Genomic DNA, 121,453 nt, shown 5'->3' with positions numbered 1-121,453 from the left:
TGTGCAATTTGATTTGTGGACCAGCTGATGAAAAAGAAATCACTGTAGTATCTCAAGAAAAGTGCTTTTGGACCATCCAAGACCAGAGTTTGAGGCTCCAACTGTATTATGTGACTTTTAATCTAAACCTTTGGGTATGAGTCCTTTGGTCTGATCATGTACAAGCAGCAGACAATAAATAAATGGGCTTTATATTATAAACAATCAAAAAGTTGTTCTCTTTTAATAGTTGAAAAGTTGTTCCTTTTTACTGAAGTATAGCATACATAGTTTTAACCTTAAAATGATTTTTCTTGTCATAAATTACATTTTTGCCATTACAGTTTATTCTTTCTTGTTATTTCCTTTGTTTTCTCTTGGGTTGCAGATGGGTTGTTAGTAATTTGTACTATGTCTTGTAGTTATTTGGAAAACATACCTACTTTTTTAACTATACAAATCATTACCTTTTATGCTTTCAAAAAAAATGTTTGAAAATTCCTTTTTCATCAAAGCCAAGACTGAAGCCATAAGTGTAGACTCCATTATATGCAAATTTAGTTCACTTTCACTTTTCCTGCCCCCTCCAGTTTTCTGGCCATTGTTAATTTCATCTGAATTCATAAACCAAATTGCTGCTCCCCCAAAATTTGTACATTATATAGCTTCTCCCAATTTTACTTTTGCCTTTTACATTCCATTTTATTATCACCATTATATTTATTTATTACTTAGTCTTAACTCTGTTTCACAATGTGTCCAATGAACTAATCTCAATTTTGGTTCCTCTTGGGTAATGTTTCCATGAAGGAAGTCTAGGGTATGTCTCTCAGCAATTTTTCTAGGAAGGGGGATATATTTTCTGAGACCTCATATATCTGAGTGTCTTTTGGTTGCCATTCCTTTGTTGACCTGAATAACAACTTGTCTGAGAATAGTTTTTGTGTTACAACTTTTCTTAAACCATTGCCATTTTGCTCTTGTTTTCTATCCTTAGTTTCTGGAGAAGAAAGCTGAGACCAGACTCATTTGATTATTTTTAGGTTAACTGATTTTCTGATGGATGCATCCAAAATAATTTCTTGTCCTTGAAATCCAGAAATTTCCTGAGGTTCTGACTACATATGGTTCTCTTTTGAGTATTCTTGCCTAGAATAAGATGAGTCTTACATACCATCCCAGATATGTTTTCTAGGTTCTCTTTTGCCATTCCTTCAGTATTCTTTACATTTCACTTTTAAATCATCATTTGTAAATTGAGTTTCTGCTTTCTAATCTCCATGCTTACTTTCCTCTCTTAACACCCTCATCTTTGTTCTTTTTTCTGAGTGTTCTGGTGGAATATCTGAACTCTTTCCTTCTTCATACCTGATTTGATCTTCTACAATGTCAGTTCAGCTCATCATTACGTCCAAAGCAGGTGTTAAATTATGGTTATTTTTCTACTTCCTTGAAATCTCCTTTCATCCATCTCTATTCATATATTACCTGCATCCCAACTCCTTGTTTTCTTATCTCATCCTGAGCTCTCCTTGATGCCTTTTTGTTTTTATTTCATGGAGAACTAATTAAGACTTACCACTTAATAGGACTTAATCATTAAGTTGCTCATTATTAAGAACATAATTTTCTACATTTTTTGTGCGCTCAAATAGTAAAAATAGCTGTCATTTTCTGAGTGCTTAATTTTTCCAGATATTATGCTAAATGCTTTCTAGACTTTTTTTCCCCTCACTTAATCCTCAGGACACCCTGCAAGGAGGAATTATTACCCTTATTTTACTCATGAGGAAAGTAGCATTTAAAAGGACTATTAAAAAGCCCAAGGTCACACATCCCAAAGTTAATAAGTTGAAGAGTTGTAGTTTAAACCCAGGGCTGTCTGACTCCAAAGCCTGTTTTCCTTACTACACTATACTATCTTCTCTATAAATGATTTTCATAGGTTTATATTTAATAAAATATTCAGAGGAATAATACTCCCCCTTTTACTGGAGGGGTTTTTTTCATTGCCCCATTTTATCTATCTTCTATTTATGATCTATCTCTGTTAATTCAACCTTGTAATGAGAGATCACTGCAGACCTGGGTTTATGTAATTATTCTAGAAGTTTCCTCTTCCTCTCCTTACCTCCCAAATTGTGAACAGTCTGTAGGCCAGTTACAATGTTATTTTCCCCCTAGAAACGTTGTGTAGTTGAGTAGCAAGGGAACTGGGTTTGGATTCACGAAAAACCCAGATTCGAACCCCAGCTGTGCTATGTACGAGCTGTGTAGCTTGGGCAAGTTACTTAGCCCCTCCGTTACATGCCTGTGTTGCGAGGTCAGTGTGCCTATTACGAGAGGTGTAGGCCCAGGTAAATTCCTGCCACCAAAAGCAAGCTGTTGTTACTACGGTGCAGCGTGGTGGCCTGTTGGGGCTCCCTCTCGGCCCCACCCAGGGGTCCCACGCCCTCAGGCCTCGAGCGGCCCGTGTCCCAGGATGCACCGCTGCGCTGACCGCCCAGCCCGGCTTAGCGATTGGAGGCTCGACCTCAGGACAAAGGAGGAGACAGGTACGTGGGAACGATGCGGCTCAGGGGCCCTGCGGCCGGGTGTGCGCCGGGCGGCCCGACCTCACCGCCGGGAGACGTCGCTGCGCAGGCCGAGGCCGAGTCTGGGTCCCTGTGCCCACGCAGGCCGAGGCTGTGCCCCTGTCCCCACGCAGTCTGTGTACCGGGCCCCTTCCTCGCCCAGGCCGAGGCCGAGTCCTGCTACCTGTCCCCACGCAGGCCGAGGCCGCGTCCTGGGCCGAGTCTCTTCCCCTCCTGCTGCAGCCCCTGCTTACCAGGCCTTGCAAAGTCGGTTAGGCGTGTCCCAGGGCTACAGTGCCAAGCAGGTTTCCATCTTTGCCTTTGTCTTTGCCTTCATGGGTTTTTGTGAATTGCTGGGTTGGCTCCAACTTCTCACCCAGGTGAGTAGAGGTCAAGCCCAGATACCTGCCGAGTTCAAAGTAAGGGAACCTCAGAGACTGTCAGGAAGTGGACTGAAGGCCTAGACTTGATTCCACAGGCCACTGTGGCCTTTGTACTCCTGTCCGGGACATCTTTCTGTGTGGGCTTTTTCTCAGGTGAAAGTTATTATCCCTATGTGACTTTAAACAAACTCTAACAATACCCTTTTATTTACTCTAAAAATTCAACAGAATTTATCAAGGACCCAGTATGTGCTTAGACCCAGTATGAGATCTGGGTGCTGGCACCTCAATAATGAAAAAGGCACCCATCCTATTCCCCATAGTCATAGTTTGGAGGCCTAAATCACCCTCCGATATTTGATGCTTACTCCAATTTTTCTTTTACCCCATCAGAAAATGTCTTTAAATCAGCTGAAATGAGGGGAGGAAACATCTAAGTAGTATGTGGAGTTGTAGAAAGGGTAAGTCGATCCAGTTAGGTTGGTTTGAGCACTGTAAATCGTGCCTCATAATCCATTAATAGGTCAGTAAACCAATTTAGTAAGTCCAGACCAGCATTTTTCTAAAAGATTAGACTAGAATAGACAATAGAGTACATCAAAAATAGTATGGATAAGTATTGCTGTGCAAAACTTTGGTTTCAGTTATATATATATTTATAGGTGTATTTGTACTAGGTTGTGATGCAAAATGTATTTATTGTGAATTACATTTTAAAAATTAAGTTACAGGTTTAGATCAGGACAAATATGTTATGTATATACAAAGTACCCTTGCAGTAGTAATAATCTATCTTTTTTTTTTTTAATTTTATATTCTTTTTTTAAAATTTTTATTTATTTATTTATGGCTGTGTTGGGTCTTCGCTTCTGTGCAAGGGCTTTCTCTAGTTGGGGCAAGTGGGGACCACTCTTCATCGCGGTGCGCGGGCCTCTCACCATTGCGGCCTCTCTTGTTGCGGAGCACAGGCTCCAGACGCGCAGGCTCAGTAATTGTGGCTCACGGGCCCAGTTGCTCCGTGGCATGTGGGATCTTCCCAGACCAGGACCCGAACCCATGTCCCCTGCATTGGCAGGCAGACTCTCAACCGCTGCGCCACCAGGGAAGCCCATATCTTGATAACAATTATTTGCAAAGATTGGAACTATGAAAGAGTCAAATGGTATTTCTGCCCTAATTAGCTTCATGTTTGATATTTACTTTACATGGTATTAGCATGGCATGTATTTGGGTATCTGATCCATCACATTCATTATAGATCATTGCTGATGTGTAAGGAATGGAATGGCAGAATTGCTCCAATATACGAGATCAGACACTCTGGTGGTTGCCGATTATAGAAGCCACAAGCCATCATTGTTACTGTGAAAATATGCATGATTTATAGGTTATGTTTGTTGTTACCATGTGTGACCATATGAAGATCTTTGCTTTACATTGTCCTTGCTAAAAGCCAGCGATGAAGTTTAACAGTCTGAGAGTTTTCTGTTCTGTTCTAGTTATGATGTTACTTTCTCTGAAAACTTGATGCAAAGCATATCTGAGGTCAAAGGGCTTTTGCTATTGAAAGATGTTTTTCTTTTCAGCTTTGATAAAAGATTTTTTTAAAAAATAAATTTATTTATTTATTTTTGGCTGTGTTGAGTCTTCGTTGCTGCACACGGGCTTTCTCTAGTTGAGGCCAGCGGGGGCTACTCTTCGTTGCGGTGAGCGGGCTTCTCATTGCCGTGGCTTCTCTTGTTGCGGAGCACGGACTCTAGGCGCGTGGGCTTCAGTAGTTGTGGCATGCGGGCTCAGTAGCTGTGGCACGTGGGCTCTAGAGCGCAGGCTCAGTAGTTGTAGCGCACGGGCTTAGTTGCTCCGTGGCATGTGGGATCTTCCCAGACCAGGTCTTGAACCCGAGTTCCCTGCATTGGCAGGTGGATCCTTAACCACTGCGCCACCAGGGAAGACCCAAAAGATTTTTTTAAAATTTTTGACTAAAATTTAAAGCTCTTAATTCTTACTGTAATAATTATTTTTTATATTTTGTATTTGTATTTATTTGTTGAATGATTAGTTGGTTAATTTTGATTTTAAGGATTTAAATAACTATAAGTTTGGACTATAGTTGTTGAAACTAATTTCCCAGTGTACAATTTATCCTCTGATGTTTAGGCCAGACATTTAATTGTAAATGGCTAGTATTTTATTTTGCAAATGGGCCTTGCAGACAGTTTAACATGATCAAGCAAACTATTATATTTTTATTTTAACCATGCTTACTGGTGTAGTAACTGCTATGATAGGAATTCCATAAATGTGTGAATGAATGAACACTATAAATTATTCATGTTAACATTTGGTGATACATATTATTAGTTTTTAGTAAAACAATTTTTATACCTGGAAAGGTTGTGTAGTTGCATAGCAACTTTTAAGAGAAACTGGTTTCTTTTAAGAGAAACATATTTGGCAGGTTTAGTCCAGAGAAATTATAAGGCATCTATTTTAAATGAGATAAGCGAATAGAAGTCATCTTGTCCTATAGGACACTTTCAAACAGCACCTAACAGTGAAACAAGTTATGTGACATCTGAATTTCTAATTCAAAACCAGCCTAACACAAAAGAGGTTAAAAAAGGGGGAGGGGGTATTATTTTTCCTTATTTGAGGTCTCAGGAGAAGCCAGTGAGGGGCATTTTATAATCAACTTGGTATGTGGTATTTTGCTCATATCCCTTTAGTCTCTTTCAAAGTGTTAGACCCCAGCAATTGCTGTGTAGTTCAGCTGATCTGTTGATAGTCTCCCACAGAGAGAGAGCAAATGACTGCGGACATTCAGGGAATGTTCCTGCTTTTTCCAGCCATAGCCAAAGCTTGAGACTCTTAAGCAGCTAGAAAGCAGGGACCATAGCTGCCTTGTTCACTGTGATTTCCTATTTTCAGGCACATAGGAAGTGCTCAATAAATAATTGTTGAAGGAATGAAAATACCATGGAAGGAGGAAGAGCAGCAGCAGAAGGTATATATAGCTTAAAACATGGGGGAAAGAGTATTATCAGATCCTTAACTAATATTTATTGAGGGTCTCCTGTGAACCTGGTAGTGTTTCTGGGCTCATGGGCTGTTTACAGTCTAGGGGAGACAAGGCACATACTGATCAAGTTGTGTTACAGGAGGATTTTGTGCAGTACTATTAAAAAATGGGGCTGCACATAAAATGGGGCTAATGGTGTGATTTGGATAATAACTGGAAATAGAGAGAGAAAGGTTGATTCAGGTTGATTTGAGAGGCAAAGTTTCCCAGAGGAAATGGGTGGGGCTGGGATAAGGAGGGATCACAGGTGGGGCATGAGCATAGCCAGTGGCTCAGCCCAAGGGGAGATTGGTATTGGGGTACAGTGGAGAGTAAAGCGGGATAGCCTGGGTGGAGATTATATTTTGAAGGAGAGGTTAGGAAATAGATAGTCATGGAAGTTAGATTTCATGTAACCAACATAAAGAAGCCATAAGTTCTGGAGCAAGGAAGCATTTTGTTGAAGGCTGTGTTTTGAGAGTACTTGGTAGCTGCAAGCAGGAGGGCAGCTCTCCCTCAGGGACCAGAAAGGGACAGGAAGCAGCCCCCCAGTATTGGAACCTCAGCACCACTTTCAGTCACACCAGGATGTTCTGGTCACTTTGGATGCTTTGGTGGCACAAAAGCAACTGATGAGGGGAAATGCCTTTGGCCTAGAACTTCACTTTAGGAGGGTCTGGAAATGACTAAAGAGTGACCAAGTGTGTTCAGCTGTCACAGAACCACACGTGCTCCCTCCCAACCTCAAGCCTGTCTGTGTTTCTAATGCCCTGTGGAGTAACAAAGTCTTTTATTAACAAGGAGGCAGAAGTTTGAGTTCTTGTTCTCGGGAATGAGTCTTAGTTGCTGATCTCATGAAATTTAGTCCAGCTTGTGTTTTCCATAAAGCACTCCATCCTGATTTTTAAAAAATTGCTCCCTAAAATTCATAAGCTGAAGAGAGGTACCCATCTTTGGGGGTCTCAGGTTGCCAAGCACATCTTCTCCCAGTTCTTTGTCAGCAGATGGCATGTAGGGTATGGGGTAAGAGGGAGAATGGGAGGGAAAAGATAGACAGTAAGCTCCTTGAGCTCAGGGGTCTTGTGTTCATCTTTGTGTTTCAAGCAGCTTATATAATAAATGTGTTGAATGAATGATGGCCAGATGGATAAGGGGCATTTTGTTTCCTTACTGTCTAGTCACACATAACATGGTATCAATGGCCCAGATATTTATTCAAACACTCATCTTCCTACCCCTTCTTCCTTCCTACCTGTTTAGTGCTGATGCAACTCATAAAGCACATGGAATGCCCAGCACAATGCTGGATAAAGGGACTGTAGATGTTAAAGCTACCAAGTCCAGCCTTCACAGACTGAGATAATCATGGGATTAATGATTTTGAGGATGAAAAGTTTATCTGCCCACTCCAGTCTGATTCCTGATGCCATACTGTGTAGTCTGAGCTCCTCATTTAAAATCCATGGCTTACACTTGCATGCACAAAGGATATGAAATAATAAATTTTGAAGTCCATCTCCTCTATCATCCCAATTTGTACCTGGGTAGAGCATATAAATATACCTGCAACACATACACATGTGTCTGTTTCCCTCTACACTCTGTATAATAGGGTTATTGAACAGTTCTGCTCATTTGTGTGAGTATGCATCTGTGTCAGTTTGGGCAGTCATGCTATATTATTATTCTTGAGATCCTTAGCTCCTTCAAAAGACATAAGGTGATGTGCCTGGCACTAGTATGAACCCAATAAATACTTGCTAAATGAGTATTTATTCATTGAATAACAAATGAACAAATACTCTGTTCAGAGAATGGTAATGGGTGCTACTTGGAAACTTTATACAGTCCTTATACTCAAGATTTAATTGGAGAAACTAAGTCTATGTGCAAGAAATAAAGTCTATTAGGAATAAACATAGGAATAAAACCTATAGATTAAATATATTAATAATAATTATTATTATAATCATAGCTAAAATTCACAGAGTGCTTACTATATGCCAGGTACTCTCCTAAGTGCTTTTATGGATATTAACTAATTTACTGTTTTCTTAACTCTATAAAGTATTGCTGTTATCTTCCCCATTTTGCAGTTGAGAAACCTGAGGAACTGAGAGGTTAAATGACTTGTCTGGAGTCACACAGTCAATAAGAATAAGATCACATAATGAGCACAAAGTGGCAATGGGGCTTAGCAACAAAACCTTTCTGCAGGAGGCGAGTTGAGATGTGGCCTGCCCCATCACTGAGACACAGACCATCTGCTGGCCATCACTGGGGGTGGTAAACGAAGCTGTGGAGAGCCCGCTAACATGATGATGTGTCATCTGGCTGGCACGTGACACCACAGCCTTCCCAGAGAATGTGCCAGCTGCATTCTGAAGATCCTTTGCTTCAAATGCTCAATATGTGACAGACTTAAGTCTTCAAGGGAAGACTCTCCCCCTCTCCTAACAAGCTCAAAGTAGAACTGGCCATCTTCTCGACACACAAATGCCGACTTTCAATTTTGAAAAAGCCCAGTGAATTACCTTTGAGAAAGTAACTACCCGTTGTGGTAGAGAGGAAGAGAGGATGGTAAATAGCTAGATAACTGAATGTACTCTCTCAGCACTGAGTGTGCACTCTGCCAAGAACTATTTGGACTCCTGAGGACTCAGCAGTGAACAAGGCAGATGGAAGTCCCAGTCCTCGTGGAGCTGCCATTCTAATGGGGAGACAGACAGTAAAACAAATAAGTAAGAGATAGTGAGGAGTGATGAGGGGAAACAAAGCAGGAGAGAGGATGGAGCTTTAGGAAAGGGAGGGCACTTGAGTGCAGGAGAACCCTTAGTTCTGATGATTCTGTCTTCAGTTTCCTCACTTTCTCACAAAGTAGCCTCTCAAATCACCTGTCAGGGACCCTTGCAACACTGGGCCAGGGAAAGTGTGGACCCTGGTGGGTGGGGTAAGGGAGACACAATTCAGTTTCTACAGTCTGTAATCTACTGTGGAGATTGAATCATGGAGACAGGGGGACTATTTTATGTCAATATTCAATCAGCGTAGGTATTTGTGCAGACATTTCCTTGTTTCATTATATCCCGCAGGAGTTTTCTCATATACCTATTTAAAGAATACACGGTTTGGTAGCATTTTGAGTTAACATTTCTATCTCTGAGCAAACCTTTGCATCTGAAAAATCTGAAAACGATGAGATGAAACATTACAAGAAAACAGAGTTTGTTGATAGCAAAAGCTCAGAAAATTGGACTGGTTAGGTTAAGATCGACATGGCCAAAATTGTATTCATTATGTTTCTTGGAAGGGATTTTCTCCTTTGAGGAGAAAAGCAAATCAGTTCTATTAAACTTGTATTTTCTTCTCTGGAAAGTTAGATTAAGGTTCAATGTCAAACACAACATGCAGCTTAGAATATCAGAAGCTGCCCCACTTCCCTTTCCTCCATACCCACCCCACGTGCAGCTGTGTACCCTCTGTTCCTTGCTAGCAGAGCTGTGGCACCATGTCTAGTTGTCTGCTTCCTGCTGGGGCCCACAGTCCATTTTCCTGTGTCCTGCTTCCTCTGTTTTCCTCTTCTGAGATCCTAAGTAGCCCTCCAGAATCTTGATTGGATTTACCTGGGTCCCCACTGCTCTTATCCCCCGCCCCTCTTTTACTCTGTGAAATATCCTTCACGCTCTTTCTTACTTTAGTAACCGTTAGTGACAAGATTGGTCTGTGTGTAAAAACGCATCAGTTTTGTAATGTACCCCCTATTGCTCCCCTCGAAACTTCTCCACTCTTATCAGGCTTAATTGCCTACATTTAATTGTCAGAGGTAATATTCACTTTTTAAAATGCAATGATCATTAAGATTTTAATAAATGATTTAATATCTATAATGGAGATTCAAATATATAAAACTGATTCAATATCTTAACTCCTAAAGTTTTCTCATAAAATGAAACAGTTAAGTATTGCCTAGAAGTGACACCCACACATGCATCTTGCTCTATCATGCTTCCTTCAGGTTCTCTGTTTTCTGTTAGCAATGAACTGATACATTTATCATGAAGCACAAGTGAGAAAGAGAGAAAAAAAAAAGAGAAAAAGAAAAGCATTACCTTAGGAGTTCTGGAAAGAACCATGTTTATATTTATTTATCTTCCTCAGAGGAACTCCCAGACATGAGGCTTACATGTCTGGGAGTTCCCCCAATTCACAGCTCCCCCAGGTCACAACTAGCAAACCTCCAGAATTCCTCACTTCCATCCCTCTAGCTGTTGAAACTCAAATTCCTCACTTCCATCCCTCTAGCTGTCCCCTGTTGCGTAGGTTTTTCATCTGTCTCTAAAGAAGGAGGAACTACACCTTGACCTTGACTCAAAAAATACAGCAGAAGTGAAATTCTTTTAATGATAGAGAAGGTATTGAGCTATGTATAAATACTTCATATTTGATTTGAACATTGTATCTCATCAGTAGATGACATGTATTTAGTTATACAATTGACAAACAAAAAATGTGGTCCTACAATACTCTTTTGGCTTGTTTAATTCTGAGAAAGGGCATCCAGAGTAGAGTTCAGGAATATCCTCTTCCCCAGATATCTGCAGAGCGAAATTGAGTGTTTGATGCCCACAATTTAACTGTTGACAAGTGTTAACTGTTGACAAGTATTGAACAGATCAGCACTGTGCTAAGCTCCAGGAATATAAGGATGTGTAAGGCATGTCCCAGAGGGATTCCCAGTGTAGTGGGGAAGCAGATACAAAACCAGCTAAGTTGTAATAGTAGAGTGAGCATTGTAATATAGGTATAAACACAGAACAGGGAGGGCTGAAAGCTGCAGGACTTGGCAGGGGAGTCAGACTTTCATCACTCAGAGAGGGCAGAGAGCAGTCAATGGAAGGGCATGGAAGCTGCCTGTTTGCTTTGCCTGGGAGTTAGTGGGAGGGACAAGAGAAGGTTCTGGAGGAGTAGCTATCTCCTCTGCTAAGGAGACCTATAGGAAAAGGTGGCTGGCAGAGCTTTATCAGCAGGGGAAAGAGACATGATAAAAAAAAAAAAACTTAATTGGGAAGATAATGTTACTAAGTCCAAGCTCGTACTGCTTACTGTACAACAGGCCAATAAACTGAGAAATGAGTTGTTGGGGTGAGGAGTAGCAACTTTATTCAGAAAGCCAGCAGACCAAGAAAATAGTGGACTAGTGTCCCAAAGAACCATCTTCCCTGAGTTAGAATTCAAGCTTCTTTTATACTAAAAGGCGAGGGGGTGCGTTTGGTTGCTGCAATTTCTTGGTGCCAGAATCCTTTGTTCTTGCAGAGGTCCAGTCACAATGTTCCTATAAACTTGCAACAAGACAAATGTTATTCTCTGTTCTGCAACTTTTTATCTCCATGTGAATGGAAAAGTGTTATATCTTTAAAGGTCAGAGCCTTGTGAATGAGCTATCCTGTATATTTCAGGCTATAGGCAGCATTCTTAACTTGTAGCCAAAGCAATCGAATACAAGGTTTAAAGAAAAAGAAACAAGATTTGTTCTTCCCTATTACAATAAGTCTGGTGGCAGTTAGAAGATGATAGTCTAGAAATGGATAGTGTGAGGTAATTCTTCATAGTCTCCTGGCAAGATCTGATGAGGGTCTGAACCACAATCTGTGCATTTAGTGCCCACTCTGCTGGAAGTTCACCACCTGCCAGATGAGCTTTAAATTTTATGACCACCTTAATAGAAAAAAAGTCTGGGAAGAGAAAAACAGCCTAGAAGAATTGAGTGAGCAAGTGTTGAGTGAAAGGGCCTTGACCAGTCTTCCTTCTCTGAACTAAATTCATTAGAGAAATTTGAGAAACTATGGAGTTTCAAAGAACTTGAAACTGGCATTTCCCCTTCTCTGCCTCTAGTCAGCTTTTAATTTGCTCTCAGCTATTAAGCTGATAGAAGAAAAAAGCTGTCTTTCAGCAGTTGAAGTCAGCCAATGAGAAGAGCTTCGAATCAGGCATTCAGAGGAGGCAGCACCTCCTGCCCAGACCTCCTGGGAGGCAAGATTTGGCTTATAAGAAGGACAGGAATAAACTTGTTGAAGTTTTCTTACTTGTCAAAGCACCTTTAAATAATCCATGCCTGCAGTAGTTTCATCTTCAGGCAAGAGAAAGTGAAAGTGATCCCAAAAGGTGCAACATCTCAAATAAACACTATAAAATGAGGGACACTTGCCTTTAAAATTGAAGTGCCTCAAGCAGACAAACAACATTTATATTGTGCTACTAATAGGTTTGTCTTTCCTTGTCTGTGATGATTGTTCTTTGAGACACAAATAAAAACAAAGCGAATTGCATCCAACTATTCTAAAAAGAAAAGATGATCTGATTTTTTTTCTTTTTTTGGTCATTTTATGGTTCAAAAAAGGGATTTTTTTTCAATTGCTAGGAAACAGGTGGAAAAGTTGCATTTCTGAGACTGATGCTCCTTGGTAATGAGTTTTGTGGTGCAGTGCTGGTGGTAGTGGTGGTGATTTAGTTAGCAAAAAGCCCTGCCTGTGTTCCAGGCTTCTGGAGAGTACTACAGCTGTCAGACCAGCTCGGAGGATAGAGCAGGGCTGTCAGCAGTGTTTCAGGTCTCTTTCCGTCACACAAACCCCTTCCTTTTAATACAAACAGCAAGACTGTCCTGTTCAGTAGTTGACTAATGACTGTGTGCACTGAAATGCAATGATGATGAAGCAGTTGATACATTTGTGACTCGGTGTCCCACTGAATTCCAGTTTTCTCCTCTCCAAGTGGTCAAACAGGAAACAACATTGCATCAGGAAGAATCTGAAGGTGCCACCCAGTAGCTGTGCCTCATGTCACTCACTGCCCTCAGTCAGAAATCTTGACCTGCAACTTTAGAGGGTGGGTCTCTGAAAGAATTTCAGAGCTTACACAGAGCTGAGGTGTGTTGCTCTCTGATGAGAACAAAGCTGGCTGGAGCACTGAGAGTCTGGCTCTGTCTCTCTTCACAACCAAGGGGCATCTTTGTGGACTGAGGTTTCAGAAAGGTAGGCACCATCTTGTGGATGTTGTTACTATTTGAGAACCTTCAAAAACAAGTTGGCCTTGGCTCTGTGTGTGTGTGTGTGTGTGTGAGAGAGAGAGAGAGAGAGAGAGAAAGAGAGAGAGAAATGATGAAAATGTTTGTCTTTGGCCTGATTGTGGGAGAGATACAGAAAAGAGAGTTTTGAAGCCATTTGCTTGATGAGTTTTACTTCAGAAGTCTTTAGTAGTGGAGAGTAAATGTTGAATTCAAACTTCTACTTCTAACTTGTATTACTTGCTCTTTGGCAAGTTTAAACTGATTCATTGAAGGAACAGGAAGAATTGTTCAGAGAGTGAAATCACATGCGGCTGAACGCTCAGTCGGCATAGCTTGGTTTATTTGGAAAGCCTTGACTCAAGCTGAAATGCAAAGGGTCACTGAGGATCTCCAGGCGGCATAGCAAAAGCCATTTCAGAACATCTTAAATTTGGAACAAGGCAGAATTTGCTCATCTCACAGTAACAAGGTTTTCTAAGCTGGTTCTGTCTTAAGGGAGATAGTCTCAATGTCATGTCCAGAAGACATTAGCTGATTAATTCTAAAACTGCCAGCTTTGTGCAGAAAAATGAAACAAAAACAAAACTTTATTTTTTCTAACCCATGTTTAGTGAAGATGTTCTTTTAAGCAATTTTATTTCCTGAAAAGCCTTACACAGAGCAAAGGAAAGAAACCTTTGGGACTCACCAGATAATGAATATTAATTTATTCATTAATCTATAATGTCCAAGGTCCTTCTCTACCATGAGTAAGGATTCAGACTTTAAAGACCTTTCATTCCTCTCCCCTACAAGCCTTTTTTAAAAAGGGGGTTTCCACTTAAATTTTCATCAGTAGAATTGCTGGACAAAGGGACAAATTCTTGAAGGGGAAAATAGGCATATGTTCATACTGACAGTAATTGTATAGTCTTCCCATTAAAAATATTCTGTCTTTTCTAAAAGCAATCAAATTAACTTATATAAGTTTGAAGATAATTCTGGGTTAGCAAGAATCTGCACTTATTGGGTTCCTGCTGTATGTATATGCATTTCCCATTTAATTCAGTGAGATAAGACTCATCTTATGCAGTTTTCAGATAAGGAAATTTAGGCTCAGTGAGATTTTAGCAGTATAATAGGGAAGTGAGAAAGCCAGAACTCTGTTGCCTTCCTACACACAGATATATATACAATCATATATATATATGATTGGAGCCTTCTATTCTCCTATTGTATTCCATCAGCCCTTTACAGAGTCCTTGTCACCTGGAGGTGTTTCTGAATCCATAAAAATATGCAAATATGTTAATTTGGTATCATAGCAAAAGATCAAGAGTCAATCTATAATTTGCTTCTACTCTTGGGGTGAAGGCATGATGAAGTGGACTGAACATGGGCTAGAAAGGCAGACAGACCTAGATTTGAATAGCTCCTTCCTGTTTACTAATTATGTGACCTAGGTAAGTCAGTGAAATTCTTCAAACCTCAGTTTCCTTATTTATAAGCTATTTATTATAATGTCCATCACATGGCATTGTTTATTATAAGGAATAGAGAGACAAGTTATGCAGAGTGTCATCTGCATGACTGAAAAATGGTAGGCTTTCGATAAATAGTAGTCATTTCTCCAATTATTTGTTGATGCTTTGGCATGCTAGATCCTGTTCTGGGCATGGGGGTATCAGCAGTGAACAATGGAGGCAAGAACCTGCCCTCATGGAGCTGCCTGGTGCTTGTTTATTATATCATCGTGTGATTGACTTTCTTTGAAAATCATGTTGTAATTATTGAGATACTTTATAGTGGATACCACCCAGCTTTGACATAGCCTCTGAAGCAGGGTAGTGAAAGTCCTGTGCCAAGATTCCCCTAAAGCATAGTAAAATCAGGCAAAAAGCAAGAACATCAGATACTTGTTTTACAAAAGTCAGTTTGTTGTGCTAATCATTTCAGAGTTAGAGGTCAGGAAAGATGTGTTTTTATGCACACATTCACACATACACACACACACACACACACACACACACACACACAGAGTTCATCTGAGTTTTCCTGGGCTCCCAAAGCCATAGCAGAAACCTTGCTGGCAGGATGCATGTGGGAGGAGGGTCTGGCTCCAAGAACTCATGGAACAGAGTGTAGTGTGGCAACCATTCATTTGCTTTGGGCCCCAGGCCATCTGCTCAGGAGCCTTGGGCTTTCCAAGGCCTCCACAGTGTGAATTTAAGGATGCAATACAAAGCTTGGACTGGAGATAATATACCTTTATAAAGACAGATTCAGGACAAGAGTGATTGATTTATTTACTGGCTAAAAGCCTGGAGTTAAGTAGGCCAGTTGACATCAAGAATGGCATTTCGGCATCTGTCCCTAACTTTGAATCCCAGTGAACGGCAGATAATAGCAGAGAGATAGGAGAGGAACACAGGGAAGCTCCCTCTGGAATCAAATGCAATTGTATTCTTCCTTTTCCTGGAAACACCTGTGCACACAATACCACTGACCTTATTGGTCTTACACACCGTGAGTTTGTTTTTATTTAGTTGGTAGACCCAGAATGATTGAAGAAATCTTTGTGTCATCCCAGACAGACCAGAGAACTGGCACTCTGAAAGAAGACTTTCTTAAGTGGCAGGACTTACTTTCCTAAGCCCAGTGCAACAATCAATCTCATCATTTTATGGGTCATACTATGTATAACCTTAAGATTGTGTCTTACAGCAAGGATTTTAAATGATGAAATATAAACTAAATTAAAAGCCTAATTAGAATAAATTAGGGCTTAGGTATAAAAACCTCAAACAGCACATGGATGGAGAGATTAAGAACATTTGACCTTGGGACTTCCCTGGTGGTCCAGTGGGTGAGATTCCACACTCCCAATGCAGCGGACCTGGGTTCAATCCCTGAATGGAGAACTAGATCCCGCATGCATGCCACAACCAAGAAGTCTGCATGTCTCAACGAAGAGCCCGCGTGCTTCAACTAAGACTCAGCACAGCCAAAATAAATAAATAAATAAGTAAATATTTTTTTAAAAAAGAACCTTTGACCTTATACAACACTGTAACAGCCTAAATTTTCCCCAGGGATTTCTGTGGATAGGGGACAGATGTTCCATTGTAAATGGACTTCAGCAATCACTGTATTTTTGAAACAGTTAAATTATTTCCAAATTTCATTATTATCAGACCTTAAAGTCTGAGGAAGCCCAATAACAAGTAGAAGAGAGCTGTGTGAGAGGGAGTCTGACCTTGAGACACATTTCCCCTTTCCCAAGTAGGAGGATTTAAAATTTCTCAGGCAGGGAGTGTTTACATGCTGCTCAAATATAAAGTTAAAGGGTTTTGGTTCATTTTAAAAACCATTTCCTCTTTATTTTCTTGCCAACCTGGTCACTGGAAAGTCTGTGGAGGGCATCTGTACAGTGTTCTAAGGAGTGTGAACTGAACAGACCAGAGGCCTGACGCATAGCTGGCATTCGGTTTACAGAAGTTCCAATTCAATGGAAACTTTCCTTTTTTTTTTTCCTGAATTTTATCTTCAGGAAATACCAGGAAACTAATACGTTTAACCAAAATTTCCAAATCCATCTGCTCAGTATTGGTACACACAAACACACACCACACACACACACAGATGCACATACACACACACACGACATAGACACAGACACACACAGACATACACATACACACACTACACAGACACACACACACGTTCGTGTGCATGTGCACAATATAAAAACAAAATCAAAAGATAGATACTTTTTGCGTGTGTGCAGCAAAGGTTTAGTTCTCCTGTCATAGATTGTGCTGCCTCCTTCCATCCTGTAGCTCTGCCTTCTGAAACATGTGACGTGTGGTCACTGGGCCTGGAGAAGGGAGAAATGGAAGCAGTTTTCTAGCTTTTTTGAAAACTGAGATATAATTGACATATTATACTAGTTTCAGGTATTGTTACATAGTAATTAAATATTTGTATATATTGTGAAATAATCACCAAACATAATTCTCGTTAATGGGAAAACTGTAAAATTCACAGCTAATGCATATATTTAGGTTATTTGAAGAGATAAAATATTACATTAAGGGACTTGAAATAATTTTTATTTATATTTCCATGTTCTAAAATGAAGTGATTAGGGAGGAAAAAGCATATGCCATAATCCATTTGTTCTTTATAGAGTACTTGTGTTCAAGAACAAGGCTTATTTCTTTTATTTTGATTCATTTGCCAGACATACTTTAGCAGATAGTCAATAAATACTTGTTGGTTAGATTGATCCTGACACAGGCTGAACAATAATTATTTCAAGATTCAAGCAAAAATTCTGAGAGCATTTTCTTCAATAATGAAGATGACTTGACATCATTTAATAACTAAATTGGCTTCAATTTCTTCCCCTCAAATTTTGTTTTCTTGCTTGACATCTGATTAAAAATGTAAAGTATGCTGATGCTGAACAAATCTCAAACTGCGCAGATGGGCAATTTTCATTTGTGATGTTCCCACAGGCTCACTGTCACTTCCGACCTTGGGTCAGCATTACAGGGCTTATAACGAGCTCCTCCTGTTCCATTAGCTGTAACTGGCTTTCCCTGACTTGTTTCCAATGGAAATATGCTTTCTGTGGAATGCTGGTCTACAACCAATTGTGGAAGAGAAAACGTCAGAGCATTACTAGATGATGACTGTAAAATAATATTCAAGTTGGATTTTTCTAAGTAATTGTTTCACAGATTACACTATTGCAGTGGTTTTCAAACCTCTTTTAATGATCACTGATGGTAAATACTTCTAGATCTCAATTCAGAACACACACGCACATTAACTGGAATAAAAGTTTCACAAAACAATACTTGATATGTATTGATGTTTTCTCTTCTATTCCATTCCACTCTATAAAATTTCTGGTCATGATCTACTAATTAATTTTGTAGCTGGTAGTGGTTCTCAATACTGGCTGAAAGTAAGAATCAACTAGGAAACTTTAAAAAAAATACTAAAGCCAAAGGCACAACAGACCAATGAAATGGACTAGAGATTCCAGAAATAAACCTCCACTTTACATATTGGACACAATACATTTACTCCAGTACATATTGGACCCTTGATTTATGACAGTATTGATAATATAGGGAAAGAATGACCATTTGAATATCCATATAGAAAAAAACCTTGTTTCTAACCTCAAAATGTATAGAGATCTAAATGTTAGTATGGATGTGACAGGTAAAACAATATAACTTCCGGATCTGTACTGTTCAGTGCAGTAGAAGTTGAATATCATGATTCTTTTGTTCACTTTCAGAGCATCTTTTTCTTTTTGGTCAACCTTAAGACACTTATAATTAAATTTCACTGACGTGGGCTTCCCTGGTGGCGCAGTGGTTGAGAATCTGCCTGCCAATGCAGGGGACGCGGGTTTGAGCCCTGGTCTGGGAAGATCCCACATGCCGCGGAGCACCTGGGCCCGTGAGCCGCAATTACTGAGCCTGCGCGTCTGGAGCCTGTGCTCCACAACAAGAGAAACCGCGATAATGAGAGGCCCGCGCACCGCGATGAAGAGTGGCCCACACTTGCCACAACTAGAGAAAGCCCTCGCACAGAAACGAGGACCCAACACAGCCATAAATAAATAAATAATTAATTAATTAATTTAAAAAATATTAAAAAAAAAAAAATTTTCACTGACGTGAATTACACAGGGGAACTCTGAATCCCCTCTTACAGCATGTGGAGCCAGCAACCTGCCCTGCAGGTCAGCCCAACCCCAGTTCCATCGCTCTCATCTAGGTTCACATGTGGTCCTGCTTTACAGAATCAGACTAGTCATTCATGGTAGCACTAATGGCAACTGTATGTTTTGGCAGAAAAAAATCTGAGGAAATACCCAATAAGTCTTAGTTTAGAGAAGAAGATTTTAAAAAGAAGGCTTAGAAACCCATAGACCCCAGATCAAGATCAATAGAGGAGTAGCCAGCAGATCACATTGGCACATGTTGGACCTCCCCCGACCAGGGAAAAGGGAGTTGGCTCTGTGCCTGACATGGCACTGACCTGGGACCTTGGTACTTGTCAGCATGGTGTTTTCTCTGATTCACAACAGCTAACGGCAGAAATCAGAGACAAATGAAAATCATATAAATATATATGGGACAGAAATTTAAGGATGCCCTTTTGAAAAGAATGTATATTTGAAAAGTCTGGAAACCTAGGGAAATTTTTATTTTTAAATAATATGTTACATTTTCGTATAATATACCCAGAATGTTTTTTCTTCCAGATACTTTTGCAGTCAAAAGATCCCTAATTTTTTATTAAATAAAATATATTTATTTATTTGGCTGTGCTGGGTCTTAGTTGTGGCACGTGGGATCTTCGTTGCAGCATTTGGGATCTAGTTCCCTGACTAGGGATCGAACCTGGGCCCCCTGCATTGGGAGCACGGAGTCTTAACCACTGGACCACCGGGGAAATCCCAAAAGATCCCTAAATTTAAAGCCATGGATTTAATCATTAATCCCCCCCAAAAGTATAATTAATAAATGAAATATTTTCTCTATGTTGCAGACTTTGCAGATACCCTATATGTCTCTCTATGTCTCTGTCTGTCTCTGTGTCTCTGTCTTTCCCCCTATCTACTTAAAATCTGGGTGTTATGCATTTTTTTTTTCTTTAAGGGGCTTCTTGCATTAGATAGAGCTAGACAGGAATGACTAGTTCTTTTCAGTTTTGAGATCTTATGAGTTACTTTCTCTTGGTGAGTAAATAGCAAGAGTTAGTGGCCATGGACAGAGGGAGAGGCTGCCCTGGCTGAGGAAGGGAGATGACCCATCCCTGTTTGCTCAAAGGAGGAAACAGTGACTATCCCAGCAGGTGCCCAATTTCCTAATCTCATGCCAGCACTTCTTGCCAGGGGGAAATCTCCCCTTTTATTTATTTATTATTTTTTTTTTTAATGATTTCTGAGTTAAAGAAGGAAACTGTTGGGAACGTGTAATTGAGATTATTTTTCTGTACTCCTTCACCGCTTCCCTGCCCTCTGCTCTAGGTTCTCACACCCACTGCACCCCACCCTCATCTGAAGATTATGGGAATCTTTGTCATCTTGTTCTTTTCTAGGAGATGTTTCCTTCTGCAGTGGCAGCAGGAAACATTTCATAAGCATATATTTTAAATATTAAAATTGGAGGCTTGCTTCATCAGTGCTCTAATAACACCAAGTCCTTCCCTAAAAGTAACTTGCTTCCTCTTTATCAGTGAGTGAGACAGATGTTCCAGATTCCTTCTTGATCGCGGTGTGGCTCTGTACCCTTCTATAGGTTTCACTCTCTTTCATAAGAGATTCCTTTGGTGACACTGTCCCCGACGGCTACCGTGTTGTAAGAAATCCTGCTGACACTGAGGAAATGAATTACCCTGTCAAGGAAGTGGATTATCCCTCAGAAAAGCTGCTCCCCCACCAACACTTGGTCAGGTAACCTCAATACTGATCAGGGTATTATAGGAAGTCAGTGAATGATGGCTGGCTGTAGTGCCACCTGGAAGTCCATAGTGCTGTTGATGAGGAAATGTAAACAGTGACCACAGTACCAACACCTGCAGCTTACTGGGCACTTACTATACACCGAGTGTTACAAAGTGATTTAGACACATGACCTCATTTCATCCTGACCTAGAGTTTACAAACATAAAAATCATTATACCTGTTTTACAGATGAGGTCATATAGCTGGAAAGGGGTAGGATGGGCATTCAGATTCCCAAACATCTATTCTTGACAAGCCAATAGGCCTTGGGTTCCTATGCTCCTGTCCTGAAATTCTATCCCAGTGTGTTGTGGGGGGAAGGTCTGGGCATCCCGATTCCAGGTGAGTCTGATCATTGGGAAGGTTGGAACTAGGTGACACTATGCAAGACAGCCTCTCCAGGATTTGTCTCCAGACTTTCTGTTTAGTAGAGTTTGTGCCCATTATGTGGGCTTCCTTTACTGAAAGAAGAATATGAAACCAGTTATCTTTTCCCAGTAGTGAGAGATGTGGACATAGTGGCGGGAAGGTAGTTGTGAAGGAGCAGGAGATGTCCCATTCCTCTCCCTTGGAGAATCTTTTTAAACTTAGCATTTAATCTTATTATTTAAACCAGCCTGACATGGGATTCTTGCCCCTACCCAATAAAGTCAGGATAATAAGATACTATCATTACATAACATTGATTCTGTACTTTACCGTATTCAGGTAGAGTACATACATACCTAATCACTCTTAATCCACAACAGGTCTTTGCAGTAGGTAGAATTAGCACCATTTAATTCAGACGAAGATTCAGAGATTGAGTTGTCCAAGACCTAGCTATTGACAGGTCTGGCCCTTGAACAGGCTGTCTGACTCCAGGGCCAAGGTTCTTTCTTTTTGAGCTGTTTGAAAGACAGTGAGCTACTTGAGGTAGTGTATGTAGCACTGCATTCTTTTTAAAAAATTCTTAAATTGCAGGCTTGCGATTTGTATGGTGGTCTTCCTGACCTGAGGCTAAGTGAGTGGGGAGCTTCTGCAGAACCTGCCACAGTGCACAGGAGGGCTTTGCACCCAGCCAATCCTCCAGTTTCTCCAGTGGGAAAACCTGAGACAGAATCAGGGCCTGGCCTCAGGTTCCTCTGTGAGTCACTAGCAGCAGCGAGGTTCTCAACTCCCTTGCTTTTGCCTGCATCAATCCCTTGTGCCTGAGACTAATAACAGCGTAATTTATGAAGCAAGATGTGTGACTCACCAGGCAAGGGAGGAGAGCTTTCAAGGAAGGGCGCGGTGGAGAGGAGCAACATATTTAACAGCAACTGGAAAGGAAATGCTGACATGATGGTAATTGGGTTAAAATTTCTTTACATTGCAGCACCATTGCCTGGTTCCCCAGCTGTTAATTTATATTTTAGACTTCTAAAGTTAACTAAAAAGGGGGGCGGGAACAGGGGAAAGAGGGGAAGGGAATTCTACCTTTGAAGGCAGAATTATCAAATCTATGTAACTTTCTCATAAATTTCTTCTCAATCATCTTGGACCCCTTTACGTTGAACCCCAGGATTTGCCTTCTTCTAAAACTTATCCATTGTGTAACTTCGCTTTACATCCTTCTGATTTCAGTCATACCTGTTTTTCTGCAAGCTCCTATCCATGTTACCAGTCTAAATAAACTTCCTCAGTCACTTACCTCTCTTGTTCCTGAGCTGGCCTTTGGCAGTCTTTGTCAATTAATGACCAGGACAGAGATGAACCAGAGATCTGATAAAGGTGAAGAGGCATCCAGGAGAATTACTTTTTGGTGAATACTCCCTCCTTAAATGGCTTTTTCTGCATTATCTTTATTATCTCCAGAACCTAAAGTCAGTTTATAGATAGGTCACAAGAGCCTGTCTTCCTGTTGACCAAGGAAGCACATTTTAAATTTTCAGTTACCTGTTTGTGTGTGTAAAAAGGCTGTGATAAGTTTTATGTAGGTAGCAAACTTGCCTTACTTCAAATCATCTATTAGTTTTTGTATATGAAACATTAACTTAAAAAGTGAGCCTCTTAAAATATATTAATGTGAAATAAATCACCTTAATAACACCTTTTAGTATGGGAAGCTGGATGCATACTGGGAAAACAATAATTTAAAATCTTAAATATGCAGAGTTTTACTGTTCTAGCATATCAATTATTTTTTCATGTTTCTTCCTAGTTTTTGTCTTTACACACACGCTCACACACATATATGTGTATGTATAAAATAGTATATTATACGAGATCATATACCATCATATGATCATAGTATAGATATAATTTTGAATTTTCTTTTTTTAAACGTGTCATAACACTTTTCATGTTTATAAATTTTATAATTTTAGCATTAATTGATTATTATTATATAGAGTTAACATTTCAAAATGTACTTAAACATTCCATATTTTAAAAATCCATTATTTACTAATACTGAAGTGTTATTTATTAACTATAGTTTTAAAAGTTTTCTGTCCAGTTTACACATATTTCTAGGTAGGCATGAACATTTTAGTGACTCCTAAAATTTATTATCCGATTCCAAAAGGGTGGTATCATTTATGTTGCCACCAGTAACATAGGAATGTACATTTATATGTAAATGATATATATGAGACATTTATAGCATAGTTAGCACTGAGTATTATTTTTAAATAATGTCTTCTAATTTAATAGGTGTCAATTATAGAATTTTAGGACCTGGAAGTTCATTTAGTTGCTCTCTTTAGAAGGGCAACCTGGTATTTGATAGCTTGACTCCAATTTACCATTTAACAGGCATGTAATATAGTGATTTACAAATATTTACTCACTTTGTTATTTTAACAACCTCATCAGGGTGGTACAATTATTATTTCCGTTTTGTAGATGGGGAAACTGACATTAAATTAGCTGTCCAGGGGCGCATAGCTAGTTAAGTGTCAGAACCCAGGCAGTCTGGCTCCAGAGTCCATGTGCTTGACGACTGTGTTATAATGGCTCCTTTAATATCTATTTAGCATTTACTGTTTGTACGCTTTCCATATGCCAACTTATGGGTGCTATTGTGAGCAAAACAATTTTAGTCCCTGCCCTCATGGATCTGGAAGTCTGGGGAGGGAACCAGACTTTAATCAAATCAACATATATATAATTACAAATTTGATACATGTTATGAAGAAAAAGAATGGAGTGATGGTAGCATCTAACAGGAATATTTCTTTTAGCTGTAAGAGTGATGGGGGGGCAGGGGTCATGGAAAGTCTTGATGAAGATCTTAGATATACTTAAATTGAGACTTGAAGGATTAGGAGGAGAGAGTAGGGTGAAGATGGGTGAAAAGAGCATTCTAGGCAGAAGGAATAGTCTATGCATATGCCCCGAAGCAGGAAGGGACTTTCCCTTCTGCTCTAAGGGTCATAAAGCTGACTGGCTTGCTTGTGGGATCACAAAGTGAGGGGAAGGGGGCGCATAAGTGAGCCTGGAAAAGCAGACAGGGGTCCAGTGGTCCAGGGCCATGCCACAAACTTCTCACTCACAGAAGAGTGCACACAGGGGGAGGAAGGTGAGAGCTGCCTCCAAACACAGCTGGAGTTGTTTTGGGCAATAAGCCGCCAGCAGAGCCATCCCCAAGTGGCGTTTCTTCTGCGCACAACAGCAAATGGTGACCCTGCCTGTGCTTTTCTAGGAATTAAACTTCACTGGCTCATTATTTGAGTTAGGAAGGGGATATTTAAGTTAGGAACCTAGATCAAGGCATATTGTGAAGTCTTATTATAGAGCCAAGAGAAACATGGCCTGAAGAGAACAGCACCAGGGGAGAGCCTTCGCTTGAGAGAGAACATGACCCTGTACAGATGCCAAATGCCTTGTTGGCATTTTAGGGGTTTATTAGTTTTGCTGGAAATTTTTCCATAATGTGTACTAACAATGAAAAAGTATTGTTCTAGTAGAAAGTGATAGCTGGCTCATGGGGACATTAACCTATGCTTTGGAATCAGTGGAAGCAAAAAGGCAGAAGCACATCTTCCTAAAATCTCAAGTCAACTTTTACTCTATAAGCAAACTCTACATACAATATTAGAAGGGGAAAATGAGAAGGCCCTTTTTTCTAATTTCAATTTCAGAGGCCTTTTTGATTTGCTCAATATAACTTTAGCTTTTGTTAATTAGTATTAGAGTAAGCACATAAAGTTTGTTGGACTTTTCCATCAAGTCAATCAGGATTAGAGAATGAAGGACTGGGCAGTAGGAAGAACTCTAAAGAGTACAGGAATCACAGCTATAGGAAGCAGTCATGACCCCTGGGGCGGAGATAGAGTACACAAGGAAGAGGCCTCCAGGGCTGATGTGCAGACCCTGATGAAGAGGGCACAGAGGGGTCGCTATGGAAAACCAGCAGAACTGGCTGGCTACGGAACTAGCCCTCAGAAACTTGCGGGAAATCTGCCCTCTAGGGTGCTGTTCATTGGGAAGTGTCTCGCTGGAGACACTCAGCCACAAAACTCCCCAGGAAGGTGCTGGTGGATTCTGCTGGCTGCTGGGGGCTGCTGGAGCCTTCACTGGGAGTGCACCAGAGCCAAAAGTGAAGCTTCTTCCTCCTGCAATGTCTCTCCACCACTCCCTACTTAGAAAGGTCCTGGGCCAGCTGGCAAAGGGAAATAGGTAAATGGACCAAAGGTACCAGACTTATTTCACAGAGCAGGTAAACAGGGTCAAAATCTAATGACTTACATGGAATAGAAGTTTATTTCTCTTGTACATAACAATCCAGATATGGGTGGACCAGGGCTAATGTGCTAATTGGCTTCAAAAATTGCTCCAGTTCTGTCATCCCCATTTCCAGCTGTCAGAAAGGAAGACAGAGAGAAGCCAGGACATGCAGCTTGGTCTTTAGGGAGATTACCCAAATCAGTTCCCACTCCTGTGTCATTGACCCAGACATGGTCACGCATGGCCGCACCTAGCTGTGCTAGAGGGAGGTTGGGAAATGTTGCCTCGTGTGGCAGGGCAGCCACGTGCCAGGTTAAACTTGGGGGGGGGTGGGGGTCTGTAACTAAAAGGCAGAATCAATGGATACTTAGGACATCCTGACACCCCTCAATGGCATCTTTGAGGCGATACCATGTTTTTGCTACAGATCTTCTGAAATTTTCTTTTTCATCTCTAAATCTGTTCTGAATTTCTTTGAGGCTTTAAGTTGGTATAATTGTAAAATTCAATATGAGGAAATTAAAATTGTTTTTATCTTGTTGTAAGTTAATTACTTCTTTACATAGAGTATAGGGTTTTTTTTTCCTTCTCTTCAGTTTTCTAAAGCTATAAGCCCAGACATTTATTAGCTTTTTATAAACTAACTTAGTCATAATAAATATCCTTCAGAGTTAAGTTGCTCTGTCATTTGCATTGTCTTATCCATGTGAAATGGCGCAACTTAAAATGCTTTCAGAATTGGAATTTACAGCTGGCTCAGTCCTTACACTGTTCACAGGAAGCAAGTAGCTGCTCATGTTTTCTTTTGTGTTTTATCTTAAAGGCATAAACCAGTTCTTTTGGCTGAGTTAGTAGAGTTAAGGTAGACTAAAGGTAGATAAACATGTTTACCTGACCTCCTATACCAAATTTTAAAAATTGTTCTCCAACTAATGAAAATGAAGTTGTACATAGTTATCAATAAATTAGATATAATTTTTGGCCATAGTGTCACGCCTTTATTGTTCAAAACTCCATTCCAGCCTCAGTAAACCCTCCATCAGTTCATTCAGCAAGCACTTGTATAGTGTCTACTGTGTGGCAAACTTTGGGTATACAGTAGTGTATGAGCCACGCAAGGTCCTTGCTCTTCTGGAGCTGACTTTCTCTTCACCAGAGAACCCTGGTCCCTCTGTAATCCAGCTGGTCACCCAGTCACAAAAACTCTCACCAACTCTCATATCCTCCAACCATAATAATACTCAGAAATTGTGAATACTGATTCAAGAGTGTCTCTCACTGCATTGCTCAGGAATATGCCTTTACTTCAATTTAACTTGTTTTCCTAACTTCCCATTTCTCAACACCGTCCTCTACCTGAGAGATATTTTCTGTTCTGTGGAGATACTTTCTTGTCACTCCCCTCTATCCAAGAGATATGTTCTGTAGAGTTATCTTCTAAACTGCTGTGATGTTTACAGTAGGGATTAGATGGATAGTTACCAGAAGCTGTCCAAAGACTCAGCCTGACTTGGAGTTCTTACCTCAGCAATAGTTTGAGTACCACATTTTTTCAGTACTTTACAAAAATGTTGCTTCAAATAGTGATAAACTTGTAACCCAGATGATTTTATTTCTTCAAGTCTTAAGGTCAGATTTAATGGTGTGTGTCTGAGAAAGTGGCTCAACAGGCTTCCTTCACCCTGATGGGTTCTGTATCCATGAGGTCAGAAAATAATGAGTCATAAAAACCTACATTCATTAGATTGTCTTCCTGCAAACTACTGGCAGCTGGAGTTGAAAATAGGGTTTAAAATTTCCACAGTATTAGTGGGAAAACACAGCTGGGCTATGATGCCACCTCCATTACTGAACTTCCCCAAAGTAAAAAGAAATAACTGCAGGTACTTTTCTTGTAAATATTTCCTATTTTTAAAAATAGCTTCAGATTCTTTTATATAAATAAAAATTGTAGTTCCTTCAGATTTTTTTTTTATGTAAGTAGGAATTTCAGTACTTAGAGAATGTACAAAGGATGGGAGAAAATGGAGTTTGAGTAGCTGATGAGAAAAAAGGGACTGAGAATGGCCAAGGAGTAAATGAATACATTTGCTTCAGAGAGAACACTAAGCAGAGACTGAAAAGTTGTCAACACGGTTGGCAATTTTCAGTTGCCAGAAAGGCCTAGAGTTCAGCCAAATGAATCAAGATGAGAAATGGGCTAGGAGTTTGATGTGGGAGTCAGTGAGCTTCTCAGAGTGTTCAAAAGTGACTGAGTCACAGGCAGGGCTCCTGAATGACAGATTCATTGTTGCAAATGCTCAGGATTTTTTTTTTTTTAGAGCAGTAACTTGTGGGGTTTTAAAAACACAGGCATCTCTCCATCTCAATATTTTCTAATTCTCTTTCCATCTGAGGATTGTTTAAATATCACAATAGTTAGTTAACACACCATACAGGTACCATTCCACTCACTGTGTAGGTAATGTTTGTCATCCACCAAGCATCTTTTTAAGGCTGAGTCAGGGAAGCCTGCAGCCTCTGTTACACTGAACAACCAAAAAACCCTTAAGTAGTGACTGAGTGCCACTGTCACATTTGAAATGTAGGCGGAACAGGAGCAAAAATGGGAGAGAAAGAAAGAAAAGGGGACCAACAAGTGTCCATTGCGGGCAAGATGAGATCCAAGGTTAACCAGAGGGAGAAACTGACAGATGCTACAAGTTACCAGCCCCTCCTCAGTTACTCAAGGGAGTTCCTGCTTCTCCATTTAAACTTTAGAAGGAAATCCTAAGAACAGGCACTTCTGCTAAATTTAAGGTTCAGACAGCTGAATTGGAGCTGTCCGTTTCTCCTGAAGGAGAGTGGGGAAAATGCTAGGTGTATCAGTCAGTGCCCTTGATTGTAAGCAATGGAATCCACCTCTTTCTTACTACCTTAAACAAAAGGCTTCACTGAAAGTGACTCACAGCACCAAAAGAAGGGTGGTGGACCAGACCTGGACCACAGTAGAAGCCAAGAGACTAAGGCGATCAGGAAAGCCAGGAAGCCGAGAGATGACAGCTGTCTTCTCAGCAGCAGCAGCCTAGGCAGAATGCCATCTGCTGCTGGTGCTGCTCGTCCCGGTCTGGTCCAGATTCAAAGTCCTGAGTAAAGCCTCCATTTTGCCAACCCCAGGCCATCCCAGGCCAACTGCTAGCAGATGGAGAATTGTCCATCTTGGCTTTCACAGTGGGAAAGGCATGGTACCAACTCTACACACATTGCTGATTTCCTCTGCTACTAGGAGGGCTGGAACCTGGGCTACCTCTAGAACAGCACATCCTGTACACTAGAGTCAGGGAAAGATGACTGTAAAGGATGCCAGAGGTCCTGGAACAAGCTTGGGGCCTTAAGACAGCTACTGAGAGGCTAAGAGAATATGACTTGCTTCTTGCTACTAGACTGAAATGGCAGAAAAGAGGAAGAGAGTGCCAGTCCCCGTTTTCTCTCTGCTTAGCCCTGGATCTCATCTTGAGAGCAAGTATGGTAGAGAGGCTGGCTGGAGGATTAGCCTGGATGAGTAAAGCCCACTGCCCAGAGCTAGACTGTTGACCTGTGGATGTCTACTGAACACTCTATACCAAAGTCTGTCATCTGAGAGAACCATTTCTCCTTCAGAGGAGTTAGTCTGTTTTTACTTTTTAAAGCATGAAATATTTTTTTTTCTCCCAGAAAGCCATTAACTTTAAAATCATGCTGAAGTCTGAATGTGGATATAGTGTTTCCTTCACTATTTATTTTTCTGGGTTCATGAACACAATTTTTTTTTTTTTTTGGCTGCCCCGCACAGCTTGCGGGATCTTAGTTCCTTGACCAAGGATCAAACAGCTTGCGGGATCTTAGTTTCTTGACCAAGGATCAAACCCACATCCTTGGCAGTGAAAGTATGGAGCACTAACCACTGCACCACCTGGGAATTGCCCATGGACACAACCTTGACTCAGGTGAATTTGGGAGGTAAAACTTAAGACCCTGGGCTTCCCTGGTGGCACAGTGGTTGAGAATCTGCTTGCCAATGCAGGGGACACGGGTTCGAGCCCTGGTCTGGGAAGATTCCACATGCTGCGGAGCAACTAGGCCCGTGAGCCACAATTGCTGAGCCTGTGCGTCTGGAACCTGTGCTCCACAAGAGAGGCCGCGATAATGAGAGGCCTGCGCACCGCGATGAAGAGTGGCCCCCACTTGCCGCAACTAGAGAAAGCCCTCGCACAGAAACGAAGACCCAACACAGCCATAAATAAATAAATAAATAAATAAATAAATAAATAAAATTTAAAAAAAAAACAAAAAACTTAAGACCCTTAAATGAGATGATAGGAAGCTTTAGCATGAAGTTCAGGCTTAGTCATGGATTAAAAGATGTAAAAATTAAAGGAGGATGAAGCTGAGAAGGAGACTTATTTATTTATTTACTTATTTTATTAAAAAAAATTTTTTAACATCTTTATTGGAGTATAATTGCTTTACAATGGTGTGTTAGTTTCTGCTTGATAACAAAGTGAATCAGCTATACATATACATATATCCCCATATCTCCTCCCTCTTGCGTCTCCCTCCCACCCTCCCTATCTCACCCCTCTAGGTGGTCACAAAGCACCGAGCTGATCTCCCTGTGCTATGCGGCTGCTTCCCACTAGCTATCTATTTTACATTTGGTAGTATATATAAGTCAGAAGGAGACTTTTTAACTTTTTTTATTTTAGATGTAACTCACATACCATATAATTCACCCATTTAAAGTGTGCAATCTAATTTTTTTTTTAGTGTATTCACAGAGTTGTGCACCCAGCACCACATTCAATTTATGAACATTTTCATCACCCCCAAAAGAAACCCTGTACCCCTAGGCAGCCACTCCCCACTTCCCCCCACACCCCCGTGTACACCCTAAGGAACTACTAACCTACTGTTTGTCTCCCTATATTTGCCTAGTCTGAACATTTCACATGACCGGAATCATACAGTATGTGCCTTTTGTGCCTGGCTTCTTTTACTTAGCATGTTTTTAAGAGCCATCCATGTCGTAGCATGAATCCTTTCAATTATCTTGAGTATATACCTAGGAGTAGGATTGCTGGGTCATATCGTAACTCCGTGTTTAACATTTCAAGGAACTGCCGGACTGTTTTCCACAGCAGCTGCACCATTTTACTTTCCCTCAAGCAATATATGAGGGTTCCAATTTCTCCACATCCTGCCAACATTGTTATCTTTTTGGTTATAGCCGTCTTAGTGGGTATATTGAGGGTATCTCTGGGTTTGTTTCTTATTTGCATTCCCCTCATGGCTAATGATGTTGAGCATTTTTTCATGTGCCTATTGGCCATTTGTATATCTTCTTTGATGAAATGTCTGTTCAGATCCTTTGCCCATTTTAAAATTGGGTTATTTGTCCTTTTATTATTGAGTTCTAAGTGTTCTTCATACATTCTAAATATAAGTCCCTTATCAGATATATGATTTTCAAATATTTCCTCCCATTCTATGGATTGTCTTTTAACTTTCTTGATGGTATCCATTGAAACACAAAATGTTTTAATTGTGATGAAGTCCAATTTATCTATTTTTTATTTTGTTGTTTGTGCTTTGGGTGTCATATGCAAGAAGGCTTTGCTTAACCCCAGGTGCTGAAGATTTACTCCTATATAACATTCTAAGAGAGTTATTATTTTAGCTCTTATATTTAGAACTGTGCTTCATTTTGAGTTAATTTTTGTGAAGAAGAGATTCTTAACTCTTTTTAAGCAGCAGTAATTGATGTTTGGTAGCAGCACATGAAGAAAGAGTAAATAGTGTAGATTTTTTTTCTCAATTTGAACTACATATTCCAGGGGGCCACCCTTAACTTCTGAGTTCTTTCTCTCTCCCCATATATGTTTTTGGTTGTTCAATATTAAAGTTACTAGGCTTTCAACAAATCTTGTTTCATTGCTTGCATATTATTTAGCGTGGCAACCCCTATATAACCATTGTAAGCTGTTTATTTAGTTATATTTCACACTGGACAAAATAATCTTTACTGCCTGGAGTTGCATTTTAGGAGTGAGCAAACTATTTTGTATAATGATTATTATAATAGTATCAAAACTAGCTCACTGCCATTGCTATTTGTTCCCTGAGTCATAGTCTATTAAATTTGGAGCTAATAAAGTAATGAACATGCTAAGGCAAACTTTCAGGAAGGAATAGATCTGCCCTTGCAGGAGTAGATCGTTCTGATACAGTGAGGGACACAGGCATGGTACAAGGTTTGTCCATTACAGGAGAGACTCCCATGACCTGGGCTCATTTCTAAGATCTGTAGGAAGTTTAAATTTTAGCTGTAGTCTCACTCAAAGAATTGTGCCTGCTCTTGTTCTGACCCAATCTGGCTGTGCGCTTCAACGCAGATTTCCTCTCTTAATTCCCTCTTTGGTCAGTTATGTCAGATGGCCCAGGCAACCAGGCTGGAATCCTCAGCTCCCTTGCCAAAGTGTGTTAATTCTTCCTGCCTAACAACTCTTTCATCAGTTCTCACTGTCTCCTCCCGAGTCCAGATCCAGGTCAGTCCTGACCCAGTTGTAAGCTCCCTGAAGTCTAAGATCATCCCTTTCCTTTCTGTAGACCCAAAGACTGATAGAAAGTATTCAATAAATATTTCTTGATGATCTTTATTCCACCATATTTGCACAATTTTGCAACAGTATTAATGCTGCTTACCCTCCTCCAGGGTAGAAGTTACAGTAAAATGATTAATACATGAAAAAGAAGGCAGCCCCTCTCCTTCTCCACACAAGGCTTGCAGGTGTGGGTGTGACCGGTTTCCTGCTACTTTGCATGCACATGTCTCTGAGCAGCAGATGAGAAATGAAATAAAGTAGGGAATATCTCACCATGGTTAGTTATTTGGTTTTGGTGTGGATTTTTCTGAAGCATATTGAGGTCCACACTCTGGAATTCTTCCTCATCTGAAATCAGAAATCTGTAATGTTGATACTCCACTCTGATCCTCACCTCTGATTGAGTCTTCCCGCTCTCTTGGGTCCCACTCCCGCCAGACTTGTTCTTTGGCCTCTGGTCCCTTGAGTTTTGTATTTTTTTCCCTCCTTCTCATTTCTTTCTTGGCCTCTCTTTATTCTCTACCCAGTTTGGATCTCATGTGTAATCTCATAAATGGCGTGATCAGCATGTTCAGCTCCCTGATACCGCTGCTCTCTGCAGCTTCCAATTTCTGACCATATTTAGTGCTTCAAACTCCTAATTGCTCTCCATTCTTCGTGTGTCCTGAAATGTACAGAGAGCGGCCATGTGTGTGCCTGGCCGGGGGTTCTGGAGGCTGAAACCCAGATCTCATTCTGCTGGGAAGAAGGGCTGTGTCTGCCCAGAGGAGACACCATCCTCTAATCGACACAAAGATACCACATGGGCTCGCAGAGGACCTGGCTGCCCAAGCAACCTTTCTAAAATATCTGATTATTTTATTCCTCTGCATAATACTCTTCCTGGGTTCCATTGGTTAAAGCCCAAGCTCCTTAGCCTGGATTGCAGACACTCTGTGACCAAGTCTGAACTGTCTCACCAGCCTTTTGATGAGAGTTGCCGTATGATTTATTACCCAAACTGGGACACTTCTGAAAGGAAGGAGCACTATTACTAATTATGCCAGGACAATAAACCGAGACTCTGGGCACTTGTGTGTGACCCAGCATCCCACACCTTGGATTCTTAGGCCGTGGTAGAACCACACTGCTGGCGGTGTTCCATGGGCACCTGGTATTTACAAATCAAGAGGTTTTGACAGAGTTATTTTGACCACCCTGTTGTGAATCTGAGGACATTTGACTTCTTTCTCAGATTAACTGTTAAAGGATTACATCAAAACATCCTCAAGGTCAAAATGTCAAGATTAAAATTGTCATAGCCTAAATGATGAGATTGGAGCATCTAAATGTTCGTCTATGTTTCTGGTTACTTGATCAATGTACTTTCTCTCCTTAAAACTTCTATTCCCTTTTTCCCATTTTCCTGCCTTTCCCTGGTTTACTTCCACTTACCATTTAAGACATCTTGAACATTGTTCAAGATCATCTGCTCCAGTGGGCTTTCCCGACGCGTCTTGGCTGGGCTCAGTGCTGGTCACCTTGTTCCCACAGCACCCACTACAAACCTGTTTCATTGTACCTGAAAAAAGTGTGTCAGAGTTGTCTGTCAGGCCTGCCTTGCCCACAGAATATAAGGTCCTTAAGGCAAGAACGCTGTCTTTTTAATCTTTGCATCCTCAGTGCCTAGCACAGGGCTTGACAAATAATAGAATCTCTGTAAATATTTGTTGACATGGACTAATTTGAATTCTTTATTGTAATACAAAGTTAAATATGCTTGTCCTTTATCTCCTGGAGAAGTTCTTAGGATACTAGTGAAGGTTTATACATACTTGGAGCTTTCATGAGGTTGGCCTTTGGCATGTTGAAGTTGTAGAGATTATTGTTAGATTAATTTTCATATGCTAGAAACATATAAGAGGAAGACACATACCCATAATATTAACACATGTTGTGCCAAGAGTGTGAACAGTGGTGTGTTAAACTTCAGTTTGCCATGCCACAGCCGAAATTCTTCTGAGAGTGTTGGCAGAGTAATTCCTGTTTAATGCAATGAAGCTCCATGAAGCCTGGTAAATAATAGTACTCCGTTCTGTTCAATAATATTACCCTGTGTTCTAAACTCTCTGGTTTAGGTATTTTGAGTAAAGGTGTCAATGTTGTCTCAATTTTAAGTATTTGTTCTATAAGTCTAATGTATTCTTTTTCCATCTCTCTAGGATGTTTCAGATGTTTAAAGATTGGTTTTGGTTGGAAAGATTCTGGCTTCCTCCAACAATAAAGTGGTCAGATCTTGAAGATCATGATGGACTCGTCTTTGTGAAACCCTCTCATTTATATATGACCATTCCATATGCTTTTGGCTTGATAATTATCAGACATTTTTTTGAAAAGTAAGTAGTGTTTGTATGTCTTTCCTCCCCATTCCCCTTCTTTGCCCCACCTCTAGAATAAAGAATTTTGGTAAGATTCTTAAAGAATGTGTTATTCAGAGGTCACCACTAATGGGCTACAGATTCTTGGGGGAGTTCATGAAATTAAATGCACACTAAATATTATCTAGACTGAACAAATAAAAATTAGAAACACAATCTCCTCAAGTACATTAGTTTTACAATGAAGAAAATTGAGATCAAGAGAGGTTAAGGATCACAGAGCTTATTAGTGTCAATGACAGTACAAGATCTCAGCTCATCTTCCATGTACCATGTTGTCTGACAATGGATATGCATCCCCATGTCTTTGTTGGCAGTATTAGGAGAGTATGACTAGGGGATGCATTATCATTTTAGAATGCCTATAAAATAGCAAAAATGGCTCATTAAAGACCAAACTTAATATTGCTTTATATCATAGTTTACTTTAAAGGTTTATTGAAAGTTTTAATAGCAGGCCTTCATTCCAAGGTATAAGGAAATCAAAGAAAAATATCAATTTGCTTTCTCAGAAAAAGTAAACTTCTTTTCTTTTTCTTAATTTAATTTAAATAGATATTACCTCCAACCTTTTATTAAAACTGTACTAGTGTTATGATAACTGAAGATAAATGTTCATCTATAATCTCTGTAGTTGTCTCTATTTCAAAAAACTGTTATTAGCACATTAATTTTTTTGGAGCAAAAAGAATATTCAAATGTCAAGAGTTGGATAAACTTAAGACAAAATCTGATAAAGATCATTTTGTCCAAGACTAACTGTAATGCAGATCATATGTTTATAACCATTTGCAGGGTCCTTATCTCAAGAGTTAGTTTGACCAACTCTGTTTTGTGGATTGTCCAAAAGGTTTTTGTACAAATAACAGCTTCACTTGGGCCAACAATATGCTATTGCTATTGGGAGGAAAAGAAAGCCCCTCAATACCACTAAACTGAGAAGATTTGAAAATGTTCTTCCTTTTTGACAGTTAATTTTACTTTTACTCACATGTTTGGATTTGTCAAAGAATGCATAAATAAAGTAGCATTGTGCCACTGCACTTCCAAATTAGCAAATTACTCTGCTGTCCTGAAATTCTTGCTTTTCTTGCAGAGTGTCTAGTGATCTTTGAACTTGGCATCCAGGTCCTCTACTTATTTGCACTGCAGATTTCCTACTTTTTGGTGGACAGATCCATTTTTAACATTTTGATCAGACAGTGAACTAGAAAAATTTTTGTTTGCCAAAGCAGCATAGTTGTGGAGGACCAACTTGTTATGCCCTGGTCTTGGCCTCTCCAAAAATTATCAGGAAGGAATCCAATCTTCTTTTAATTCCTAGGACCATTCTTGCTTCTTCTCAAGGGGTTAAGTATAGTCTTTCGTAACTCCTTATAACTTTAACTCCCAATTATTCACCCTTAGTTTTTTCCATCCCGTGACACTACAGAAAACTGTGTTTCTCCACTAGTCTCATATCTCTCTTTTTTTTTTCATATTTCTGTTAATGCAATAGAATGAAGGAAAATTTAACATGGGAGCAAGATCATGCTTTTTGAAGTATAAGTTTATATTTTTTCAGGGCTTCTATATCATTTGCCTTAGACTAAACCACTTAGATCATAAATAAAATATTACTTACACCTTGCATTTGAATAGAAACTTATATTTTAAGAGGTACAGAAAATCATAAGTGGTGTGATCTCATGGTTAGTATGTCAGGAGTAGATCTGGGACTTAAACCCCCATGGTATGACAGCAGGTTCAGGGTTGCTGGGTTTTTATTTTCCCCTGTACCAGTACTTCTTGGGCTTTCACAATGAAATACTCCTGGTGGCAAAAGAGAGTAAATTAATATCCTTTGGGAGTATAGAAGACATGGCTTAAGAGAATGATAGCAAATGTGAACTTTTCTGAACTATCAAAAATTCGTATAAATTTGACACCGTGTTTCAGCATATCCCATGGTATATTTATCACAAGAAAGCTTCCTTCTTTTGTCCTGGACTGTGTTTGTGTTACACCTTCTCATTCTAGGAAGTGACCAAGAGTTGTGATTTGGCTGGCTCATTTTTATCTTTTAGTACTAACCAGGAGCCATTTAAGATGAGGAAGTAAGGGCCCTTCCCAGAAAGGAGTAGAGAGACAGATGGATATAGAACAAACAAGTAGATCATTTGAAAGTGACTGACATTTGCTTTGTATTTAGAATTTCCTTTCCTTACAAGTTTTACCTTATGTTTTAATTTTTTTCACGGGGAGGGGTCTAGAATAACAATTTCTAACTAATATATCCAGACTCTTCTATACATTCTTTTTTGTGTCTGAAGTATGATTTAGAGAGGATCTAAGCTACTCAAATTTAAGCACTTGTGGAATAAGCACATTATCTCAGAGTAAATTATGGTCCTGGAAGAGTCCAAGGCAGGGATGGGGGTGGTAAAATCAGAAGGTAATCTTTTTACTTTTACTTAATGGTACAGTGAATAGATACCCCACCTCTACCATTTCCACTGAGCAACATGAGGGCATGATGGGATTCTTTAAAGAAGGGTAGGTGTAGCAGTTTACAGGAGTTGAAAAAGGATTGTTGCTAACCGTCTTCATTTGAAACAGTCTCAGAATATGTACATTGGATTTAAATGTTATCTGAGACTTGCATTACTTCAGGTATTTTGTTCTCTCATATAAAACCCTCTGATTAAACTCTGGTCAAAGAGCCTTTCAGTCCTTAAGAAATGGGAATCAATCTTAATGGCAATAGGCTATTGTTTCTGTTTAGGAGAAGTATTTAAACTTCATATGCTTAATATCTGCCTAGGCCTGCCTTCTTTTTAATTCTATAAAACAATATTGAAAAAAAATATGTGGGGGTAGTGCTCTGGGATTGCTCGGCTTCTAGCTCACAGGTAACTGACATAGTGCTAAAGGAAGAGCGGGCTATGTGGGTGTCTGAATGAGGCCATCTGAGGGCTCAGTTCTGCAGTAGTAGCAAACCTGAGACTCATTCCCTGGTAATTAACCTAACTTTGAACCATTTACATGGGAGCAGAAGTTCACGTTCTCTTTTCTTCCTCTTGGACTTTTCCCTTCTATTCCGTATCAATAAAATGAAAGTTCAGGAAATTTCATCTTAGTCTAAGGTCATTGTGGAGCTAAGATCTGTCATTTCCCTCCTCTTTTCAGTTCAGTTTATCAAATATTGTGCTTCTTTATTCTCTCCTTTTTCAAAATAGGTTTTTTTTTAATGTGTTTTTTAATGATTTCAGTGTCCTTATCTTGAAATTTCAAGTTTTGCCCATATATATCAAATTACCCATTCTTTTGTCATTGTTTTGTAAAGCTATTTTTTTTTTAATTTTATTTATTTATTTATTTATTTCTGGCTGTGTTGGGTCTTCGTTTCTGTGCGAGGGCTTTCTCTAGTTGTGGCAAGTGGGGGCCACTCTTCATCGCGGTGCACGGGCCTCTCATTATCGCGGCCTCCCTTGTTGCGGAGCACAGGCTCCAGACGTGCAGGCTCAGTAATTGTGGCTCACGGGCCCAGTTGCTCCGCGGCACGTGGGATCTTCCCAGACCAAGGCTCGAATCCGAGTCCCCTGCATTGGCAGGCAGATTCTCAACCACTGCGCCACCAGGGAAGCCCTCAAAATAGGTTTTTAATTAAGTACCTATTCACATTTATTTACACTTACATAACATGAATTGATTGATTTTCTATATTTTTTTTGAAATGAAAGGATAATGCTAAAGTAGAAAACTGTACTTATATACTTCCTCTGTTCTACGGAAAATGTTATTTCTGTCCTTGAAGCCTGGACATGTTAACAAACAGGACCATTATTTCTCTTTCTTCTTTAAATTAATGCTTTGTAGATACGATCCTCATATCAGCAAATATGCTATGGATATGTATTTTTATCCATTGTGTGTACTTATCCACCCTTTATCTCTCACATGACTCTCTAGAGGGGAATGTTATACTTTGTTTGGCTTTGAGATTGGTTGTATTCCCTTACTGAATAAATCTTCTTTTCTTAATCCTGCTTTGCTTTTTTATTTTTGCTAATTTCTTCTTTTCTAATATTTGAGGAGATAACATTGAGTGAGTATGATTGAGAACCCTGCCATATTAAACCATTTTGTATTTGTGTTATTCTACTAGTAAAAACAACGAGTGTTTACTCCAATAAAAATTTTTAACTAGTAGGTTAGATAAATGACCCAATTCTATTATTTATCCAAAATCCTGTCATATATGTTTTCTGAGTCTTTGTTAGTTTTAAGATCATCTTAGTTTTTGTTTTATTTGGAACTTTTATGCAGAGGGGGAATTAATCATATTCTTTGAATTACAGCATGCTGTCTTTGGTCTGTATTAGATCTCTTTTGATTGATTGACTGATTTGAATTAACTTTTTCATTAATTACCTTTTATCCTCATTTCCTAGTCCTGTTCCCATTCCTGCTGTATGTATTTGATGGCTTTGTGTTTGTATAACCCAGTAAAACATGAGTATGAACTTAAAGTACATGTATTGTTAGTTGACATAAATGGTATGGTGATAAGACCTTCTTCCATATCTTCTTTTTTTTTTTAATACAGCACTGTGTTTTATGATCTATCCACATTGCTCTGTGTACATCTGGTGCATAATAAGTTTGTTTTTATGTGTCTCTGAAATATATAGATCATTTTCAGGAGAACGTAGGCCATCTGGAAGTTGGATTGGCTTATATATTTTATCAGAGTATTTTAGGAAAATTTTTTTATTTTTATTTTTTTATTTTTGGTCATGCAGTGCTTCATGTGGGATCTTAGTTCCCTGATCAGGGATCGAACCCATGCCCCATGCATTGGGAGTGTGGAGTCTCAACCACTGGACCGCCAGGGAAGTCCCTAGGAAAATTGTTATTCAACTCCGTGGTTATAAACAATGAATTTAAGGGTTAAATGATCATTCATAACTAAAATTTCCAGCATTTAATTAAACACAGAAACTTCTAAGTAAGTACTAGAATAGCCTGACCTGGCAGACAATGGAGCCTTTGTTAGAAATGAAGGAAGAATAGGGACGTATCATGCTTTTAAAAAATCATCTTTACTGAGGTATGATTTACATACAAGAAAGTTCATCCAAAATTTGACACATTTTGACAAAAGTATACAGTCATGTAACTGTCACCACGATTATGATATAGGAGATTTCCATTGGCTGAAAACTCCCCTGTACCCTGTTCAGTTAATCCTCTTCCTACTTACTACCTCCTTGCAATCACTAAAATGCTTTCTGTCAGTATAATTTTGCCTTTTCTAAGATTTCCTATAGATGGAATCATATAGATTATAGTCTTTTGTGTCTGATTTCTTTCACTTAGCATAATGCTTTTGAGATTTTTTTCATGTTATTATATGTATCAGTGATTCCTTGTCATTGCTGAGTAGTCTTTCAACATATTGATATATTGCAATTTATTATCCTTTAATTAGGTGATGGAAATTTGGATTCTTTACAGTTTTTTGGCTATAATGAATAAAGTTTCTATGAACATTTGAATAGAAGAATTTGGGCATATGCTTTTATTTCTCTTGTTAAATTGCTAAAATGTTCTTCAAAAGACATTGTTAATGTATGTGTATCTATACAATAGATTTTTTGGCAATAAAAAGGACTGAACTCCAAATGCATCCAAATACATTGATGTATCTCAAAAACATTAAACTCAATGAAAGAAGCCAGGCACAAGCAACCACATATTGTATGATTCCATTATGTTAAATATCCACAAAAGGTGCAGCTATAAAGACAGAAAGTAGATTAGTGACTGCCTGTGGCATGATTAACAGGAAAGAGGGATTAAAGTAAATATGTATGAGGTATTATAGTGGGATGATGAAAATGTTCTAAAGCTGACTCATGGTGATAATTGTACAGCTTGGTAAATTTACTAAAAAAGAAAAAAATCACTGAGTAGTATACTTGAAAATGGTGAATTATACGATATGTAAAAATGCATTAATAGTTATTTTTAAAAGATGTCAATAAAATGAAAAGATAAGACAGATTAGGAGAAAATGTGAACAAAATATGTATCTGATGAGGGACTTAAATTCAGAATATATAACTCAATAATAGAGTCTGTCATACAGAGTGAAGTAAGTCAGAAAGAGAAAAACAAATACTGCAGCTAACACATATATATGGAATCTAAGGGAAAAAAAAATTGTTCTGAAGAACCTAGAGGCAGGACAAGTATAAACACGCAGACGTAGAGAATGGACTTGAGGACACGGGGAGGGGGAAGGGTAAGTTAGGACGAAGTGAGAGAGTGGTATGGACATATATACACTACCAAATGTAAAATAGATAGCTAGTGGGAAGCAGCCACACATCACAGGGAGATCAGCTCAGTACTTTGTGACCACCTCGAGGGGTGGGATAGGGAGGATGGGAGGGAGATAAAAAAAAAAAAATAGTATATTAAATTCAGAATATGTAACTCAATAATAAACAAAGAAATAACTTGATTTTTTTAAATGGGCAGAATATTTGAGCAGAGTCCTCACCAAAGGAGATATACAAATAGCAAGTAAACACATAAAAAGATGTTCAACATCATTAGTCATTAGCAAAATGCAAATTAACACCACTACACACTGAAAGTTAACAAAAATGTCAGAGTAATGGCCTCTGAAAATTTTCTCTTTCCTAAAATCAGAAAACTGGCAAAAATTGTCAAGATCAACTTTTCAGAATTTAGAATTAGCCAAAGACTTGCAGCAATCTGGAGAGTGTTATTTAAGAAAAATAGCTGACTGTTGGAAAGAACAGCAAGCTTTGTGGCATTTTAACTTGCCCTATTTCTGTCCTTACCTTTCATCCTCTGTGACAGTCTTGAAAAACCAACAGCCCACAATTTCAGTGGAAACCAGCAGCCTGGCAGCCGTTGAAGGAAGCAGAACAGAGTTGGAGCTCCTTCAAAGCATCATTCCCAGAGAACTGTCATTATTTGTCTGGTGGTTCCCTGGAAGGGCACTACTCACAAGCTGTCTTTATTTGCCTTTTTCCTTGGGGAGAGGAGGGGTGCTTGTCTAAAACAATTAGAGACAATTGATTAACTTTGGAACTGCCTAAGGTAGTGGATAACAGTTGGGGCAAACAATAAACTAACAGCTTTTCTTTTTAAAGGATAAGCTGGGAAATGATATGTCCACAGGGGGTTTTGAAAAGCTCTGACTTATTCTTGGAAATAAGACCACTTGAATTTGTAGAGCTTTGGGCATGCCCAGGGCCATCCACATGCTCAGGTAAGGCCTTAGTAGACCTTAAGTTCTCACCTCTGGATGACCTTGAGGCTCTGTGCAAACAGGAAGTGAAGGCTAAGGCAGAGTTGTCCACTATCTTAGTGTTGAAGGTGTGCCCTGAAACATACACAGAGCCCCTTAGTAAACAGTGGAAGACTTATTGGTTCCAGGCATTTAAGGAAATCTCTGTCTAATCATTAGGAGACCACTAAGCTAACCTAATAGATACTTTAGTGCCCACACATGACAAAGAATACAGACTTTATAGATCAGTTCAAAAATGTAAACAAACAAATGGACAACAACAAACTCTGAGTATGGGGATAATCTGATTTCCAGCGTTGTCACATTATATTATTAAACTTGTCCACTTTTCAACAAAAAATTATAAGACATGCAAAGAAACAAGAAAGTATGGCCCATACACAGGAAAAAAACAGCAATCAGTAGAGAGTGTTCCTTACAAAGCCTAGATGTTGGACCTCTTATTAGACAAGACCTTAAGTCAGCTATTTTAAATATGTTCAAAGAACTAGAGAAAACCATGCTTAAAAACTAAGGAAAGAATGAGAACAATGTCTCACTAAATTAAGAATATCAATAAAGAGATATAAATTATAAAAAGAAATCAAATAGAAATTGGGACTTGACAAGTACAATAACTTATATTAAAAATTCACTGGAGGGCCTTAACAGCATATTTGAGCAGGCGAAAGAAAAAGTCAGCAGTCTGAGGAACAGAAAACAAAATTGTAGAAAAAAAGCCTCAGGGACCTGTGGGACACCATCAAGCACAGCAACATATGCATAACAGGAACTCCAGAAGAAGAGGAGGAAATGAACAGGATGATAGAAAATATTTGAAGAAATAATTGGCTAAAAATTTCCCAAAATTTGATGACAATCATTAATCTATATATCCAAGAAGCTAAACAAATTCCAAGTAGGATAAACTTAAAGAGATCCATAACTAGATACATCATAAGCAAACTGTTGAAAGACAAAGAATCTTGAAAACAGCAAGAGAAGAGCATCTCATCACATAAAAGTGATCCTCAGTAAGATTGAATTGATTTCTCATCAGCAACCATGGAAGCCAAAGGCAATGGGAGGACAAATAAAAAGAAAGAAAAAACTGTCAACCAAGCAAAACTATCCTTCAAAATGAAAGAGAAATTAAGACATTCCCAGATAAACAAAAACTGGAAGAATTTGTTGCTAAGCAGACCTACCCTATGAGAAATACTAAAGGGAGTCCTACAGACTGAAATTAGAGGACACAGACATTAACTTGAATCCACATGCAGAAATAAAGAGCACCAGTAAAGTTACCTACATAAGAAATAAAAAGAAAATATAAATGCATTTTTTGTTTGTAACATGTTTTTCTCCTATCTGATTTTAAAAGGCAACTGCATAAAATAGTAATCATAAGTGTATGTTGATGAGAACATAATTTATAAATATATCATTTATATGACAGTAACAGCACAGAGAGGGGAGATCATGGAGTTTTTGTATAGTGCTGAAATTATTTGGCTATTAATCTGAACTAAGAGGTTATAAATTAAGATGTTAATTGTAATCCCTAGATGAACCACTAAGAAGGTAATTTTTAAAAACAGTAAAAAAAAAGAAAATTAAAAAAGTACACCAGAATATCTATTTAACACAGAACAAGATAGTAATGGAAGAAATGAGAAACAAAAAGGCATAAGCTATACAGAAAATAAATAGCAAAATGGCAGATATAAATCCTGTCTTATCAGTAATTAAATGTAATTTATATTAAATGTAAATGAATTAAATACTCCAACTAAAAGGCATAGATAGGAGGACTTGATAGAAATATATGATCCAACTATATGGTTTCTACAAGAGAAACACTTTAGGTTCAAAGAAATAAATAGGTTGAAAGTAAAAGGATGAGAAAATATATACCATGCAAGCAGTAACCAAAAGAGAGCTGGAGTGGCTATACTAATACCAGACAATTTAACAGCCTTTAAATTGTTACTAGAGACAAAGGACATTTTATACTATAACAGGGTAAATCTATCAAGAAGATATAACAATTATAAATATATATGTACCTAGCAACATAGTCCCAAAAACATGAAGCAAAAACAAACAGAATTGAAGGGAGAAATCGACAATTCAACAGTAACAGTTGTAGACTTCAGTACCCCATTTTCAATAATGGATAGAACAACTAGGCAGAAAATCAACAAGAAAATAAAAGACTTGATTAACATTATAAACGAACTAGACCTAACAGACATCTGTAGAGCACACCACCAATAATAGCAGAATACACATTCTTCTCATGTGCACAAGGAACATTCTCCAGAATAGACCACGTGTAAGCCATAAAACAAATCTCAATACATGTGAGAGGATTGAAATCATACAAAGCATGTTTTCGGACCACAATGGAGTGAAATTAGAAGTCCATAACAGAAGGAAATTGAGAAATAAGCAAATATTTGGAAATTAAACAGCATACTTCTAAATAACCAATGGGTCAGAGGAGAAATCGCACGGTAAATTAGAAAATAGTTTGAGATGAATGAAAAAGAAAGCACCATACGAAAACTTATGAGATTCAGCAAAAGCAATGCTTAGAGGGACATTTATAGCTGTAAACACCTATATTTAAAAAGAAGAAAGATCTCAAATCAATAATCTAACCTTCTACCTTAAAAAACAAGGGAAAAAAGAAAACTAAATTTATAATAAGCAGAAATTAGGAAATAATAAAAACTAGAATGTAAAAATCAATAAAAACCACCACACAGGCAGTAGAATTGCTAAAATTAAAAAGACTGACAATACCATCTATTGGCAGAGATATGGAATAACTGGAACTCTGGCACATTATTGATGGGAATGTAAAATAGTGCAGACACTTTGGAAAACATTGGGCCAGTTTCTTATAAAGTTAAACGTATACTTGCCATACAACCCATCAATCCCATTCCTAGATATTTACCCAAGAGTCATGCCATTTTTCATAAGTTAGAACTTCAAATAGGGACATAATAATTTCTTGAAGATAGTATCACCAAAGAAAACCTTAATAACAAAACTATTATTTATTTTAATCCCTGGTAGTCTTAAAAATGAAACTCTAAGTAGAATGGCTTATTCCAGTTCCTGGATCTTGTATATAAATATATTTGGGTTTACATAAAATGGATTTTAGAACTGTGGAAGTACAGTTGACCCTTGAACAACAAGGGTTTGAACTGCAGGCTCCACGTATAAGCAGATTTTTTACAATAGTAAGTACTACAGTACTAGATCTACAGTTGGTTGAATCCATGGATGTGGAACCTCGGATACGGAGGAACCGCTTACACGGGGGCTGACTATAAGCTATACAAGGAGGATTTTCAACTGTGCTGCTGAGGGTTGGCACCCCTAACCCCCATGTTGTTAAAGAGTCAACTATATTTTATTTTTTTAAGTTATTGCGTGTATAAAAGTTCTCAAATTTTGCTCTCTTTGAGTTTCTGTAAGGCAGATATTGGCTTTAGGTAGCCCAATGACTGAGCTTTCATTTGGAATCTAAAATTACAACTTGAGTTTTCTGGTGACATTGTGAATTCATTCTCAGATTTTGAACTTACTTTTGTTCATATTTTTGTAGGTTTATTGCTTCACCTCTAGCAAAAACAATTGGCATTAAAGAGGAAATTCGAAAGAAGATTACACCAAATACTGTTTTAGAGCATTTTTTCAAACATTCCACAAGGAAACCATCTCAAGTAAGTACAGATTCTTTGTTTTTGGATTTTAAAATCTCCTTTCTTAATGTTTCAATCATCTGTGGTTTACCTTATCTGTGCAAAAAATCTGTTTCAGTTGAGCAGCAAATGACTTGAATCATTTGAATTTTTTTCTCTACTGATAAGTTATACAGCATTCTGAGCATAATATAAAATGACAAATAAATATTATAATATAAAATTACAAACGTTGTTAGTGTTGAATGCTAACAATCAATGCCATAATTTGGGTATATATATCAAAATTTAATTTTTAATGGTAGGATATATACAAAGTATACTAATGAAAAAAGATCATTGTTAAGGCAGAGTTGCCCATATCTGACACTTCTGATAATTGTGACACCATCAATATACACTACACACACTATGAAAGTGTCTATTGGGTGGCTTTCCTGAGCAGGACACTTTATTTTATCCGAAGCCTCGAAATACTCAGAAATATACTGTGCCCCTACCCACTCCCCAGAGATAGAATAGTTAAGAGAGTCACAAATCTCTTCTCAGTATGAGATGTACTTGATGAAATGTTGTGGTGCACTGCATGTTTACGCCACAGAAAATGGCTTTAACCTAAAAGTTATATTTAAAAATAATAGTGTCCAGGCAAGTCTAGTTTCATTATACCCCCATATTTAAATGAGAGATGAAATAAAAACTTCTCCAAAAGTGGCACACCCTCTATGACGAATACAGACATCTCTCACCAGTAATTTAATAGTCAAAAGTATGTGCTAACACAATTTTAGGATAGATATAGATTTTTAAGGTCCTCAACTTATCTGCTGAATTCACTTGCTTTTCCTATGAGCCTTTCTATCGCTGGTCTGGTGGGCTCCCTGCACAAAGAAGCCATGTTGAGGTCTGACCACATAGCACCAGGCATCGTGTTCAGAATTGTTCACAGCTAGCCAGCACTGTCTCTAACTTGTTCTGACCTCAGCTTCTGTATGTGCCTTTTTTTCTAAAATGGGGACAGTCTGACAAGCCATCTCCATGTGTTCTTTATTTCCTTGTGCTCTAAAAGACTGCAGTCATTCATCTAAATACTGTTGTTACCACTGGTGATAATAATGCCTAAGCATCATTTCATGTTTTTCAGATGGGAAATTATTTAGCTGCATTTATGAAAAGTTAGAACTCTTTCAGAGAGTCCTTATTATCCTTATCTGTTTCTCTCTCAGAATAACTAACCTTGGCAATACCTTGCATAAAACATGAAGAACAGTGGTAGCTATCAGTTACTTGCTGTGCTTACTGTACAGCTTTTTGGCATATTTTAAAATATGTAGAAAATTCAGCTCTTATCAAGCTTCTCTGCTATGGAGAGAAATTAGCCATGTGACAGTTAAAGAAAAACTAAGAAAAGCTGAAAGAGATTTAGAGATTAGGTCACCTTTCCTCTTTATGATGGAGATGAGGAAACTAAGGTCAACAGAGGAAATGAGCTGTCCTAGGTCATGCAGCTAATCAGTGGCTGAATCCAAAGCTGGACCCTGGCCCATGGCTCCCTGTCGAGTGCTGCTTCTACTATGCCCAAATGATGTCTTTATCTGTGAATAGAATGTTAAAAATGTATTTCAGAGTCTGGAGCTGTGTGTGTAAGTAATTGTTCTAACTCAATTGACAGTACAGCATGGCTTAGTGTAGATATAACTTGGACATTTGCATCAAGTAAAAGAAATGTTATATATCAACGCCAAGTGTTAGAAAGCTTCCTCTACTAAACCATGAAGATGAAGGGACATAATTAAGACACCTAATTTATATTGCTCATGGATTACAAAATCAAGGCAGTATTTGTATAACAGATCAAGATGACAAGTTGGCCAGTAAAATGTCCATAGAATAAAAATACTAGAACTTAGGAAGATAGAAGAATATAGTAGAGGAAGGCAAAGTACATGCCTTAATAGTGATTTCAGATGTGGAAACAAAATAATATCACAATACCTCCACACATTAACTTGGCCAATGTCATACAGGTAGCATTTTTGCTTAATTTATAGCTGAAGTAAAACAAGTTGCTGGGAGGACTAAAAAAAAATTTTGTGCTGATTCAATGGATGGGTGGGTATTCCGAACCTGTAATCTCAAGGCACTGCAGTGGTAATACAGGTACCTAACACCTGACTTTATTAAAAGAAACTGAGGACACAAATCTGAGGATGCTTCTTCAGCTGCAATAGACTGTTCTAATAAAAACAAAAACATTTCAGTATATACAGTATCAATTCTGGACTGGTTAGCACAGAAGGGTATAACATGGTATTGATGAGGTCCAAAATGCTGTACACATGAACCTCCATTGGGAGTTGTTGTTTTTTTTTTTTTCATTTTTAAAAAATTTTGGCTGTGCTGTATGGCATGTGAGATCTTAGTTCCCCAAACAGGGATCAAACCCACACCCCCTGCATTGGAAGCGTGGAGTCCCTGGACTGCCAGGGAAGCCTCTCCACTGAGAGTTTTGATCTGTGATTTCACACACTTCTTTTGTGACTGTGTATGTGCAACTATGTGTCCACTGTTTTTATATGTGTTTGTGTCTCTCTGTATGTATCCCAATGACAACTTCAAGATGTACTGAGAGAGAACCATGATAACATTCCAATATCTCTGGCCAGCAGATCAGTTTTCCTGCTGTTGGTAAAATGAAGGAACAGCAGAACTTATTAACTCGCCCATTTCCTCAGCAAAATCACGATGAGAACTGCTGCAGAACAAATGAGTGTGTAGTTCTGGAAGATGTCTAAGGAAAATGTGGTCCCATAAGGCTGACATAAAGCAGGTATTGTGGTCCACAGGGGCATTCCAGTTTGCTAGCTTGTCTCAACCACAGATTCAAACATTTTTAGGGCAAACAGCCCTCTAGTCCAGTTTATTTTACGGGTGAGAGTCAAAGAATTCGAGTGGCTCCTCCACGGTCCCAGAGGGTTGGTTTTTGCCTCAAGTAGCCAGGCCTCATAGCCCCATTTGGTACTCTTCCTTCAGGCCACACTACTTCTCCCTGAGGTTCTGCTTGAGAGCCTTTCCCTTCTACAGACACACACTCTATTGTGTCAGGCTAAAAACATGGATTGTGAGAAAAGACTGTGTGTGGAGGTGGGCAAATTAACCACTCTGTGCCTCAGTTTCCCCTTCTGTGAGCTGAGCGTGTTAACAGCACTTACCTCACAGGGCTCTCAATTCAGAGGTTGAATTGAGTACTTAGAATAGTGCCCAGCACACAGTCAAGGTCAGCTGTTGTTATTTGTAGTCTGTGCCTATCATATAGATTTCTCCAGGAGCGTTCTCAAATATGTCTTCCCAACTTAAATTATCCCAAGAGAATGTCATTTGTTTCCTAATTATGCTTGTTTGTATTTCCATAACATCTTACACAATTTTCTGTACATAGTAGGTGTTCAATAAAATGCTTGTTTCATGTATCATTAACAAAATACTACTAAAGACTTTTGTTTGCAAGATGATTTCTATCCCAATAATATTGTAGGTCTATGAGGCCAGTATTGCCAAGACTTTCAACCAGATTCATCTGTGCTCCAAATCAGAAAAAAAAAAAATGCTTCAGATCATGTTTGATCACTGTCTTCTAGAAGCATTTATTCAGAAGGTATCTGTAGAAATGATGGGATAATAAAATTGGATTGTTCTCAGATCTGGGAAAATTCCAGTGTGAGGACAGGGACTTTGCTCACTGCTGAACACCATCTCCACCTCTGCTCACTCCTGACACTTCATTCTTTACACCTGCAAGAGGGAGACTTCAAAATGCAAACATTCTGTAACCTACAGATAAATTCCAGGCAAGGCCCTCCTTGCTGTGGCCTTAGCCACATCTTTCCTCCTCGCCTCTCTGTATGTTTCCACCCTGCAAGGCCTCTTTCTGTCCCTCAAGTGCCCCCAGCTCCCCCATGCTCTCATCTCCAGACAACCTCACATGCTGCCAGGACACTTTCCTTCTTCATCCTCTCCTTCTTGGGGCATATTTCAGGGTTCAGCATAAGTGTAACTTCCAGGAACTGCCTATGTAAAGTTAGGTCCCATGGTACCCTTATCCTCCCCTATCTCAGCACTCATGATATTTTTTTAGAATTCTCTGTTGTATTTTCTGACTTCCTCTCCAGACAGACTTTACCCTGTGAAGGGGAGGCCCATACTGGTCTTGTTCATTTAGATCTCCAATAGAAAGCAGAATGCCTGCAGGAAGTAGACACCAATAAATAGTTGCCAATTCAGTCTTGTCAAAAACACAAAAACAAACCAAAACAACAATAACAAAAAACAACAGGTGAACCCTTGGCCTACAAAATAATAGGTATTAGAGAGGATAATTTCCTCTGTTTAAGGAAACAGAGTATAATATGGGCTATATCTTGGTTTTGTTTTGTTTTGCTTTGCTTTCTTTCTCTAGATTAAGTAATAGGCTAGCAGTTCAGTAGGTATGTAGCTGCAATTAGTCCTTTGCCTGTCTTCAGCACAAGAGCTTCTTTAGGAATTTTATCTACTGTTGTCCTGTGCGCCTGAACAATTATGTAAGCTATACACAATAACATAGCAGAAGCTCCACGACTGATCACAGACAGCTGGGTGTACAGCCAACTGGCCCATGGTCAAGCTTTGTTGGCCTTCACAATCTTGGTCCATGATTGGTTTAAATTTACTTTAAACTTAAACATTTAAATTTAAACGTTAAAATTTAAAGTAAATTCAACATTAAAAAAAAAAAAACCTAGCGATTTCACATCAGATTTCTGGGACTGCACTTTCACTCTGGGAGCCATCAGTCAGAGCTGGGTCACCACTGTCCCTTTGGGATGGGCCATGTGCTTTCCTGTTTGCTGCATCCATATGGCTCCTGCTTATTTCCTCAAAACTGAGGCTGAGGGTCAATTTTATGCAATTTTATTTTTCTCCTACTAAAGTTAGGAGTAAGCTGAAATATTTCTTGTACTCAACATAGGAAAACAAAAGATCAAGAAGACTGGTGTCTCAAAAAAAGTTACAGAGCTTATTTCCTTGTGGAAGTGGAAAGTACTGTAGGTTTAACATATAAAGCAAGTCTGTGTTGAAAGAATAAAACTTAAAATCCCACCATGAAGCAGACCTGGTCCTCTCAATCATTTTGGGTTCTTGTTTGGCCCTGGGAGAACTTCAAGTCTGTGACCTTTGAGCTAATCCATCATCCATATTGTTTTCAATTTTAAATCATAACCTACAACTTCTGCCTTCCAGAGGAGAAGCAGTCGTCATTATTATAGTCAGCAATCCTTAATCTTTTTTTGCAATTGTAATTATTTCAGATTAGTTTGAAATAGGCTGTACATCTGATTAAATGTGAAAGTTTTGGATCTGGTAGAAAGACTGTGTGAAATAACAGAAAGGACAGGAGCCTAAGTTCTTGTTTTCGCTTTGCTACTGGTTTTAGGTCTTGGAAAAGTTGTTAAAACTCTTGGAGTTCCATTTTTTTCTATAAGAAAAAATGAAGAGATTGGGTTTGATTGACATCTTAAACTACACTACTCTACCTGGAACCTAGGAGGCCCTAAATAAAATTGGCTGAATGAGTGGGCCACGTATCAACTTGAATATATGGGTCGCTACCAACTTACAGAGAATCGGTCTTTCTTAACAACTCAGAGTTCTGGGAACTAACATTCTCTCTGTTTTGAGGTGTGTGTGTGTGTGTGTGTGTGTGTGTGTGTGTGTGATTCCATGAGCAAAAGAGGTAAATGCACTGGCTCAAGGTCTAATGCAGAACTCTCCTCTCCAGTGCACAAGCACTTGTAACCCAATCTCACTGTCTCTTGACTGCCTGCCAGCCTGACTCTACTCTTAAGCACTCATTCATTTGTTTCATCCCCTTTCAGACTGATATTTATGGACTGGCAAAGAAGTGTAACTTGACAGAGCGCCAGGTTGAAAGGTGGTTTAGGAGTCGGCGGAATCAAGATAGGCCTTGCAGGATGAAGAAATTCCAGGAAGCTTGGTAAGAAGGATAGTTAAAGCTTTTGAAATGGTGCAGTTTTATATGGAGCAGAATAGTCATCTCAGAAGGAATCCTTAGGTTGCAGCAGAAGAAGGGTTTGAACCCTCTCTGTCACTTACCAATCAGGAGTTTGATGCTAGTCACTCATCCACCTCTTGTGCTTCACTTTCCTTCTCTATGAAACAAGGTAAGCTATGAACTCTCTTAGTTGAAGAGGAGATGTTATGTACTTATCTTTAAAGTCCAGAAAAATCATAAAAATATCTTAACCTGGTGTTTATCTTTTCTAGGGTAGCAGTTGGCCCTAGCTCATCTGACTATCACCTGTTTCTAATCACATTACTCTATCACATTATAAGAGCAGAGAATGTCTGAGAGGGTGCTGTCCTCCTCTCTCAACACTGATGGAGAGGACTTCTTTCTGTCTCACTTGGCTCTTACTCCACCCCTGCCTGTGGACTGGGCAGCCAGTTCCTCTGGATTTCTGCCTGGTTTAGTAGGGGGTCAGGATGGGCTGAGCAACACATAGGGTTTTTGCAGAGCTGACTGCTTCAAATACGTTCTGAGTGCAGTGAGACTGTACCACACTTATTTTTGGCTTCATTACAACTCTGTTTTTTTTTTTTTTTTCTCTTCTGCAGAGTATTATAGTATTGATACTTTAGGTTACTCCCTTGGTGGCAAAAACTGACACCTGTGCCAAAAAGAGGGTCTAGGTCATTGCTCTTACTTTGTTCCTCTTCTTTACATCCAGACAAATGCACGTTAGTTGGGAAATTTTGATGCCACATTCTACATGCCAATAGCATTCCTTCTTTTTGCCTGTTTCTTAAGGTCCTCACATTGCCTAGTGACTTTCACCAGATGTTTTTGTTTTGATGGTAAAATGGATAGGGAGCTGGCATAAGACTCTCAGATAAAGAAACCAAGCCTGTGGAAGGCTAAACTTTAATGACTTTCTTTAACTACCTATGCATTGCCGAGTACAGTCATCCATCTGTGAGACTGGTGATGTTTGGAGGCACAGACCAAGTCTTCATGGTGTCTCGAGATTTTTTTCTCCTTGGCAGGCTTCCATTGCCTTTCCCACAGTGGCTAGAGGTATATGACCTGGTTTGTTTTCCAACTGCTTCTCTCTGAGTTTTAGCTCTTGAGAGATTGGTTAATATTGTGTTGCCACTATGTCAGCTTGGCCCAAGTGAATCTCTCTGGACTGTCACTACAAAACACTACAAACTGGAGCTGTTTTCACATTATATCTTCCTGTTTTTCTGCTATCATTCATTCTTTCTTTCTTTCTATCAAATGATTCTTATCTTAAATAAAGTCCCCAGGCAGGGACTAACTCTCAACCTCTGAGCTGAATCATACTGCAGTGAAATTCCGGGAATTTCTTATACATGATAGTGCCTTCCAGTTTATAAATAATCTTGGTTTGATCCTCCTAGCAACAGTGTGAGGCAGTCAGGGAAAGTGGGGCCCTGTTTGAGAAATGAGAAACTGTACATCATGTAGTTTAAGGAACTTGCTCAAGGTCGCCTGGCTGTTGGGGGCCTGTTGCCCTCAGGTCTTCTGACTCCTTTTCTGATACTCTTTCTGCTCACTGTACTGCCCCTACCACCTAATGCTGACCTCTCAGAAGCAGGGGACCCTATATGTCAAGTAACTGGGTGAGAAGGACCCAACATTGGGAATCTAGCTGTCAGTGAGTCTGCTAAAAGTCAGCCACAGAGTTCAGGCTAGAGAAGGGAATTTCAAGTTGCTATTATCAATCAGTCAGGCAACGCAGAGGGTTGTGTGGACCATCTTCTTGGTATGTGGCACTATCCTAGATCATACAGACTCGTAGATATTAAGAGGGAAGTAAAAGTGGAAGGTATGGTCACTGGCCTAAAGCAGCTAATCAGGGAGATGAGACTATCACTTACGAAACCACAACATCTGTTGTTGTTCCATTCCCAATGGCACATGGGCCTGTATACCTGTGGTCTACGTCATGTTCAGATGTGCTCTGGGCATTCAGAGGAGATGGCATCAGCAGAGTTGGATACATTAGACAAAGGCTTTCTAGAGGTCAGGAATAAGCTGGACGTTGAGGGGAGAGATGGATCGGATTTCCATAAGAAAAGAAAGCATGGGGGCTTCCCTGGTGGCGCAGTGGTTGAGTGTCTGCCTGCCAGTGCAGGGGACACGGGTTCGAGCCTTTGTCTGGGAGGATCCCACATGCCGCAGAGCAGCTGGGCCCATGCGCCACAGCTACTGAAGCCTGCGCACCTGGGGCCCGTGCTCCACAACAGGGGAAGCCACCGCAATGAGGAGTAGCCCCCTCTCGCCGCAGCTAGGGAGAGCCCGCATGCAGCAACGAAGACCCAACGCAGCCAAAATAAATAAAATAAAATAAATTAATTAAAAAAAAAAAGAAAGCATGATTTGAGGGCAGCATGTTTTAAGTAAAGCAAAGACAGGAAGCAGTACAATGTATTCAGGAGACAGGAGTGAACCCACAATTTTATAATTTAAGCTTTACATTATTCTTTAGCAATGTCACAAATGTCAGGGAACTGTTAAAAGTTATTATGAATCAAATAAATAGGCTAAAGCAAAGTACCAAGCTCTTTAATTGTATAGGGACTGCACTTTATTCCCTAGCTATGGGATGTGCTACAGGAATCATATCAAGAGACACCTAGCCCCAGGCATTTTGGAAATCTCAAGAAACTTATTCTCCAACACAGAACTCTTACAAATTACTCTCCAACAGGCAGACACTTCTCCATATCAGGATGGATTAGTCTCTGAACACCTTAAGTTCAGTGTATTGTTTCCTTGGTTACTTTCTTTAAGGATGACCCCTAAGCCCTGTTTCACAGAATTCAGGATTTTAATCCATAGTGACTCCTTTATTTTTAAATCAAATTCCGTATTAGCAGATCACTTTTCTTTTTAAAATAAGCATTTCCATTTAGCAATGAAAAGTTTAATAAAAACACTGAGTAATTTCCAAGTATCTGTTGTATATAGGCAGTGGCGCCCCCCGGTACTGGAGAGAGGCGCTCTCCTTCCGCTGGGTGGACTGCCGCTTGCCCAGCTGGCCCTCGGGCAGGTCCACTGCCTGCTCCATCCAGTTCCCCCACCGCTGAGCCCCATGTCCGTCCTGTCAGCGTCTCTCATGTCGCCCGAGTTCACTCTATCCAGATCCTCCCTGATCTCACCTGGCAGTCTCATCTTTCAACATCACCATCTGAGTCTAACCAATCAATTTCTGGGTTTTTTTCCAAGAGTTTTTTTTTTCTTTCCCCTTACAATTATGTTTGTGTCAGCCATTCCTGGAAAAAAAAAAAGGACATTTTACTGCCTTTGGTTCATTTGAAGCAAGGAAGATAGCATTGACAAGAACATCATCATTCAGCTCATGGTTAGTGAAGTGCAGCAGCTCCCAAGCTTTTTGATTTCAGGACCCCTTTGTTCTCTTAAAAACTATTACAGAAAGAAGTTATACAGATTGCCAACAAACACATGAAAAGATGCTCAACATCACTAATCATTAGAGAAATGCAAATCAAAACTACAATGAGGTGTCACCTCACACCAGTCAGAATGGCCATCATCAAAAAATCTACAAACAATAAATGCTGGAGAGGGCGTGGAGAAAAGGGAACCCTCTTGCACTGTTGGTGGGAATGTAAATTGATACAGCCACTATGGAGAACAGTATGGAGGTTCCTTAAAAAACTAAAAATAGAACTACCATACGACCCAGCAATCCCACTACTGGGCATATACCCTGAGAAAACCATAATTCAAAAAGAGTCATGTACCACAATGTTCATTGCAGCTCTATTTATAATAGCCAAGACATGGAAGCAACCTAAGTGTCCATCGACAGATGAATGGATAAAGAAGATGTGTCACATATATACAATGGAATATTACTCAGCCATGAAAAGAAATGAAATTGAGTTATTTGTAGTGAGGTGGAAGGACCTAGAGTCTGTCATACAGAGTGAAGTAAGTCAGAAAGAAAAACAAATACCGTATGCTAACACATATATATGGAATCTTTAAAAAAAAAAAAATTGGTTCTGAAGAACCTAGGGGCAGGACAGGAATAAAGACGCAGACGTAGAGAATGGACTTGAGGACACGGGGAGGGGGACAGAGTGAGAGAGTGGCATTGACATATATACACTACCAAGTGTGAAATAGATAGCTAGTGGGAAGCAGCCGCATAGCACAGGGAGATCAGCTCAGTGCTTTGTGACCACCTAGAGGGGTGGGCTAGGGAGGTGGTGAGGGAGACACAAGAGGGACGAGATATGGGGATATAAGTATATGTATAGCTGATTCACTTTGTAATAAAGCAGAAACTAACACACCATTGTAAAGCAATTATACTCCAGTAAAGATGTTTAAAAAAAAATACAGGATGCCCAGGTGAAGATGAATTTCAGATAAGTAACAATTTTTTTAGTATAAGCAGGTGCCAATGTTCATTGTTTATCTGAAAAATTAAAATTTAACTGTGCACCCTGTATTTTAACATTTTAACTGGCACCTCTAGCCTTCACCATCAACTAGGAAAATATCTTGGGGATTTTGGTGAACTTCACTGATCCCTGAAATAAACAAGGTTAATGACAGAAAAAAAAAAAAGCTATTACAGACCCCAAAGAGCATCTGCTTGTGTGTGTTATACCTACTGATATTTACTGTACTAGAAATTAGAACTGAAACATTTATAAAGCATTAGACTACACAAGCACATATGTCATCAGCTCTCAGAGCAACAATACCATCACAGGACATGTAGCCTCTGGGAAGCACCACTTCACACTTGAGAGGGAATGAGAGTGAAAAAGGCAAATAACATTTCAGTATTATTATGAAAGTATTTTGATGTCAGGGATCCCTGACTTTGAGAACCCCTGGCATAGACCTGATAGGACTGGTCCAGGAGGATGTGAAACTTGGATTTTACTCTTGCACCTGGTTGTTAGTGTACAGCCTTGGGTGAGTTATGTGATCTCTCTCAATGTCAGCATCCTTTAGTATTCATCTTATCTACCTTTTAGGGTTGTTGTGAGAACCAAGCAACAATACATAAAAGGGGCTAATTATAGTACCTACCTCTTAAGCTTGTTTTGAGGAAGAAAATGTGACATCACACAAGTGTGCTTAGCATAGTGCCTGGCACAGTGTCAAGAGGTCAATACATTTTTGAGAAACAAATAATATGAGATATGCCACCTAGACTTATGGCTTCCTTTGGGGCTGGCAGGTCTCATCATCTGTTTTTTGTGCTTCTCGTTTGGCCAGAGTAATCAAGGACCAGGGAAATGCTCTCTACATCTAAGCGTGGGGCTTTGCTGGACCAACAGTAAATAAAACAAGTGGGAACAGGTCTCAACCGGCTCATTTTTATGGTTCAACTTTCTGAGTAATTGAACCCTACTTTTTTCCCTGATCAAAACAAGCCATAAAGAAAAACTGTCATGTAGCTTAGAGACAGTGACATTGTTCAGGAAACGCCACTGGATTCAGGATCCAAAGACCTACATTTCCGCCTCGGCTGTGTCATTGCTTAGCTGGGTGAGCTGGGGGACGGCCTAGCCTTTATGAGCCTGGCTTCTCATCTACCAAGTGGGGATAGGCCGATATTCCTCTTTCTTTTTTATCTCACAGGTGTGTTGAGGAGAGCACTATAGGCATTACACAAATGTAAGGAACAAATATTATTTTTAATATTGTTGCTTCAGCAATCATTAGATAAAATAGCACTAATTTTTTAAAACCTTTTCATTTTGCCAAGTAGTAAACATATACAAAAGTAGAAAGACTAGTTAAATGAGCTGTGTATGCTATGATTTCATCACCAACTTTAGTAATTATCAACTCAGGGCCATCCTATGTTATTTCTGCCCTCGTCTACTTCTCTCCCCTACCACAGATTGTTTTTTTGGTATGTGGGTAATAATTTTCTTTCAGTTTTATTGTGATATATTTGACATATAGCACTGTATAAATTTAAGATGTACAGTGTAATAACTTATGAATGTTGTGAAATGATTACCACAATAAGTTTAGTTAACGTCCATCATCTCATATAGATACATAAAGGAAGAAGAAAAAAAATTTTTCCTTGTGATGAGAACTTTTAGGACCTACTTGCTTAGCAACTCTCAAATATACCATACAGCAGTGTTAATATAGTCATCATGTTATACATTACATTTCCAGTACTAATTTATAACAAGAAGTTTGTAACTTTTGATCACTTTCATCCAATTATTATTGAAGATCACTTTTGAAGCAAATACCAGATATCAAATGATTTCATTTGTAAGTATTTTAGTATGTATCTCTAAACGATAAGAACTATTTTAGATATTATCATACCTTAAAAATTTATTTAATAACAACAAATATTCAATCAGTGTTCGGATTTCCTTGATTGTCTTAATTTTCTTTGCAGTTTATTTGAATCAGGATCTAAATAAGACCTGTGCATTACAATTGGTCTTTTAAGTCCCTTAATCTACTGTATAGGTCTTTCTCCATATATGAGAAAAAAATATTCTTTCAAAATCTGCTTTTCAGAGACATGGCTAAAGTCTAGCCACATAGAAACCTTTTCACTGGGAATTAAATTGGGATGAAATGAGTACTTAGATAATACTAATATCAAACCATCGTTTATCATGTGTCAGGAACTAGGCTAGGCATATTAATAATAACAATAGGGGCTTCCTTGGTGGCGCAGTGGTTGAGAATCTGCCTGCCAATGCAGGGGACATGGGTTCGAGCCCTGGTTTGGGAGGATCCCACATGCCGCGGAGCAACTAGGCCCGTGAGCCACAATTGCTGAGCCTGCGCGTCTGGAGCCTGTGCTGCGCAACAAGAGAGGCCGCGATAGTGAGAGGCCCGCGCACCGCGATGAAGAGTGGACCCCACTTGCCGCAACTAGAGAAAGCCCTCGCACAGAAAGGAAGACCCAACACAGTCATAAACAAACAAATAAATAAATAATTAATTAAAATATATCATTAAAAAAAAGAGTAAAATAATATTTAAAAAAATAATAATAAAATACTTGCATTGCAAGAAACTTAAAAAAAAATAATAACAATAGCTATGATTTATTGTTGCTTACTTTATACCAGCCACTATGATCAATATTTTTCATAAGTTATCTTTGATTCTTTTTACATTTTGAGGTAAGTTTTGTTATTCCCATTTTATTGATGAAGAAATTAAGGCTCCATGAGTTAAGTTACTTATCTGAACTTATAGCCATCCAACGAGTGGCAGAATCAGGATATCAACTTAGATTTTTCTGATTCCAGAATGTGCATTCTTTCCAAACTGTTATAGCAAGTGTTTTTCTCCTCAGTTGTCAGTCACCTTAACAAGACTTTTCTTTCTTTTGGCAGCTGGCGATTTACATTTTACTTAATGATTACCATTGCTGGAATTGCCTTTCTTTATGATGTAAGTTGTCTTTCTGATATCTTTGATTGGAATTTGTCTTTAATTTTTAAAATTCCTGCCTGTGAATTCCTTGGGATATAATACTTTCAATAAGGTAACCAGCTTTTAAACCTCTACTCACTCTAATACCTAGAGAAGTAGCAACTCCTCAGTCTGTCTTTCAAAGCTTTTGTGAAGCTTTGCATTTGTAATGTTAGTTTTTAAACCTAATATCTCCCTATTTCCACTCTTGCAACCCACACACCAACTAAACTGGACCACTGACAATCCACTGAATATACCTGGTACATCCCCACTTTAGGATCTTAGCACATATTATCCCCTTTGCCAGAAATGTCTTGCCCTTCCCCCTCTATCTCTGCCCATCAAATTCCATCTAGTTCCATATCAAAGGCCACTTGTTTATGAAGACTTTCATTTCTTTCCCATTAGAAATCAAATCTGTCCTTACCATATTCTCTTTGCATTGTCTGTTTAAATAATTATTAAATAATTACCTTATTAAGTGATGTATAAACTTAATAGTAAATTGTTAAACAGAAAAAAAAAAGATAGCTAGCTTTTAGAGATGTCTCTAAAGATTCTTTCAAGATTTCTCTTAAGATATTTTATTGCTACGGATGTTTCAAGATATTTTTATTGCTATAGAAGCAGTAATCTAATTGGTTCAGAAATAATTTCATTAGAAGAGGCACTTGTTTGAAATAAGTAATTTCCTTTGTGACACAGGACTATTATTGGTCCCAGATTCACTAGAAGTCGTGCATGTCACAGGGGTGTTGTATAGGAACAAGTAGAAACACCTGTGGAGGGAGAGAGGTGCAGCTGGAGCAGCAGGAATGTGATAAAAGTGCATCTTACTGTGCATGTTTCCTCCCTATCAGTGACATAAGGAAGGCCTTATGTCTCTGCTGAAATCAGCCTTTGACAAAGTTTCTCTTGGTTCCTTGTTTTTCCAGAAGCCTTGGGTATATGACCTTTGGGAGGTTTGGAATGGCTATCCTAGACAGGTAAGTCACACTGATGTAGTCCCTTCCCTCCTCAGCAGCTTGTCCCCTGATTTAGGTCTGAGTCCCATCCCACTCTCCGTCCACTTCAGTGAAGTCCTTGGCTCTTTCTATACTGGAGCTTACTTACCCTTGTTCCTTATTTACCCATCACTTGTCTCATTCCTTTTCTTTGTTCATGGTTAATGTAATTATGTATTTGAGTTTAAATTTACCATCTTAGTATTTATTTTCTACTTGTACCACCTGATACATTTCATTTATTGTACTCTTTTCTTACTTTTTTATGGGACAGTGAAGTTTTAAAAAATTTATTATTCTGTTTCTTCCCTTATATTAGCTTTTCAGTTATGCATGTTTTTATTCTTTTAGTCATTATCCTAGAGATTACCATATGCATCCTTCAATTATCAGAGTCTAATGTAAATTAGTGCTCTTACCTCTTTCCAGTCACTGAAAGATCATCAGACTACTCCTATCCCCTCCTTCAAATATTTAAAACCCTACAAGTCACTACAATAATTGATTTGTAAATCAGTCAAATTGCCCTTTCCGTGCTGTTCCTTTGCATCTTGCATTTCCATGCTTCCATCTGGGATTATTATCCTTCTGGCTGCAGAATCCCCTTTGGTTTGCGTGTCTGGAAATGTTATCATTTTACCCTATATTTTTAAAGGATATTTTTGCTGGGCATAGAATTCTAGGTTAGTAGTTATTTTCCTTAAGCACTTTAAAGAAGTCATTCCATTGTCTTCTGGATCCCCTCAGTTTCTTTAAGAATTCAGTTATCCATTTTATTTTTGCTTCTTCAAATGGTGTCCTTTTTCTCTGATTTTAATATTTTGTATTTGTCTTTCAGCAATTTTAATATGATATGTATAAATGTGGTCTTCTGTGAATTTATCCTGCTTATTGTCCATAGTACTTCTTGAATCTGTGGCTTGATGTCTTAAGTCCATTTTGGAAAATTCTTAGCCATTGCTTCTGTTCCTTTCTCTCTCTCCTCTCTTTCTGGAATTCCAATTACAAGTGTGCTAATACGTTAGACCTTTATGCTAGGTCCTGAAGCTCTCTTAGGCTTTCCCTAATATTTTCCAACCTCTTGCCTTACTGCTTCAGTCTATAGGGACACAGTTCTCCACAGACCTCTTGCATTTCTGCATGTCATATGAAGTGATACACGGACTGACTTTTATTCTGTACTGTCTTTCCAAGGATGTTTGTATGGCAAGCAACCTTGGAAGATAGAGGTAATGTCTCCTCTGAAGCAATTGGTATGCATGTCACTGTCCATTATAAAGATTTAGGTTCCCTAGCTCAGGGTTCCTCTCTGGTAGCAAAACCCACTGCATGTGCAGATGTCACCTGACCCTCTTTGTTTAGCCATGGGAATTGGGGTGGGATAACTGGCCCAAATACTGATATTCTGGCAACTGTATTCGTGTGAATAATAAGCTATCCTTTACCTCTGACCCAGGAGTCTCATATCTTCTATCAGCATTCATGAAACTATGGCAAGCTAACTTGCAAGTAGGGTAAAATCTCAGACCCTTCACAGTTCTGGACATTTTCTACTTTCATGTCCTCCAGTTCACTAGTGCTTTTTTCAGCAGTGTCTAATCTGCTCTTAAACACATCTTTTGAGTTCTCAATTTTAGTTATGGTATTTTTCATTTCTCAAATTTTCACTTAATTCTTTTTTTATGGATTCCAGTTCTCTACTGAAAATTCCCACTAATTTTTAAAAATAACTTTAAATATGTGGTTAGTTTTTAAAGTTATTTTAAAGTCAGAGTCTGATAAATCCAATATCTTGCTCACCTGTGGGTCTATTTTCTTTCTTATTCCTGTCTCCTTATGCTTGATAACATTTGATTGAATGATAGACATTGCATATGAAAAATAATGCTTAGAAATGGTATTATCTACCTCCTGAGAGGACTTACTTTCACTTCTGTTAAGCAGTTAGAGTAGAGACAGATCACCTTAAATTTTATCTGTGATTGACGGAGTTAATTTGGACTCCAGTCTTTGTGAGGGCAGATGTATTTACAACTTGCCCGTATTCCTAGGGTATTCTCTTACAGTGGTTTTAAATAAAAGATTATAGTATTTACCAGGACTTCTTTTCCCTTGCTGGCCCTGAATACCAGTTTACTTCCTAGCACTATGAGATTGCCAAAAGTCCTACTTAACTACTGCTTCTTAGTCTCTGGGCTCTATACTGCTTATAAATTAGCAAATGCAGACTTTATGCTATACATTGGTGTGGTTTTCTTTGAAATTATCCTGCGTAGGGTCTGTAGTACTTCTTGAATTAAGGATGCACTTGAAATAAAGGATTTCATTTAATGCATTTTTCTTCTCCTTGAAATCTTGGCTCCACAGGTTCTGGATGCCTTGGTTGTTCTCCAATGCCTTCAAACAGATATTTTTTCTGTACTTTATCCATATTTTTAAGTAGTTCTCACTAGGAGGGTTAGTCTCATACAGGCTTGTTTTTCATAGAAGAAAGCAGAAACTCTTATTCTTTCTTGGCCTTATCAAGGATGATGAGTTGACCAGAAAATTATTCCATTTAATGTATTAGCTTTACTCTTCACTTCTCAGGTGTGTCAGTTATATGCTGGTGTATAATAAACCATCACCAAAACTTAGTGCCTTAAAACAACAACCATTTATTTGCTTATGATATGGATTAGCAATTTTGGCTAGGCTCAGCCGAGCAGTTCTGTTCCATGTGGTGTTAGCTGAGTTCATTCATGCATTTTCAGTTAGTTGACAGGCTGGCTAGGGCATATCACATGTCCCTGGTGCCCTCATTTGTATTTTTGTCAGTGGGCACCTTGATGCTCTACTTTGTGACCTCAAGAAGGATAGCTCAGGTTTCTTACATGGTGCTTATGAGGTCTCTGATTGCATCATAGTTGCTATGTCCCCTTGACCAAAGGCCAAGATTCAAAGGCCTCCTGGTGATGTTAGAGGAGACTGTACCAGGGCATGAATATGAGAAGGTGAGATTCACTGAGGGCATTAATGTTACAACCCATCACACCAAATAATATAGTGTCTCAGCTTAGCTAAAACAAGCACACCACCCCTCCTACTTTAAAGAAAATTCTAGCTATGGAAATTTCATTGTTTTTTTCAGGAGACATTTTTAGAGTACTTAAATAATTGTATATATTTTATTACTGTCCCATTTGAGAATGGGCCAATTTGGATCACCATCTTGTCACTACAAAAGAGGTTAGGACATCAGATTTGAGTAGTATTCAAGAAACATAAAACAAGGTATTTTGTGGGACAAGCAGAACAGCTTTTCCATTGTTCTTAAGTAAAGATTTTTAAATTATTTTTCTAATTTAACTCTCAATCAACTAAAAGAATGCTTTTACACCTGTTGTAGTTTTATTAAGTTTTAAACAAAACATTTAACTTGACTTTGGAATTCTTGTCTCCCTTTTTAGAAACAAAATGCCTCAAAATATTGTCTCTGATTTCTTCTCAGAAGTTGAAATGTAAAACATTATTATTTGGGAGAATTTTGTGGAATATAAATAGGTATAAACAATAGTTTTAATCCTTAAAATGAGTTGTTTATATGGTGACATTAAAGTAGTGAATACTCTTGTTTTCCTCAGCCCTTGCTGCCATCTCAGTACTGGTACTACACTTTGGAGATGAGTTTTTATTGGTCTCTCTTATTTAGCCTTGGCTCTGATATCAAGAGGAAGGTAAGTGTCTTATTTACAAAACTACTTTATCCATTTTTTTCAAAAGTTTTTATCCCCCTGCCCTAAATCCTAATCTTTAAATCATATTTTTATATATGTTCAGTTCCAGTTCATAACTTTTTTGCTTTTATAACACAAAGAATAGTGCAAATATGCTCATACTTTGGTGCCTTGGTAAGTATTTGTAGTGAAACATTATAGAAACTTTAACTTTGAAGCTCTACACTTGTTCAATAAGAAAAGAACTCTCCTTTATGATGTCTGCTTCTTTCTTTTGGTTTGAGAATTTAGTATTCTTCAGTGCAAAGAAGAAAAGTGCTAGTAGTTTTAATTCTACAGCCACGTCCTTTAGTTGATTACAGACCACTTTATATAATTCTTTTGATGTATTCAGTGACTTTGAAAACATTTTTTCCTTAATTCATCCAAGATCCTTGTTAGAAAACATTGCTTCAAGCACTATTAGCTTTGCTTTATTTGCAGGGAAACTAAGTCACAGGCATGCTAAATGCATCCTCTGAGGTCACAAAGTGTGGTATTTTAGGAACTGTTTGGTTGGTACTGATTCCTATTTGCTGGTACAGAAAATTGTATTAGACTCTCAGAGCAGTCACGGATTTCCTCATATACGTTAGCAGTACAGATCAAATGACAAATACTCTTGGCATGTACTTTATATGCTACGCTCTATATGAAAGATTGGTTTGTAGCAAAGTTTGGGTGATAAATAAAATTAAGTTGAATTCAGTATTAAGGAGATAAAACCAAGTTGGCTTGACTAAATGATGTTTGAGTGAGCGATGGTGCACAGTCTATCACTAAGGGGCCCAGTCAGCTGCTCAACTGGAGATCTGAAAAGAAACTTACAGAATAAACCATAAGAACATACTGTGAAAAAATCTGATTGAAATGATTTCCTTTTTCATAAAACTTAATAACAGCTATAGTTTAACTGTTATTAACTTAATTTAGGCTAAGAATATGTCAAAATTTAATTGATTAAGTCATTTTCTCAAGGGATAGAATTGAAAATAATCATTATTTAGAAGGTCTTCATAGATATACTCAGGTAGCTTGATCCTGTAATGATCCTATCTTTTTCCCACTTTTGATCCTTTTATTTTTTTCAGTAGTTGCTTTCTCTTTATTATTTACAGGTGCATTGGACACCTTTTCAAAAATTAAATGTAGATATATGTCATATATTTGTAAATACACATCTTCAGAGACATAAAATTATTAGGAATTGGGTAAAGCACAGGCTCTGGAGTCAAATTGCCGAAGTTTGGATCCCTGACTTCACCACTCATTAACATCTTGAGCTAGTTGGTTACATTTGCTAAGCTAGATCTGTCTCCTCATATATAGAGTAGAGCTAAAAATAGTTCTTATCTCCTCCAGTTGTTGTGAGGATTAAACAAGTTAATTCATACAAAGCACTTTCTGGTGTATAGTAAGTACTTAATAAATTAGGCTGTTATTATTATCATGTTTATTCTTTTACTTTGGCTACAAGGAAACTGAAGTCTTTAAGTTTTTTTAAACATTTTAATCAGGATAGTCACAGACCATACAATTCATCTATTTAAAGTGCATAATGCAATGGTTTTGAGTATATTTGCAGAATTCTGCAGTCATCACCACAGTCAATTCTATTTCCATCACCTCAAATAGAAATCCTGTACCCTTTAGCAGTCACTCCGCATTTCTTCTAACCTCCACAGCCCCACGCAACCACTATCTACTTTCTGCCTCTATGCATTTGCCTCTTTTGGATATTTCATATAAATGGAATCATACAATATATGTTTTTTTGTATCTGGCTTCTTTCACTTAGCATAATGATTCATTCATGTTGTAGCATGCATCAGTAATTCATTCCTTTTTATTAATGAATAATATTCTATTATATGGATATACTACATTTTGTTTATCCATTTATCAATTGATGGATATTTGGGTTGTTTCTACCTTTTTGGCTATTATGAATAATGCTACTATGAACATTGATGTGCAAATTTTTGCATGAACATATATTTTAATTTTTCTCATGTATATACCTAGGGGTGGAATTGCTAGACTATATAGTAGTCCTATGTATAACCTTTGGGGGAATTGTTAGACTCTAACAAAGCAGCCATGCCATTTTACATTCCTACCAGCAATGTATAAGGGTTCCAACTTCTCCACATCCTAGCCAACACTTGTTATTGTTTGTCTTTTTTATTATAGCTATCCTGGTGGGTGTGAAGTATTTTGCTACTGCAGTTATTCCACTTTCATTTGTTCCTTATTTCATATGCAGTAACTCTTATTTTAATAGTTGTATAGTTTTATTATATCTGTCTTGGAATTAGGCAGGGAATTAACAATAAATGTAAATGTACACAGGAATATGCTTGTGTGTGTATGTATGTCTTGTGTGTGTGTGTGTGTGTGTGTGTGTGTGTGTGTGTGTGTACATATATCCAGTGTAGGGCAGTGGGAAGAACAGCAGATATTAGGACTTAGATGACGACGGTTCAATGCTATCTCAATGTTAAATGACTTAATCAATGAGGATAACTCTTGTTCTATCTCCCTCACAAGGATTGTGCTTAAGAATAAAAGTGAAAGCATTTTACACAGTTCAAAATATGCAGATGTAAGTTGTTAGTTTTAAAATTATTATTATCTCTTCCAGTGATTGAGAAATAACTGCATTTGCTTAATGGTTTCCATTTCCCCTCATTATATAGGATTTTCTAGCTCATGTCATCCACCACCTGGCTGCTGTTAGTTTGATGAGCTTCTCTTGGTGTGCTAATTATATTCGCAGTGGGACCCTCGTGATGATTTTACACGATGTGGCCGACATTTGGCTGGAGGTAAACGTTTGCCATTAAAAAACTAATAACAATACCATGTCCTGGGTTAACTGTGACTCCTCACAGGAAGAATTGTCTGTGAGTGATTTAGCAGAGCTCTCTGTCCTGAAAACACCCAAAGTCTGCAGATGTCTCTAGGTCCCCAGATCTTTCAAGTTCAAAGAAAGGAAAGCTTTCAGTTTTTATTTTCTAACCTTCTTTCTCCATGGTACTCGAGAGAGAGGTTACTTTGTGGGATTCCACTTATGCAAGTTGCATGCAGATATTAGCTTAGGAAGTAAGCTGAGGTATCTGAAGAGGAATGAACTCTAAGCTTTTAAACGGAAAACTTGGACTATGACATTGTAGATTTTTAAAGTTGGTCGGCACCGTATATTCACTTAAGCAAAGCTAAATACGCACTGAATGCTTGCACCTCCCTGCGTGGACCCTCCTCCAGCTTTAAGGAATGAAAGCCGATGTTTATTTAAATGACATTTATTTTCTAAGGAAGGAATGTTTCAGAGCAGGGGACATTAAAACAAGAGTCTTCCTAATCCCAAACCACACAAAATATAAGGAACAATGCAAAATTAGGATTGTTTTCTCTACGTGTTTCTGATGTGCTTTGGTTCCTGTTTACCCTGAGGCAGTGGGTCCTGCTGTACTTAGAGCCATTGTTCATCATTTAAATATACTCATTTATAATGAAGCCGGGGGAAATAATGCTAACCTATTTGCATTCAGGATTGCCTCTTCAAGGGCTAATAATTGAATGTAAGTTGATATGGAAGAAATTTAATTTAATTTAATAAGATCTTGTTCTTCTAGATCAGGGTTCAGCAAACTTTTTGGTAAAGAGCCAGGTAGTAAATCTAGCTTTGTGGGCCTCATAGGATCTCTTGTCACATATTTTTCTTTTTTGTTGTTTTTTTCTTTTCTCTTGTACCCCTTTAAAAATGTGAAAACTATTCTTATCCTTCTTAACTCAAGGGCTGACCAGCTTTAGCCCATAGGCTGAACTGTAATTTGCCAAACCCTGTTCTAGATATAACCAGAAGTCATTTGAAGCCATTTCAAAGCAACTGGCTGTTGTTAAAACATTAGCTGTGTACAGAATTGTATTTCTTGTATGTAATCGTAATTAGACATGTAAATACCATTCTAACATCAAGATTATTATATGTGCTTCAGGGCAACACATGGCTTAGGAAGGATTGTGCCAGTTTTTCCGTGTGTTGCTCTCTGAATGTAGCCATCTCTGCTATAATTACCTCCTTCTCTGATCACATCTCAGAAACCCTGCCTGAAAATTAAGACCAAATTGGCCATGAGTTAAAAATTTTATGCTACTCTATTCTTCTAACCCTCTAGTTCAATTGCCTTTGGTGTGTGTCCACCGTAAAAACAGCTTCATTGTGTTACTAAAAGGGAGAGTTAGGTGTTGGGACTGGGAATGAGCACCGTGTTATCCCTGTCTACCCTGCCATTGACATGACATAGCTCCCTAGGTGACCTGGACAAATCACTTAATGCTTTGTTTCTATCCTCAGCTGTAGCATGAGAAGTCATATCTACCTCTTAGGGTATATTGTGCAGTTTAGCTCACTATCGTTTGAAAATGTTCTGAGGTCCTTAGGTAAAAAACAGAAGAAAAATGAAATGTCAAACTCAGTTCCCTACATGGGTAAACTATGAGAACAGCTTCATGTTGTTAATGATCATCAATAATTCTTGATTCACAAGTCATGATCTAACTTGAGGTTCGGTGAGTGAGGCCACTACCCTCCATCAGCTGGTGGTAGAAACAACATTGAATAGTGGCGTGGGGCCGATTTTTTATATTCTCCAGAAGTGCCTATTCCATAGCTTCCTCAAGTAGTTTGTTTTAGTGTTTGTCCTCTCAGTCAAGTTCTAATTGAACCCAGACATGGTACAACTTTTACCCCTGTTTAGACCTTCCTAAAGATGGAGACTATTAATCTTTCATGTTCCTTAAGACAGTTGTTGGGTCATTTCTTAGTTCTTTCTTTGCAAGGAAGAACAGCCTCAACATCTACAATTTTTACTCATAAGCAACCTTGTGCCTTCTTCATGCATCTTCATGATCTTCTCTAGTTTTCTGCATGTTAAGTTTGGATCCAGGACCCAACACTTTAACAGTATCTTGACTGATACTTAGCAAAGGAGAGGGGTTTCTCTCTGATATCCATCTTTGCACAGCCCAGAATAGGCCACCTGTGCATTTGCCCAAAGGAGTGCTACTTTGCCATCACAAGTGGGGGCAAAGTAGCACTCTTCATGCCTATGCACATCTCTAGCTTCCTGCCCTGGCCTACCTTCTGACCCTTCAAACAGTTCCCCACTCCATTCCAAGCCCTCTAAACTTCTGGCCTTTCTCCCCATACCCAAGTCCTGCCCAGCTGGCGTGCCAGCCTTCTATCTCAGCAATGGAGGCTGTTCCCTTTTGGGACCCTGCCAATCCCATAGTCTGATCACATTCTTACCCCATGGTAAGTATGGAAAATGCAATGTAAACCATTCCTGAAATGTAATAAGCTGCTTCTCTTGTTCTAGATGGGCCTTGAGGTTCCTGGGTGATTTCAGTTCTGAAACTGGCAGGGCTGAACCACACCACCCACCTGCCGACCTCCCACCCCCAACTTCAGACTCTTTCCCATTCAGCCTTGGGCTCCACTGGATAATGCAAGAGAACATCCTCGTTACATTAGTACCACAATAAACAACATTTTCTGTAATTCTTTTCACTCAACACAGATAATATGAGCACTACAGGCTAGCATAAAATAAGTAGGGAAAATCAAGTGCTTGAAACTTTACTTCAACCAGGACATGGCCCCAAGGGCTGCCTCCTAACTCCACTTCTTCTGTCATCTGCCTTAAAGTAGCCGCCTTGATTGCAACATGCCCAGCCCAGCCCAGGACTTCACTCACATCCCAGCCTTTCTTCAATCCCGCTCTCCTCCCAGTTAAATGGAGGAATTCAATAAATGCCCAGATAAAATACATGCTAAAATTAATTATGCTAATTTGTAGTGCTTGTGAAATACAGGAGTAATATTACAGTCATTCTAACTAATTTTTTAAACATTATATTATGCAAAGTTTCAAACATATGACAAGGTAAAGAGTATAATGGGCCCAGTGGACCCATCATCCAGCTTTAACAGTTATCAATATGGCCAATCTTGTTTTGGCTATTTCTCATCCATAACCCAACCCCCACCAAGATTTTGAAGCAAATCCCAGGTATAATTTAATCTATAAATATTTAATTTAAAAATTTTACATGAATATCACCCTATCTGAATGCAATTTCTTTCTATTTTCTCAGTCTGCTAAGATGTTTTCTTATGCCGGATGGAAGCAAACCTGTAACACCCTGTTTTTCATCTTCTCCATCATATTTTTCATCAGCCGCCTCATTATTTTTCCCTTCTGGTGAGTAGACAAGGTGCTGTGTGTGCCTTTGGTCACTGTGCTGAGGTGGCCTTGCATGTTGTTCAGGTTGGAGCATTGCCTTTTCTTTCTTTCTTACACTGATCTGCAGCTATTTGTGCCAAGTTCAGCTGGAAAGAAGAATGTGAAGGGGCCATTTTTATAGATAATTAAAACCACACCTTCCAATGTGAAAAGGCTTGTTACAAAGGGAGATTAAAGATGTGTAACCAATGGGAAGCAGCAACTCTTATTCTGTGTCTGGTTTCATGAATATGGATCTTTCTTTGTGATTAACAGCTTTTCCAGTTATTCAGTGAAATGTCATTGGCCAATTATCAGCCCTTTAAAAGAGAGGCAAGTTCTGTGTTAAACTTACAATAGTTATAACCACCATTAATTGAATGCCAGACACTGGACTAGGCCCTTTATACATCCTGGCACTAGCTACACAACAAATCATAAAGATAGGTATCATCACTTCCAGTTTGCAGATGAGGAAACTGATGCTGATTTCATTTTCCATGATCACTGGTCCTAACAGTGATTTGGACCACTGGCTCTTGGTCAGTCTGTTGATTTTGTTTAGCCAAGAGCTGGCAACGTAGAACCTATGTTGTGTCTCTCCTGACAATCATTCCTTTGGCAAGCATAATTTTCCATGTGTTGATTGACAGAAACCAGAGGAAAAATGTGAGGAAGACATTGATGGTTTGGAAAGAACAGCTTAAAACTAACTGTAGTTTGGGGATAGTCTAGGAGTTTCAGATATTCTCAACAGAAAAACTAGTGCTATTGGAGGTACTAGGTTCCAGCGGAATGAAATGGGGACCCGGATTTCAGGCCTGATCCCTTGTGGGTGGAGAGCACCCTTGACTAGCAGCATGCAGGGAAGACTGGTATGAGAGTGTGGGTGCTGCCTGCCCTGTGGAAGCCAGCTGCGTTCTTTAACCCAGGATTGGGTGTCTTGATTAGACATTTTTTTCTGGAGAGGAGCAGCATCATGCAGTGATGAATTTCACAGGTGCAAGTCAGTCCTGGCTCCAGACTTACTACCTGTGTGATCTTGTACAGGTTAGAACATTTTTCTGTGCCTCAGTTTCTCATCTGTAAAATGTAAATAAGGGTTGTCATGAGGCTTAATTGAAGTAATACATATGAAATAGCTTAGAACAGTGTCTGGAACATAATAAGGATTCAGTAAATACCAGCTGTTATTACTAAAATTATTAATGAGTCTCTGAGAATTTGAAGTTTAATCTAGAATCAAATCTGAGATACATGTTTAAGATACTCTTCTTGATTGATGAATCATATTACCATCACTTTTGCTTTGGCTGATCAAGTGTGTTTATGAAATTAGAATATTGTACAATAGCAATTATTGATAGGGTAAGTATTAACTTGCAGATAGCAGTTGAGTTGTGGCTTTTCAGTGTGACTTTCATGGTGCTCTAAATCCAGCATTTGCCCATTGGTGACACTTATTTTGTTCAAAAAGTACCATGTGTTCCAGTTATCTATAGCTGTATAACAAACCTTTGAAAAATTTAGTGGCTTGAGACAGTAGTGAGCAAACTTTTTTTATAAAGGGCCATAGAATAACTGTTTTAGGCTTTGAGGGCCATATATGGTCTCTGTTGCATGTTTTTCTTTGTTTGGTTCTGATTCTTTTACAACCCTTTAAAAATGTACCAAACCTAGCTTAGATCACTGGCTGTAGAAAAATGGGCTGCAGGCCAGACTTTACCAACACGCCATGTTTTGCAGAGCTCTCTCTTAAAACAACAACACATTATTATTACTATTTCTTATGGATCTGGGAGTTGACAGGCCTCATCTACATGGTTTTCACTCATGTGGTTACAGTCAGATGGTCGCTGGGCAGTCAGGGTTGGAGTTTTCTTGAAGGCTTCCTCACTCACAAGGTTCAGGTGACACCCGTGACATCAGCTGGTTGATGCTGATTGCTGGTTGGGACCACTGCTGGGCCTGTCAGCTGGAACACATGCCCATGCCCCTCCACTGGCCTGACCTTCTCTTAGCACAGCAGATGGATTTCAAGGGTGAGCAGTTCAAGAGAGAGCTTGGCAGATGCTGTGTCTCCTTTTATAACCCAGCTTCAGAAGTCACAGCATGTCACTTCCAGCCTCATTTTCTTCATTGAATCCAAGTCACTAAAGCCAGCTCATATTTAAGGGAAGGAAATTTAGACTCCATTTCTTGATGGGAATAGTTTCAAATAATTTGTAGAGATATTTTAAAAGCACACACCATGGAAGTTCTCAGTCTGGAGAACTCTCTGAGAAGCCTAAGTATAGCTGCTGTGGTTGACTACTAATTCAGCATCGAAGGATCTTTGCCTCGGACCTTCCCATGATGTCTCAAAATCAACAGGCCAGCTTACTCTGCCTCACAGACAGTCCAACATCGGGTTGGGGTTGAGTGGTGTGTTACTTTCCCACATACCCTCAACTTTAAAATCCTAGATTTAAGTGACTTCCCTGGTGGCGCAGTGGTTAAGAATCCACCTGCCAGTGCAAGGGACACAGGGTCGATCCCTGGTTCGGGAAGATCCCACATGCCACGGAGCAACTAAGCCCGTGTGCCCCAACTACTGAGCCTGCACTCTAGAGCCCATGAGCCACAACTACTGAGCCCACGTGCCATGACAACTGAAGCCCACGTAGCTAGAGCCCGTGCTCCGCAACAAGATAAGCCACCACAATGAGAAGCCCGCGCACCACAACGAAGAGTAACCCCCACTCACCACAACTAGATAGCCCATGCACAGCAATGAAGACCCAATGCAGCCAAAAATAAATAAATGAATAAAAATTTTAAAAAAAAAGAAAGGAGAATGATCAAACCAGAAGAAATAAAGACATTATTAAAAAAAAAATCCTAGATTTAAGAACTCATTCTCTTGCCAGCATTTCTGGAATTCAAGGAGAATTAGTTACATGCATTTGGCATTTTCTTGATCTTGATACTTCGCTGAATTCACCAGCCTACTGCAGAGGGCAACCAATACCACTGTTTGCTGTCTTCAGGAGGTTGGGCTGCAAATAAACCAGTATTAACAGACTTGACTGTAAAAATTTTTTGTGGGTAAAAATTCTTCTGTACTGACATTGACTGATCTTCATTGCTTGGAAGCTTATGGAGAACCTCACCAAGCTATTGGAAGTTTGGGAGATGGGTTTTTCATGGTTTTTGAAAACATTAGTTGCAGTGTACTACTCTGACTTGAATAGCCATCCCATCTGCTTGAACATGTTACACAACCAAGTGGTGGTACCAAAGAGGAAAAGTCAGTTCCTTGTTGTTAGTCTGGCTCCCACCATCTGTCTAAAACTTGTAACTCTGCACACTCACTTTTCAAGGATATTTTATTAGTCCAGATTTGTTGGGAATTTACCATGGACCAAACAAAGTGCAGACAGGCCCATTTCAAGATTCAGACATTTTAGAGGTTCTGTGGGAGGTGGTTCACCATCTAGTTGCTCTGTTCTTCTCAACTGCTTTTGTTGTACATTTTGTGGTGAGGTGAAGGGTTGAGTGGGGAGAAAGCTGACTGGGGTGGTGCCATCTGAAAGTCATCTGAAACCTTGAGAAAAAGAACAGGAGTTTTACATCACACGTGTCTTTCCCTTTCTTCTCCTTTCCTTTTATTCCCCCAGCCTCAAGCAGATTTGCTTTCCCCTCATGAGTTTCCTTTTGTGTTCATACAACTGTGTCCCCAATTCTCCTTTCCCCCTGCTCTTTTTAGGGATCTAATTTAGCCAGTTTTCAGTCAGTGTCAGCAAGAGTTAATTACCTTGATTTTCTAAACAGTGTTACTGTCAACATTAGGTAGACATTCCAGTTGGCACTGGCCAAACTGCTTTAATCTAATTGCCTGGTTGCCCCCATTTATTTGCATTTTTCTTCAAAAACATTTAAATCTCAGGCTTATGTTATTCACATTGTATTCCCAACTATTGTATTAAAATAATGACTTCTATATTTGTGAATTATTGGATGCATCTATCTACTTGAATATTATACAAATACCACCCGAGATCATTCGGTTAGAAAGAGCCTCCGAAGGTCAGATAAATGGTTCCCCTAGCTCCTGACAGTTTTCCTCCATAAATAAAAAGAGCAGATAATGATTTAGTCCAGGCTGATTGATCTGAAGGGAAGGAGCACTGTTTCAACTGAAGTTTCGGAGTGGCAGTGCTGGCTCATTGCTTTGTTTCTTGAACTCACCACTGCTAGATGTTGTGAGGAGCTCACAGAAGAGTGAGACGCAGCTCCTAGCCTGCAGCAGTTCATGATGGCAGTAGAAGAAATCTTTGTATCCACCACCTTTTTCATGTATTTGAAGGCTATTAATACTGACCCATATTTTTTTTGATATTCCAAAAAGAAAAAAATAAAACATTTCCTGTAAACCAAAACTACAATGAGGTATCACCTCACACTAGTCAGAATGGCCATCATTAAAAAGTCTACAAATAATAATTGCTAAGAGAGGGTGTGGAGAAAAAGGAATCCTCCTACACTCTTGGTGGGAATGTAAATCGGTGAAGTCACTAAGGAGAACAATATGGAGGCTCCTTAAAAAACTAAAAAATAGAGTTACCATGTGATCCTACAATCCCACTCTTGGGCATATATCTTGGGAAAGATGAAAACTCTAATTCAAAAAGATACATGCACCCCAATGTTTATTGCAGCACTATTTACAATAGCTATGACATGGAAGCAACCTAATTGTCCATTGACAAATTAATGGATAAAGAAGATATGGTACATATATACAATGGAATATTACTCAGCTGTGAAAAAGAATGAAATAATGCCATTTGCAGCAATATGTATGGACCTAGAGATTATCATACTAAGTGAAGTACAATAAGTCAGACAGAGAAAGACAAATAATCATATGATATCACTTATATGTGGAATCTAACAAAATGATGCAAAGGAATTTATTCACAAAACAGAAATAGACTCACAGACATAGAAAACAATGTATGGTTACCAAAGGGGAAATGGGGGGAGGGATAAATTAGGGCTTTGGGATTAATAGGTACACACTACTATATATAAAATAGATAAACAACAAGGACCTACAAAGGAATTGTATTCAATATCTTATAATAACCTATAATGGAAAAGAATCTGAAAAAGAATAGATACATATATGTATAACTGAATCACTTTGCTGTACACTTGGAACTAACACAACATTGTAAATTAAATAGACTTCAATTTTAAAAATGGTTAAGAATATAAAAAATAAAACATTTCCAACAGTGAATAATACTCAAATAAATAGCTTCCTTACCTCCAAGGGTACATATGCTAGTGGTAACTTTATTTTCCCCACCAGTGGTTCACAGAACTTTGGACTTCATCTTTTGATGATTCAGGTCTCACTGGTATAGAAAAATGGTACCCTGAGAAGCCTCATATGAAAGAGAATTTTGTGGGCAATGAGGCCATATAAACCCTTGAAATGGCTATCAGAGAGAGAACAATTTTAAGAAAAGACGAGACACAACAAAGCTGAAAGCATACAGCAGTGCTCTTAGCTGATGTCCATCAGAGAGAGACAAGAGTGAGGACACGATGGTCCTTTCTTTCCTCCTAAGGCCTGGTGCCTCCGTTCTGAATGGTGTGTCAGGGGCAGAGCAGGGATCTGATGGTGCCAGGGTCAGCTTCCTCGCCCTCCTGGGATGGCACAGTGCCCTTCCCACAGTCATCAGAGGAGAGGAGGGGTTGCACCGTGCCAGAGAGGCTCTGTTGAAGCATCTCAGAACTGAACTTTCCAGTCACACAGCTTATAGAGGAGACGGCAAATGACACTGCAGGTGTTTGCTCTGCGTCTCATTCAATGAGGAGCCCTCAGGGGAGCTCCTTCCCACACCCCACAGGCTTGGCACTTCTGTTGCTGCTTGTAAACTTATGAAGGACAGCTACAACAGTCCATAGAATTTTAGAATTTTAAATTCATAATTTAGTCCAACCCCTTTATTCATTTATGTGTTTGGAAATAATTTTAAGCTTACATGATAATTTCAAGTGTATCACAGAGAACTCTTACATATTGCCTTTACCCAAATTTACCAGTTAACGTGTCCCCCATTTGCTTTGTCACTTTTTCCTCTCTCTCTGTTTCTCTTTCTCTTTCTCTCTCAACACACACACCCACATGTGCTCACACATGTGGGTGTGTGTGTGTGTATATATATACATATATATATGTATACATATTTTTTCTGAACCAGTTGAAAGTTGAAACCATCACATCCTTTTAATCCTAAATAGTTCAGTGTGTATTTCCTAAGGACAAGGACATTTTTCTACAGAATCACAGTATAGTTATCAATTTCAGGAAAGGTAGCAATCTACCATCCATGTTTCAGTTTTGTCAATTGATCCGATAGTGCCTTTCATTGCTTTTTTTCCCTCACTATTGGATTTGGCCCAGGATCACATTCTGCATTCAGAATGTTGTCATCCGCCTGGAATAGTCCTCACCCCTTCTTGCCTTTCGTGTCATAGATATTGTTGAAGCGTTGCAACCCTGTTTGTTTTTCACGTGAGAAGTTAAGATAGTTCCAGGATTGCACAGCTAGTTATGAAAGAATCAAGATTAGAAACAGGACATTTGAAACACAAAACAGATATGTTTCCAGTTAAGTTACTAAATTTGATAATTAAGAGCAGGCATCATTGCCTTACCTAAGTATTATTAAGTTTTCTTCAACTACTTGGTCACTTCGAAATATAAGCCATCTCTAGAATGTTAGATGAGCAATTACGCACCTGTAGAACCAGTATTTGTTATCCTGAAAAGGCTTAATGCTCACACCTACAATTAGCAAGAAAAAAAGACCTTTAACTTTCATTAGAAAAATACAACTTTTGGTGGCTGCCTTATCCAGCCCAGCAAAACCAACTACTATTTATACCAACAATGTGATTTTTTGCAAACCATGTAAACTTTAGTGATTGAGTAAAGAGTAAAAATGGGGGAAAAAACCCAAAACAGGAAAAAGGCTGAGCTTTGCAATCCACGGGCACCATGGTAGTGCATCCGTTTGTACAGATTAAAGGCCAGCGTACAGAGCAAAATTGAGGAGTATTCTCTGTGAAAAGGGAGATTCCACAGGGCCCACAAGGTAAATGTGCAAGTGTTTGTGGGTTCACTCGTGTGTCTGCACACTTGATACACAAAATTGAGAAAGGCAGATTTGTTTTTTTTCCTTCCCATTCTCCTTTCAGCAAAAGACCAGAAGAAATCGAGGCTGAGAGATTGGACCATCTTTTAGTGAGGGCAGTGAGACCCATAGGAAGAGGCCCTGAAAATGCAACTGAAGCCCCATAACTGCTGTCCTCCCTTCTGAACTCCTCTTCACTTCTTGGACCTCCTATCCCCTCTGTCCTCCCACAGCACAGGGTCCCCACTCCTCCTTAGCCTGCTCCTCCCCTCCAAAGCGGCCTCCTCCTTCTCCCTGATATGCAGAAAATCCAGCTATTTCAGCAGCACCCTCCCTGGGTGTTGCCCTCCCTGTGTTATTAACTAAGCCCTCTGCAGTAGGAATGGGGGTGGTGGTGGAAAGCCATCTCGTCATAGTGATGGTAATAGTAATGTTATAACTACCATTTTTGAGTGCTTACTATATGCTAAGCTCTTCGCATTTGTCAACTCATTTAATTCTCACAACAACCTGACCAGGTGAGACCTGTTTTATTACAGAAGAAACTGAAGCCCAGAGAAGCTACGTAACTTGCTGCAGACCCCAGGGAAGCCTTGATCCAAATCTAGCGGGCTCCAGCGCCCATGCCATTGACCTCTCCTCTCTGCAGTGGCTTGGCTGTCTCTGAAGGCATTTGTGTTTAATGGCAGTCTCTTCTGTTTCTAGGACTCTGCAGTTTGCAAAGCTGGCTGTGTGTTTCTCTGGAACCGCTCATTCCGAGATGTGGGGTTAGTTCTACCCAAGGAATGGGAGGTTGTGCAGGTTACCAGGCAAGAAAATAGCGGCCTTAGTCCTGGAGCCCAGCTCTGATGATTCTAGGCCAGGTGTATCACTCTTCTTTCTAAAACTGGCAAAGCTTCCCAAAGCTCTTACAAGGAAGGCCACACCCTTGACCTTGACTTTCAAGGCCAACAGGAGATGGCTGCATTCACCAATCCAGCTTTATCTTCACCCCACCCCCACCCCCTGCGACTACTCTCCCTGAAGCCACACTGGTCTTCTTTTAGCCCTTGAATTTTCCATGATGCCTCCACCTGAGAGTTTTGTATATGTCGTTTCCTCCGACTGGAATCCTCTTTTCTGTGTCTTCCCTTCAACTAGAGGGAAGAGGGAAATCTCCATTCAGTCAGAACCCTGCAATATGCTCCCTGTCCTTTTCTTTCTTTCCTTGCATGGACCACAGTGAGTTTAATTATATGTTTAGGTAATTATTCACATCCTCTGATAGAATGCATGAAGGAGATATTTTTTAGTAGATTCCTTTGTTAGTTTTGACACTGACAAATTCCCAGTAGGAGACCTTGTATGGGACCAGGCCCTGGAACAGGTGATGGGAGAATACAGAGATGAAGGCGTCATGGCTGCTGCCTTTGGAAAGCTTGCTAGCTAATGAGGAGTCAACTAATATAAGAGCTTTTACTGCAAGGCAGGGTGAATCAGCCAAATGCTCCAAAGAAGCTGGTAGCAGGGGAGCCCAGAGAAAAGTTACAAATTCAGAGGTGATCAGAATAGCACAGAGATTTTGGTATGGAGAGGTCCATGCTTTGATAGGTGAAAAGAATTTCAATTGAAAAGGGGAAGGGCATTATAGGCTAAGTGAATATAGAATAAGGCACACAATTGCTTAAGGACCCAGCAAATCAGAATAGCAAATTGGCTTTATATATATTATTTCCTTTAATCCCTGTGGATGCAGGCACCAAAATGTAAGCCCTACTAGTTCAGGAGTTTCAGTCTGTTTTATTCATTGCTGTATTTCTGGCTCCCACAAAGTACCTGGTAGCACTTTGGTGCTTAATAAATATTTATTGAATGCATAAGGTAGGTACTCATTGCTTCCATTTTACAATTGAGAATATATGCACAAATAAGTGACTCAAGATTACATAGAGCCAGGATTTTAAGAAAATATGGAAAAATATATTTTAAAATGTTGGGGGTGAGAAAAACCTTTTAACGCATAATATGGAGGAAACAGTTGTTTCATATAAAGGAAACAATTGATAACTTTTATTACAAAAATGTTTTAAAAATTGATTTGTCAAGAAAAATTATAAACAAAGTTGTAAGAATCAAAACCATGTGATGTTATTTAACATGATTAAAAAGTAATGTTATTATCCTTAACATATAAAGAGCACTTAGGAGTCAACAGAAAAAGTAAACACCCCAAAAGAAAAATGGACAAATGGACAGATATCATGAAGAAGCAGTTAACAAAAGTACAGATCACAATAATTTTAAAAACTCATATATATATATCTTCACAAGAAATAAAAATGTAAATATATAAATAGTGTGATATTGTTTTAGGTAGCAGCTGACAAAGTACAATGTTGCTCAAGATCCAAGGAAGCAGATACTCTCATACACTGGGTGCAAGACTATGAATTGGTACAGTCTTGCTGGAAAGCATCTAGCAATACACTCCAAAATGTAAATTGAGTATACTCTTTGATTCAGGATTTTAGCAATTCTAAGGAAATATCAAACAATTTTATCAAAATGTCTTTACAAGTAATATTCTGACAGTGTTCTTTATTTTTTTTTCACTGTTGTCAATTTAATTAATACTTTTGACTACACAATCTCCAAAAGAGTAGTTCTCAATTTAACCAAAGCACTTTCCATGATGCCAAAAATTAATGTTTGGTTGCCATCACTCTTGCAACAAAAGTACTTGGACAACTGCCAAATGCAGAGCGCTCGGGTGGGTACCTCAGGATTACACAGATGCAGGCAAGAGCTCAAAGAAACCTTCAGGACAACTTGTTAATTCTTTGATTTTCCTCAGCAACTTCTCCCCTCTTATTTTCTTCAGCAAATATCCAGAACCACCAGTAGTCTGTGTAAATCTACTATTCAACTCCTCACCCTCAGCAAGGGTTGCCTTTAATCACATGTCAAGCAACTGGCTGGAGTGGAATTCTAACCCAATGCTTTCAGCACCATCTTGACTCCCTTTTTTTTTTTAAATTTATTTTTGGCTGCGTTGGGTCTTCATTGCTGTGCACGGGCTTCCTCTAGTTGTGGTGAGCGGGGGCTACTCTTCATTGTGGTGCGTGGACTTCTCATTGCGGTGGCTTCTCTTGTTGCGGAACACTGGCTCTAGGCACGCGGCTTCAGTAGTTGTGGCACACGGGCTCAGTAGTTGTGGCTCACGGGCTCTAGAGCACAGGCTCAGTAGTTGTGGTGCACGGGCTTAGTTGCTCCAAGGCATGTGGGATCTTCCTGGACCAGTGCTCGAACCCGTGTCCCCTGCACTGGCAGGCAGATTCTTAATCACTGTGCCACCAGAGAAGTCACCTATATTATTTTAAGTAGTGTCAATCCCTACTCTGTGTCAATCTACTAAGTTAACACTACCACCTCCCAAAGTCCTTCAATCCATTAGGTCCTTTCAAAGTTCTGCTAGTGTTAGACGGTTTCCCGCAGAGGTGGGGGGTGGCTGTGACTCACTGTGGGGTCAAGGACACTGGCAGCAGAAGCTCTGGGAAGCATTCCCTGGTGTGAGCTCTCCCAGAGTCCACCATCAGCCCTACCAAAGAGCCGGGCAGGCTCCAGTGCTGGGTTGCCTCAGGCCAAACAACCAACAGGGAGGGAACCCAGCCCCACCCATCAGCAGACAAGCGATTCAGTGTTCTTTATAATACAGTGAAAATTTGGAAACAACTTAAATGTCTATCAATAAGGGATTAGCTAAATAAGTTATAAGATCTATAAATGGATTTCTATGCAGCTATTACATAGGATGGTATATAGTATGGGTTGGCAAACTGGCTCACAGGCCAAATCCAGTTCACTGACTGTTTTTGTTAATAAAGTTTTACTGGCACACAGCCACACTCATTTACTGATACATTGTCTATAGCTAGTTTCGCACTACAATGGTCACTTGAACCTTTGCAACGGAAACCAAATGCCCCAGAGGCCTGAAATATTTACTGTCTGTCCCTATACAAAAATGTTTGCTGACCCCTGATTTATAAATATGTTCATTGTCATGGAAAGCTCTCTGTAACGTATTATTGAGTGATAAAAGCAGGGTACAAAATCACAACTGTAGTGTGATCCCTGTTATATGAAATCATGTGGTAATGGGGAAGGGGGAAAAACACCTTAAATAATGTATTTTTAGGAAAGATGTCTTAAGTTATGTTCACCAGACATAATATGTACTGGGTTACCTGTGAGTTGTGAGATTTTAATTTAATTTTTACTTAACCTCTTTATATTTTTCTGTAATTCCTAAGTTTCTAAAAAAATTTACATAAGTAAAATGGATAAATGGCTATTATCTTTGTTATATTGAGTTCAGAGTTCATATTATTGCTTTTTTTAAAAAAATTAATTAATTAATTTATTTATTTTTGGCTGCATTGGGTCTTCGTTGCTGCGTGCGGGCTTTCTCTAGTTGCGGCGAGTGGGGGCAACTCTTCATTGCAGTGCACGGGCTTCTCATTGCAGTGGCTTCTCTTGTGGAGCACGGGCTCTAGGCACGCGGGCTTCAGTAGTTGTGGCACACAGGCTCAGTAGTTGTGGCTTGTAAGCTCTAGAGCCCAGGCCCAGCACTTGTGGCACACAGGCTTAGCTGCTCCGTGGCATGTGGGATCTTCCTGGACCAGGACTCGAACCCGTGTCCCCTGCATTGGCAGGCGGATTCTTAACCACTCTGGCACCAGGGAAGTCCCATATTATTGCTTTTTGAATAAAGGTCTTAAACTAATAACTCACAAAGAAAGGAAATTGAGCTACTAAGCAGACTGTCAAAGGGAACTGTCAAAGGTTGCAAAAAATGCAAGTTGAAATTGTTTTGGAGGGAGGATGGGGCAGCCTGCAGGGGCAGCAGCTCCTGCCTTCTCTGCAGCTCAGTAGCCAGGGGTGGAAGGAAGCCTCAGGTGAAACCCCAAGTCAGCCCCCACACTGCATCCCACTGTCTCATCTCTCCCCCCTCGTTTTGCTTTCACCATTTGGTTTGGGGATCTATCTGTTCGTGTTTTTTTTTTTTTTTTCCTTCTTTCCTTCTGAGCCGTGTGGCTGGCAGGGTCTTGGTGCTGCAGCCAGGTGTCAGGCCTGAGCCTCCAAGGTGGGAGAGCCTAGTCCAGGACATTGGACCACCAGAGACCTCCTGGCCCCATGTAATATCAGTCAGCGAGAGCTCCCCGAGAGATCTCCATCTCAACACTAAGACCCAGCTCCACCCAATGGCCAGCAAGCTCCAGGGCTGGATGCCCCATGCCAAACAACTAGCAAGACAGGAACACAACCCCACCCAATAGGAGAGAGGTTGCCTAAAGTCATACTAAGTTCACAGACACCCCAAAACACACTGCCGGACGTGGCCCTGCCCACCAGAAGAACAAGATCCAGCCCCACCCACGAGAACACAGGCACCAGTCCCCTCCACTAGGAAGCCTACACAAGCCACTGAACCAACCTCACCCACTGGGGGAAGACACCAAAAACAACAGGAACTATGAACCTGCAACCTGTGAAAAGGAGACCCCAAACACAGTAAGTTAAACAAAATGAGAAGACAGAGAAATATGCAGCAGCTTAAGGAGCAAGGTAAAAACCCACCAGACCAAACAAATGAGGAGGAAATAGACATTCTACCTGGAAAAGAATTCAGAATAATGATAGTAAATATGATCCAAAATCTTGGAAATAGAATGGAGAAAATACAAGAAATGTTTAAAAAGGACCTAGAAGAGCTAAAGAGCAAACAAACAATGATGAACAACACAATAAATGAAGTTAAAAGTTCTCTAGAAGGAATCAATAACAGAATAACTGAAGCAGAAGAATGGATAAGTGACCTGGAAGATAAAATAGTGGAAATAACTGCTGCAGAGCAGAGTAAAGATAAAAGAATGAAAAGAATTAAGGACAGTCTCAGATACCTCTGGGACAACATTAAACGCACCAACATTTGAATTATAGGGGTCCCAGAAGAAGAAGAGAAAAAGAAAGGGTCTGAGAAAATATTTGAAGAGGTTACAGTTGAAAACTTCCCTAACATGGGAAAGGAAATAGTCAGTCAAGTCCAGGAAGCATAGAGAGTCCCATACAGGATGAATGCAAGGAGAAACACACCAAGACACATATTAATCAAACTATCAAAAATTAAATACAAAGAAAAAATATTAAAAGAAGCAAGGGGGGGGCTTCCCTGGTGGTGCAGTGGTTGAGAATCTGCCTGCCAATGCAGGGGACATGGGTTTGAGCTGTGGTCTGGGAAGATCCCACATGCTGTGGACCAACTGGGCCCATGAGCCACAACTACTGAGCCTGTGCATCTGGAGCCTGTGCTCCACAACAAGAGAGGCCGCGACAGTGAGAGGCCCGCGCACGGCGGTGAAGAGTGGCCCCCGCTCGCCGCAACTAGAGAAAAGCCCTCGCACAAAAACGAAGACCCAACACAGCCAAAAATTAATTAATTAATTAATTAATTAATTATTTAAAAAAAGGACACTTCTAGAAAGTGTCCCATTTAAAAAAAAAAAAAAAGCAGCAAGGGAAAAACAACAAATAACATATAAGGGAATCCCCATAAGGTTAACAGCTGATCTTTCAGCAGAAACTCTGCAAGCCAGAAGGGAGTGGCAGGACATGTTTAAAGTGATGAAAGGGAAAAACTTACAACCAAGATTACTCAGCAAGGACCTAAATGTAAGACCAGACACTATAAAACTCTTAGAGGAAAACATAGGCAGAACACTCTATGACATAAATCACAGGAAGATCCTTTTTGACCCACCTCCTAGAGAAATGGAAATAAAAACAAAAGTAAACAAATGGGACCTAATGAAACTTAAAAGCTTTTGCACAGCAAAGGAAACCATAAATAAGACAAAAGGCAACCCTCAGAATAGGAGAAAATATTTGCAAATGAAGCAACTGACAAAAGGTTAATCTCCAAAATTTACAAGCAGCTCATGCAGCTCAATATAAAAAAACAAACAACCCAATCCAAAAATGGGCAGAAGACCTAAATAGACATTTCTCCAAAGAAGATATACAGATGGCCAAAAAACACATGAAAGAATGCTCAACATCACCAACCCTTAGAGAAATGCAAATCAAAACTACAATGAGGTATCACCTCACACCAGTCAGAATGGCCATCATCAAAAAATCTACAAACAATAAATGCTGGAGAAGATGTGGAGAAAAGGGAACCCTCTTGCACTGTTGGTAGGAATGTAAATTGATACAGCCACTATGGAGAACAGTATGGAGGTTCCTTAAAAAACTAAAAATAGAACTACCGTATGACCCAGCAATCCCACTACTGGGCATATACCCTGAGAAAACCATAATTCAAAAAGAGACCTGTAACACAATGTTCATTGCAACACTGTTTACAATAACCAGGACGTGGAAGCAACCTAAGTGTCCATCGACAGATGAATGGATAAAGAAGATGTGGCACATATATACAAGAAATGAAATTGAGTTATTTGTAAGGAGGTGGATGGACTTTGAATCTGTCATTCAGAATGAAGTAAGTCAGAAAGAGAAAAACAAATACAGTAATGCTAACACATATATATGGAATCTAAAAAAAAAATGGTTCTGATGAGCCTAGGGGCAGGATAGGAATAAAGATGCAAATGTAGAGAATAGACTTGAGGACACAGGGAAGGGGAAGGGTAAGCTGGGATGAAGTGCGAGAGTAGCACTGACATATATATAGTACCAAATGTAAAACAGATAGCTAGTGAGAAGCAGCTGCATAGCACAGGGAGGTCAGCTCGGTGCTTTGTGACCACCTAGAGGGGTGGGATAGGGAGGGTGGGAGGGAGGCTCAAGAGGGAGGGGATATGGGGATATATGTATGCATATAGCTGATTCACTTTGTTATACATCAGAAACTAACACACTATTGTAAAGCAATTATACTCCAATAAAGATGTTAAAAGAATTGTTTTATTTTTTAAATTAGCAAATTTTAAACCCACTTAATACTGGTTAGGGGGGTTCAATAAAACTCTTCTTTCATAAATTGCTGGTCACCTTCTAAATTGTTACAATTTTGGAAAATAATCTAGCAAAGTCTTAATAGCTTTTAATATAACCTTGAACTTCTATACTTTTAATGTATGCCTTGGAATAGTATTCTCACCTTTAGGAACATACACATCTAAAGAAAGAAACTTTGGGCTTCCCTGGTGGTGCAGTGGTTGAGAGTGCCTGCCACTGCAGGGGCAACAGGTTTGATCCCTGGTCTGGGAAGATCCCACATGCTGTGGAGCAGCTAAGCCTGTGTGCCGCAACTACTGAGCCTGCACTCTAGAGCCCGCGAGCCACAACTACTGATCCCGCGTGCCACAACTACTGAAGCCCGCATGCCTAGAGCCCGTGCTCTGCAACAAGAGAAGCCACTGCAACGAGAAGCCCGCGCACCACAACGAAGAGTAGCCCCCGCTCGCCGCAACTAGAGAAAGCCCACACCCAGCAACAAAGACCCAACTCAGCCATAAATAAATAAATTTAATTTAATTTAATTTAAAAAAAATAAAGAAAGAAACTTTGATTTGGGAAAGACAATATACACCAAGTTTTTCAGTGTAAAATGTTTTTGATTTAAAGTTAAATGGAATTGAACATAAATCCCACGTGTGCTACTTTTACTACAGTGGCAAAGTCTCTACAGGACAATAGCAAGTGCTGCTGAGGATGAGCAACAACTGGAGCTCTCGTGCGTTGCTGGTGGGGATGCAAAACAGCCACTCTGGGAAACAGCTTTTCAGTTTCTTATAAAGTTAAACATATACTTGCAGTGTGATACCCAACAATCCCAACCCTATGTATTTACCCTTGAGAAATGAAAACTTATGTGCACACAAAAACCTGTACATAAACATTTATAGCAGTTCTGTCCATAATTGTCAAAAACTGGAAATAATACAAATGTTCGGTAATGGGTACATCCACACAATGGAATGCAACTCAGTAATAAAAAAAAAAAGGAGCATGCTGTTGATACCCACAACCTGCATGAATCTCAAAGGCTCTATGGTGAGTGAAAGAAGGCAGTCTCAAAAGCTGACACACTGTATGATTCCATTTGTATGGCCTTCTTGACAAGACAAAATTAAAGGGATGGAGAATAGATAAGGGGTTGCCAAGTGTTAGGCCTGGGGATGTGACTATAAAGGGACAGCACTGGTGTTTGGGGGATGATGGAACTGCTCTGTCTCCATATTGTGGTGGTAGTTACACAAATCTATGCACATATTATAATTCATAGAACTGCACATCCCAAAATAGTCAATTTTACTATATGTTAATTTAAAAATAAAATTAAAATAAATATATGTAGGAAAAAATAGAAGGTAACACACAAAAATTACAGTATTATTTGTTTAAAATCATGATTTTATGGGCAACTTTCTTATTTTTCCAATTTTATATGAATAAATTATTTTTATAATTCGAATAATATACTTACAAACAAACCTATCCAGGAACTCTAAAGTCCTAGCAGTGTATGCAGTTTGGGAAGACAACAGATAGCCTTCATACTGCAATTGTATCTGAAGGCACTGTGCATCCTGGTCATTGAGGGCAGTTCAAATTGTGTCCAGGAGTCTGTTTATGAAATTAATAAAGTATGCAATTCACTTTAGAAAGTGGAAGTAGAAGTAATAACAGAATTTTTGCTTCCTTAAAAAGTCTCTTTTATCCACAAAATTTACTCTTGTAGAATTCCTCATTCACTTTTTTTTCCCCTCGTTCACTTTTGATGCCAAATAAATGAGATTGTGTCAAAAGGCAGTAATAACCCCATATACACATGCATTATCTCGTGTTATCCAATTCTGAGAAGGTGAGTGGGGTTAGTGTACGCTCATCTCTTTGCAGAGAGGAAACCGAGGTAGAGAAACACTGGAGTGTAGGCAGCGTGGCAATAAAAATTCCATTTGCTTTAACTTTTCTCCCAGGAGGCAGACTGTATTTTTTTGTGGCTTGCCAATAATGATATATAAGGTAATATTATCATATTGTTTTCTCTTGAGACTTTCCTGGACATCATTAGGAATGAAATAAGTGTTGTATACCTTGGGAGATAAAGTATTTGTTTTCTCACTGAAACTTCACAAGTACTTTGACTGTAATGAAATACTCTCATCTGTTTGGTTTTTCAGGATTTTGTATTGCACGCTGATTCTGCCTCTGCAGTACCTTGAGCCTTTCTTTTCATGCATCTTCCTCAACCTACAGCTCATGGTCCTGCAAGTTCTTAATCTTTACTGGGGTTACTTCATCCTGAAGATGCTCAAAAGATGTATATTCACGAAGGTAAGGGCTGTTCAAGTCTTATTGCTCTTAACAAATAGATTTCATTGCCAGATTGAAGGTGAGGCCCAGCTGGTGGAACATTCTACTTAATTTATAGTTAACCAGAATTTTTTTTCTTGATTTGATCGTTCTTGATACAAGTTTCTCCAAACTATAGATTTTTCATTAAGTAGATTTCTAAGGTGTTCTTAAGAAATTGCTTTTATTAGAGGACAAGGGTTTTTTTTGAAAATTTTTGTCCAAAAATTGAATGCTGCTTCTTAAAGAATGTCCTAATAAGTCTAAATTTGCTCCAGTTTGGGGCAAGCTTTATGGTGATAGTTGGGTACTGTTTCAGATCCTTGGTTTGTTTACCTTTGCTGAACATCCAATTTGCACATAATGCTCTCCCCCTGAGCTTTCTCTTCCTCTCTGAAACTTTGTCCATCATTTGCCTATACTTTTTTCTGAAAACATCTTCCCTAAGAAATTAATAATACATTTTAGACAATAGAAGGGGTTTTTTTTGTTTGTTTTGTTTTGAATTCTAGTTTTTAATTTCAGAACAGGGGAGGAGAGGGCTTCAGAAATGAATAAGACATAATCACTGCCTTGGGGAAACAGCCCAGCATATAGTCGGGGAATATTCACCTACTAGCAACTACATATATTGTACAGAATGTCCTGTGCTGAAGAGAGGTCCCAGAAACGTGCTGAGAAAGACAAAAGAGAAATTAGGGGACCAGGGAAAGTTTTATTGAATAGATGGAATTTGACTGGAGTCTTTAAGGCACGTTAAAAAAAAAAAATCAAATCACAGCTCCTTCCTTGCCTGGAAATCATACATCCAAGGGAATTTTAATTAAGAATCTTTCAAGGTAAAAAGTTACAGCTGGCCCACTTTTGGGTGTTACCTAATCCATGTATAACACAGCATTGTATCGTGACCAGAATGAGTGACTCATATGTAACAGGTATGCTGATAATTTATCAGATAAGCTCATTTTTTGATCAACTCTCTGATTAATTCATTTTCCTCCTTTGCAATTGTGTCTCAAAGATCATTGAAGAGCTGACAAATGAAGTGGATGTGGCCATAATTGACCTCTAGATCTTCTAAATCTAGAGAGAGGTGTAGGAAATTGGGCTACATCTGCATTAATCTCAAGCCAAATCCTGAAAGTTTTTTTACTTTTTTAAACTAAATTACTGACTTGAGCTTGTTTTCCTGAGAGTAGATTCTTTCCTTTAAAGCTGGAGTGCCAAAAAAAAAAAAAAAAATTTCATTGAATGGTTCTAGTTTATTAATGTTCTAAATAGTTTTTCTATGATCTCTGCAAAAGTTATTTTATCCCTAAGTGACAGATACAGTTGAAGTAACTGAGATAAACTTAAGAATTTGAGCAGTTAGACAATTTGCACATCCAGGGGTTGGACAGAAGGCAGGTCACTGAACTGAGCCTGCCCGACCTTTGGGTCCAGCCTTCCTGGAGCTCCTGTCCCTAGGCAGAAATTGTTCCCTTATTAACTGGTGAGTGACAGTAATTACAGGCTTGGAAGGGATCCAGGCAGAACAAAACTTGGAAACCAGAAAATACTCATTTGGTTTCATCATGATTTTCATATTTCTGATCTCTAATGGGTTGTACCAAGCCTGATAAAAACCCAGTGGGTTGGGGAGCTGTGGACAGGAATTCCTGATTTCTCATGCTGTACTTTGGAAAAGCTGTTTCCAATTGCAATTTGACAGCAGCAGTGGAGGCCCCCGCGGCCCTAATCCTTGCAGTCCGCATGACTTCAGCTGGCTTGCATATGCACTCTGTTTTCCACAGCAGTGGCAAATCTGGCTGTGAAATCAGCTTCTTCCTCCAAAGCCATAAAGCCGACTTTTAAAGAATGCTGTTTGAAGGCATAGTTGCATTGCAAAGGGGAGGAGAGGGACAGAGGCAGGAGTTGAAATTTTTAGAGGAACAACTAACAAGTCAGTTTTCAATTCTATTTAATAAATATTTAGCATTTCATACACACCACAATTGTTACCAAGGTGACTAACTCTTGATATTTAAAAAATGGAATTGCAGAGGTTTGTAGGCCTCCAAAAAAAAATTTTTTTTTAATCCTATAACAGCGATTGAGAATTTGTCTTTTCAAGTTCTTTATATCTGGCAGGGCCCTAATAAGTAATTTTGAATAAGTAAATGAATAAATAATTTGGATGGCAAGTTACAAAATAATTTATTAATCTGTTTATGGTCTCTATGAATTTGCATGGTAGACTGAAAAGACAAAAGTGATTATTCTTAAAAACAGCGATTTTTTGAAGTATTCACATCTTATTTTCCCTAAACAATAATATTGTTGCATGCATATGATGAGTGAGGACCTTCTACCATTTGCTACCTTAAAATAACAATATCACTGTAATTTCAGGCCACTAACATATACACACCATAGTTAGTTAGCAGTCATCTTGCTGTTTGAGAACAAGAGTTGGCACTGAAACTTAACTGGTTCCTACAAAGTGGATGATTTTGTTATGAACTACCAGCCCACACATCACATCCGGAAGTATGACGGGCTGACATATTCAACTTGTCATTCTCTTCGCAAACATGAGAAGTGCTTTCAGAGGAACTTAGAAGAAGCATAGCATGCTTTTGTTTAATATTACTTAAGAGAACTTGATCATCCTTAAGCTTTTATTTTCTTCTTTCTAAATATCATACTGAGTGCTGGCCAGCTCGAGCATGTTTCTGTGACATCTTAGACTGGTTCATTGCCAAGATGTGGAGGTGGAGCTGTAGCCTGCAGCCCTTACAGCCAGGCTGGAGAAGCCAGCCCCTTGGCCACTGGCCCCAGCGATCTGCTCTCGACAGGCAGTGTCCCTTAAGTTCACAGAATGACATTTACACATGCTGAACTGTTTCAGTTAAAGAAAGGAACCCTCTAATACACATGAGGAAACTGAGGCCTCAACCAAATTCACACAGTAATTGCATGGCAAAGCCTGAGTCTCTTAACTTGTAATACTTCACCTTTTCTAATTATTCAGGGAAGAAAATTAATAACCAGAAAATTAATTTAAAATACTTGTATGGAGTAAAAAATAGTGAGTACAGAAACAAATTGAGTAATCAAGATAGTAGATTAAAACACAGACAGATCCTTCAAGTTATTTTTGAACTTTTTAAAAGCATAAAAACAGTTTTGTAATTATTTTTTAAGTAATTTTTATTTTTAATAATTTTTACTTCCTAGTGAAACATTTAGGGTAATAGCTAAGACTACAGGCTCTGTGTAGATTCAAATCTTAGCTTCTCCCATTTATGGCTGTGTGATCTTGGGCATATTATTTCTATTTATTGCCTCAGTTTCCTCACCTGTAACATGGGGCTGATGATATTAGTGCCTCCCTGACAGGAGAAAGCCCATAGAACAGCATCTGGCATCCAGTGCGCACATGATAAACATTAGCTGCCATCATCACTGTCACTGTTACAATATACACGGGTTCCTTGGGCAGAGACCTTGTGAATTCCAAGTGGCCTGACAGTTTGCTGTCACTCAAGCTCTCTCTTCCATTTGCTTAAATAAGGCTGCAGCTGATGTCAGGGGTCAGAGTCCTAGACTTCTACCAGTGGCTCTAATGACAGTTTCCTAAGCTGTCTTCTGCCAGTTGACTTTCATGACTCACATTCTAGATGGTACTTTTTGACACATTCTCTCAGATACTAGCGTATTAGGGAAGAAATACAAAATCTGTAACTTCCAAGAAGACTTCAAGTCTCTTTTGTTAGTAGGCAGTAGTGGATGTAAAAACTGCCATTTGCTGAACAAGACATTATAAAAATACCACAAAGGCTGACTACTGAGTGTTAGAAAAATGCTATTGGTTTATATTTCCATATTTCTGGATATTTATATAGATTAACTAGATTAACAATGTATTCAAGAAACAACAGTGGAATTTGTAAAATTTGATAACAAAAATAACTTTGCAAAGTTGCCGAGCTCAAAGAATTTCAAATTTGAATATTCTATACTACATGTTCAGCCCAGCCACAAAATAGAGAATCCCATAGGATTTTAGAGCTAGAAGAGACCACTAAATGTCTACCAGGACACCAAGACCCTCCTCACGGCCTTGCTACTGCAGCTTACCACTCATGTTCATGTAGATGGTAGTCTCTCTTGTCTGGAGGAAGAGAGAGCTGAGTGAGGAAGGGACGTGCCTTACCCGAGGTCACACAGGAGTGGGGATTCCTGAGGCTAATTCTGTGCTCTCTGCCTCCCCAGGAATAGTGTGCATCTGTGTGTGTGTGTGTTTAGTGTGGCTTACGCTCCGTTCCCACAAACTTCATGATCTTATCATAAACTTTGCTTGGTTACCTTACAAATAATCAATTAATTCCAGCTCTTCATAGAGGGTTCTCTTTAGAAAATCTCATTAAGGTTATTCCCATTAGGGGATTTTCTGGCTTAAATCAGTCATAAACCTATTTTTTTTTTTTTTTTGAGGATACGGGGAGGGGGAAGAGTAAGCTGTGACAAAGTGAGAGAGTGGAATGGACATATATACACTACCAAACGTAAAATAGATAGCTAGTGGGAAGCAACCGCATAGCACAGGGAGATCAGCTCGGTGCTTTGTGACCACCTAGAGGGGTGGGATAGGGAGGGTGGGAGGGAGGGAGATGCAAGAGGGAAGAGATATGGGAACATATGTATATGTATAACTGATTCACTTTGTTATAAAGCAGAAACTAACACACCATTGTAAAGCAATTATACTCCAATAAAGAGGTTAAAAAATAAATAAATAAATAAATAAACCTGAAGTGTAAAGTTGTTTAAAGAAGTCAAAGTAGACTAGGCAACCATCTGAATGGTTCTAAGATAATAAAGAAAGGGGGAAAAAATGTATCATAAGTAAGAGCCAAGCCCTACAAGTAAACCGGCCTCTTCCCAGCTCCATGCCCCCAACGGAATTCCTGTTGCTTTGCCTTCGACTGGGAGGCCTCCGAAATAGACCCACAGGTACAGCCAGGGCACCAAGGTGGTTGCTTGGGAGAAGACCCAACCTCACACTCACAATGGAGATAGAAGCGGCCCAGAACTGGAAGGAGGGGGTCACCTGCTAAAAGGGAAAAATGGAGGCTCAGAGGCCGTGCAAATCAGGACTGGAACCCCCAGCAACCTTCTCAGTGAATACCTCTTTTCCACACCAGGATAACATTATGCAGGCATTTTCTTACACTGGCATGGTCATAAAACAAGATTTTATTTCAGTTTTCTTCAATCCACCCTCTCTTCCTTTGGAGGCATGGAAAGCAGCTGGGTGCCGGCAGCTGAGTGGGGCCTCGTCCCTCTAGGAGATTTCAGATGCTGGGTGTCTGTTTAAAAATGGCGGACCTGGGGCTTCCCTGGTGGCACAGTGGTTAAGAATCTGCCTGCCAATGCAGGGAATACGGGTTCGAGCCATGGTCCGGGAAGATCTCACATACCGCGGAGCAACTAAGCCCATGCGCCACAACTACTGAGCCTGCACTCTAGAGCCCGTGCTCCGCAACAAGAGAAGCCACCGCGATGAGAAGCCCACGCACCACAATGAAGAGTAGCTCCAGCTTGCCACAACTAGAGAAAGCCCACGCGCAACAACGAAGACCCCACACAGCCAAAAATAAACAAATAAGTTAAAAAAAAATGGCGGACCTCCCTTCCCTGCAATTGCCCATGAATTATGTAATTATACAGTGATTTTCCATACTTTATCACATATTGACTCCCTTTGTGTGTGCTCTTAACTTTTTTGTCTTATGCGTTTTCTAACAATGGTTTTCAAGATACTGTTCTTGGAGGTACTGGACTACACAGGACGTCTGATGAACAAGAGGTTAACTGAAGCTGTTATAAAAGGAAGGGACTTGTTCAGGTGAGAGCTGTCCCATGAAGCATTTTTGAAGATAGCAATGGGTACTTAAATCCTGCCTTTCTTTCCTCTGTCCCAAATGTTGACCTGATGCTCCCCTGATGGTATTTTGCTGAAGCTGAAAAGGAGGGTGAGCTATGGGTGAAAAGTGAAGAGATAAAAGAAGCTCTGACATCTCTTGTAGCCACGGTTTAAAAAATAATTTCACAAAATGCAATGGGTTTTTATATATTCCTGAAAGGAATGGATATTCTTCATTTTATTAGTAGAAAAACAGACACACAAACACATGCATGTAAACACACACACACAGATGTTGTATATGGAACTTGAGTTTCTGTTTCTGTATCAGCCTAGACAAGGGGACAAGCACAATTCATGGCTTGTTAATAAATCTACGCATTCACACCAGTATGTGAAAGTTTTATTAATGGCCTCTTGGGGCAGAGAGATTGGTAAGAGCAGGTGTTGGGGGAGAGTGTGCCCTGGCCAACACTGTCCCTGTTTACCTCCCAGTTTTCTGTGGCTGTACCCCTCCCTGTGTGGGGCGAGGTCCCAACCCCCACTACATAAGTCTCAGAAGGGAGCTTTATGTAACACAAAAGGAACCCTATTCCTGAAAGCTCATTCTGTTTGTAGATATGGATAAAATTAGTTCCTTTTTAAAACGTTTTCATTTTGATTTATCATGTGGGCTTTAGCGCTTGAATGATTTATGACGCAGATGGCTTTATCTGAGTTCTGTTTTGGGGAATAACAAGCATGCCATCTGTGGAACTCTGACTCTCAGTGGGGCTGTTTTCTGCAAATGGTGTCTCCTTGCCACACGCGGCATACTCAGGAAATCTTAAAGCGAGCAGCACTGGGCACGTGCCCTCTTCCTGTGGCTCTGAAGCACGTTCTGCAGGCCTGCCCTGAGACCTGTCATTTCCTCAATGTTGCTCGAAGCATCTCGGGCCTGTAGGTATACTTCTGTAATGTTTTCGGTGTGAACCTGGAGACTGTGGTCAGATCTTCTAAGGGAATGGGATTGGCAGTTCTTACTCGTTGGCTGGGTTGGAACCTCTGACCCAGTCTCTGGAGCACTGCGCTGAGGCCTGGCCACAATGGGGACACAGTCTAAAGTCAGTACTGGTCCCACCCAGTAGCTACACCGGGTGGCTACTTACATCATGATTTGATAGAAACCAGTCAACCTCCCTGCACCCCTAACAATCTATTTACCCACTTCTCTGGGTGTGAGATGGTGTGAAGAGTGTAGAGAAAGTCCAGCCTCCTTGAGGCCCCAAGATCTTGGCTGTCCAGAAAATGAATAATGAGGGGAGGGTAAAACTCAGTGAATGCGTAGAAGAGACCTAATCAAACTTTGTCTACTTTCTGTAGCCATTGTTTCTTCCCCATATCAGTTGTGAGTATTTGTGTGTGTGTGCGCATGTGTATACACAGAAGGCTTTTAGGGGTACTCTGGGATTCCACACCTGTGAGGGAGGGAAAGGAGCTGGACTGGGCAGAGGGAGAAATTAAACTGTGATGCAATTGCTACAAAGGCCTCAGCCAACCCTATAGAGCACTCTAGAGCTGAGTGGCCCTTCAGAGATATCCCAGTTGAAGCAAAGGGGCCAGACCTCTGTACCCCAGCATTAACCTGTTACTGGACGTGGGCTGCCCTGTGGAAAGGGGCATAACCCTGGTCAAGGGAGCTCCCTTCAGCCAAGGATAAGACCAGAGAAGGACACAGCTGGGAGCTCCCATAGCTGGGAAATTAGATCTGTGGTCCTGAAGGGGTTTCTGGGCTGTGCATCATGGTGTCCACATGGTCTCCGATCTCTGCCTGCCCTACCCTGGACCTAACGCCAGCCCCCACAAAGAGGATTGCATTTACCCTCTGTAGGGAGGCAGACTAAGGATCAAAGGGTATGGCTTCCCAAACACTGAGATGTGAGGCCTTGGAGGATTTATTTATTTTTTCACCCTCTGTTTTCTTTCTTTCTTTGTTTTTTAATTGAAGTATAGTTGATTTACAATATTATATTAGTTTCAAGTGTACAACATAATGATTCAATATGTTTATAGATTATATTCCATTTATGGCTATATTTCCCCATGCTGTACAATATATCCTCATTGCTTATTTATTTTCTACATAGTAGTTTGTGTCTCTTGATCCCATACCCCTATCTGCCCCTCCCCCCTCCCTTCTCCCCACTGGTAACCACTAGTTTGATCTCTGTATCTGTGAGTCCATTTCTGTTTTGTTATATACATTCTTTTGTTTTATCTTTTAGATTCCACATGTAAATAACATAGAGTGTTTGTCTTTGTCTGACTTATTTCACTAAGCATAATACTCTTTAGGTCCATTCATGTTGTTGCAAATGGCAGAATTTCATTCTTTTTTAATGGCTGAGTAATATTCCATTGTATATATATACCACATCTTCTTTATCCATTCTTCTGTTGATGAGCGCTTACTTAGGTTGCTTCCATGTCTTGGCTGTTGTAAATAATGCTGCTATGAACATTAGGATATATGTATCTTTTCAAATTAATGTGTTTGTTTTCTTCTGATATATGATGGGAATTGCTGTGGGATTGCTGGGTCATATGGTAGTTGTATTTTCAGTGTTTTTGAGGAACCTCCATACTGTTTTCCATAGTGGCTGCACCAACTTACAATCCCACAAACATTGTACTAGGATTCTAAATGATAATCTTGCTGGGTAGAGTACACTAGTTTGCAAGGTTTCCCTTTCAGCGCTTTAAATATGTCATGCCACTCCCTTCTGGCCTGCTAAGTCACTGCAGAAAAATCAGCTGATAGCCTTATGGGGGTTCCCTTGTATATGACTCTTTGTTTTTTTCTTGTTGCCTTTAGAATTCTCGCTTTATCTCTAACTTTTGCCATTGTAATTGTGATATGTCTTGGTGTGGGTCTGTTTGGGTTCATCTTATTTGGTTCATCTTCTGTGCCTCTTGTACCTGGATATCTGTTTCCTTCTTCAGGTTTGGGAAGTTTTCAGCCATAATTTCATTAAATACATTTTCAACCCCCTTTTCTCTCTCTTCTCCTTCTGAGATACTTGATGATATCCCAGAGATCCCTTAAACTATTTCCACTAAGAAAAAGAATTTTTTTCTTTTTGCTGTTCAGATTGTGTGATTTCCATTTTTCTATCTTCTAGATAACTTATGTGTTCTTCTGTATCTAGTCTGCTGTTCATTCCTTTTAGTGTGTTTTTTACTTCAGTTATTGTATTCTTCAGTTCTGACTGGTTATTTATTTATTTATTTTTATAAATTTATTCATTTATTTTTATTTATTTATTTTTGGCTGCACTGGGTCTTCATTGCTGTGTGTGGGCTTTCTCTAGTTGCGGTGAGCAGGGGCTACTCTTTGTTGTGGTGTGTGGGCTTTCTCTAGTTGCGGTGAGCAGGGGCTACTCTTTGTTGTGGTGTGTGGGCTTCTCATTGCGGTGGCTTCTCTTGTTGCGGAGCACAGGCTCTAGGCATGCGAGCTTCAATAGTTGCAGCACACAGGCCCAGTAGTTGTGGCTCACGGGCTCTAGAGTGCAGGCTCAGTAGTTGTGGTGCCCAGGCTTAGTTGCTCTGCAACATGTGGGATCTTCCTGGACCAGGGCTCGAACCCATGTCCCCTGCATTGACAGGCGGATTCTTAACCACTGCACCACCAGGCAAGCCCTGACTGGTTATTTTTTATACTTTCTAGTTCCTTGTTAAAATTTTCACTGTGTTCATCTGTTCTTTTCCCTGATTCAGTTAGCATTCTTATTACTAATGCTTTGAATTCTTTATCTAGTAAATTGTTTATTTCTGTTTCATTAGTGTTGTTTTTTTCAGGGGTTTTCTCTTGCTCTTTCAATTGAGACAAATTCCTCTGTCTTATTTTGCTTATCTTCCTCTCTCTATGAAATTAGGTGAAATAGTTACCTACTGCAGTCTTGAAGGGATGTCCTTATGTGGGAGCATCCCTATATAGTCTGCATGTGCCCAGTGGCTTTGGTGGGAGAGTTGGATTTGGCATGAACACAATTCATGTCTTTCCTCAGGGTGTACTGGCAGCTATCACCTTGGTAGGAGGTGGGCCTGGAGAAGGAAGGGCTAGGACCAAAGCCAGGTGTGAGGTAGGGCTTCCCCTCTGCTCAGTGGATGTCACCCCCCTACTGGGGGTGGGGTCATGTCCCAAGTTGCTGGAGCAGAAACCCAGAGGGTCAGGTGGAGCTGGCACAGCTCTTTTTAAGTGTGTGCTCTACACCCCTCCCAGCAATGGCATACTCAGCCCCAGTGGGGAGCAGTGCTGGAGCAAGAGGGGCTGGTGTGGGTATTCAACGAGGGGCAGGGCAGGGGCTGTGGCAGTCTGGCTGCCATCAGAGATGTAATCTGCCTCTGATGCACTGTCTCTGCAATCGCCAGGAATGGCTGCCTGCTCCCTGCTCAGGTGCTGCTTAGGGTTTGAGCTGCCGCAGCATCTCACAGCTGAGCTTTTTCCTTGGTTGTGGCTGCCTATGTTCCCATGTGGAGTTACAATGCAGGGCAAACAGTGCTGGGGTGTTGGGTCAGCTCAGGCTGGGGTGCGCACTGAGGTGGTCACGGAAAACCAGTCAGCCAGCCGTGTGGTCTCAATCCGCCCTTTCTGCTCTGCTTTGGGAGCAAGCAAGCATTCCCACACTCCTCATGAGCGGAGTCCAGGCTTCCCTCAGCCCTTCTGTTAGTACCACCAGCCCTCCAACTAGCCAAGGGGTCTCATCTTCCCTTTGTCGGACCCCAGAGCTGAGGCGGCCAATATGTGGCTCAAACTGCTCACTCCCCAGGGAGGATCTCCACCCATGTCATCTCCCTTTTCTCTGAGTCCCTTCCCAGGGGCACAGGTACCGACCCAATTGCTTCTTTTTCCTTCCTGCCCGATTTCGCATGTATCTTTCTTACAGCCTTGGTTGTACAGGAGTCTTTCTGCCAGTTTTCAGTTAGTTTTCAGTGAGAATTTTTCCACATGTAGGTATATTTTCAATGTGTTCATGGGGGGAGGCAAGTTTTGCATCCTCCTACTCTGCCATCTTGATTTGAGTCTCCACCCTCTGTTCTGTAATTCGAGTTGATAACTGCCTTACCTTCCTTACAGGGTTGTGGCAAGGATAAAATGCTATGATGTAAATGAAATTACTCTCTAAACTGTGAGATGTGGAGAAGTATGTGGTAGTGTCATAATCATGGAACTAAACATTCAATGGTTTCCGAGTCAGTCTCAATCCCAGTTGTATTTTCCTGTTCCCCCCTCACTCCCAAGACACTCATCTCTCTCATGCTGTATATCCTTTTTGAGCTGCGGAAAATAGGTTACTGAACACTAGCCCACCCACTGAGGCATTGAAACACTTTGCTGAGGTGCTTGGTGAGAAGACCTGCCACTTGCAGGTTTCTGGAGTGGGAAAAGGTGAGTAGGTGGTCACTGCCCTGTGAAGGGGTTTGGGGTCAGGCCAGGCCTTTCCAAGAGGTTTCAGAAAGCTGTTGGGAAGCAGGTGCTGGAGGTGGCAGATTTGGTGCCTCATCTGCTTGCTCTCATCACCAGTGGAGAAGGCAGCCCTCCTGGCTCCCAGTCTTCACACAGGTCCCGGCAGTGCTGACTGCCTCTCTTCCCTATGAGGAATATGTGTTCCAGAGGCATCCTTGAAATCAGCAGGTCTGTCTCTGGCTCAGGGCTTCTCAGCAGTGAGTGGCACTAGAGACATCCTGGGCCAGATAATTATTTGTTGTAGGGGGCATCCTGTGCACTGTAGGATGTTTAGCAGCATCCCTGGCCTCTACTCAGCAGATGCTAGTAGCGCTCACACCTACAGTTATGACAACCAAAAATGTCTCCAGGTGTTCCCAGGTAAAAATCTCCATGATTGGGAATCACCACCTATCTGCACATATATCCTTTTCCCCTTTCTGTAAAGTAAATCATGTTTTCTTCCTCAAGCACAGAAACAGTATTGTTTATAGAAGTTTCAAAGGCTTTCATTGTCCTACTTATTTACTTACTCACTCCTGTCCTTTGTGCTATTGTTGTCATGCATTTAATTATATATAATAATATATAATGTTTATATAAATATATATAAATATTAATTATATATTATAAATTCCATATTATATTGCTTTTTTGCTTTAAACAATTAATTATTTTAAAAATTAAAAAATTTTTAATGTCTTTTATATTTCCCTACATGTATATCATTTCTGGCTCTCTTCATTCCTTTGTGTAAATGTAAGTATCCATCTGGTATCATCCTTTTTCTGTTCTTTTTTCCCCACGAAGACACTCATTTCTTGTAGTGCAGGTTTGCTTGTGATTAATTATCTCAGCTTTTGTTTGTCTGAAAAAGTCTTTAATTTTTCCTTTTCTTTTTCTTTTTTCCCTTTTCTTTCACTACTTTGGGGATGCTGCTGCCTTGTCTTCTGGCTTACTTTCTGGTGAGAAGTTGCTGTCTTATTATTTTTGTTACTCTAATGTGTCTTCTTCTGGCTGCTTTTGATTTTCTCTTTAATACTAATTTTCAGTGATTATGACATGTCTTGGTGTGCTTTTATACTTGGGGTTTGTTGAGCTTCTTGAATCTGTGGGGTTTATAATTTTCATCAAATTCAGATTTCAACAAAATTTTCAAAATTTCTTCTGTCTTTTCTGTCTTCTTCTAGGACTTCAATTACCACTTTACTGGCCCACAAATCATTGATGTTCTATTCATTTTCAGTCTTTTTATTTCTGATCAGTTTCATTTTGAATATTTTCTGTTGGTACATCTTCAATTTTTTTATCTTTTCTTTTACTGTGTCTAATCCACAGTTAAGCCTATCTAGTGTGTTTTAATATTTCAGATATTGTATTTTTCATCTCTATAAATTACATTTGGTCTTTTTTATATCTTCCATTTCTTTCATTATATTCATGTTTTTCTCTACCTCCTTGAATATATGGGGCTTTTTTATTTATTTATTTATGGCTGCGCTGGGTCTTTGCCACTGTGCGCCGGCCTTCTCCAACTGTGGTGAGTGGGGGCTACTCTTCGTTTTGGTGCATGGGTTTTCATTGCAGTGACCCCTCCTGTTGTGGAGCACGGACTCTAGGTGCGTGGGCTTCAGTAGTTGTGGCTCGCAGGCTCTAGAGTGCAGGCTCAGTAGTTGTGGCTCACAGGCTTAGTTGCTCTGCAGCATGCGGGATCTTCCTGGACCAGAGATCGAACCTGTGTCCCCTGCATTGGAAGGTGGATTCTTAACCACTGCACCACCAGGGAAGTCCCTGGAGCATACTTATAATAATTATGTTAGCATCTTTGTTTGCTAATTCTGTCATTTCTGACAGCTCTGGGTCTGTTTCTATTAATTGAGTTTTCTCTGAGTTATGTGACATTTTCCAGCTACTTTGCAAACCTGGTAATTTTTTTTTTTTTAATTTATTTATTTATGGCTGTGTTGGGTCTTCGTTTCTGTGCAAGGGCTTTCTCTAGTTGTGGCAAGTGGGGACCACTCTTCATCGCGGTGCGTGGGCCTCTCACTATCGCGGCCTCTCTTGTTGCAGAACACAGGCTCCAGACGCGCAGGCTCAGTAATTGTGGCTCACGGGCCCAGTTGCTCTGTGGCATGTGGGATCTTCCCAGACCAGGGCTTGAACCCGTGTCCCCTGCATTGGCAGGCAGATTCTCAACCACTGCGCCACGAGGGAAGCCCGAAACCTGGTAATTTTTGATTGGATGCCAGACATTTTGAATTTACTATGTTAGATGCTGGATATTGTTGTATTCTTTCAAATAGTGCTTTTTTGTTATGTAGTAGAACTAGTGTATTTTGGTTTTGTATGAAGTTAAGTTACTTGTAATAAGTTTGATCCTTTCAAAGCCTGCTTTTAAGCTTTCTGAAAATGAGAGTAGAATAGCCTTTAGTCTATGGCTATTAAGTGGAGTTCTTCATAGTATTCTCTTTGCTGCCCATGTACTAAGAGTTCTTTCCACTCTGGCTGGTGAGAAGACAACAAATGGCCAAGCCAATGTGGGTTCCAGGGGTTGTTTTGCCAACTCCTTTCTGGTAGTTCTTGGCCTAGCCTCCAGTAGTTTCCTCATATACATGCACAGATCAGTACTCAGCCAAAGATTGAAGGGGACCCCACTGCAGATCTCTGGAGCTCACTCTCTGTGTAACTCCTTTTTTACCAGCATTCTGCCCCATAAATTCTAGCTTCCTTGGCTTTGGGTAACTCTCTATTTCCTCAACTCACTGGCACCACTGGGCTCTGTTTGGGGTCTTTGCTGTGCTTCAGCTTAGAAGCTTCCTCCAGGCAGTAACTGGGGCAGTTGAAGGGCTTCCCTTCTTCATTTTCCTTTTCTTAGGAATCACAGTCCCAAGCAGCTTATTCAACAGTGTCTAAAAATTATTGTTTCATATATTTTATCCAGTTTTCTGTTTGTTTAACATGATAGAATAATGTATTCCCTATTTTTCCATAATAGCCAAAAGCAGAAGTCACAGTATTTTATTTTCTAAATAACAATACTTAATATGCTTCCTGAGATGTCCTGTTTTATTTTTCAAACAAGTACAACTGTTTGGTGATTCCTTCTTTCTTCCTGATTTTTCTCTCTAGGTCAATGCTGTCCAATTAAAATATAATGTGAGCCACACACATACATAATGTTAGGTTATCTAGTAGTGTTATTTTAAAAATAATAAGAAACAAGTGAAAGTAATTTAATAATATATTCTATTAACACAATACAAACAAAATATTATCATTTCAATTTTGCCTGATGTATATTTTGTCTGGAATGTATTTTAATCAGGGAAGGATTATAATCATTATTTAAAGCTAATATAGTGATTCAGCAATCAGTACAAACAAATCATTGATGAGATTTTTTTCATCCTTTTTTTCCATACTAAGTCCTTGAAATTCAGTATATATTTTACACTTACAGCATCTCTCAATTTGGACCGACCACATTTCAGAAGGCACACGTGGTGAATGGGTGGCTACTACATTGGGTGTTACAGCTCCTAGCTCTAGACTAGCAATTCTGCTTCTCAACCACTGCATATGGGACAGGTGGTGGGATATGTTCTCATGTGTGATTTGTTCTCACGGGGTCCCTGGTGGTGTATTCAATTGTAACATGCTGGCTGTACCTACTACCCTTTCTTTCCACTCAAGAAAACTTTCCAGTTTGTGAGCAAGGGAGGAAGATACTATTCTCGGGATTTTTTTTTTTTTAAGCCAATTCTTTGTCTTGTTTTCCTTTCTTTTCTGCAGGTGCCTTACTTTTCTAATCCTATTTCCTTCTTTCCCTTCACTGCTCATCTCCAGGTACCACTCTTCTCTGTATACCTGGTTCTCCCCCACAAGCTCTGCTTCTCCGAGGCTGACACTTGTATCTTGTACACCTTGGGGCCCCTTCTCTTTAGCAAGGGCTGTGAACTTCCAGGTCATTTATGGCTTTACTTTCTGTTTCTGGGGGTGATTTTGTCTGTGCTTCTTCTAAGTCCTGTACTCCCAGGCTGCTTGTTTTTCTAACCTCATCTTCCCCGCCCTTTCCCAGCCACAAACTAGAGGGCTGGGGGAGCTAACTGGAATTTGTAAATTTTTTCTTTTTTATCCAGATTCTCCTTTAAATCAGCACCAATTTCTAGATATGGTCTGACTAATACAAAGTCAAGCAGTTCTGATGTCTATTTCTGTGAAAACTATGCTGCCATCAATGCATCCTAGTTTTGCTTTGAGTTGCTGGTAGTTCACATTAGGTTGTTAATTCATAATGAGCTTGAAATTGATTAAAACCTCTAAGTTTTTTCACATCAGCCAAGCCACATTTCTGCTCAGGATTGTATGTTGATGATTGTGACTTTTGTGGAAGTTATATTCCTTCTTGTTAAACTTCATTTCGCTTGACCAGCTTATCATTTGAGCCTTTTGTTTAAGAATCGGAAAGCATGACATTTGGTGATGGGTGCTTAAACGTTTCAGAAGACCTTTTGTCTAAAAGGCCTACTAAAGGAATTCAGGATTATTCCATATAATCTAGTTCATGAAAAAGAGTCATTTTTTGGCTTGATATATATTTTAATCAGGAGAGGATTGTAATCATATTTAAGACTAATGAAGAATAAGGTATTATTCTGGATCTCACACCCAAAAGAAGATCCCCCAGGATTTCCACTTTCGTTTCAGTTCAGCTCATTACATACTGGCTATGTTAACTATAGCTTCACTAGAATGACCTGTAGAGCCTTAAAAAAAATACTCACAGCCAGGTTCTAATTCAGACCAATTAAATCAGAATCTACGGGGACTAGACCCAGACACTGGGGTTTTTGACAGTCCTCTTCTTCCCCCAACATAAGTGATTCTACTCTGGCTCTCAGTTTGAGAGCCACTAGATCAAGTGGAGAAACCCAGCCGTGTGTGTGCGTGTGTGTATGTGTCCTCTCCACTCTGCACAAGTGTCCATGGACATCCCTCCGATCGCTGGGTCTGCTTTCTAAAAAGCAGAGATGGCTGCACTCTTCCCCACATCTGTAGAGTTTGCTGACACGACCTCAGGAAATACTCCCATCTTGCAAATTTTAACAAGAGCAGTAGACTTCATGTTACATAGGGGTTCTATGCTGAAAAATCCTTATAAATAAAAAGTCAGACTGTTGAAACAGGCACCAAGCACTTTGAGATTCTTTACTTTGTAGAAAACCAGAATTCTCTAAATAGTACGTTTCACTGGAGAATTAAAGACATGAGTCATTACATAAAGTGAGACATACTGGTAATTTTATATTGCCTTTCTGGACTAAAAAGACTCATCACATACAGAGTCAAGGAAGTCAAAATTGTTTGCAATCATGGGATTTTAAAATGTGAAAGACCCTTAGGCAACCCTCTGCTTCAGCTTCTTTCTACAGAGAACAGCAATCTAGAGACGGTCTGTGGCCTAAGCACCCACCTGCTGACTGCAGTGTGGTACCTGACTGTCAACTGAGGCATCACCAGAGCTGGTGTGACATGCAGCCTTTCAGGCCCCACTAGATACTTTCTGAATGAGAATCTGTATTTTATCAAGAAACTTAGGTGATTCATATGCACATTAAAGTTTGAGAAGCACTGGTCTAGAAATTTCATATTACAGATAACTGATAGGAAATGTCCATGTGTAGCCAAGTTTCAAAGAATCCAATTTAAATTTAATGCAGCTCCTTTGAGGAGAAAAAAAGGGGAAAACTGGTTTTTTCTGTGACCTTGTCAACTTGGATAATAAGAACTAATATAACAAAAAGGAATGTATTTTGACAGTAGTTCAGAAAATTAAACTCTGACTGAATGCACTTTCTTTTTCATACAGTTAAAGCTAAAATTTTCTTTCAAAACAGCATAAAGTGCTTATTATATTGTCCTTTGTTTCATTGCCAACTATGGATTTAGATGTGGAGCCATTCAAAAAGCAGTGGGACATTATGAGTCATTCACGACCTCCTGGGCTTTTGACATTACTGTAAAGCCACAGATTCCTGAGCACAGAGTTTAGTTAAGGCATTTCAAAAGCACAGCTCTGCAATTTTATTGAAGCCATAGTTGCAGATGTCATTCCCAGAGTGTATGGAAGTGCTGTGGCAGAGATTATTCGTAATTTTATCCTATTAGCATATTTTTTCTCATTGTCAAAGTTTATTTTGTTTGGTAATCCTTGCAATAATTTTTGAGGACTGCAGACCAGGGCCAGCTACTTACTTGCACTAATAGGCAAATCATGATTAATTCACAAAAGTATATATATTCTGGAATCTAAAAATATAAGAAAAATTGCACAAAAAATAAAACTAAAAGCATAGACATCATCAGGGCTTGACTTTAAATTTATTGTACTCACTTTTTTTTTGGTGGATATGAAAGTGGTAAGTTGTGTATTAATTGAGTGATGCTGGTTGTGTTACACACATAATCCAGTGTAGGGCAGTGGCTGTGGATGGGAATATGTTCTCATAAGATACGCAGGATAGTGAAGGGTTTTGGTGCCATGTTATATGAGGATAAACTGAAGAAAATAAGAATATTTAGCTTGAAGAGAGGTTAACTTCAGCATTTGAAGGAAGTACACAGACCCCTTTTGGATAAGGAGGCAGATTTTAGCACCATATGAAAAAAGAAGCAGGTAATGAATTACTGGAAATGTACAAGCAGGAGAATGTACATCTTTTGCTCTGGTTGTTAAGAAAGGCATATCAGCATCAAGTAGAAATTAGATTAGATGAGCTTAAAAGTCCCTCCAAACCTGGAGGCCTTTGGGCACCATTCTTTCTTATGTAATTGCCCCTCTACATCTCAAATGCTACCACTCCAATCCAAGCCACTGGCATTTCTCTCCTGGTTTATGACCACAACCTCCTAAGTGCTCCACCTTTGACCACCCTGGATTCTTTCCAACTGTTTCCATACAGCAACAGAGAACACTGTTATATATAAACCAGTTTCCACAGAAAGCAGAAGATTTCTGAGGATAGGCACCTTGTCTTTTTTTGGTCACATATATTCCCAATACTTCAAACAGTGCTACACAGTGGCTTCCATTTGGACTTAGAAGTAACTTGGAACTTTTTACCATGATCTATTAAATCTGTAATCTGGTCCATGCTTACTCCCCGACCTCATTTTAGGTCATGCTCCATCTTTCTTACCATGTTTTAGCTGCACTGGCCTTTCTGATCCCTGAGCATGCCATTCATCTCAGGGCCTTTGTACATCCTGTGTCTTCTTCTTGAAATGCCTACCCCATCTTCCCTGACCACTCCTCCTTAACCTTCAGATTACAACCTTTGGGTTCCATTTCCTTAGCAAGGCCTTCCTTCCTTCCCATCTAAGTGAGATCCCCAATTTACATATCGTGGTATTCTCTGCTTCCTAACACTTACAAATGTGTGGTTGCATATTGTTATGTGTTTGATACCTTGGGGTTTGGCTCTTTCAATAGAGTGTAAGTTATTTGAAGACAGAAACCATTATATCCCCAAAGTCTTACACAATGCACAGGGGCTCAAGAAATATTTTTTGAATCAGTGGTTCTCACCTGGGGTGGTTTTGCTCCCCGCTTTGCCCCCTGGGACATTTGGTAATCTCTGGAGACAGTTTTAGTGGTCACAACTGGCATCTAGTGCACAGAGACCAGGAATACTTACTACTAACCCTTCTACAAAGGGCAGAACAGTCCCCACAGAATAAACTGGCTGAGATCCCTGGAATAAATGAGTAAACTCCTCTCTCTTTTGGTTGATTTCACTTTGTGGTTGGTGTTGATCCCAAATTATTCCTTGTTTTCCCACCTGACAGTGTCATCCTATACAGAGAGAAGTTAGGTTTATGCAAGAACAGCCAAACACACTATTTCTTGAGGAGCCAAGCTCTCCATAATTATCTGTTTAGCATTTCTTCAGGTGTTGGCAATTTAAAATTATTCAAGTGATAATCACAAATGGTTGCCAGCCATTTCCTTTAGAAATAAGACACCTGCATTTGGAAAGTTCTGATGGATTGAGAGAATGAGACTGTAGCTAATTGTTCAGGTGTAACTGAGAGAAAATTATGACTTTGATGGCACTACACCTTTCTGTTCCTGCATGGCTTTGTACAGTGTGGGTTGGAAAGGGCATTGCGGGTGAGGCAGTGTGGACTGTGCCGAACACTCGTTCCTCATTCATTCTAATTCACTTAGTGACCAGTTCTGTCTCCTTACTTTTCACCTCTTTAACCTCGCTGAATGTTGGGTCTAAGCCAGCAGAACCTTTCATGTCTTGGAGGCAGCCAGTTCTCACCTCCTGCCCTGCACGCACACCTTTCTCTCCCAGGGCCTGCAAGGCTTCTCATCTTTAGTTCAAGCCTCTGCATTTATGAGGAAGTCTTCTAAGGTTGCTACTTAAGAAAACATTGCATTCAGCTCTGTAGTCAGTCTAGGACACTGCTTCCCAGCTTCCTCACCTCAGGCACGGAAGAAATTGATATTTGTACAGCACACTGTGGGAAACTGACAGGACTACTCAAAGCAGGAGGAGACTGGGGCTCTGCTAGTTGCCCCAAGGCCTGAGAGAATCAGTATCTCAGCATATCTTTTAACCCTTTCCTGGCACATCAGTTGGGAAACACTGGTGTAGAAAAGCCCCACTATACTACGACTGCTCAGCTATGAGCCAGTTATGTATTTCCTTTTGAAAGTTGGCTGGTGGATTGGAGTTGTCTAAAAGCAAATCATATTTCTCTATCCCTAGAGAGAGGCAGGCAAGATATTTTTTAATTTTCCTTATTCAGAAATCTTGCCAACAACAGTAGTCTGGCTCCTCTGAGCTGTGGAAGCAGCACTGTCCGGCAGGAGCTGTCTGCAGTGGCCATCACAAGTCTTGCAAGGCAGTACTGCAGGGCACTGTAGGTCAGCAGGGGTCTTTCAGGACCCAAACCTGTGTGGCTGCATCTCAGAGGGCCAGCTGTGCTGCCCAGCTCAGCTGACTGCCGTGCCCTCAGACTCTGAGGTCCTAGGCAGGGACTCGTCAACAGAACAGTTCAGCTCAGAGTCTGGATGTGACCACAGATATTAGATGTAACTTGGAAACCACTAAGACAAGAGCTCAGGGATCTGTGTCAAAGAGTCCCTCTGAATGCGATAAGCTGGGAAACAAGATCTCCCATAAAGGGCAGGACTGAAGATGACCTGGCAGTTTCGCCTGGAGCAGCTGTGTGGATGGTAGTGTCAAGTGATGAAATACGAAGGCCAGAGAAGGTGGTGTAAACGGAGCCTCGAGTCTGACAAGGCCTTAGGCAGCTGAGAGGAGATGGTCTGAAGCCTGGAAGAAAGGTCCACGCTGGGATACAAATTTGGGATCACCTGCATTCAGATGGGATTTAAGAGTCCCATCTTGTGGTATTAGATTCACTCATTCACTTGCTCATCAAATACGCACTGAGTGCTTGCTGAGTGCTGGATGACATCACCTAAGAGAAACTAGAGGAGGAAGATGGCACATTCCGGTATATTCCACCCCATTCTCTCTCCCTCCCTCTGCAGAAGGGAAGCTGATGTCCTTCCACCCATGCTTTTATATGCTTATTATGTTTGGATATAGCCACAATTAAAGCATTGCTTTTTTGTTTTTAAACTTTACATAAATGGTATGATTTAGTTTATATAATTGTACAACTTGTTTTCTTCACTCATTATGACGTTATTCATATTGACAAATATTACTGTGGACCAGTGCACTTACCTCCTGTATAGTATCCATCACAGAATAGTCCACAGTCTATGTATCCTCCTGTTTACATCTTTATATATGTCTCCTGGTGGCACATATGGGAGTTTCTCTGTAAGTAGAATTCCTCAGTCAAGTTTACCAGATGCTGCCAAACAATTTGTCAAAGTATATGAGAGTCTCTCTTGTCCCACATCCTCACCAACTTTCGGCACCATCAGACATTTTAATATTTACCAGTTTGATGAATAAGAGATTTTATCTCATTTTAATTTGCATTACTAAGCTTGAGCATTTTGTATAGTTTATTAGTCAATAGTTGTCTCTTCTGTGAATCATCTGTTTATATCCTTTGTCTGCTTTTCTGTCACATTGGATTTTTTTCCTTCTTAATGGTGCATATGAATTCTTTGTTGGATGCTAATATTTGAAACAAACTTTAACGTTTTGTTGTTAATACACATTTTTCTGGGCTATATATTCAATACTTAATCTTCTGTCTTTCTATGGTTATTTCCTAAGTATTGCTTACCTAAATCCTAATGATTTTTTTTCAAAATGGTTTTGTATATCTTTGCCCAGTTAAAGTTGTGGAATTTGCAGGCTGTTGAATCTAAAGCTGCGTCTAAAGGATGCAAAAAGTGTAGAAAATACACTAATTTTAATGGTTTTAATTCCCAAAGCAAAGTACATTCATGAAATCAAATCATTTTCTACATCACAAGTTGGTGATTACCACAGAGCCTTTTAAGTTTATTTTAAATTTACTTTTAGGTAATATAGAGAATATGAAAGAAATCCATGCATTTTTATCAAGAGCCACATAGTGTAATCTGAGCTCTTCTCCACCAAGCTGAGTCACTGAGCTGAGTGGGTTCAAGTCCTGTAGTTTTTATCTCTTCTGGAAAATGAATCTGCCCGACCAGATACTCTCTAGAGTCCATCTATCCCTAAAACTTACTTTTTCTCTTAGAAGCTCATTTTTTAAAGCCTGTAAGCCTTAGCAAAGTGAAATAATTTCTTAAGGAAATTAGGTACATTGATAGCAGCATGTGTAATGAAAATAAAAACCATCAGTGGAAAGTAGAATATATTTTACACCAGTGAGTTGGGACAGTTTAAAAAGCAACCTTTGAGTCCGGTTCTGAAATTCAAGAGGAGGCATTCTATGTATACAGACCAGTCACAAAAATTGGGAACCATGCGTAAGCGGTTTTAGGGCATGTTTTCGGTACTGCTTTGACTTGCACTCATGACTGCAGGGAGCCGGGACAGTGGCCTTCGTCCTGTATTCTGTGTCTGAGAGATTTGACACCAGCCAAAGCGAATTACTGTGTGATAATACAGGTTCAAGCATTTTTTCACAAGCCCCCCACCAAAAAGAAAAGGGTCAATAGGAGAAGTTGGAAGTGTGTCCATTGCTTTAAGATACTCCCGTGCTTGGGTGAATGAGTCTTTGAATGTGGTTCAGTTAAGCTCTGTGCCCCTGCTCCTGGAACATGCCCTTCAAAGAAGAATGTTGGCTTCAACCGACTTTAATCTGGGGAAGATCATTTTGGTCCCAGTTTCAGGGTTTCTGTTTCTCCTAGCGTATGGGATGCTTTCAGACTGATTGCTCGCCTTCCTTCATAGTGACTGTGACTTCAACCCCATCCTCTGAATGTGTGTCTTCCCTGCCCTCCTGGAGTGCCAGGCTGATGACATTTGCCAGTACTGGTACCATTAGTGATGTGGGGGTTCCAAAGCCCTTGTTAAGACCAGTAACAAGGTCTCTCTTCCATAAGTAACTTGTTCTTCATTCCCTTCACCATCATTTTGTGTAACTGAAGGGAGTTGCTGGGGAGAGGAAGGAGGTACTTTTAAAAGACACTGCAGAAATTATATTCATGCATTTCCATTTGTGGAATGAATAATATTGCCAATAATGTATTCTAGAGGACCCAGGTCATTTCTGGAAAATGTCCAGTTGAATATTAGATATCTTTGCTAATTCCTTAAAGAAAGTTATCTAAAGTTATCAGAATAGTAATATGCTGTCTGTAATGGCACTGCTAACCCAAGGGCAGCCGGTGGGCAGGTAACAGGAAGCATGTGTGCTGCGATATGCTTGGCACGTGTGAGAACTGTGCACCTGGTGGCTGCAGCCCTTGGCTGCTGAAGCCCAGACCCACCCTTCACTCTTCAAAGAAGGGTTTAGATCCTTCTTTTTGCATGGATTTTCTTGGGCCCTTAATGATTTGTGGGACGGTTCAGGGCCAACAAGTTGCATGAGACCAGTTCTACAAGCCCAGGGACAACTAAGAAGTAGGAAAGTAAGGGGTGCTGGTGTGCAGAGAAAAAGCAAAGGGAAGGGCAATACAAGAAAAGAAGCTGGCTGATTCCAAGAGAGAGACTCACTGCTGCTGGTGCAAGCAGAGTCTTGACATCCCATCAAAGCAGACAGGTAGAGTTCTAGAAAACACTGTGGCTTGACCTTTAGCAGGTATTTAGATTTTGTCCCCCTAGAGCAAGGTTGACTTGTTTTTGATTTCTATTAAGTATTGTAATTACTGGAAAAGATTTACCATTGTGAACATGTACTTTGCAGAATACGGATTGTGGTTTATATCTTAAACTTTTCTGATTTCAGCTGATTAGCAAAGCCTCATTTTTTCTAGCACACCTTAGCCAGTGTTTTTCAAACTGTAGGTTGCAGATCATTTATAGGTTGCCAAATCAGTTTTGTACATCATTTTAAAAATGAAATAGAATAGCATAAAGCATGCCAGTGTTTGTCTCACCCCCTGGGTGCCCTGTCTCTCCAAGTATTCCAGCAGGGGTTTGTAGAGCACTGTGTTTCAAGGTGTCTAAGTTTTGATCAGGGTTTTCACCCTGTCTGCCTCTGGTAGCTGTGTGGCCTTGAAAAAGTTACTTAACTCCTCTAAGCCTCATTTTCCTCTCCTTTAAAGTAAATAGAATAGGTCCTATGTCCTAGGGTTGCTGTGAGGAGGAAATGGTATTGTTCATACTAACTGCTTAGTTCAGTGCCTGGCACATGGACATTTATAACGTGGATAGTGCCTTCATTTATAATTGCCAAGTCTTGGAAGCAACCAAGGTGTCCTCCAATAGGTCAGTAGATGCATACCTGTGGTACACACATCCAAACAATGGAATATTCTTCAGCAATAAAAAGAAATGAGCTATTAAACCACAAAAAACCATGGAGGAACCCTACATGCTTATTACTAAGTGAAAGAAGCTAATCTTAAAAGCTAAATACTCTATGATTCCAACTACAAGACATTCTGGAAAAGACAAAACTATGATGACAATAAAAAGGTCAGTGAATGCCAGGGCTTGGGAGGGAGGGAGGGATGAACAGGAAGAGCACAGAGGATTTTTAGGACAGTGGAAAAAAAGCCCTTTAAGGGTGTCATTGCTGTTATTGTTATATTACAGATAGCATATACAAGATGAAATTGAATATAATGTGAGGTTTTATTAATATTTTTGAATACCATTCAATTTCCAATTTACATTATTCAAGTTTTTATAATGTGCAACCACCTATACATCTATCTAACAAACTCTTAACTACCAGGAAATCCTTTCTGAGCTTGATTCATCATCAAGGGCAGTGGTTCTCCATCCTGTTGGACCCACACCCTCTTCACTAGCCTGAAATTAAATTCCTAGGTAATATCACTCACCTAAAAGCATAATTTCAAAAAGCAATATAATGCCACAACATAATAAAAAAGAAATAAGATGAAGGACATTTCTGATAAAATATGCATTTCGTGTGTAACGTGTACATGACTGCCCTAGAGAATGTAATGAAGTTGGCAGATGCTGTGCTTGCTTATATGGAGACTCAGCATGAGTGGGGCAGCTGCAAATGCAGACTGACACAGCCTCAAATGCCACTGGTAGGGTTGCCATCAGTGACATGGCTTTCTGAAACTGTGAAGTTCTGAACAAAATGAAGTATAGTCTTCCTTGGATTTATGTACACAGTTGCAGTCCTGAAAAATTGAGAATATATTAAAACCATGCAAGAATTCCTGTGCTTGAATGTACAATGGAATTAGATTCTAGGCTTGGATAATTACAAATGCAGGTCTGGCAGGACATTTGGGTGTCATGCACATTGTAAGGTGTGTGGCATCACTAGCCAATGCTCATTAAATGTCAGTAGTGCTCCCCAACCTTTGTGACTGTGAGGACGTCATACATTTCTAAAAGCCTGAATATGGTCCAGGCCCTCTTCTCAGAGGTGAGGGTGCTGGAGGATGTGGCTTCAAGCTATGGGGAGCATCCTCCAGGATGAATTTATTTCTCAGCTAAAGCAGCTATTCAAGTCCTGGAGAAAGGGGTGGGAAGACGCTAGTATGGCTTTCTGGGGAGAAATTAGTTTCTTTGTTCTGATTCAGATTTCCCCTTGTTCCCTACAAAAATCTTTTGAGGAAAGAAAAGGAGAGCCAAGAGGCACGATCCATGAAAGCAAACATCAGCCAAGCATGGCCCTTCCCTGAAAGACTCCGTCTACAGGGGGAGCACTCTGATCCTGGCTCCCAGCAAATCATGGAGAGGCTGCGTTTCTCTGTTGCATCTTAACTGATGAGATGCCAAGTTTATTCCTCAGTGTTTACAGTGAGCCTTGTTTATTTTGGGACCCTTTCTGTGTTGTTGTGAAAAGAGCGGAATGTACAGAAAAGAGCCTATGAAGTCATATTTCTGTGGTTAAGACAGCAGAATGTGTGTACGTTGTTGTTGATGTTGTTGTTGTTTAAGCCGTGTTTGCATGAAGTTTGTACGCAAGGAAGTATTTGGTTACATATACCCCAAGAATCTCTGGAGGTGGTCAGTTTTAGTCTTCAGGTCACAAAAGGGAAAACTCTTATGGTTATGGATGTCATCTTGAAAAATGATGTGTGAGGAAACAGCCTCCACCGTCCATATTTTTTTTTCTTTTCTAGGCTGGGTTTAATAGAGATGTTTCTGAACTGGCTTAAAGGGTCAGGGGTCAGGTCCAACACTGGCCTTGCAGAGAGCTTGAGTTCTTGGTATTGTTTTAATAGTTCACACCATCATTATCTTTTGCAATGAAGTCTGATCTGTAGCAATTCCATCTGCGTTCTTTGGGACAGTGTTATTCTTCTAGGAGTTTTCCTCACAAAATTCCTTTCAGAACACTGTAAAGAAGAGGAGAAACATATTACTCTTAATTAAGAACTGTCCTTGAAGGAATTCCTGCATAAAGAAAATAGGAAACATCCTATTCCCAACAATAAAAATATCCTGACAACCAAAATGCCCACATGAGCAATACTTTACTTAGCAGATGTTTGTTGGGAAAACTGTAGTGTTTGCGTTCTAAAAAGAAATACATTTAAGTTTTATTTTTAAACTTATCATCAGTGAAATTTATTTTTTCCTGTTGGTGTACAGTTCTGTGAATTTTAACACAAGTGTAGATTTGTGTAGCCATCACTATAATCTGGATACAGAATAATTCTGTCACCCCAATAACTCCTTCCTCCACCCCAGCTCTTGGCAGCCACTTATCTGTTCACCATCCCTACAGTTTAGTCTTTTTAAGAATGTCATGAAAACTACATCAGTATGTCTTTTGGTAAGTATAATTGTTTTACAATGTTGTGTTAGTTTTTTTGGGGGGGGGGTAATAGTTGTTTTACAGTGTTGTGTTAGTTTCTACTGTACAGTGAAGTGATGCAGAGTTCCCCGTGTTATACAACAGGTTCTCTTTAGTTATCTATTTTATGCATATTAGTGTATATATGTCAATCCCAATCTCCCAATTCATCGCACCCCCATTTCTGACCGGTGTGAGGTGAACCTCCTTGTAGGTTTGATTTGCATTTCTCTAATAATTAGTGATGTTGAGAATCTTTTCATGTGCCTCTTGGCCATCTGTATGTCTTCTCTGGAGAAATGTCTATTTAGGTCTTCCACCCATTCTTTGATTGGGTTGGTTTTTGGTTTTTGGTTATTTTTTTTTTTTTTGATATTGAGCTGCATGAGCTGTTTGTATATTTTGGAGATTAATTCTTTGTCCATTGATACATTTGCAAATGTTTTCTCCCATTCTGAGGGTTGTCTTCATCTTGTTTATGGTTTCCTTTGCTGTGCAAAAGCTTTTAAGTTTCCTTAGGTCCCATTTGTTTATTTTTGTTTTTATTTCTATTACTCTACAAGATGGGTCAAAAAAGATCTTGCTGTGATTTATGTCATAGAGTGTTCTTCCTATGTTTTCCTCTAAGAGTTTTATAGTGTCTGGTCTTACATTTAGGTCTTTAATCCATTTGGAGTTTATTTTTGTGTATGGTGTTAGGGAGTATTCTAATTTCAGTCTTTTACGTGTAGCTGTCCAGTTTGCCCAGCACCACTTATTGAAGAGACTGTCTTTTCTCCATTGTATATCCTTGCCTCCTTTGTCATAGATTAGTTGATCATAGGTGCATGTGTTTATCTCTGGGCTGTCTATCCTGTTCCATTGATCTATATTTCTGTTTTTGTGCCAGTATCATACTGTCTTGATTACTGTAGCCCTGTAGTACAGTCTGAAGTCAGGGAGCCTGATTCCTCCAGCCCCATTTTTTTTTTTTTTTTCTCAAGGTTGCTTTGGCTATTCAGGGTCTTTTGTGTCTCCATACAGATTTTTAAGATTTTTTTGTTCTAGTTCTGTGAAAAATGTCACTGGTAATTTGATAGGGATTGCACTGAATCTGTAGATTGCTTTGGGTAGTATAGTCATTTTCACAATATTGATTCTTCCAATCCAAGAACATGGTATATCTCTCCATCAGTTTGTGTCATCTTTGATTTATTTCATCAGTGTCTTATAGTTTTCTGAGTACAGGTCTTTTACCTTCTTAAGTAGGTTTATTCCTAGGTATTTTATTCTTTTTGTTGCAATGGTGAATGGGATTGTTTCCTTAATTTCTCTTTCTTACCTTTCGTTCTTAGTGTATAGGAATGCAAGAGATTTCTGTGCATTAATTTTGTATCCTGCAACTTTACCAAATTCATTGATTAGCTCTAGTAGTTTTCTGGTGGCATCTTTAGGATTTTCTATGTAGAGTATCATGTCATCTGTAAACGTGACAGTTTTACTTCTTCTTTTCCAATTTGTATTCCTTTTATTTCTTTTTCTTCTCTGATTGCCATGGCTAGGACTTCCAATACTATGTTGAATAATAGTGGTGAGAGCGGACATCCTTGTTTTGTTCCTGATCTTAGAGGAAATGCTTTCAGTTTTTCACCATTGAGAATGATGTTTGCTGTGGGTTTGTCATATATGGCCTTTACTATGTTGAGGTAGGTTCCCTCTATGCCCACTTTCTGGAGAGTTTTTATTATAAATGGGTGTTGGATTTTGTCAAAAGCTTTTTCTGCATCTATTGAGATGATCATATGGTTTTTATTCTTCAATTTGTTAATATGGTGTATCACATTGATTGATCTGCATATATTGAAGATTCCTTGCATCCCTGGGATAAATCCCACTTGATCATGGTGTATGATCCTTTTAATATGTTGTTGGATTCTGTTTGCTAGTATTTTGTTGAGGAATTTTGCATCTATATTCATCAGTGATATTGGTCTGTAATTTTCTTTTTTTGTGATATCTTTGTCTGGTTTTCGTATCCGGGTGATGGTGGCCTCATAGTATGAGTCTGGGAGTGTTCCTTCTTCTGCAATTTTTTGGAATAGTTTGAGAGGGATGGGTGTTAGATCTTCTCTAAATGTTTGATAGAATTCACCTGTGAAGCCGTCTGGTCTTGGACTTTTGTTTGTTGGAAGGGTAGGTAACCTTTTGAAACAAACTTTTTTCACTTAACATAATGCTTTTGGGATTCATCCAACTTCTTATAAATGTCAGTACTTTGTACCTATTTATTGGTAAGTAGTATTCCATTGTATGGACGTACCATTCATTTACTTGTTGAAGAACATTTGGGTTGCTTACAATTTTGGGCAATTATGAATAGAGCTTTTATAAACATTTGTTTTTGTGTGAATATAAATGTTCATTTCTCTAGGGTAGATACTCAGGGGTAGGAATGCTGAGACATACAGTATATGTATGTTTGCCTTTATAAGTAAAAACTGTTTCCAAAGTGTCTATACCATTTTGCATTTCCATCAGCAATGTATAAGAATTCCTTGCAGTTACTCTGCATCCTTGGTATTCTCAGGATTTTTAATTTTAGCTATTCTTATGATAGTTTTATCTAATCATGATTTTAATTTGCATTTTCCTAATGGCTAATGATGTTGAACATCTTTTCATATGTTTATTTGACATCCTATATCCTCCTAGAAGTGTGTATTTTTATATATTTTCCCATTTTTTTAATGTTTTTTCTTATTGTTGAGTTTTGAGAATTCTTTATTATCCATACAAGTTAGATATGGGATTTGTAATTACTATCTCCCAGTTTGCAACCTGTCTTTGTATTCTCTAAATAGTATCTTTCATAGAGCAAAAGTTTTTAATTTTGATGCAGTACAGTTTATCATTTTTTTATGGAGTATGCTTTTTGTGTCATGTCTAAGAACTCATTACTCAACCCGAGGTCGTAGGTTTTCTTCTAAAAGTTTTATAGTTTTATATTTTACATTTAGATCTACAGTTCATTTTGTGTTAACATATGTGTAAGGTTAAAATTTACTTTTTTGCCTATGGATTTCTCCTTGCTCCAGCACCATTTGTTGAAAAGACTATCCTTTCTCCATTAAATTGCTTTTGCACCTTTGTCAAAACTCAATTGGCAGTATTTGTGTGGGTGTATTTCTAGATTCTCTATTCTGTTCCATTGATCTATTTGTTTACCCCTTTGCTAATACCATCCAGTCTTGATTACTATAACTTTATAGTAAAGTCTTAAAATTGGGTAGTTCGAATTTTCCAATTTTATTCTCCTTTTTCATAATTGCTTTAGCTATTCTAGTTCCTTTGCCTCTCCATATAAATTTTAGAATCAGCTTGTCTATATCTATAAGAAATCTTGCTAAGATTTTAATTGGTATTAGATGGAATCTGTAGATCAATATGGGGATAATTAACATTTTTACTGTATTGAAACTTCCAAGCCATGAACATAGTATGTCTCTTTAGTTATTTAGATCTTTGATTTCTTTCTTCAGAGTTTTGTAGGTTTTACATGCAGATCCTATACATGCTTTGTTACATTTGTACCTAAGTGTTTTATTTTTTGAAACTATTGTAAATGTTACTGACTTTTAAATTTCTGTTTTAGTTGGACATTGCTAGTCATGTTAGTTTACTATGGCTGCCATAACAAATTACTACAAACTTGGTGGCTTAAAAAAACAGAAATTTACTCTCTTACAGTTCTGGAGGTCAGAAGTCTATAATCAGTTTTGAGAAGAAATCAAAGTGTGGCAGATCTGTGTTCCCTTCACACACAGTGGGGAATCTGTTCTTTGCCTCTTCCAACTTCTGGTGGCTGCCAGCGTTCCTTGGCTTGTAGCTACATCACTTCAATCTCTACCTCTGTCTTCATATTGCCTTTCCTCTGTGTTGAATCCCCTCTGCCTCTCTTATAAAGACATGTGTGATGGCATTTAGTGTCCACCTGGATAATCTGTGATAATCTCTCATCTCAAAATCCTTAATTTAATCATATCTGCAAAAAACTTTACCATGTAAGGTAACATTCACAGATTCCAGGATTAGGACCTAATATTTTTGAGGACATTTTTTAGCCTACTACATTAGTGTCTAGAAATCAAGATTGTGTGTGTGTGTGTGTGTGTGTGTGTGTATGTGTGTGTGTGAGAGAGAGAGAGAGAGAGAAAGAGACAGAGACAGAGAGAGAAAGAAAGAGACAGAGAGACAGAGACAAAGAGAGAGAGAGAGAGATTTTATGTGTTGACCTTTTATCCTGCAGCCTTAGTGCTAAACTCATATATTAATTCTAGGAGTTTTTTGGTTGATTCTTTGGGATTTTGTACATAAATAATAGAGACACTTTTATTTCTTTCTTCCCAATTTGTATGACTTTTATTTCTTTTTCTTGCCTTATTTCATTGACTAGGATTTCCAATACAATGTGAATAGCAATGGTGAAAGTGGACATCCTTGCCTTATTCCTAATCTTAGGGGGAAAGCATTCAGTTATTCACCATTAAGTATGATGTTAGCTTCTATTCCTTCTTTGCAGAGAAGTTTTTAAATTTTATTTTATCATGAATGGATGTTGAATTTTGTCATATGATTTTTCTGCATCAATTGATATAATCATTTTTTCCCTTCTTTAGATTATTAATATGATGGATTACATTCATTGATTTCCAAATATTGAACCAGCTTTGCACTACTGGGACAAACCCCACTTTATCATAGTATATATTTTTTTATACATTGCTGGTTTTGATTTGGAATATTTTATTAAGGATTTTAATGTCTATGTTCATTAAAGATATTGGTCTGTAGCTGTATTTTCTTATACTGTCTGTCTGGTTTTGGTATCAGGGTAATTCTGGCCTCATAAAATAAATTGGGATGTGATCCCTCTTCTTTTTTCTGGAAGAGATTGTGGAGATTTGGTGTTATTTCTTCTTTATACATTTCATGGAATTTGCCAGTGAAACCATTTGTGCCTGATATTCTTTTTCAGAAGATTTTAAACTACATATTTAATTTTTTTCATAGTTTTAAGACTACTCAGGTTACCTCTGTTTTCAATTTCATTAATTTCTCATTTCTGTTATTTCCTTCCTTTTGCTCATTTTGGGCTTATTTTGCTTTTCTTTCTTTTCTTCTTTTTCCTAGTTTCGTAAGTTGGAAGCTCATATTATTACAGACTTTTCTTCTTTTCTAATATAAACATTTAATGGTATACATTTCCTTTTAAGCACCTTTTTAACTACACTGAAGAAAATTTGATATGTTGTGTTTTTATCTTAATTCAAAATGTTTTCTAATATCCTTTGAGACTTACTCTTTTGATCCACTGATTATTTATAAGGGTGTTGTTTAATTTCCAAGTGTTCTGAAATTTTCCCATTATTTTTTATATTAATTTCTAGCTTAATTCCATTAGGACATGAAACATACTTTGCATAATTTTGATTCTTTAAGTTTGTTAAGGTTTATTTTATGATCCATGATATGTTCTATGTTGGTGAATGTTTGGTTGTTTGAATATTGTGTTTTCTCTGAAGGGAGCCATATCTCTAAACTGGGCCCATTTGTTTGCTTATTCACTCAAGAGTCTTTCTGGAAGGTTGTCACTCACAGCCCATTGTTTCTTTTGTCTAGAATATCCAGGATGTGAGAAGTGATGATGAGGATGAATATGAAGAAGAAGAGGTTGAGGAAGAGGAGGAGGAGAAGGAAGAAGCCACCAAAGGCAAAGAGACAGACGGTTTGAAGAACAGCCTTGGGGCCAACAGGCACCTCATTCCCAATGGTCAGCATGGCTGTTAGCTTGAAGCCCGCATAGCTCCTCGCGCACAGTGCACTGCAAGGGCTGCTGGGAGCCGGAAGTGCTCCCTCCTCGCTTGCTGTGGCCTCAGGACCCACAGGGACCACAGATTTTGCCCTTCCCTCTTTCTAACCAGCACCTTCCCCCCCTCCTAAGATGTATTTAACAAAATGTTGTTAATTTGTGTTAAAATGTTAAATATAAGCATCCCCATGGATTTTACTGGAGTTAGGACTCAGATTTCAAAGATTTCTCCAGAGAACCCTTCCAGTTCTAATTGTTCCATTCATGAATTTAGATGTTTGGAGTCCACTTTGTTGTAGGCCTTCCCCTTCCCACCTTGCCTGTGCTCAGGATACTTTGGGAAGTGCTAAGTCAACCCACTTTTTCCAGGTGCGTTTGGCCACAGAGAGCAGCTCATTTCCCAAAAATGAGCTAGAGGTGGCAATGGAATGATGGTGGCAGGACCAAACTAGGGGGCCAAGCTTCCAGGGCTCACGGACCCCTTTCTGCCATGGGCAGTGTTTAAACCTTCCATGCCGTGTGCTTCGTCTCTCCAATGGGAATAACCAGACCTGCCCTGCCCCCTCACAGGGTTGGAATAAGGATCAAATGAGATAATAATGGATATGAGAGTGCACACTATAGGCTATGGTGTTGCTGTTACCTGACCCTCTTTTCACTGTGATCACAGTCCCGTTTGGGAGAGAAGCCTGGTGAAACTTGGCACTGAACAGGCCTGAACAAAAGGCACAGTCTTGAAGAATTCCTTTTAAATGTGTCTGGAAATACCTAAAAATGCAAGTACCCAGAAAGCTGTTTCCAGTTTATCTGGTAACTGTTTATTTGTTAGCTTCCCAAAGGTAATTCTCAAATCCCCCAGGTTCTCATCCCTCAGGCTCTATGGCCAAGGGGAGGGAGTTTGGGCCCCATTCCATCTTGTCCTTTGCTGATTTCTCACTTATTTCCTTTCTGAAAGGGACGCTTCCCTGCTGTGGCCCTGAGCCCCTCCTTCAGGCCAGCAGAGCTACCCAGCAGGCCATAGGGTCCACCTGGGGGCCTCTCTGGGGGCACTGGACCCAAGTCAGGTTGTTCCCCTAGCCACTATCACCCAGGAAGCCCAGTTTCTGGGGCATGTGTTTGAGCTCCTGATCCAAGGAGGTCTTGGAAAAACAAAGAGACTCTGTACTTTAAACCCCTGCTCTCCAACCCAATCAGAGTGCATAACAGTAAAGCAGAACAAAACAAAGGGCTGGAAAACACCCCCGAGAATGTCCAAGGACAGGTGCTTGAGTCAATGTCAGCTCCTGGGGCTGCCTACCTCTCTGGGAGGACAGGTAGGGGCTGGAGGG

At 39.5% G+C, this 121,453-nt stretch overlaps 1 protein-coding gene across 1 annotated transcript; it reads left to right on the top strand.

Annotated features, from left to right (window-relative positions):
• Positions 1 to 34,086: 34,086 nt before the first annotated feature.
• Positions 34,087 to 120,326, top strand: CERS3 (ceramide synthase 3). Its single transcript, XM_059915407.1, has 10 exons — positions 34,087 to 34,259; positions 45,242 to 45,359; positions 51,251 to 51,369; positions 58,800 to 58,857; positions 59,817 to 59,867; positions 63,509 to 63,601; positions 66,340 to 66,468; positions 69,803 to 69,909; positions 87,317 to 87,470; positions 119,936 to 120,326. The coding sequence occupies exons 1-10, from the start codon at positions 34,087 to 34,089 to the stop codon at positions 120,101 to 120,103; spliced, it is 1,170 nt and encodes a 389-aa protein (XP_059771390.1). The 3' UTR covers positions 120,104 to 120,326.
• Positions 120,327 to 121,453: the final 1,127 nt, after the last annotated feature.

The sequence above is a fragment of the Balaenoptera ricei genome, chromosome 2 (genome assembly GCF_028023285.1).
Source record: "Balaenoptera ricei isolate mBalRic1 chromosome 2, mBalRic1.hap2, whole genome shotgun sequence".
In the NCBI taxonomy this organism is placed as follows: domain Eukaryota; kingdom Metazoa; phylum Chordata; class Mammalia; order Artiodactyla; family Balaenopteridae; genus Balaenoptera; species Balaenoptera ricei.
Note: the sequence above shows the minus strand (reverse complement) of the source record. Positions and strands in the feature narration are given on the sequence as shown.

What these genes read in the sequence shown, in the direction of transcription:
- CERS3 (XM_059915407.1), top strand. Translation starts at nt 34,087, where the DNA reads ATGTTTCAGATGTTTAAAGATTGGTTTTGGTTGGAAAGATTCTGGCTT. An exon ending in ATCAGACATTTTTTTGAAAA is followed by an intron (nt 34,260 to 45,241) that starts GTAAGTAGTGTT and finishes ATATTTTTGTAG; the next exon opens with GTTTATTGCTTCACCTCTAG. An exon ending in GCTCTGATATCAAGAGGAAG is followed by an intron (nt 63,602 to 66,339) that starts GTAAGTGTCTTA and finishes CTCATTATATAG; the next exon opens with GATTTTCTAGCTCATGTCAT.